Source organism: Pezoporus flaviventris, unplaced genomic scaffold (genome assembly GCF_033815535.1).
Source record: "Pezoporus flaviventris isolate CSIRO_AGI_PZ_B2104156 unplaced genomic scaffold, CSIRO_AGI_Pfla_v1 ptg000188l, whole genome shotgun sequence".
NCBI classification, from domain to species: domain Eukaryota; kingdom Metazoa; phylum Chordata; class Aves; order Psittaciformes; family Psittacidae; genus Pezoporus; species Pezoporus flaviventris.
This window is the reverse complement of record NW_026892736.1, coordinates 1-110,838: the sequence shown is the minus strand read 5'-3', so window position 1 is coordinate 110,838 and position 110,838 is coordinate 1. Positions and strand designations below refer to the sequence as shown.

At 48.5% G+C, this 110,838-nt stretch overlaps 1 protein-coding gene across 3 annotated transcripts; it reads left to right on the top strand.

Moving 5' to 3' along the window:
* The first annotated feature begins 24,252 nt into the window (after nt 1-24,252).
* Nucleotides 24,253-81,902, top strand: LOC133262089 (spermine oxidase-like). Of its 3 annotated transcripts, none has more exons than XM_061441009.1 (7): nt 24,253-24,359; nt 57,477-57,711; nt 62,670-62,896; nt 71,459-71,632; nt 74,839-75,562; nt 80,520-80,680; nt 81,409-81,902. In XM_061441009.1, the coding sequence occupies exons 2-7, from the start codon at nt 57,504-57,506 to the stop codon at nt 81,544-81,546; spliced, it is 1,632 nt and encodes a 543-aa protein (XP_061296993.1). In that variant the 5' UTR covers nt 24,253-24,359; nt 57,477-57,503; the 3' UTR covers nt 81,547-81,902. The 3 variants fall into 3 exon arrangements, with proteins under 3 accessions (XP_061296993.1, XP_061296994.1, XP_061296992.1); XM_061441010.1 differs by lacking the exon at nt 24,253-24,359 and adding an exon at nt 28,236-28,395 and having other exon boundaries at nt 74,839-75,538; XM_061441008.1 differs by lacking the exon at nt 24,253-24,359 and adding an exon at nt 28,236-28,395.
* The last annotated feature ends 28,936 nt before the right edge of the window (nt 81,903-110,838 follow it).

Sequence of the window (110,838 nt, the reverse complement as noted above, 5' to 3'; positions counted from 1 at the left end):
AAGTGAAGCTGGAAGGACAAACACTTTCAGTCTCAGGGAATCCAGGAGATGATCCCTTCACCTTCCTTGCTTTGGTTGTGTTTTGGTCACTTGTTAGCTATTAGAGTGAGATCAGAATGGTGACCACAGGGATGGTTGGGCTGCCCTGTGCAGTAACTCATGGCTGAGGAGACTGCTGGTGAAGGAGGGATCAAACCCCACAGCGTTCTGAACAGGACTGAATCCTGCATGATGCAAGAAATCTGGGTTCCTTGCCACCCATTGGGTCAATCACTTCCTTCCCACTTCCCATTTGGGTTCTGGTTCTCCTTTGCCTGCTCGCACAGGAGCAGCATGGGTTTGTTCTTTAGCATCGCTGCAGGTTATTGTGTTCAAACACATTGACACTTCTTTTCCTGGTTGATTGGCTTTAGATTATGGTCCCAACCCAGCAGTTCTCCACTTGCACCCCACCAGGCAACCGTCGTGGTACCCTGGAGGCCAGTGTGAATTATGATGTGAAGCCTTCAAGTACTCATGGCTATGGTTCCATGGGCTGCCCAAGATGCCCTCACAGACCCCAGAGGGAGAGATGTAATGTTTTATATGGCCATTATCCCGAGGAAGGGAAGGACAGGAGCTCTTGTTCCTGAGCAGCTTGTTCTGAGCCTTCTCTTCTCCAGGCTGACCCAGCCCAGCTCTCTCAGCCTGGCTCCAGAGCAGAGCTGCTCCAGCTCTGTGATATTCCATTGGACTGCAGTGATGTGATGTGATCGTTGTGGGCACCTTGATCTCTATGTTTTCTACTACATTCTAACACCCAGTTGGTGGACTCTTTGCAACGCAGCTGCAAATGGTTGGCAGTGGGGAGCAGGATGCTCCACAGTGGTTTCTTTGTGTGCCTGAGGTAATATCTTACCAAGGAGAAACACGCCATGGATGTTCATGTAGATGGGGAGTCCCTGTGAGAGGAGTGGTGGCCACTAGAGGGTGGCCATGTCATAGCTGGTGCTGGCCTTGGGGACAGTGTCTTTATGGGGCAGCTCTGTGCTGATGTTTGGCTTTGGGTATGCGACCTGCTCAGGTACAGCGTTTCTGGTCTCAACGAGGTTTTGTATGCTCTGGTGGCTGATGGATAGGCAGTAATGTCATGGCTACTTATTCATGGATAGCCATGGAGATCCATGGATAGATACCCAACCCATCCATGGCTGATGGATAGGCAGTAATGTCATGGCTACTTATCCACGGATAGCCATGGAGATCCATGGATAGATATCCAACCCATCCATGGCTGATGGATAGGCAGTAATGTCATGGCTACTTATCCACGGATAGCCATGGAGATCCATGGATAGATACCCAACCCATCCATGGCTGATGGATAGGCAGTAATGTCATGGCTACTTAGCCATGGATAGCCATGGATAGCCATGGATAGATACCCAACCCGTCCATGGTTGATGGATAGGCAGTAGCGTCATGGGGGTTGGAACTAGATGATCTAAAGGTCCTTTCCAACCCTAACCATTCTATGATTCTATGATTCTACTTATCCACAGATATCCACGGATATCCATAGATAGATACCCAACCTATCCATGGTTGATGGATAGCAGTAATGTCATGGCTACTTGCCATGACCCTCCTGATCGTATCAAGATAGGGGTACCAATGCAATATACAAGGGGTGATGGGCACAAGTTGCTCCTGGGGAAATTCCAACTGGACACAAGAGGAACATCTTCCCAAAGAGAACAATCAGCCATTGGAATAATCTCCCCAGGGTTGGACACTGCTAAGATTGGGCTGGGCCATCTAGTCAGGGTCATTCTGTGCCTGGAAAGGTTGGACCAGATGATCCTGAAGGTCTCATCCACGCTGGGATTCCATGATTCTATGACCCACAACTGCAATGCCAGTTTTTCAAGCCCCAGTGTTTACCTCCTTGCATCATGACCTGACTTCGCACCCAAGCCAATGCAAGCATTGGCTTTCTGGGTTATTGCTTGAAAGCCACAGTACTGTCACAGAACATAATGAGTCCTCCACCCCTCCTGTTATTGCAGGTTCTGGTGGCAGGACTCGTACTGCTACCTGGGAATACATTGCATAAGGAATTCCTTGGCTGGAAGTGGCCCTGGGTTGAGGCATGGTATGGACTATGGCTGAAAAAGGACACAGCACATGCTCTCCTCAGTGCCCTGCTCCCTGCAGCTCCCTTAGGACATCCCTTCCAGCCTCCACTTCCCCTCCTCTGCTCTCCTGCTGCGGGATACCTCGTGCTAAAGCTGATTTCCCCCTTCATCCTCCCCTCCTCCCTGCTTTGGCTCCGAACAGGAGCTCTCTGTTCTCTTCCAAGGAGGCTTTGGCAATGAACACGTTTGTTCCTTTCCCTTTAGCAGCCCCCTTCCTGCCTGGACTGTCCCCTCCATCCTCCTCGCTCCGTCACCTGATGCTCCCTTCTGCTTTGGCTCTCTTTTTTGCTTACCCTTCCACCGGCTTCTGTTTCCCCTCCTCGCAGCCCAAACACGTTTTAATCTCTCCCATCTGAAACAACTCTCCCTTGGCTCTGATTCCCCCTCCAGCTCCATGCGATCGCCACTTCTGTGCACGCTCTATGCCAAGGCCCAGCTCATGTCTTCACTAAAACCTTGGCTCGTGTCTGACAAGACCTCAAGGCTTTGGGGTTGTGCCCAGCATAGCTAATTCGTTCCTCCTGTGCTGACTTGATGTCTTTCCTTGAAGCCTGAGGACACCACTGCGTGTGCTGACACAGTGAATTTGTCCCCTCCTGCTCACATTCATCTTATCCCAGCCCCTGCAAACTGTGTTGTGTCAAAGTCCTGCTGATGCTTTGTGTGCTGTGTCCTTCCCACCCCTCTGCACAGCTTCGGGTCTCATCCACCTCCCTTGGCATCTGGTACCTTCATCGCTACATGGACATGCGGTTGATGGCTGCCTTTCTGTACTGAGTGGCTGGTCCCTGGTCCCTGCAGCCTTCTGCAGCCCTTGTTCTCCTTCAAGTATCTTAATACACCACAAGTTACTGCTGGGGAGATTCCAGGTGGATACAAGAGGAAAATATTTCCCAATGAGAACAACCATTGGAATAATCTCCCCAGGTGACTCCCCAGTGACTCCCCAGTATCGGGCACTGTTAAGACTGGGCTGGACAGGGTGCTGGGACATCCAGTCTAGGCCATGCTTTGCTTGGAAAGGTTGGACCAGATGATCCTTGAGGTCCCTTCCAGTCTGGGATTTGAGGGTTCTATGATTCACAGCGCTGTGATGGCTACAAAATTGAAGGTTTGGGAAGACCCAAACTTATCCTTTTTCTTCTTTATGCTCATTCCGTTCATGGTGGTGTCTACAGATGGTCTCTGACCATATATTCTTGAGTCCTGGCCTTAAGGGATTTGCATGAACATGAACGTGAATGAACCTGGACTTAGGAAGTGCCTCTAATTTACACATCTCTTTTGCTGGGGTCGTGCTATGAGCAGAACTGAGTCTGGCTCCAATGGGTATCCCAGACAGGCCTAGGGAGGACACGTAGGTGCTGGGGAGGCAGATGGCTGTTTGCATGGCAGGCAGGCTGCTATTGCCAGCCAGCACCAACTGCTCTCAAACAGGACCTGCTGGTGATGCTGCAGCTCAGTTTGAGCCTCCGAAGGGCTTAGCTGTGTTCATAGGAAGGGCTGCTGGTGTTGTACGGCCTTGAGCACACTGCAGCTCTGTGCTCTCATCATCTCTTTGGATGCTCTGATAACAAAGCAGCAGGGAGATGGGCTTTGCACGGGGCTTGGAGCAAGCTGCTCCAGTGGAAGGTGTCCCTGCTCATGGGAGGGGGTTAGAGCTGGATGAGCTTTAAGGTCCCTTCCAACCCAAACCAGGCTGGGGTTCTATGAGAGGGGTGGAACGGTCTCACACCGGCCCTGCAGGTTTGTCATTCCATTGCTCAGAGGCAGAAAACGCTCCACAAGTCCTCTTGCACTTCCCATTTCCCAGGCTTCCCAAGGATTTAGGCACTCAGCAGCACTTCCCAAGGCTCTCCTGCCTTGGCTGCGAGAGGTTCCTTGTGTGTCCCTGCCTCCAGAATGAGCCTGGCCCTCTGGGGCCGGGTCCCATCTCTGCTGACTTGGCAGGCATCAGGCAGACATGGATGTGTGCCCAGGGAGCACGTGTGAGATGAGCTGTGCCCTGCTCGGAGCAGGGCAGGCGTTGCATCCTCAGCAGTGTGGGAGCTGCAGCTCCACAGCTCCTGTGTAACACAGGTAGGAAGGGAGCAGGGAGAGGCTCATGGAGGGTACCAGCGCTCAGAGATCTCTGTTTGCCGCGTCAGCCATCCTCTGGCTTCCATTCACAGAAAGGTCCTGCACCGACAGTGGTGGGCACAGCTACAGCTTGGGTGGGGAATGGATTGAAAACAGCTCTGAGGAGAAGGACTTGGGGGTGCTGGGTGAAGAGAAGCTCCCCATGACCCGGCTTCAGTGAGCGCTTGAGCCCAGAACCCCTCCGTGTGCTGGGTGCACCCCCAGAGCGTGAGCAGCAGCTCAGGGAGGGGATCCTGCCCCTCTGCTGTGCTCTGGGGAGACCCCCCCTGCAGTCCTGATCCAGCTCTGGGGCAGCAGCACAAGAGGGACGTGGAGCTGTTGGAGCGAGGCCAGAGGAGGCCATGGAGATGCTGCGAGGGCTGGAGCAGCTCTGCTCTGGAGCCAGGCTGAGAGAGCTGGGCTGGGGCAGCCTGGACAAGAGAAGGCTCCTCAAGGGGAGACCTGAGAGCATCTCCAGTGCCTGAAGGGGCTGCAGGAAAGCTGGAGAGGGGCTTGGGACAAGGGATGTAGGGACAGGCCAAAGGGAATGGCTTTAACCTGCCCGAGGGGAGACTGAGATGAGCTCTTAGGCAGAAGCTCTTCCCTGGGAGGGTGCTGAGGCGCTGGCACAGGGTGCCCAGAGAAGCTGTGGCTGCCCCATCCCTGGCAGTGCTCAAGGCCAGGTTGGACACAGGGACTTGGAGCAACCGTACCCCATATGGGGTACACACCTCATGGGATGGGGCCTCAGCTGCCTGTGGTCTCTTAGGGAGTATCTGGAACATGGATCCCTGGCCTCTAAAGGCAAGTGAATGTAAAGCTGGAAAAGACTCAGGACACCAAGATGCTCCATAGTGGCTCCCATATCATTGGGTAGATGAGGAGTCATCAGGCTGGAAGGGAGACGTATGAAAAGGGTGATGACAGAGGGCTATAAATCACAGAGTGGTACGGGAAGGGTGGACAGAGAGAGTGTGTTTGCCATCCATATCTGTCCAAGGATTACAGGACATCAGGTGAAACCAGAAACTGCAAGTCCAAAGCAAACAAGAGGAGGTGTTTCTTCTCCCAGTGTATAATTAATCCGTGGAACTCCTCGCAACAGCATGTTGCAGATGGTGAAAACCGATGGGGGGGTCATAAAGCAACCAGATAAATTCAGGGCAGAAAAATTCCCTATGGGTAATTAAGTATGAAAACAGCCACTGTGGCACAGGAAGCCACGCGTTGCTGGAAGCTGACTGGATGTTTTGGGAAGGAACTCAAGGTGTTTGCTGCATTCTGACTCTCCCGTGTAGACATCTACCCTTGGCCATGGCCAAAGACAAGGCATTGGGATGAACAGACTTGGATGGCTGTTCTGAAGGCCCCATATTTTCTACCTGCATTCTTGATGGTAGATTAGGGCCCCCAGGACTTTTTAGGTCTCTTTCTCCTGTGAACATGATGCTGAGATCAGTTACTACAGAGGCTTTGTGCAGGTAGGGGGTAAGTCCCCTCCACAAAGACCATATAGAAAATGGCTTCTCCATCCCTGTGTGCTTCATATTCTATGCTCACCATGCTCTCCAAACCCTCTAATACCATGTCCAAGTGCTTGTTTAGCCTGACTATGCAGAGCAGCCATGGCTCCCTTACAGTGGGCTCAGAAGGAACAATCCCAGTATCCATAGGCTTCAGTGTGTCTATAGGAGTGTTTGCTCCCCTGCAGCAAGGCTGGCTATGAGGAACATTTCATTGCGTTCCTGATCCTCATCCACAACAGCGATCTCAGCAAGGCTGAGACCCAGCTTTGTTATCCCTGTTTGTAGTTCTGAGCATGTGCTTGTTTTATAGCTGAGGCCTGTAAGAGAAGATGTTGCCTTCCTCCTCAGCCCTGTGTGGACCAGCAGCATCAGGCAGATCAGACCCAAAGACCTTTGGGACCTGAAGGCACGTTCATGCCCTCTTGTTTGCTTAGCCTGAGTGCCTAAGCACTAGTGTGTCATAAATATGCACTCCCTTCCCATTGCCCACCTCCAGTTCTATCCATGCCATCTCCTTTCTGTCTTCTGCCTGTCCAGCCAGGCAGAGATGTGGTTATGGGTGCTGGTAAACACCAACGAAGCAGCCTCAAGCTGCCCCAGGGCAGGTTTAGATGGAGCTGAGGACCAATTCCTGCCCCAGAGGGTGCTCAGGCATTGGAACAGGCTGCCCAGGGCAGGGCTGCAGTCACCGTCCCTGCAAGTGTTCACACCCCGTGGAGACGAGGCCTCAGTGCCATGGGGCAGTGGTGGCCTTGGCAGGGCTGGGAATGGTTGGACTGGATGAGCTTAAAGGGCTTTTCCAACTTGCTTGATTCCGTGATCCTATGAAAGCAACAGCAAACGTGGGTGGTTTGGAAGCTGTGCTGGCTGCAATGAAGAGGTTGAGGCAGTTGCAGTGTGTGGTGATGGGTGGGGAAGGATGAAGCAGCAACCCCTTCAGCAGGTTTATCTGCAAGGACTTGGTGCTGTGAACCAGACACAAAGCACGTTGGTGTTTGCACAACGCCACGCGCAAGTGAGGTGGGTTTTAAGGCAGGTTGTGTTGATCTCTGGCTTCAAGTGTCTTCAAACAGGCCTCAGGCTTTGGTCAAGAAGGCCTTGAGGTAAGCTCTGGTCTCCTTGTAAAACTGGTTTCTCAGTGGGGAATATGGGGGAAAGAGCAGGGATAGAAACTGCCACCCTCATTTATGGATGTGACCAAAGCAAGCTGGTAGTGCCATGGCAGTGCTGGGGTTAAGGTTGGACTTGATGATCTTGAAGGTCTTTTCCAACCTGGTTGATTCTGTGAGTCTATGAACTATGCTGTGTGCTCTCTGTGGTCCATGCTAGCCCAGTTCAACTTGGTGACCTTTAAAGGCATAGCACATTCCCTTTGGCTACCAACCGAGGTATCTGACCTATCGAGGCAAAGAAAGACGCAGGGATGCTCCAGGCAGTTGAGTTTCCTCATGCAGAGCCTGGTTGTTGTGACAGTGCTTACACGTTCCCAGCTGAGGGTCTGAAGGCTTGAGATGAGGCTGGAATTTAGAAGGCAAGAAGTATTTTTCTCAGTCCTTGGTGTCCATATCATCAACATCATCCTATTGGGTGCTGCGAGTCTCTGTTCTGCCTCTGGCAACCATAGAATCAACTAGGTTGGAAAAGACCTTTAAGATGATCAAGGCCACCCATTAGAGCATCAACAGGGAAGCTGCAACTGAGCAACACTAAAGGTGTTTCTTCCATGTAGAGGCCAATCCCAAGCACTCCACTGGGACCCAGCAGCTCCAGATCAGTGGAGACCTCCTGTCTCATGGGCTGACAATGAAACACTTGGATTCAGCAGTTACCTTCACATTTACCCTCCCAAGAGCTAAAAGGCAGCATTTTTACCCCAAAGTCTTGAGCTGTCTCCTCTGCTGCTCAGATCTGAAACCCCTGCAAGTTCCCAACCCATTGACCTTTGAGGCAGGGCTCCTGTAGGAGCTGCTTGTGCACATGTGGTGTTCATTAGCCTGTCCTGAGCTAAAGGACATCATTGGGATTCAGAGGCATGAACTTCATGGGCTAATAACACACGGAGGTTTTGAACAGCTGCAGACTGCAACAAACAGTGCAGCACATAATGTGCTTTAATGTTGAGATCTCAGGAGCCTTTGTAGAAGGATGCCTGACCCTGGGAATCATGGAATGGTGTGGATTGGAAGGGAGCTTAAAGCTCATCCAGTTCCAACCCAATGCCACGGGCAGGAATGCCTTACAGTAGATGAGGTTGCTCCAAGCCCCTGTGTCCAACCTGGCCTTGAACACTGCCAGGGATGGGGCAACCACAGCTTCTCTGGGCACCCTGTGCCAGCGCCTCAGCACCCTCACAGGGAAGAGCTTCTGCCTAACATCTAATTCTCTTAGACTGGAGTTTGTTCTGCTTTACTGGGAGATGGGCACCAAGAACGGAAGATTTGGGAGTCCAGGATCCAGCCCTGCGATCGTAACTTGGCTTCTCTATAGCATCTATAATGCATCCTGTCAAACTGCACAAAGAAGGCACCTGAGGCTGGTTTAGTTCTCACATCAACAGTTAAACCACCCCTTGATTTTACTCTGGTTCAGTTGTGCTGCTTGGTCAATGCTCTGCAGGCTGAATGGTTGCAAAAGATACACTTCTTCTGATGGGGCCACATTTTCCTATTAGGTACCAAAACAAGAAGCCACATTGACAAGAGAGGTCTGTGGAGGGTGGGAAGGGCTCTGATTTGCTCTGAAATGTGGTCCAAAGGCTGTCATGGTTTGCAGTTCTCACCTTTGCTATGCACTGTGCTCTGCTTTGGTGCCAAAGTGAGATCTGAACACCACAGGCATCCACGTGTGACTGTGTGTGTATCTGTGTGCACGTGCACATCTATCCAGGGTTGCAAAAGAATTCGATATTGAGTCCTCACAGATCCAGCTGGACTGGGATGGAGCTGAAGGATGCTCATCCCCCCTTGTTTTCTGTCAAGAGACTAGAGAAGGGTTTGTTTTCACATCGTAGGAGAAGCCAGACTGCACCACCCCGAGTCCTGCCAGGCTCTGCCAAGGCAGATGGTACCATTTGGCCTTCTTCAGTCACTTCCATTTTCATCAGCTGCTTCATAAATGTCTTTGGGCAAAGAGACATACTCTTGCTCTTAACTATTCTGTGATTCTCTGATTCATTTGATGATACCTGCCAGGAAAAGCCTCCCCGAGGCAGCCCCACAATATGTGACTGCTCTCTCATCCATGGCACGAAGGGGATGAGTCTTGCTGGGCTGTGTATTCTGCTCCTTCTGTTCACCTAGAAGGTCTTTGGAACCATTCAGTACCCCCAGCTACTGGTCTAACAAACCAAAGCCAATCCAAATATGAGGGTTTCCCTCCTGACCCTTCCAAACCTTTACCTGAACCTCTGGGCTTATGCTGACATGATATAAAGCTTAACCGGTCCTATGTAGAAGGCAGCAGAAAGGCTTCAGCAAAGGGTGAATATGCATAAAGAAGTTGGTATAAATGGTATTTTGTGGTAGGTATTTCATACATGCATGCAAAGAGTTTCCATTGGGATTAATTTCCCTTACTTTTGACCATACCAAAGTCAGGTATGGAATCCAAATGCTGCCCAAGCTCAGAGGATAGGCTGAGGCTTTACCCCTGTGTGGGAGGGAATGGTTTGGCTTGCAGAAGAGGTGAGGAGCAGATGTCCAACTGTTTAGCAGACCAGGTATAGCTCCACTCCACGTGGTGACGGGACAAGTAATGGTGTGTAGAGCATGTATGTGCCCTATGTGTGTGCATTGCCAGGACCTCTGGGGCAGCCAGGCTGGGGGCTGATGTCCCAGCAGTAGATGTAGCTACTGAGGCTGCCCTAGGGGTTGGGAACTGGTCCCTGGAGTGACGCCAACACCACACTGAGATGGTGATGACTGTGAGCTGCAGGTTATAATGGGCACTGACAGAATGAGAAGATGAACATGAGCTGGCTTCAGTGTGTGCTCACAGCCCAGAAACCAACCGTATCCTGGGCTGCATCCAAAGGAGCGTGACCAGCAGGTCGAAGGAGGTGATCCTGCCCCTCTGCTCTGCTCTCGTGAGACCTCACCTGGAGCATTGTGTGCAGTCCTGGTGTCCTCAACATAAAAAGGACATGGAACTATTGGAACAAGTCCAGAGGAGGCCACGAGGATGATCAGGGGCTGGAGCACCTCCTGTATGAAGACAGGCTGAGGAAGTTGGGACTGTTCAGGCTGGAGAAGAGAAGGCTGCGTGGAGACCTCACAGCAGTCTTCCAGTATCTTAAAGGGGCCTATAGGGATGCTGGGGAGGGACTCTTCATTAGGGACTGTAGTGACAGGACAAGGGGTAATGGGTTAAAATTGAAACAGGGGAAGTTTAGATTGGATCTAAGGAGGAAATTCTTTCCTGTGAGGGTGGTGAGGCACTGGAATGGGTTGCCCAGGGAGGTTGTGAATGCTCCATCCCTGTCAGTGTTCAAGGCCAGGTTGGACAGAGCCTTGGGTGCCATGGTTTAGTGTGAGGTGTCCCTGCCCATGGCAGGGGGTTGGAATCAGATGATGTTAAGGTCCTTTCCAACCCAAACTATTCCATGATTCTATGATTCTATAATAACCTGATCATAGGGAATTGCTGTCCTGGCCCATATTTGTCAGCCTGCTGGGGATGAGGAACCTGTGGCTGGGGGTAGTGTGTGACTTCATTCCATATACTTTGCTGCCTTGCTTTAGGCCATCATGGCTTAAAGCATTCAAGTTGTAGACTGGCTCTGTCCAAGCTATACAGTCTCCTCTAGCACTATCCCAGCATGTCTTACGCCATCTGCCATGCCCATATGCCAACAGTTTTGTCTCAGGGCAGTCTACACACACCCCGGACATCACCCTGGTGGGTTATGATACAGCCCTTGCAAGGTCTTTGGACTGAAGATTAAGAAGATTCATTTCATTTTGTGCACAAAAGGACCAGGGGACCCAAAAGAGACTCGCAGCAAACACAGTTCAGGATGGATGCAGTCAATCTGTTCCAGGCAAACAGCGTAGACAAGAGCCCACAGCATTTAGCCTGGAGACCAGAAACTGTTTCCTGGAGAGGGTGGCTTTGGTCCTATGGAGGTGGTCCTAGTCAATTCGATCATGTTCCGCTTGTCCAAGTGGTGTGAAGGATCCCTTTGACCTTTTGTAATGAAAAAGCCTTGTTTTACAGAGTAAGACAGGAAGGTCGAAGCCCTTGAGAAAGTACTTACACTCAACAGATGTGGCTGGCCATATGGATAGATGACCTGTAAGGCCCTTGGTTGCAAAGAGGGGTGAAACAGAGTAATTGGCTTTGTTTGGGGGTTTCTGTGTGTTGGCTTGCAGTGGGAGCAGTGACTGTGAAGGGCATTTCCCAGGGGGAGAATGGGAAGGGTCCCTGACTCCCTCTCCAGGGAGTAGCCACAACCACCCTGGTTTTGGTTTAGAGATGGATATAGATATAACATAGCCATAATGGCATCACTGCTCAGTATTCCCTGATCCATTAGCAAAAGCAGAATATGTGGGAGTGAGTGACCCACAGGAGTCACAGCTTCCGGGATGGCATCCCCAAACAGCGGATTTCACCTCGCGTCCCATTGCTCCTTTAATGCTCCTTTACCAGTTTTGATTGTTCTCTTGTTCTGACTAACTTAAAATCTGAAACGTTGCTGTGTCCCTCCTGGGCCTCTTAAACTGGGTCACCAGCCTATTCAAGCATGAGCTCTTATCCGGCACAGCAACCAAGTGATTTGGAGGGGGAAAAAGAAGGGAAGTGACAGCCAGCTCTGTTGGCAATTCCTTCCCCTGCAGTAACAGCAGCAGGAGGAGCAGGCCTGGCTCTCCTGGACTCTGTTCCACTCCTTTGTCCCATCTCCATTCACTTCTACTCTTTTGAGGCACCAACCCTTCATCCTATGAGAGAAGCTCTGAGCATGCCCCAGCTGCAAGGCACCACCAATCCTCTGTGGTTCAATGTGCACATGCAAAACCCTTTACCCATTGGCACCAAATGCTCTTCCAAGCCTATGAAGATCCTTTGCCAGTCTCCACATCAGGATAAAGTCTGTTGTTTGTTTGGTGCAGGGAGCTGGGCTCCTTCCTCCCTTGGGAATCCCTGATTCCTGAAGAGTCAGCTCGGGATATCAGACATAACTGAGCTGTATGGCCATAACTGTTCTATAGGGGGGTTTGATATGCCTGGCTCAGCTTCCCTGTGGGGTTTGCAGTTAAAACTCTGCAGGATGATGTTATTGAACATGTTCTCCAATGCAAAGGAAACACCAACAAGAAACCTGGAGAGGGGCTTTGGACAAGAGCCTGGATGAGGACAGGACAAGGGGAATGGCTTTAACTTGCCAGAGGGGAGACTGAGATGGGATCTTGGGCTTCCCACAGCTCATGGTTGCAGGTCTCTGTCCCCTCACCTATGCTTCATATGCATGCATTAAATTGTGACCAGAATTGCTAATCCTTGGCCCTGAGATCAGGCAAACAATGGATTTACAGCATGTTAGAAACATAGCTTTGGTGGGATCATACGTCTCAACGGAAGAGACATGTGGAAGAAGACATGTCTCAAGGCACGGCTAGCAGATGCGATTGAAGGGTTCTGGGCTGTCAGAGCACAAGTGTAGCCAGCACCAGAAATTTCTTGGAAGGTTAAATTTCATTTATGTCCTCACTGGCTGCAGAAATACGGTTTTCCCCTTCCAAATGGAAATCTCATAAGAGTTTTGTCTGAAGCCGTGCCAAATCCGAGTGCTTCCAGACTCAAACGTGGGCCCCAGGGCGCAGCAACGAGGACTGGAGCTGCTGTGATTTGAGCCAGCTTTCAAGCTGCTGTTTCAAGCTGCTTTCTGTGCTGGTTCCAGATGGTGGCTGCAGGGATTTCTAGGGGTAAAAGGAACCTCAAGCAATCCAAACAGATTTAGGTCGATTGAGGTCATTCGGGTGGATGGCTCCTTGGGCTGCTGCGGAGCTCCACAAAGGACAGTCCAGCACTGATAACATGAGTAGGGACTGGACCTGCCCCAGGGCCACGAGCTGCTCAGCTTATCCCTGTATTTGACTAGGAGCTATAGGAGAGACTTTGTAGAAGCTTTAAGCTCATTGAATCATAGAATCATCAATGGTTTGTGTTGGAAAGGACCTTAAAGGATCCAGTTCCAACCCCCTGTCACGGGCAGGGACACCTCACATTAGCCCATGTCACCCAAGACAAATCATCAACCTGGGATCCTGATGGCAAATCCACAGACCTGGCTCCCTGGCAGTATGGACAAGTTGGTTTGTAAGGAGTTCCTCGCACCATCACATAGACTGGCAGTCAGGTTCCTGATGGAAACGTGTCTCGGAAACCTCTCCCTGCCTGTGCTCCACCAGAGGGTCACCAAATGCAATGTGCTCTGCGTGGAATGTTCCGTGTTCCACAAAGCTGCACGTTCTGATGGGAAAAACGCTTCCCTGGAAGATCCCCAAGCAGCCTGACTGGGTCTGCATGGTGTGAAGCAGGCCTGGGATGGGGTGGTGTTAAGAAACATGACTGTGTCATGCTGTCCATCCCATCTCTTGGGTGTAACCTCATCCCAGACCTGAATAACCTGTCACTCCTGGCTAAGGGTTCTGGCTTTCTACCCCTGCTTCTGCCTCCCCCTCTCTACTGAGCTTGTATCTGTGGATGGCTTCCATGGAGAGAGCTTCATCTTGCTCTCCTAAGGGGATACATACACTGCATGTGTATGGAATTATCTGTGACCTTCTCTGCTTCAACTCCTCAGAAGAGTCAACTTGTACCACAGTGGGATCACAAGGCACAAATCCATGCGGAATCATTGGGCATTATCCGCTCTGTTGTATATTGAACTGCTCATTCTTGCTGCCCTTCTTTTCCTGTCCCTGCAGGATGAGTCTGAAAGTGTTAGGAAAGGATGCACCTGTGGCTGGAGGAAGGAAGGTGCAGGGTTGTCTCCCTTTTGCCTCCTGTAGCTCTCCCCAACTGAGAGTCAGGCTGAGCCCTTCTTTCCTTTGGATATTGCTCTGCAGAGCAGAGACCTGGTGATAACTGCCCTCCAGATCCTCTGTTAGCCTCCAAACCCCTCTGGGATCCTACTGCTTTACAGAAGGAGAGGTTAATGTTCCCTGTTAATGAAGCACCCCCTTAGCTAGCCAGAAGCCTACCCTGTGGAAACAACAAAAGTTCCTGCTTGAAATTCATGTGTTCCTTGAGGAATTGCAGGGAAGCTCCAAGCGCAACCAGCTCACACATGTGTAAACCAGTCCTTCACACTCCACCAGGCTGGAGGCTGGCAAATTCAAGGGATTCTGGTGTGGAAGTGGCATCATAAAACCTGGGTTTTCCCTTTAGTTGAGCAACTGGAAGGATGGGGTTTAGGAGGGATACAAAGATCAGGACACTCCTGATGACAAGGTGTGAGCTGGCAATGGCCCTTGTCCTTGAACCACCTCAGGTGGCTGTAAGAGGCGTCAGCTCAGAAATGACATGTTTCCTGGCACCTTTGAATGCTGGCATCCAGACTCTGCCCTGCTTGTGACATGACCACAGTTACCACCAGAAGTAAGAGTCATGCGTTGTCCATAGCTGCAGAGCTCCAGGACTCACCTCCTGCAGGGATGCCAAAGTCATTTGAGGATGGAAGTCCATACGGAGCTTGGCTCTGCTGGCACTACGTGGGCTGAGGGGTGACTCTGCTCCCAGCTGCTTCCTGGAGTCCTGCAGGGAAGAGGGATTGTGTAATGGATAGCAATCCCCCGTGCAGAGAGCCAGGGATGTCTTTGGACCACGTCCTGGTGCTGCCAAGCCAGCTCTTCTCCTGATCCTTTGACTCCATCACTACGGGACTATGGCTTTCATTTCCTTGTTTGTTTTGCTTTGTGGCTCCACATTGGATGCTGTGCTAAGCAGACTGCCCTGTCCTCTGACCCTGCTCTTGTGGAGACATGACACATCTGCTCCCCACACGCCTGGGTTTGCAGAGCAGTCCCCTCCCCAGCCATTGAAACGTGCCAAAGAGGCTTTCACAACCTCTTGCGTGTCAGTGTGGACGTGGGGAAAGGTGATGTCAAGCGTGGCTGTGGCAGGATCCCAACGTCAGGGTGCGTGCTCCCTTTCCAAGAATGCAGTTGTGGTGTGGACCTGCCGTGGAGTCATAGATGGAGCCCTCAGACAGGCTGGGTGAGATCCAGATGATGCTGGGGCTTGTCTGGAGGCAGGCGGGAGTGTGCCTGGGGTACAGGGTGACTCCTTCCAGTGCACTGCTGGGGCCACGGGTGAGGGGATTTCCCTGAGTGTGATGGGCAGTGATTGGAGCTCTGCAAGGGTCCAGCCTTGTCCTGGAGAACCAGACGTGGGGATTAGGATGGTTTTAAATCAGACAAAGCAGGAGGAGGAGAAGTGTGGTGAAGAGCCTCAAAGGAATCTGAGGGGAACAATGGAATCCATGAAGGACAGTGTGATTAAAGGCCTGATCTTGCTGCTAAATGCCACCTCTGGGAGTGGCCAGCAACTAACCCAGGAATCAGTGGCATTTGACCATCAAGCGTTCAGTATCTTGATGAGTTGGTCTGACCGGATAGGGAGACCCAGTGGCAGAAGTTGCTGCTCCTGCATCCCTCAGTGATGGCTAAAGCAGAATGGAGGCCTATATCTCATTAGAAGAGCCTTAATTAAAATAAGGTGAAGGAGGGATGCCCAGCATGGTGGCACATGGCTGGATGTGCTGGGGTGCTTCTGATGTGTTCCAACATGTACCTCTCCATACCTTGTTGTGTGACCCAGCGTGTGGCTCTTAGATGCCCATGCTAGAAGCATGGCCATTGCTTGGGCTGCATTGACTTTACATAGAGAACACCTCAGCCTTGTTTCTCACCTTCACCCTTACCCATGGCCATACAGGTCTCCTCTTTCCACTGCGTCAGACCTTTCTGAGAGCAGATTTAACTCCCTAGTGTGGCACTGTCCCACAGTCCAGGGGCAAAGAGGATGGGGGGAAATAAAGACCCTACTCCTAATGCAGGGAGCTGTTAACTCACCACATCTGGTGGCCAGGTTGGACAGAGCCTTGGGTGCCATGGTTTAGTGTGAGGTGTCCCTGCCCATGGCAGGGGGGCTGGAACTGGATGATCTTAAGGTCCTTTCCAACCCAAACTGTTCTATGATTCTATGACTTGCCTCTTAATCTGAAAATGTACCAATATGTTCTTTTGCATAGAAGGAACAACCGGGCATAATTCAAATACATATCCAGGCTCCCCACTGGACAGCATCCCAGAGGTGCTTTGTCTTCAAGTAATGCTGTCAGATGTGAGGGATTTAGTAAAATACAAGCATATCTGTCAAATAGCCTGTGTACAACAAGGACAGGGTCCAGCCCTTTGTTGCTTCCTGAACTCAACAGCTGCATTCTGTGAAACAGGGGTGTAGATTGAACAAGAGACGTGTGCCAAGAGATGAGTCAAGAGCCTTGATTTCGAGTCCCCCATTCCACTGGGTTCCCAGAGGAAAACCTCCTAAGAATCATAGAATCCCACCCTGGTTTGGGTTGGAAGGGAGCTTAAAGCTCATTCCAGCTCCAACCCCTGCCATGGGCAGGGACCCCTTCCACTAGAGCAGCTTGCTCCAAGCCCCTGTGTCCAACCTGGCCTTGAACACTGCCAGGGATGGGGCAGCCACAGCTTCTCTGGGCACCCTGTGCCAGTGCCTCAGCACCCTCCCAGGGAAGAGCTTCTGCCTAAGAGCTCATCTCAGTCACCCCTCTGGCAGGTTAAAGCCATTCCCTGTTGTCCTATCACCATTCGATGAAGGCCTCTGCCTCCCAAACACACCACGGCAGCAGTCTGAAAGGGCTTCCTCCGAGCTCCTCCAGGCAGAAACTATTACCCAGATATTACTATTTTCTTTTAATGGAATAACCATATTATGCAGGCCATTGATGTGATGTTTCTTGGTGAGCAAGGACAATCAGATCCTTGTTACTATATGCTGCAAAATGCTCTTGCTACTATAAATAAAGGTCAAACACAAGACACTTCCTGCTACTTTTGCTGCCACGTGGCTGCCATTCAGTGATTCATCATCTCTACACATGGCTTGGCAAACAGAAAGGGTTTCTTTTCCTTCTTTTTTTTTTTCTTTTTTTTTTGTAGGAGCTGTTTTCCACTTGTGCAAGCACAGCAAAAGGATTTAAAGGGACCGGGTCTCATCCAGCTCCGTCACCAAGTAGAAGGTAACTGAGAACCATGGGCTGTAGGCTGAACTATGCGCAAGAGGGAGCTGATCTTCCACTAGCTTTAGGGGTCTTTGAGCTGAAAAGCAGTTTAATGCTACACCTATTTCTGCACTTACATAGCATCATTCTGCTGTATATCACAGTGCCTTTGCAAGTGTAAGAACACTGATAGGACTGAGTGGCAGAGGGGGAAAAAGGGATGTTGGGAGATAAGAAACCTGGCAGTGTTTGGATAGGATTGTAGTGGGCTTCTGGTCCGCAGGCTGGGCTTTAGCTGTGAGGTGGACTCTGATGGGATTAATTCCGTTATCTGGATGGGAATACGGAATAATTGTACATGAATTAAGCACCTTTCCACACTGGGTCTGTTCTGTGGCTTGTACAACGCTTCGGTAGCAGGAATATCACAGCAGTCTTGAAGTCCAGTGTCCATCACTAAACCCCTCGTTTTCAGGAAGACAAGTGGACATAATGTGCTTGTTTCATCCAAAAGAAGCTCTTATTTTTAAGGCTTTATGTTTAAGCTGTGTAAGATCACAATGGGCACAATTTTGTGTGGAAATGATCTGCAAGATTCCAACAAAGCTGAAACCTTAGGGCTTGGAGAGCTGTTGGGTATTTGGGTGTTTGAATAGTTGGGTATTTGGCTTGAATGCAGAGAAGAGCAATGACTTTTTGAATGGACTCTCAGCATTTCTCAGATCACATTAATCTGCCTCACCTCCTGTTTAGTCTTGGTTTAATGACCTGCTAAGAAGTTTCCACTTGGAGCTGGACTGGGATATATGACTCGGGATACGTAATGATCCAGGATGTGTGTCTGTGAGCAAGTAATTCCATGAAGAATCATCCTTTACCTTCAATGCTTGCCCATTTAATTTCCTTTTGGTAACCTTTTCATTAACGTGTATCCATAGAAGTTCAGGGACATGGTTTGAACTCTGAGTGAATCCAGGCACTTTGGTGGTTGAATTACAGCCCGACTTAGTGGTCCCACTGTGATGAGCACCATTCAGGTGTGCAGCAAGAGCCTGTCCTTGCATGGGGAGTTAACAGGGGAGAAAAACCTGGCTGGGGAATGGAAATTGGGAATAAGCATCCAAACGGGAGACTTGCGGCCCGTGGTCCAAAGGGCTGAATCACACTCCTGATGTCATTTGTTAAGGCTGAATGTGGATGAGGAAGAGACATAGCACCACACAGGTCACCAGCCACTGCTGGGACACTTGGGAGTGCTGAATCACTGATGCTGTTTGTTGAGCTGAGTCACTTGCACGGACAGAGCCCTTTTCATACAAAATGTTCCTTGGTGAACAAAAAACCCCATCAATTCAGTAAAGAACCCCAGGTCTGGTTTGGGTACCCTTTGTAGGATGGAAGGAGCGTTTTGCTCCTTGAATATCACCTCCTTGTGAGGCTCTGCTCCATGGTGGTGGTTGGGTGCAGAGTGACCTGTGGTTTCAGCTGGCAGAGCAAAGGCAGGGATGGTGTTTGCAGGCTGTTTGTTCAGTAACAGGACATTGGGCACCTGGAAGCTTTGGCACACAGAACTGCTAGAGCATTCCCTTTGTCTTTGCTTCTGAATCCTAAAGCAACTGAGGAAAATAGAAGTTTTACGTTTCTTTTCTATTTAACAAAAGAGCAAATTGTGTGAGGAGGGGTGGAAATTGTCCTGAGGCCAAATTATCACCTAAAACCCACTTGAATATTGGCTCAGATGAGATAGGTGGAAGCAGAATGTGGGCCTAGATATTGAAGGAGCACATAAAGGAGGTCTGGAAAACCAGGGATGGGCTGGCAAAGATGTCCAGTGTCTCGTCACTACAAGAACTAATGGCTAGCAAATGAAGTTAGGGGGATAGGGACACCAAGCAAACCCATGGAGGTGGGTCCTCATGCAATGGGTAGCTGAGCTATAAACTTCTTGCTGAAGGATATTGTGGATACAAGAAGGTTCCAAAGGTAAATGGGCAAATGGAAGAGAGATCTGCTGGGATTTACTAAGTAGACAAATCCCATCAGGCTCAAGACATCCCTTGAGCTGAATATAGAGGAGGCAGGGAGAGTTTTGGGGAGAAGCATGCTATGTGTTTGATCTGCTCATGGCCACTGGTGTTCTCTGTCATCTCCTTCATCTTATTCACTCAAAACTGCAGGAAAACAAATGAGTTTAGCCACCAAAGCCACCACAGCTCATGGCGCGTGATGGGAGTGGGGAATAGCATCCTTGGCCACATGCAGCAGGAGCACGTTCTCCACAGGTCTCTGTGTAGGTAACCTCAGGTTTTGAGGTGCCCTGAATGCTATCAGAGAGCACCTTATGGGGATTCTCAGCTTTGTCTTGCATTTCCTTCTCCAGGTCCCTTACCACCCTTATATGCACCCACCAAAGCTGCTTCCATGGGCTCGAGCAGTGTGGCTGCTTATATGCTCTTACTGTGTCCCAGCAACACCAAGCAGCCAACCCCCTCTTTGATTAATGTTTTGATGTCTTTCTATTCCCAATTCCCTCCTTCCATTTGTTTTGCTTTTTCTTTGGGAATTAGGACAAAGGATCTGCTTCCACAGGAGTGATTCGGGTGCTAGTGCCCATCACCAGGCATCGTGTGCTGCTGCCTTTCTCCATCCCCACCTCAGATCCAGGCATTCTGTCCTTTAGGGATTATATCCTAGAGATCTGAATGTCACAGTAGGCTGCAGGCTTTAGCACAGGAAACATTTGTGCCTGCTATTTAAGAGAAATAAGTTGCTCATGTTTCCCTGGGAACCAGCCCATCAGCCGAGCTCGCTCGACTCCCCTGTTATTAAAGTGAAATGTGAAAGATTAAATGGGTATGCTGCACATTGTGGAAGGGTAAAATGCTCTCTGGCTATGTTTTGTAGCCAAAATATGTAAAGAAAGGGCTGAATTTGAGTGCTTTTTCAGCATTATGGGATGGATCCTTATTCTTTTGGGTTACTTTTGCTAGCGGTGCTGGATCTTCATGCACAGAACTCGGAGGCTGCCTGTAAAAACCAAACCCTGTGGCTCAGCAGTTGTCACATTATGTCTGTGTGCAGGTTATACGTAATACTTGCTCCCTGGGCCCCTTGGCACTGGTTTCCTCTGCTGCTTGTGAGTGTACCGAGCCTGTATTCTTTATTATACTCTATTCCTTCAGTGCTTTTGCCTTCACCCACGGAGTGTTTGCTTCTCATTTTGTTTTACATAGGGGCTTATCTTCAAGACCTGTGACTTTTAGAGGCTGCAGGTTATCTGTGGGGTGAGCTATTTTTAGGAGACGCAGTACCAGGATGGCTCATAGCCTATGGCACTGTACACGTGCACAACACAAAGGCAGCCTCTGTACTGGATGGCTCATGAACTCAGCATCACTAGGAGCTAGAGACAGGCACGGACAGAGAACGGGGCACAGGAAACAATGGGGCTGTTTTGGTCAGTGAGAATGGCTGTAGACTGGGATCAGCCATCTGTGGGTATCAGTGACCAGAGCAAAGGCAGTCAGGGCTGCTGAGACTGGATGCTCTTGGAGCCATTCAGTGGCCTTTGCAGGTATCAGCCCTTGGCCTTTAATGGGGGAAATTCCAAATCAGCAAGATATTGGCTGGAAGAGAGATCTATCAGCTGGAGTTACTGCTGTCACCTGGCCAGTGCTAGGGATTGAAACAAGACTCGTAGGACTAGTTTGCATTTTGCCACTGTTCTCATTGTGGTCGCTGCTGCTTGCCCTTTCCTCTGCTACCTGCAGGGAGATAAGGCAGGAGCTGTGGCTCTGTCATCAGCAAAGCCTCCTCCCAGATTTCCACATTAAACCCTGGTCCTTTGCACCTGGCAATTTTTCATTTCCTGGAGCCTTTGTGTTCAGAATAGTTGAAGTGATTGTGGTTTCATGCAACCTATGCTGAAATGGTGGCAAAGTGGAGGAAAGGTCCACAACTGCTTTCATAAGAAGGTACATTCAGTGAGCTAGGTCTGTCTCGCCTGGGGATAACGTATCATAGAATCACAGAATGGTTTGGGTTGAAGGGAGCTTAAAGCTCATCCAGTCCCAACCCTCTGCCACGGGCAGGGACCCCTTCCACCGGAGCAGCTTGCTCCAAGCCCCTGTGTCCAACCTGGCCTTGAACACTGCCAGGGATGGGGCAGCCACAGCTTCTCTGGGCACCCTGTGCCAGCGCCTCAGCACCCTCACAGTAAAGAACTTCTCCCTTATCTCCAACCTGAACTTCCCCTGTTTCAGTTTGAACCCATCACCCCTTGTCCTGTCACTACAGCCCTTGATCAAGAGTCCCTCTCCAGCATCTTTGTAGCCCCCTTCAGATACTGGAAGGATGCTTGCAGACACATCAGCTCTCCTCTTCCAATATAAGAAGATGCAGGCATCAAATGAAGAAAACAAGCTCCAATTAAATCAAAGGATGTCACGGATACGGTTCCTTGGTGGAACTCCTTGCTGCAGGGTATTGGGGTCATCAGTATTTACACAGGTAGAGTGGACAAGCTCAGGAAAACAAGCCCCATAGAAGGTTACCAAATACAAAGGAACCATGTCTATCTCATGGAGTCCCTGAGCAGAAAATAACTGGGAGCTAAGAGAGGTGAGTCTTCTTCTTCCGCTTGTGGAGACAGCAGCCAAGACAGCAGACAGTTCTTACCCAGCACAGGTCTGCAGTTCTTTGCCAGCCCAATTTCTCTTCCTTTTTTCTTTTTTAACCCTTTTCCCAAGGCTTCTGCTCTGTGCTGTGGCCAGGTACTGCTGCCCCTCCTGCTGTCTCCTGAAGAGGACTTTCTCCAGGGTTTTTGAGAGACATAGCAAAGGAAAAGAGGGCAATAAAAGCACGACAAGCCAAAGCAGGCTCTATGCACTCATAGCCTTGCCCACCTGATGATGGCAGGGATGAAGGTCCAGGAAGCAATTACCTCCTGTGCACTTTCTGTCTTCCAGTACAGACAGACAACAGCTTTGGCTGTACCCGCTCACGTTGTTGCACCATACACCCCAGAGTCTTGCAGCATTCACATAGCCCATGTAAGGCACTGCAGTTATCCAAGCTCCTTCCCAAACCACCCAGATGCTGTGTACAAGGAGGCACTGGGAGATATCCCAGCTGCAGGACAGGACAATCCCTGCCAGCACACAGATGTGTGTCTGTGTATGAGACAGTGCTATCTTTGAACCTGCTCCCTGCCTGTCCTCCAGGGGATGTATCTCCAATATTCCCAATCCAAATGGAACCAAAGGGGTACTTTAGCTACGTGAACTTGCAGAAATGGAATCATGGATGTTTAAATTTAGCAGAGAGAAGGCAAGAACAAGGTAAAGAATAAGTATTCTTTAAGAAGGATAAGAAGGCAAGAACAAGTCTTTGGGACTCGAAGCTTGATGGATACAAGCTAGGAATAGCGACACATCTCAGGCATTCCGGGTGCGTGCTCCCCGGAGCAATTTATTGAAGAGTGCAATGGATCTTCCACAGGGAGCTTTAGTTTTTCCATTGCTGAGATTGGATACTTCTTGCAGCAGCTGCATCCTTCCAGGAATCCACATAGGGAAGTGTTAGAGCCTGTAGCTCTCAGGATATTAGAAGCTATTAAATACAAGCTATTAGAAGCTATTATCTCAGGATATTGAGCTGCATCATGCTGGAAATCACCTTCCTAGAAGGGAATAAGGAAGAAACAACCCGTGAGGGGGATTTCACCTGGGCTTGTTTCGTTTCTGACCAGAAAGGTGAGCTGGATGCTTGCGCTGTTTCTCCATTGGTTATTGTGACAGGGCAATATTTATGATAGATCTCCCTGTCAGGCAGCTTGTCAAATGATGACTGAATCGCAAACATCATTATTACCCATTCCTATGAGTTACTGCAGTGCCACTGGCATGAATGGGAGGTCACAAGGCCTTTTAGTTAAAGGGCAGACTCCTTGAAGTGCCCTTTGAAACCACCTGTAGCCTGAGTATACGTTCAAAGGGAGGCTGCTGGGCTTCCAGTTTCCCTTTGGTGAACCCTTTTATTGCCTTAGGGTCAGGGAGGAAAAGGGGGAAAACACTGACAAGAAGTGATCCTGTTTGATCTTTTCCTTTTCTTGCTGTGTTTATGATCAGTAGTTTTGCTTCAGATAGAACCTGCACTTCTATCTTTGCTCTAGGTTTATGTCAGGAGGTTTCTCCCTCCTGCACCGGTTGTGGTTTCGCTTTTCCTCCTGGGAACGTATGGTTTTGTTTGACTGTTGGAGGGCTTCTCAAGTGGGCGAGTAAATTGTGGAAATTCCGGATGACGTAGGGAGGGGATGGTGGCACAGCGTTATAGCTGAGCCCTTGTGGCACGTTTGCTTTTCTGCCTTGCAGGTAAAATGGATTAGTCACTCTCTAGCAAACAAACAGTGTGGAGGATGGAAAAGTCAGCTGGGCTGTCTGAAGCTGTTGGGATGGAATGACTTGACACTGGTATCCCCAAACTGTACTTAGTGTACTGCTTGGGGTAACATGAGTGGCTCTGGCATCGTGTGTCACCCAGCCCAGAGCAGGAGCCAAAATCAGCACGCGGGTGCCCTTATGGTAGTGATTCCTGGCTTAGAAAATCAGGGAAGACCTTAGAGCAGCTCCAGTGCCTAAAGGGGCTGCAGGAAAGCTGGAGAGGGGCTTGGGACAAGGGCCTGTAGGGACAGGCCAAGGGGAATGGCTTGAACCTGCCAGAGGGGAGACTGAGATGAGCTCTTAGGCAGAAGCTCTTCCCTGGGAGGGTGCTGAGGCGCTGGCACAGGGTGCCCAGAGAAGCTGTGGCTGCCCCATCCCTGGCAGTGTTCAAGGCCAGGTTGGAAACAGGGGCTTGGAGCAAGCTGCTCTAGTGGAAGGGGTCCCTGCCCGTGGCAGGGGTTGGAACTGGATGAGCTTTAAGGTCCCTTCCAACACAAACCAGGCTGGGATTCAGTGAAAACCCTTCTACTAAGCTTCATAGCTTGTGTTTGCTTCTGATTTCAATTTTACCTTGACACGGGTCCTGCTAGATACCATTGTGTGAGCAGATCCCCCAAAGCTCTGAGCGTGTGCCAGACTTCTGACATTCAAAGAGGCCTTTTGGCTGCAGACACACTGCTAACGCCAGCTCCGAACCTGAGCAGGAGCGGGCAGTCTGTAAAGCACAGCTCACCCTGCAGCTTGGATCAGATGGCTCTGCACTGAAGGAGTGCTGACTTCACGTGGATCACAGTGCTCTTTTACCAGGGTTTTTAACTCTGAGGATGAAAACCGCTGCATGAGAACGGTAAGAGGCAAAGCCTTTTGGTACTGGATGTCAGGAATGGGGTGTTTCGGAGCATGGAGGGGCACTGCACGCTGCCTGGTTTTCATTCCCATTCCTGCTCTCTTTTCCAGGCAGCTGGATCTTTATTTTCCTATAAAAACCCCTTCAAGCCAGGCTTGATCCTCATCTTGTCTGACACTCCTAGGAAGGGGGCATTATATTGGTCATTAGGAATCTAGAGGACAGTCGCTTAATGGCTTTAAATCATTATTTTGCTTGGCAGAAAGAAGGATCAATCCATCCAACAGATCCCCTTGGCAAGCCCCCCAAGCCATAAGTACAGCTTAATACAGTGTCACTGTACCCTTCTGCCCTCCTTGTGCCCACCATGAGCTCTCCTGACTTGTTTACTAGCCTCCCTTACCCACTTGAATGTGTGTGAGCTATTTCTGTCTGGCCCTGGGAGATCTTGCTGTAGTGCAATAAACACAGCAGCCCCTTCAGAAAGAGATGTTCCAGGCAATGATACCCTTTTTCTTCATGCTGGCTGCATCTCTGCCTTGCAGCTCATGGCAATCTTCTCAGGAGGGCTGCACAAGGACATCTTCCCCCCAGCTTTTACGTTATGCTCTCTGGACTTTTATCATTCACTTTATGTTTCATTCATAAACCTGTCATTCATGGATTCTTCCCAGGAAGATGCTCTATTCACCGTGAAGGCCAGCTCTTCACGGACCACGAGCCAACAAAACAAGCGTCAGAGGCACAAAAAGTGCTCATTTTAGGATTTAACTGCATTTCCTTGCAACCACTCTCCAAGTCTGGCACCCACATCAGCCTTACCTGTCATTTCCTCTTTCTTAATGCACTGAACACTGCATTAAACATGTGCTTGTGATACATTTCAGCTTTATTCTCCCACAGGTAATTGCATTTCTATGTAGCCTCCAAATGTCTTGCAAGGATGCCTTTGGGCTGGCTGGGCTCTGTTGCCAAATTTAAACTGCAGAAAGAGGGTAGAGCCCAGGGGACCCCAGTTACTCAGAGCTTTCTAGATTTAGTTCAAACCCTTCAAACTGCAGCCAAGCAAGCAAGGAGTTAGCGCAGTCCTGGAGCACGGTTGTTTATTTGCTACGGAGGAAATAGAAGTGCCATTCAGTAGGAATTGGCTCTCCAGCTTTCCCAGCTGCTGGATGACTAGCATCTCTCATGGGTCAGCTTCTCTGTGGGAACAGGGAGCACCAGTCTGTAATTCACCGTGGCTCCTCTTTGGCTAGGGACAGATATGGCCTCGATTAGAGGCAGCCCCGGGGGCAGGTATTGCTCTGTGAGATGCTGAGGAATACAGGCAGGAAATCACAGATTCCCGTCCATCCCCTCCAGATAGGTACTTTCAAGCTGCACCATCAAACTGAACCTATTTCCTCAGCATCTCAGACTCTGTCCGGTCCGGTGGGAATGGCTGCTCATCCCAGCCAACATAACCAACCTCAATGCCAATTCCTCTCTTTCCAGATATAGCTGGTTTACAAGGGATATGGCTCTTTTCCCTAAAGTCCTTTAGTTTGCAAAGCTCTGCTTCCATCTGTAGGCTTGGTGGAGACTGTGAGCTAAGACTGCGGGGTATGTGTGACAGGGCAGTGCTGCTGCTTCTTCCCTGTTGGCACCTCACCATGCCCAGTCTGGCCCAGCACTGCTGGCTGGATCCTGCAGCATGTTGGATGGGAAGAGCCATCCTTAGGGCGTGCAGGACTGGGAACCACGTTTCAAACACAGTGGTTTTGTTGGAAGGGAGCTTAAAGCTGATCCAATTCCAACCCCTGCCACGGGCAGGGACACCTTCCACTAGAGCAGCTTGCTCCAAGCCCCTGTGTCCAACCTGGCCTTGAACACTGCCAGGGATGGGGCAGCCACAGCTTCTCTGGGCACCCTGTGCCAGCGCCTCAGCACCCTCCCAGGGAAGAGCTTCTGCCTAAGAGCTCATCTCAGTCTCCCCTCGGGCAGGTTAAAGCCATTCCCCTTGGCCTGTCCCTACAGGCCCTTGTCCCAAGCCCCTCTCCAGCTTTCCTGCAGCCCCTTCAGGCACTGGAGCTGCTCTCAGGTCTCTCCTTCAGGAGCCTTCTCTTGTCCAGGCTGCCCCAGCCCAGCTCTCTCAGCCTGGCTCCAGAGCAGAGCTGCTCCAGCCCTCGCAGCATCTCCATGGCCTCCTCTGGCCTCGCTCCAACAGCTCCACGTCCCTCTTGTGCTGTTGCCCCCACAGCTGGACATAAACCCTACTATGGCTTCATCATCTGCATACTCTGAGGTGCTTTGCAGGTATTGAATCCAGCAGGAAAGGGCAGCCAGAAAGTCTGGAAGAAAGCAGCCTGCACACGGTATATCTGAAAAGTCTGCACAGTTATTATTTAGCACCTGCTTGACGTGGGGAAACCCAACCCCCCCCCCCCCCCCCCATGTTGTTCTCACTCTTGTCTCCAGATGTTTTGGCTGGCTCAGCAGCCTCACCCCAGCCGTGCAGGTGAGAACCTCAGGCATGCAGCTGAGCATGGGCTGTGTAACCTGAAAGCACCTGAAGGCAATGTACAGGCACCAGTTATTCCCATGAAAGGCTCAGTCTTTTCTCCAGACATGCAAAAGCAATTCCAGCCGGCGTTGAGTGGGAAGGCTGGGGGACACATCCCAGTGGTTTGGAGTGGATCCTCATCCTGTGTGGTTTACGTTGCTCCTTCCTTGTCGCAAACCTTGGTTTGGAAAGAGTATACAGTTAATAAAGCACACTGCTCATGGGGCTGCTGCTTGGACAAGACTTTTACCCTGCAGCTGGGGGAAAGGCATCAAATTGAGAAGCAGAACCTGTTCCCTCTGCTTTAGGGCTCTGAACACTGTCTAGCAGCTTGTAACGAGTTCTGGTTTTGCTTTTCCCTGCCTTTGGGAGAGGTCTTGATTGCCAAAGGCTCAGAACCCAGACGTATCTCATAGGAACACAGTGGTTTGTGTTGGAAGGGACATTGAAGCTCCTCAAGTCCCAACCACTGCCACGGGCAGGGACACCTTCCACTAGATCAACTTGCTCCAAGCCCCTGTGTCCAACCTGGCCTTGAACACTGCCAGGGATGGGGCAGCCACAGCTTCTCTGGGCACCCTGTGCCAGCGCCTCAGCGCCCTCACAGGGAAGAGCTTCTGCCTAAGAGCTCATCTCAGTCTCCCCTCTGGCAGGTTCAAGCCATTCCCCTTGGCCTGTCCCTACAGGCCCTTGGCCCAAGCCCCTCTCCAATTTGATTTCTTTCTTAGTATTTATTAGTATTTAATGTAATATATTAGTACTTACTTCTTAGTATCATCAGCCTTTATTAGCATTTAATATATTAGTATTTATTTGTGTTATCAGTATTTATTGGTGTTTAGTAGTACCATTTAGTACCATTGGTATTTGTTAGTATTATTATATTGGTAACTTATCAGTATTTAATCAATTTCTCAGCATTTAGTCAGTATTCATTTGTATTTAATCGAATTTATTACCATCTACTAGTATTGAATTTACTTATTAGCATTTGTTTATATTTATCAGTACTTGTTCATTAGTATTTAACTCATTTATCAGTATTTATTCCCCATCACCAGGTGTTACGTACGTCCGAGGGGCGCTGCGGGCTAACCCTGACATCCCCATTGCCTTCCCCTACCAGGCCTGGCCTAAAGGACCTGCCGAGGCTTCACCCCCCGCCCGGGGCCTCCGCCGCTTCGGGGCCCACCGTGGCCACTCCTTGCCCGGGCAGGCCCCGGCAGCTCCGGGGGCAGGCGCTCCGCCACCCCGCAGGCCCGAAGCGGCCGCAGGAGGAGGAGGAGGAGGAGGCGGGGGGATCCTTGAGGCGGAGCCGGGGCGGGCCGAAGGGGAGGCGGCTGGAAAACAGGCCGGCGCTGGTTCTGTCCCCGCAGTGCCAGCAGCCGCCGCAGCCGCGCCGGGAGCCGCTCAGGGAGGGAGGAGGGCAGCGAGGCGCTGAGGCGAGCCGGGCGGGCGGCCAGACCCCGTCCCCTCCGGCCACCGCAGAGAGAGGTACGGGGCGGGCGGGGGGGGGCGGACGGACGGACGGGACGCGGCGGCCCCGCTGCCGGGGCTCTCCCCTCCATGGGCGGGCACAGCGAGGGCTCCCCTCGGCTCCTCGCCGGCTCTCCTCGGCTCCTCGCCGGCTCTCCTCAGCGGCACCTGCCGCGCCCCGGCCCCCCGCCAGCATGGAGAGGCCGGCGGGCACCTCGGCTCCCGCTCAGGGCACGGCCGAGGAGGGCTCCTGCCCTGCGGGGAGGAGCGGGCGGGCGCCATGGGGGGTGTTTGTGCCCCATGCCGTGCCCTCGCTTTCATCAGTCACCTCAGATCCGCGCTAAACCTCCTTGCTCGGCTCCGACGAACCCATGGCGAGCTCAGGCGGACAGCGGGAGGATGGGGTTAGCCGTCCCTAAAGGTGGTTTTGGGGGGATAAGGACAGCACCTCGGTGCAGGGTGATGTGTGCGGCTGCTCTGGGTTGTGCTTTCCCGTCCTCCCAGGTGTTTCTGTCAGCGTACCGCCTCAGTGTTTGCAGGCGATGCCGTGAAGAAGGAAGGTTTAAGTAGGGAAAAGTCCCCCTAACCTGGTCCGGGAGGCAGGATGCCTCGCGGGTGGTTCGGGTGTTGGTGCTGCTTGTTTATATCAAGCTGTTACAGTCCCGGGGGCTTCGGCAGCTCAGCTCCATCCCGTGCTTCCATTGACTCCTCTAGAATTGCCTTTAAAACCCCTGCAGTGGGTGAGGGATTAGACCTGGGGTAGCCAAACGCACGAGAACCAATTGCCGGTTACCAAACCTGACCTCAAGATGAAGCTTTCCGGTATCCTGAGCCATAGGAATACAGCTGATCCACAGGTTCCTTACTCTCTGACCGCCCCTAAATATCCTTTGCGGGGTGTATAGGCGTGCTGTCTCCGATCCACGGCTGGGACCAGCTGTAATTGCCCTGTACATCAGATGTAAACACGAGCTTTGCATGAAAGTGAAACCGTATGTATAAGCTGTGCGCGTCCACGCTGCGATCCTGCACAATGGAGCCCGGAGCTCTGTCCTCAGCTCACCCTGTTGATCCACTTTTCCTTTAGCCTCTACAGCAGGGTCCTGTTCCCAGTTACCAGACAGGTTTAGCGGAGGATAAGGAATCAGCCTAGGAGTGTTTTCTGCATGTTGTGCAAGAATGCTGTGTGTTTTCAGCCTGTAACAACTGTTGTTTTATTGACTTAGTGATAACATTCTCTCCGAGCTCCTTTTCCCTTTCCAGGTTAGCCTAGCACTTACTAATCTTTTATGGCACTGCTGTGGAACAGATGTACAGTGCACTGCAGTGAGTAGCAGGGTCTGTAGTTTCAGCTGGCTTTGCCTCTAAACCACCCAGTTCTGCCTTTCCCTTGTACCCCGGTCATGGAGTGGGTAGCTGGACTGGGAAACTGATTTGGATGGCTACTGAGCTGGCAAAACACCAACACTCTTGGGTCTGACTCAGTTCCTGCATCCAAATCGTTGCACTGCTGCTCAGATGTTTAACTGGGTAACTTTAGGTTTAGAGGAACATCTAGCTGGTGTAGTGGCCAAGCTGTATGTGGAGTTAGGCAGAGAGGTCTGGGTGTTTGAGTCCTGAAAATGCTGGCTGATGGCCCTGTTGCTGCTTATCCTTCTCAGTCCTTTGGAGCAGCTGTACTGCTTTGTGCCACCCTTTCTTGAACCAGCAGAGTGGGTTGGAACACCACAAACACAGCGCTCGTGTCCTGGGATCCCCTCTCCTCATCTCTGCTGTTGCTGAAGGCACTCATGCGTTACCCTCTCAGGTTTTCCCTTGAAGGCTCTGTTGTGTCTCTCACACCAAAATGTGCTCAGTTGCTGTCACGACTGTGGTGTCTTTGAAACACAGCCTTTTCCTGGGGTGGGGGAATCGCAACTGAGTTCGTGGGGATGGAGGGGTTAAGGTGGAGTTGGGAAAGCTCTGTCAAATCACTAACATTCCTCACAAACAGGAGCTTAATGCTTTAGGGGCTCCCTATGGGACCCTTTGGTCTAAAAGGTGTGATGGTGCTCTTTTACAGGTCTCCACCTAGGCAAGCAGTATCAGTTGGGTCTTTCACAATCCTCCATCCTCAAAAGGTAGTGGTCTCCTGCTCGTCCTCAGAACCTTGGAGGGGTGTTCCTGCAGATAGTGTGTTCCTGCTACAGAAGGGGTTTCTACCCTGCCAGAGGGGAGACTGAGATGAGCTCTTAGGCAGAAGCTCTTCCCTGGGAGGGTGCTGAGGTGCTGGCACAGGGTGCCCAGAGAAGCTGTGGCTGCCCCATCCCTGGCAGTGTTCAAGGCCAGGTTGGACACAGAGGCTTGGAGCAAGCTGCTCTAGTGGAAGGTGTCCCTGCCCGTGGCAGGGGTTGGAACTGGATGAGCTTTAAGGTCCCTTCCAACCTCAACCAGTCTGTGACTCTCAAAGTGTAGCTGCCTCAGCCCTAGTTCCATTGCTTCGTGTTTTCTGTGACTGTCATCCCACAGAAAAATAAGCTGTTTTAATGAAATTTGAGATTCTCCAACTAATTTCCTGCTGGCCTAAATGAGGGTCTGAGGAGAATGGCCATGCTGGCTTCTGAAGTATGTGGATTTACTTACTTTGTATGACTGGGTTATGTAAAAAAGAAGCTATTTTCTCTGTGCCTTTGACAAACAGTAAAATACAGTTGTATTTCACAAAGCAAACTGCTGTCTCCTTCTCTCAGGAACCATAATTAAGAGACCAGAAAATGGAAAAATGTAGAAATACCCTTTCCCAGTGGCCACAAACATTAGTCCTCTCCAGAAGTTAATGAAGCCAAGTCTATGGAAACTAAATAACTGATTCTTTTTAGCTCTGTTGGTGAGCCAAAGCGTTGTGTTAGGTTGGTAAATGATAAAGAGGTATAAAGGTTACCCCTTGGAAGTGAAGTCGGTGAAGAGTGGGTTTGAACTCTTCTCAAGCCAGAGTCTAAACCCCTGGCTTAAGGATCTCTCCTGCTCTGCTTGGATGGAAAAATGAATCTATAGCACAGCAGTGATGTGGGAGAGGGGCAGTATCCCACCACAGTGGTGAACCAGGTGCTCTATCCTAGCTGGTAGAAGCTGGGGTTCAGATCCTCTTGCACACCAAGTATGCTACCAGGTCTGTGATGAGGGAATAGCAGCATAACCACATAAAATACTAATAAATGCAACTGATCCCTTGTGTTATGGACTCATAAGAAGCACATAGTTTAACAACTGCATGTTTAACGTGTTTCCAAACCATGTTATCATCCTCACAGTGTTCCTGTTGAAGGAACATGGAACACTTTCAGCTACCTTGATGATGTGTCCCATTCTCACCAGTTCTTGATGTGTTGTCTTTGATGTGTCCAAGTGTAGCCTGCTCTGTGTAGAGGGCACATGTATGCGTAGTAACACCGCTTGAGTTTAGAGTAGTCGCCATGGAAATTGGTTCCAAATCTTTGCTTGTTTTTTAAATCTGATATTTCCGTGGTTTCTTTTTATTGTAACAAAAGATTCCAGAAATAGTATGGGTGGGAATATGAACTACTTGGAAAATAAAATCATTGTGGTGATTCCAGTTAGAGTGCATTATGGCACTTGCATAGACCCCAGTTGAGGTGCATCGTGGCACCTGAAGAGCGTGTTGCTGTGGTGCGGTAGTTCCACGTGATGCTCTGGAGAGTGGCTTTGTAAGAACCCAAGTTTGAGGTCCTGTGTTGGTGTCCGTGTACAGCTCTGAACATGTTTTGGGGAGCTTGTGGGGTTCAGCTCCTCCCTGTACCTCTTAGAGTCTGTAATAAAGCCTCGTGAGGTTAAGCTTGACACGTACAACTAGGATCTCCTCCGTTGCTGTGGCAGTGGTTTCTTCAGGGCTTTTGTAACAACCTGTTCACAGGCTGAGCCTGACAGCAGCGTGACACAGGCTTTGCTTTGGGAGGTGCACTGTATATCCTGCAATCCCAGAGCGGGTTGGGTTGGAAGGGAGCTTAAAGCTCCTCCAGCTCCACCCCCTGCCACGGGCAGGGACCCCTTCCACTAGAGCAGCTTGCTCCAAGCCCCTGTGTCCAACCTGGCCTTGAACACTGCCAGGGATGGGGCAGCCACAGCTTCTCTGGGCACCCTGTGCCAGCGCCTCAGCACCCTCCCAGGGAAGAGCTTCTGCCTAAGAGCTCATCTCAGTCTCCCCTCTGGCAGGTTCAAGCCATTCCCCTTGGCCTGTCCCTATAGGCCCTTGTCCAAAGCCCCTCTCCAGGTTTCTTATAGTCCCTTTGGGCACTAGAATACGTTGCTGACCTTTCCCTCTGGAGATCTTCAAGTGCAATAGATTTCTAAAACATGGTGTTGCTTTGGTGAGTTTTAACCATGTCCTTGCTTTTAAGTGCAATTTATGTGTTTTGTCCTTGTGGCCACTGGAGTTTCTGTTCTGTGGCATCCTGGGCCCAGGAACAGGAGGCTGTCAGGATGGATTTGGCACTGAGGGAACTCTTGGGCTGCTCTCAAGGCGGTGAGTTAAGCTCCTCAGCAGAAATGTAGTGCAAGAGGGGTCAAAAAGCCCCTCCCTGCTGCTCACACTGGAGTTTGATCCCTGAGCTATTTCAGGGTAGTTCTCTGCTAAGAGGCCATGCTTTAAGTCTCAGTAAAACAAGACAGCTATTGTTAGTGCTCTCAAATAGCTCCAAACCTATTGGTGGTGGCTGGAGCTCGCAGGGCCTGAGGGAAACAGATTTGCAGCCCCGGAGTAGTGATTTACACAGGGCTTTGGGTGTGACATATTCCTCTTCAGAGCTCTTTTCCACATCGTCCTCTGAGCCCACATTTATGTCCTGATGCAAAGGGATGGAGGGGGAGAGAGCTGGAGGTCCCCGTAGCAGACCAGTGACAGCATAGAGGTTGCAGTAAGAGAGGCAGATTCTCAGCTATGAGAGACTTGAACTGACATAAAAAAAAGACAATAAAGCTTAGGGGGTAGGTCACTTGCATTTCTTTCTGTTTAAAGGGCTGTAAAGTCTTTATAATGGCTTAAAAATGTCATTAAAATCAGGGGTTGTACCTCCTGAGTTCAAAGGCAGGAACTACCTTTTAAAGCATTAAGACAGTATTTGTTTTCCTGGCAGAGAGCTAAATGGAGGTGGGTAACTTCTGAAGAATGGAGAGTTATTCATTTCTTCATCATTCATTACTCTGCATAATGCCAGCTTCTTCTGCAGTGCCTCCTCTAGGTTTAGCTGGGTGGCATTTCACAGTGTAGGTTGTGGCATGCTTGGAATGACTGAAGTATTGGACAGGATATGATGATCTTTGCACACTGAGGAGAGAGGGGAAGAAAACCACTTTAATTTGGATCATTTCTGCTCTGAAGTACCTACCTGAGCTACCTTGTAGTTAATGGATCCAGAAAATACCTTGCACTAAGCTAAGCAGGTAGTCCTGGCCCACCCCTAAACTGGGAATTGCATAAGAAGGGAGTTTCTTTGCCTTTATAAGACCGCTATTCAATTGATTGATTTTCAAGGGCAGATGGGGAATGTTTTTTTCTCCCAAAGAGATTGCGCAGAATTGGAGCACGTTAACCCAGAGTTTCTGTTGGACAGACATGCATTTAGTCTGAAGCTGAATTCAAAGTTCTTCTGTCCCATGGGCATGCGTGTTCCAGGATGTAGGTGTAACCTCCTGCTTTGATCTGCAGTCTTCTTCCGACAGGATTTTCTCTTTTGGAATCGGTCACAGTTGTGATCCCAGAGCACTGACAGGGAGAGAGCTGGGCTGGTTCAGCCTGGGGAAGGGAAAGCTCCTGAAGGGGAGACCTTAGAGCAGCTCCAGTGCCTAAAGGGGCTGCAGGAAAGCTGGAGAGGGGCTTGGGACAAGGGCCTGTAGGGACAGGCCAAGGGGAATGGCTTTAACCTGCCAGAGGGGAGACTGAGATGAGCTCTTAGGCAGAAGCTCTTCCCTGGGAGGGTGCTGAGGCGCTGGCACAGGATGCCCAGAGAAGCTGTGGCTGCCCCATCCCTGGCAGTGTTCAAGACCAGGTTGGACACAGGGGCTTGGAACAAGCTGCTCTAGTGGAAGGTGTCCCTGCCCGTGGCACGGGTTGGGACTGGGTGAGCTTTAAGCTCCCTTCCAACCCAGACCAGGCTGGGATTCTATGACTGCCAGGCAGATGTGCATCATTAGCCTGTCTGGTAAGCCTTTGGTTGAACTGAAAGTCCTAGATCCTTTTGGAAAGCCTGGGGATCTGGAAGGAGCATCTCTTTACAAGGCACTGGCTTCAGCAGTGAAACTGTGAGATATTTTCCCTGTTCCATCCTATCTCCGACTGCTGTTTCCTCTCTTGCATTAACTCCTCACCCGCATCGGGGCATAGCCTTACTGGTGACTTAGGCTCCTGGTGAGAGGGTTTGTCCTGTTCTCATGTATGCTGTGGTGTGAGTGCGGGTGAGCGATCTTGATCAGGCAGCCCACACTCCTGGCAGCACATTATTACTTGTTTTCCTAGGGTTATTTTTCAGTTGGATCCAAGCCCTGGCTGGTCCCGTGGCTGCTGCTGTCAGCACTCCCCACACAGCCGGGGCTGTCCTCCTTAAGGACAGTGTGATCTTGGATCTAAGTTTCCTGGGATTACAAAACTATGCCTCTAGATGTGTACTTAAAAAGCCACACAGACATACACACATGAGTGGGTGTTTCTGCCTTGGAGCACTTCTGTCACCTTGCTCACTGTGCTTCCATAGAATCAATGCATTCCATAGAATCAATGCATTCCATGGACAGATGTAACTGAGAGCAAGGAGATTTGCAAGGATGAGCCAGGAGGAACTGTGGGGGGGCACACAAGGAAGCAGAAGCTCCTAACACCCCTTTGCTGCTGAAGCTGATAGGTCAAGTGTTAACCCAGAGATAAAGGTTAGTATTTGAGGCTTGCAGTTTACGCTCTGCCACTTGGATGGTCTGAACTTGCAGAACGCTGTGTACCCTTAATGCTTATAGAAGCACAAAGCTTCCAATACTGTAGTAGACTAGATGTGTAGTAGCTAAATCAAATGTCCCCTTTATAGTCACACCATTGCTCCAGTTATACAATAGTATCTGGTGCCTCTGTTTGGACTTGAAAGAGAACTTGACAAAGGGCTGAATGTGACCCTGGCCTTCAGAGCTAAGCACTGGGTCATTACCCTTTTTATTCCCTGATCCCCTTGGTGTGGGATTTGGGAGTGTGGCGGGCTCCCTGGGGGATAGGGATTGTTAGGAAGGTGTCCCAAGTTTTGATGAAAGCACTGCATAAAGTCAGCTTTGCTCGCAGCAGCTGGGCAAGGTGGTAGGAAGCGCTTGGAGAGGCTGCAGGTCTTGGTCGATGCTAACTTGGCTTTTCTGCATGAAGGCTTTATGGAGGTGGGGTTTCCCACACCAGGCTCCTGGTGGAGCAGAGGGACAGGCAGTGCTGGAGGGGAGGTGGGAGTCTGGATTTGCCAGCTTTGTTGTTAGAGAAGCACAGACGTTTTGCTCAGGGCTTCCCCAAAACATGAAAGGGATCCACTTCTGAAGATCTTACACATGGAAATGTTCCAGGCAGGAGCAGAAGAAAGGCCTGAAGAGAAGAAAAGAGAGAGTGGCTGCAGGGTGAGATGTGAAGGAGGTAAAATGGGAGTAAAAGTGCAGGCGGGCTCCTGTTAACAACCATCCCTGTGCTGTGGGACGTGAGAGGGACTATCCCAGTGGGAAGCCGTGCTGGGGAGCTCCTGTTTTGCCAGGCTGGTTGGTTGTGTCATCTCTATGTGGATGGATCTTACAGCATTGCGCTGGCAGGTTACAGAAGTACTAGGGAAGCTTCTGTGCTCTGGGGCTGCTCCTGAGATGTTCTGTGTCACGTTCCTGCTACAAGTAAGGCCAGAAGGGTCCTTCGTAAATTGTCTAATCTGACCTCCTGCCCCAAGACTGGGTCAGCCCTATCTAACCTTTCCCAGCAGGTATTTGCCCAGCACGGTTGTTAAAAGCCTCCAGCGATGGACTTTCCCCATCCTCCGTGGATGATCCTGTAAAGTCCTTTATTGTTCTTAACCATTGCCAGGATTTTCCTAGTTTCTGACTTCCATTTTTGTGCTGCAGTTGAAAATTGCTGACCCCTTGTCCTTTTCTTACTGTACAGAGAGTGCGGTTCAGTGCTCTGCGGCAGACTTTGGGAATGCTTGGGCCCCGTCTTTGATAGAATCCCAGCCTGGGTTGTGTTGGAAGGGAGCTTAAAGCTCCTCCAGTTCCAACCCCTGCCATGGGCAGGGACCCCTTCCACTAGAGCAGCTTGCTCCAAGCCCCTGTGTCCAACCTGGCCTTGAACACTGCCAGGGATGGGGCAGCCACAGCTTCTCTGGGCACCCTGTGCCAGCGCCTCAGCACCCTCCCAGGGAAGAGCTTCTGCCTAAGAGCTCATCTCAGTCTCCCCTCGGGCAGGTTCAAGCCATTCCCCTTGGCCTGTCCCTACATCCCTTGTCCCAAGCCCCTCTCCAGCTTTCCTGCAGCCCCTTCAGGCACTGGAGCTGCTCTCAGGTCTCCCCTTGAGGAGCCTTCTCTTGTCCAGGCTGCCCCAGCCCAGCTCTCTCAGCCTGGCTCCAGAGCAGAGCTGCTCCAACCCTCGCAGCATCTCCATGGCCTCCTCTGGCCTCGCTCCAACAGCTCCACGTCCCTCTTGTGCTGCTGCCCCAGAGCTGGATCAGGACTGCAGGGGGGTCTCCCCAGAGCCCAGCAGAGGGGCAGGATCCCCTCCCTGAGCTGCTGCTCACGCTCTGGGGGTGCAGCCCAGCACACAGGGCGGTTCTGGGCTCAAGCGCTCACTGAAGCCGGGTCATGGGGAGCTTCTCTCCACCCAGCACCCCCAAGTCCTTCTCCTCAGGGCTCTCTTGAGCTGCAGAGCCCCAGACTTGCCTGCAGTGCTCCATCTAGTACCTTCCTCTCCTGAGCTCTCAGACACAATTGTATGACTGCCTTTGGGGTATGATGGATCCACTTCTTTTCTTCCTACAGCAGCACAGTGTGTTTGTCATGGCAGGTTTCATTAAGGCTTTGTCTCTTTACCCCCTAGAAAAACAAGGTATGAGCTCTTCAAGTGCCCTTTTCCACAGGGATGTGTTATGGATCTTCACAGGCTGTTCCAGAACAGAACAAGGTGAAGGTCTTTGCCAGCTGCTCTCACCAAGGCTTTCCCCAGGACCTGCTTGGGCAGTTACGCTTTCCTGAGCTGACCTTCCAGCTGTAGTTCACAAGTGACCTTCCACCTCCCTGCACTGGGTATGCTCTGTGCATCTGATTTGTACGTACTACTATTGGTTTTTGTGAAGGATACAGTTATTCCTGCATTTCTGAAGCTGGTGAAGCTGATTCTGAGAGGAGAGGTAGCGTTTAAACATAAAACAGGGTAGAAAATGCAGCAGATAAGCATTAGAAACATTATGCTGAAGCAAACTGGGTAAGAACCCAGCCAGCATTACAAGAGCATTTGACCGTTTGCTTGAAGGTGATTGTTGTAACTTCAGGAAGATTATCCCAAATGGCTGTGGAGTAATAGGGACAGGTCTGGGTGCTGCTGGTCTGTGGGGGCAGTGAATTTGGGTACTGCTGCTGCCAGGTGGATAGGTGTCCATGTTGCACAAAGCACCACAGTTTGCATTCACTGACCTTCTCATACCTTGTGTTCTGTGTTGGCAGTTTTTAGATGGGTCATTTTACAGTATGCTTGGGGAAAGTTTAATTTGAACTGTATTTAAGTACATCACTTTATCTTGGGGGGGGGACACGACACACGACCCACTTGTCTGTGTTGTTACAGGCATTTCCTGCAGATCTGTTAACACCTCTTACACTCTTTCAGTGGGAGAGAGTGGGAAGTGTGTGTGAAAGGCATGTCTGCATACAGAGAGCCTTTGTCCTGTGACAACTGGAGAAGCTAGCATCAAAATGAAGGCTGGCCTGGACAGGTTTGAAACACCTCTTGGCATCGACTCCTGTTTACTGTGGTGGGAGGAGCAGTCTGGATTGTGTTTGAACTATCAGCATGTATCTCCTTTGAATTCCTCACAGTTTCCTTGCAGAGCTTTTGTGTGATAACTTGTGTGATGTGAATCTCTAGTTTCTCTTGTTTCAAATGGCAGTGAAAGCTTTAGTGTTGCTTGCATTTTTTCTCCCTTAATTCCAGCTGCAGGGATCTCTAGTCATGTGGAAAGTATTCTGTTGGCAGCTTTTGAGTCTAAAGTTCTTGTTATCACTGAACAGGTATAGAGTGCTGGGCAAAATCCCTTCCTCAGTTTTTCTAGATAACAGTCTCTTAGAAGTGAGGGGTAATATGGTTTGCATAGGATATCTGGAGCTCTCGTTTGACCTCCTGCTCTAAGCAGGGCCAGAATCAAGGGTAGGTTTCTTATGAATGCTTCTGATCATGTTTCAGACCTTTTCCAGGCAGTGTGGCAGGTTTATGCCATGCTTAGTGCTCTCACCGTGAGGAATATTATCCTCTTGTGTGATTTTAAGCTGAAAGAGGGGAGATTGAGGTTAGATGTAAAGCAAGAAGCTCTTCCCTGTGAGGGTGCTGAGGTGCCCAGAGAAGCTGTGGCTGCCCCATCCCTGGCAGTGCTCAAGGCCAGGTTGGACACAGGGGCTTGGAGCAAGCTGCTCTAGTGAAAGGTGTCCCTGCCCGTGGCAGGGGTTGGGACTGGATGAGCTTTATGCTCCCTTCTCACACAAACCATTCTATGATAAGCGTTTCCCTTGCTGTCAATTAAGCCTAGTGCTTCTGTCCTTCTCTTCCTGTTCACTGAGAAGAGTCTGGCTCCATCTTCTCTGTAATGCTGCAGTTAGGTAGTTGAAAACAGGAATTAAATCCTCCACTAACCTCTACTTCTTCTCAAAGTTACAGAAACCCCATTCCCTCATTCTCTTCCATCATGTATTCCAGTGACCAGACCACCTTAGTAGTGCTCCACTGAACTCTGTCCAGTTGTCAGTGTGGTCTTGGGAGTGCAGCTAAACTGGATGGTGCTCTAGATATAACCTCCTTGGTGCTAAGAAGAGGAGCCACTTCCCTAAGCTCTTGGCTCTTGTCCTTCTCAGTATAGCCCAGTGTATTGATAAACCCATGGACTCTTGCTCTTTCCAGCCACACTGATGGCCATTAGCTTGTTTTTAAGCAATGCGTGCTTAAAACAGATGCTAAAGCCTCAGTGTTCAACTCAGAAGAGCTAAACTCCCCATGGATCATCCCTGCAGGCTGAGTTTGCCTTTATGCAGCTGTGGGATATTGAACCTCCAATTATACCTTGACCCTCTAAAATGTCAGAGCTTTTTCTGGAGTCCCTATAGGAAATTGCTCCCCATTTTTGCACTTGTACCTGTGACTTCTCTTTCTTAACTATTCCCTCATGTTGATGTTGGATCAGTGTATCAAAATCATTTGGAAATGTAAACCTGAATACCATAGCACTGCAGATCCTCCCAGCTGAATCATCTGATGGATTCCTGGCCATACATTCCAGTCTGTCATCCATACTGGTAATGGAAATATTGCACAGCTCTCCTGCCTGGCTGCACCCGCTTTCAGTGCTCTCCCAGTTAGATAAGAAACCCTTGATAATATGCTCCAGGAACTATGTTGTCAAGCAGCCACTTGATGCTGATTACATCTAGTTTGTTTTCATAGCTGGATCTTATAGGAATGTGATGTGGAACAGTGTCAGAGCTAATAAAGATTGCATTTCTGAATAGCCTTATCACTTCTGGGCAGGCATACGTTCCATTTCCTGCTGATACATGCATCCTTTATTATTCCATAGGATCTGGAAGCTAGAAGGGGTCTGAAAGGTGATGGGAGCTGCCCCTGTCCCCACTGAGGGTTTCAGTGCACACCAGGTCTATCAGGAGTTTCATAACGGGATGGTTGCGATAGGACAGCACCAGGAGATCAAGAGGAAACAAACGTGATGTGTTTGTGGGTCCCAAACAATATTAAACAATTACCTGGATCCAGCCTTCTAAGCAGCCTTTGAACGAATCCCAACCCCTTCTTCTGCAAGGGCTGGAAGATAAAGAACGTGTCTAATCTGTACCAGGTATCAGGCAGTGGTTATCGGTGCCTACGTGCTGTTACTCAGATCTTGTTAGCTGTCTAAGTGGATAATAGGCAGTACGCTTCACAACTACATAAGTAGATTAAGCTTAATCTGCTTTGGAGCAGGGAGGGGAAGATGTGCTTGGTGACAAATGGACACAGATGATGTGCAGTGGAGCAGTGGTGTAAATAGGGTGCTGTGTCCTCATCACTTCAGGAACTTTCTGAGGCTGAGGGTCTGTGTCTGCAGCATCTGAGTCCCAGAGCAGGGCGCTGCAGCACTTTCAGGCTTTGCCCGTGTTAGCCAGGCAATTCCACTTTTACAAGTAGTTTTTCTAGTGGTTAAATCTGTCAGAGGTGTCTTTTAATAGAACATGCAGGATAACTTTATCCCTGGTTTTAAATCTAGCATGGGACTATAGTGATAGGACAAGGGATGATGGGTTTAAACTTAAACAGGGGAAATTCAGGTTAGATATAAGGCAGAGGTTCTTCCCTGTGAGGGTGCTGAGGCACTGGAACAGGTTGCTCAGAGAAGTGGTGAATGCTCCATCCCTGGCAGTGTTCAAGGCCAGGCTGGACACAGGGGCTTGGATCAAGCTGCTCTAGTAGAAAGTGTCCCTGCCCATGGCAGGGGGTTGGAACTGGATGAGCTTTAAGCTCCCTTCCAACCCAAGCCATTCTACAATACAGCAGAGAGGGACATCCTGTGTGTGTTACACCTGGATTTTGCAGTAGGTTCCTAATCTTAAAGCTTGTTTCCAGTATAGTGAAGATGCCCAGTGGACAGGATCAGAAAGCTTGCACAGGGCTTCGTGTGACCAGTTCTGTACATGGAAGGAAGAAGCTGTTTGGAACTGGATGATCTTCAGGTCCTTTCCCACCCAAACCATTCTATGACTATTGAAACGTCCTCCCCTTTCTTTCCTGGGAAGATGCAGTTACTGCATTTACCCATCTTAAAACATTTGGAGGGGACTGACTCTTTCCAAAGACCTAATGAAAACCAAGTCAGACTCTTGCGGATGGGTGTTTATATTTTCCCATCAGCCAGCTTGTTATTGGCAGCCATGTGCTCAAATCCACAGTTTATGACTTGTCCCCACCCATTATATTCTCAGGAGAAGGTATCGGCAAGGGACATTGCTGGGTACAAAAGCTGCCTCTGCCAAGGGGATCTTTAGCTCAAGGTAATGGGTGTCTATGTGAAACATACCCTTTCCAAATGCTGTGTGGGGTCCCTTGGGATTGATGGAGGGGTTTGACAGAAGGCTCAAATTGAGCCCAACCTTTGGCTTCTTGGGTCTTTCACTTATAGCCTGCTTACCTCATCTAAAAAGCATCTTCAGCTTGTCATGCTATCTAACCTCTGGCTCTGGTAGTAAGCAAAGACGGTAGTAGACCTCTTAAAGTGTCTTAAGCAAATGTATACTCTATTAAGTGTGTTTGTCACTGAGCAGCTCATTTATATGGGAAGTTTAGAGGATTCTCTGATGCTTTCTGTCTTGACATCTGTGATTTTGAGGCCAGCAAGGGTTAAGAGTCCATGGGAGGAACTGATTCCACTGTGAAGTGGGGTGTGAATTTAAAGCATGCTGACTTTCCCATGGAAAATCTGATTGAATAACAAAACCCCTTAAATCACTTTTATATTGGATGACAAGAAAAGATTGCAGGGGAGCTGGTTTGGTCCGTTTCAGTGTAGACAAACTTCCAAACCACCAATTTATTTTAGATGAGCTAGAGAATAGCTGTTGAATGCAGAAGAGTTTTTATAGCTTATTACAAGGGCCTGTAGGGACAGGCCAAGGGGAATGGCTTTAACCTGCCAGAGGGGAGACTGAGATGAGCTCTTAGGCAGAAGCTCTTCCCTGGGAGGGTGCTGAGGTGCTGGCACAGGGTGCCCAGAGAAGCTATCAAACCAGTCTGATTCTATAGTTTACCCACACCTGATTTAGTACCTGAACTAAGAGCATGGCCAGCAGGGAAATTCCTGTTTTTTTTTCCAAAGGGTCTTTCACATTCAGTGTCTAAATTACTGGGACAGGCTCTGGAGAGGGTCTGTGTCCTTGGTTTCACTAAAAACAGAGCCTGTCCTCCTAGCTGAGGCGCTGGTGGTGGGTAGCTCCAGGTAAGTGTTCCCTTCTGTTGCTGTGTGTCTTGGTCACATTTCAGTTTGAGGCATGCAGAGAGTGCTCTGTTACAGATGGTCTCCCCAAGGTGTTAAATGAGGTGATGTTTGCATGCTTGCTGTAGCAAAATATATGTGTATATATATATATAATAGCAACTGATAATACTTCTATCTCCCATCTCAATCTGCTGTGTATTGAAGTAACCTCCCATAGTCAATCCATCATCAACTTTGAGTTGGGCTAGACATGAACTTGTATTAAAGGGTGAAGAATGCTCTGTCATATGCAGTTGATAAGGGAAGTCAGAAATAAAAGGACACATTAAATTGCCAGTGGCCTTTTTTTCCCTTTAGCTGGAAAGAGATAATGGTGGAGGTTGTTTCCCTCCTCCCATATGGGTGATAGCTAGACGTGCACTTGAGATTGCTTTTCAAAACCAAGACCACCCTTGTGGTGGTCTTGTCCCTGCCTGCTGCAGATCAAGCCCATGAGCACTGCTTGGTTGGGCATTAGTGTCTTTACAATGTGTTTTAAGCCCCAGACCAGATGGGGCTTAAGATAAAGTGGAGAGATCTGTGATGCTTCTTGGCTCTTGGGGAGGATTCATCTTGAGGTTGTGGCTGAGCATGGATCCACAGTGTTCACAGGATGAATGTGTCACCGCACGCCTCCATTAGGGTCTTTAAGCACTGTTTCAAGTTGCCTGAGCCTAAGTCCTAGGCCTTACACTTGACATCTTCTGTCTGGAGTCAAGGCATTGACTGTGGCAAGCAGCCCTTTGGAAAGCTGTGCAAAGACCCTCGTGTCTGTCAACACCCAGTGACCTGTGTTTCAGAAAGGGCCATTGTGAGGAGGAGAACAAGTTTCACATCACATGTCCCCCACCAAGTCCTGTCCTTTCGCTAGGAAGCCTGGTTGGAGAATGTTAATTGAGTCCCTTTTTCACCGGAGGAGGCTTTGCTTCCTTCCCAAGTTTTCACAACACGTTGTCCAAATACACAGCCTATGCTTCATTCAAGTGTAAATCTTTTCTCTTTAACCTGGAAGTTATCCCAGAAAAGGAAAAAGCCTTTCCATTCACTGCAGGACAGACCCTTGTGCTTGCAGGGGAAAAAAGAAGTGGATCAAACTGTCCAAACAGGAAGGGAATTCAGAAAAGACTTTGCTCAGTGAGTCTTTGCTCTCGTTTAAGTTTAAATGGTTGTCCTATAAACTCCACTTTATCTCTCTGTTGCTTTTGAAGCATCATACAATAACTGAGGTGTCTGCTATATTTAGAGGTGACATTTTTCTTGCTCTATGGATTTCAGCATGCATAGGATGAATGCAAGCAGTGAGTTCAGAGTTCCTTCCTTATCTCTTCTTTCTTCCCCAGAGCTCAGTCCTGGTGGGTATCTAATACTTCACACTGACTCCTTTTCAGCTGAGGGCATTAATCAATCTGCTTTTCTGGCACAGGTGGGTGCTAATGCTGCTCTACATATGGCAAAGCTGAAGTATTGAAAGGATAAAGAGTGATGTGTTTAGATGGGAGCTCATTTTGTGCAGCACATCACAATTGTGCTGTATTTTTAGCGAGTTATGGATAGAGTTGTCATTCTTTTACCCCCAGTCACATGGGAAGGCTGTGGAAGAGCAGATAAATCACCACTGTCACAGTTCCTCCTTTCTGCTGTTTACCACATGGCAGGTTTTCCTGCTTGTGAAAAATCTCTTAGATCTAAAATCTCTCTCTTTTTCCCCCTTTCAGCCTGTGCTATTTAATTTTTCTCTTTCCGAGCAGTGTTTTATCTCCATCCTGTGAAGCTGTTGGAGCCACAGTTTCCTGAAGAGGAGCAATGCAAAGTGAACATCCCTTTGTTTCAGTAAAATGGCTTGATTGTCACAGAGAAGAGATGGTTTTGCATTGAGGAGGAGTGAAAGGCACCTTGCAGAAGTGATAGTCCATCAGTAGTGTGCGTCCTGTGGCACTCCAGGCTGTTCTTAGCAACCTCAAAGCACAAGAAGTCAACTGGAGGAGGTTTTGTGCTGGAATCTCCAGACAAAAGCTCCTTGGGCTTGGTTTTGAAGGTTGCAACAAGGGAGAAACAAAGCTGAAGGTGTCACCATTGTGTTTTCATCTCCATCCTCTCCCACCCTTCTCTTTTTCATCTTTCCTGAGCTATTTCTATTCTCCTCTCTGCCTCTGTGTCCCTAGCACTGAGGAGGAGGAGTGTCACTCAGCAGAATGAATTGCTTCTGTTGCCTTACTGCAGGGGTATTGTATTTTTATACATATATAGATGGGTGTGTGTATATATTATATATATATATACATACACACACATATATGTAAGGGTATCCTATACAGGGTCTTCCTGTACAAGACATTGTTTGCTGATACCATCTGGGTATCTCTAGATGACCTGAATGCAGACAGTGATCAGTTAGGAGAATGTATATATAACACCATACCTTAAGCACCTTGGGGCAAACATCTGTCTCCTTCAAGAAGAGCTTCTGGTGGGTAAAAGGCTCAGAAAGCCAGTCTGCCAACCATGATCCAGACTCCATAGAGACCTAAAGACATGCTTCCCAAGCTGAATTCCCCTGCCTTGGGCTCTCATGTGAGGTGTAGTGGGGTGGAAAAAGGTGTGTGTATGGCAGCGTGTCCTGGTTATGGGTCTACTGCCTTAAGACTGGAACATGTGGTTTGTCTTTAATGCGGAAAGCACGAACCCAGGAGAAGTCCCCTCAACACAGCTCCTCCTGGAGAGACATAGAATGGATCATAGAGTCACAGAATGGTTGGATAGAACCTTGAAGCTCATCCAGCTCCAGCCCCGTGCCACAGGCAGGGACACCTTCCACTAGAGCAGCTTGCTCCAAGCCCCTGTGTCCAACCTGGCCTTGAACACTGCCAGGGATGGGGCAGCTTTTCTGGGCAACCTAATACTTTTCCTATATCCTTTTCCTGGAGTCCTGTCTAGTCTGTTCCAGGCTGAAGCCCAACCCAGTGACTGTCGGAGTAAATCCATGTGGTGTTCCTAATTCTGCTTCTCATCCCTTAATAATGTTTCTGTTGTCTTTAAGGATTTTCCCTGTGGCTTGAATGGTAAAGATGTGGTAAGTGCTCGGGCATGGCTTGAAATCAAAGATTCAGTATGGGTGTTGCTTTCAAAGAGAGAACTGATGCTATTTAGAGAGTGGTGCTGCTATTTCAGGGCAGTTTGTTAGGTCTGGCTTCTAAGAAGTGGTGAGGAAAAACTAATTGCTTTCGGGCTAGCGTGTCTCATATGGTGTGTCCTGAAATGCTCCTCATGTACACATTGCCTTGGAAGCAGTACTGAGCCTCTCTGCATGTGGATCCATTCCCTGTCTCACCCTCCTATTACAGAAGATGGGAGGAGAAGAAAAGATGCCTGTTGGAACTTTGCTCCCAAAGCTTGCTGCAGTGAATTTAAAACCCCAAACCACAGAGAATTCCCAAATGTAATATGGATCCCAGTGTTTATTTGACTGAGACCTGATTGTCTTCAGAGTTGTGCAAACATGGGCATGGATCCTATTTAATTCAGCTGCTTTTATCCATTAAGTTGCCCAAACAATTGGAGCAAGGAGGGTAGTGAAGATAAGATCACCCAGTTATGCAGATGGGACAGGATACAGCTCTTTTTGGCACTAAGAACACAAGTTCTTCAGGAAGCTTGTTTGCAGCATTGTTCTAGCCATTATGCTGGTGTTTTCAGTTTATAACCTTTTTTTTTTCCCCCCATAGTTTACTGTCTGTATCTCCTTCCTTTTACAGTCCTGAAAGCTTTGCTTTCATGAGAAACTTAGTAGGTATCTCTGAATACTGAATGTGAGGGAGGAGCTGGAAATAAGGGGAAGATTCCCACCCTGGGGGCAACCAGAGCTTGGAAAGCTTGCAAAGACATGGGACAGCAGGCCACCTTGGGTCTGCAACAGCTCTGTGCCTGAGCTATTGGAAGGAAGAGCTCCTGCCTAAGAGCTCATCTCAGCCTCCCCTCTGGCAGGTTAAAGCCATTCCCCTTGGCCTGTCCCTACATCCCTTGTCCCAAGCCCCTCTCCAGCTTTCCTGCACCCCCTTTAGGCACTGGAGCTGCTCTCAGGTCTCCCCTTCAGGAGCCTTCTCTTGTCCAGGCTGCCCCAGCCCAGCTCTCTCAGCCTGGCTCCAGAGCAGAGCTGCTCCAGCCCTCGCAGCACCTCCATGGCCTCCTCTGGATTCTCAAGTCTGTGATGGTCAACAGGATGTGGAAACCAAAGGTGTTAGCACTTTTGGCTGGATCACAATCTCTGTCACCAGGGTTAAGATATGAATATCCCATTCTCTGCAGCAGGGTGAATACCACCCTGGTGTCCCTGGTTCTCTCCAGCTTCTTCTGGTGCATTAGAGGAGTGTTCTGGCAGTGTAGAGGAGTGTTCTGGTGATGGAGTAGGTAGATGTTGTGGGTCTTGTAGCTAACCTTCCAAATCAAAGGGGATGCTGCAGCGTTTACTCATTCTATCTTCAGGGATGTGTAGAGCAGCAGATTTACTGGATTTGCTCCTCTGTTGTGCAAGGAACATGCCAAAGCTCTGCTCTTTGTCAGTACTCTGAAACTCCTTTTAACTGTGTCCTGTGTAATGCTGTAGCCTCTGGCACAATGAACCACAGCATGACAGTGGTCTGATCTCAACTAGCTGCGTGGGCAAGGAGAAGCTCCATAGCCCAGACTGCATGGCACAGGGAAGTCATTGTCTCAGCAGCAGAACTAACCAGCTTTGTGTGACCAGAAGAAAAAGGGCAAGGAAGAGACTTGGTGCCTCCAAGACCATCCCGAAAGCTCAGTCTGACCAAGATTTTATCAAGGGTGGCCTTGCTGCGTGTTTGTGAAAAGGCCTTTGACTTCATTCTCAGCCCATTCCTCTGGGAATCACATGGGGATGGTGGCTGCCTCCCAGCGCTTCCATGGGAGCTTCTGGAGGTGAAGGAAATCATCTTAGTCTGTAATTTTACACTGCAAATCAAGATGCTGACCCACTGGCCAAGGTGTATGCCAGCAGGATGACAAAGATGTTGCTTCAGTACAGGGAAGATACGGACCTGTTGAAGAGGGTCCAGAGGAGGGACGCAAAAATGATTTGGGGGATGAAGCACCTCTTCTATGGAGACAGCCTGGAGAAGCCTCCAATGAGACCTTATTGTGGCCTTTTAGTACTTCAGAGGGACCTATAGGAAAGATGGGGAGAGACTTTCCCAGCTCCTTGCAGGGAGCTTGGACTAGATGACCTTAGAAGGTCATTTCCACCCCAAACCATTCTATGACTGTATGATTGTCATGGTAGAGGAACACACTTGAGAATCAGCCAATTATTTTGATTCATTTTCGTTTCCTTCAGATGAGGACTTGAAAACCACATAATGGTGCATTCTATCAGTTTGAAATGGGGTGATTCATCCCCTGTGATCTTGGCAGGATGTTCTTTGCTTTCTTTTTTGGATATCCTTGCGTTCTGTTAGTGTCAAGCACTGTATGGATGTACCCCGTGGCAGACAACCTGCTCAACCCATATGTTAGCTTTTAAAAGACCCCACTCGGAATAGGAAGTCTTTGTACTCTGTGCCAAGATGCTTGGGGCTTGTTAAATATATTCTACTTGTCAACAACTACCCAGTTGAAAAAGTAGCCTTGGTGTGAATCAGCTTTGAACAAGTTCATTTGACTCAAGGGATGTTTGCAGGCATTAAACCAACTTGGATCGCTGCCGTAAATGTGCAGTGGTTTCCTCATCAAAAGCACCCCCCTTTTTTGTTATGTTTTTGTTTTAATCTCCTCTATAAACATCCAAAAGGACAGAATTTTTTCCCAGTTAGCATGTTTTTGGTGACTTGGGAATGTTGGTGTGTTAATGGATCACTTGCAAACTGAATGTTGGGGTGCAGGGGTGTGGGTGTAACAAGGCAAAACATCACAGGCCGGTTTGGGTAGGAAGGAACCTTAGAGCTCATCCAGTTCCAACCCCCTGCCACGGGTAGGGACACCTTCCACTAGAGCAGCTTGCTCCAAGCTCTGTTAACCTGGCCTTGAACACTGCCAGGGATGGGGCATGATGAGCAAGGTGAGCATGGTCATCTCTCTGTTGTCAGGGCTGGTGGGTAAAGGTGTGGCACAGGGGATAACTGGGTTGTACTGGTGGTGTGGGATGCAGTAGAGAGGGTGCTGCAGAGGTGATGGAGATGCTCCACTCAAAACATGTTGTGGTCCAGGGAGAATTGCTCACTTGGGCTCTCCTGTCCCCATGCGGTGTTGGCAAAGGTCCTGCCTCTGGTCAAGCATGAAGAGATGATGAGGAGCAAGGAAATGACATCACACTGATGGGAAAAGCAGGGATTTGGGATCTATCTTACTTATTTTAAGTACTATAAAACACTGGATTCATGGAGATCATGCTGGTGATGGTCCTCCTTGAACCAGGATGTGGTAGATAATTTCAGGGGCTGTCTGTGAGCTGTCAGAACAGGTCACCACCACCAAGACCTGCTGCCTGCCCATGCCTGCAAAAGAGGGCAGCAGAACTGGTGTGGGGCTCAGTGACATGTTCCAGTTGCCCACATCCAGCTGCCAAACCCATTTAGACTGAAACACTGAGCTGGATAAAGCCTAAACATGAGGATAAGGATGAAATGCCACTCTCCAGGTGGCATCCCAGCCACTGAAGGCGAGTTCCCACAAGGCATAGCACTGGTTAACCTTGATCTCAGTGCTGCATGTGCTGTCACTGACACATTTATGAGCTTGGGAAGGGCCCTGGTATGTAGTAGATGGCTGCAGACCATTATCCTGCTCCTGCAGCTTTCCATGTAGCTGGGTAAATGAGGTGTGTCTGCTTCTGATGCCATAAACCTCGCTGGTGTTTGCACAGCTACTGCACAAAGGCACTTTATAACAGCAGGTTTGGTTCACTCGCTGACTGATGTGGAGCACTTAGTTCCATTAGTAACACTCCTGCCTTCTGTGGAAAGGGCATCCATGCTTAACCCGTGCTGGTGGAAACGGGGATGCTGAAAAGGATTTTGGAGTGCAACCTGCTGGATTAAAAAGGAGGTAGACAAGGATAGGAAGAGACGTATCTTCCCCTTTGATGTGTTTACAGCCTGGAGAGCTTGGAAAGAGCATCTTGAAGTAACAACAGTAAGAATTAATGTGCTTGCTTCCGAGAAGGCTGATGAAAAGGGAAAAGAGGGAGAAGTTACAAAATGCTTGTTTGTTGTGCCAGGAGCTGGAGAGAAACACAGCAATGGGAGGCACTGGTGACAGACATCTCCTTCCTCTTCCCTTCTGTATCTACTCAGAGATAGGACCTGCTCTGTCCTGTGCTCAGTGGACAGCCTGAGTCTGAAGCCTGCAAAGGTGTTAAAGGAGATAAAATCGCTCCAGCGTAATTAATGCTCCCAGGCACTTCTCCCTCAGCTGAAGAAGAAGAGTGCATTAGAGATGATGATTGAAACTGTTGTTGCTGCAGTTGCTCAGCTAAAGGTTACTCATTACAGCCCTGCACTAGTACAAGTAGTGCCAGACTGAGTAATGAGGTAATGACCTGAGTACTGGAGTGTCTTCACATCTGCTAAGTAAATCTCCCTTCTGGTGTGGAGCTTTTGCATATGGGCTCGACTGACAGTGCTTTCATCTGTGTGCAGTGGATGAAATAAGAGAATCCCAGAATCCCAGCCTGGTTTGGGTTGGAAGGGACCTTAAGACTTCTCCAGCTCCAACCCCTGCCACGGGCAGGGACCCCTTCCACTAGAGAAGCTTGCTCCAAGCCCCGTGTCTAGCCTGGCCTTGAACACTGCCAGGGATGGGGCAGCCACAGCTTCTCTGGGTACCCTGTGCCAGCGCCTCAGCCCCCTCACAGGGAAGAGCTTCTGCCTAAGAGCTCATCTCAGTCTCCCCTCTGGCAGGTTCAAGCCATTCCCCTTGGCCTGTCCCTACATCCCTTGTCCCAAGCCCCTCTCCAGCTTTCCTGCAGCCCCTTCAGGCACTGGAGCTGCTCTCAGGTCTCCCTTTCAGGAGCCTTCTCTTGTCCAGGCTGCCCCAGCCCAGCTCTCTCAGCCTGGCTCCAGAGCAGAGCTGCTCCAGCCCTCGCAGCATCTCCATGGCCTCCTCTGGCCTCGCTCCAACAGTTCCACGTCCCTCTTGTGCTGCTGCCCCAGAGCTGGATCAGGGCTGCAGGGGGGATCTCCCCAGAGCACAGCAGAGGGGCAGGATCCCCTCCCTGAGCTGCTGCTCACGCTCTGGGGATGCAGCCCAGCACACGGGGGGGTTCTGGGCTCAAGCGCTCACTGAAGCTGGGTCATGGGGAGCTTCTCTCCACCCAACACCCCAAGTCCTTGTCCACTCAGCCTGTGTTTGTGCTTGGGCATTGCCATGACTTAGGTTCAGAGGTAATTACATCTATTGTGCTCCATCACTAGAACACTATGTAGAGACTTGAGACACTATAATACCACATGTGCTCACAGGCAGATCCGTATTGCGGGAGATCCCCGAGGTGCAAAGGCCACAAAGTTCCATTGTGACAATCTGCCCATGTCTATCGGACAGGCAGGAGCATTCCCACCACCACAGCCCTGTCTCCTGGGGACTCATAAATGTCCATGAGAGATTGGATCCTGATTTAAAGGCTTCAAGCAGCCTCCTCTCTGTGTGTAGTGAGAAGCATTTCAACAGCTGATTAGTGCCACTGTTAAAAATGGACATTTCTGCTCTGAATTCTTCCAGCTTCTGCCCTTGGTTGCTCAATCTCCCTTTGTCTCTGCTTAGACTGAATTAATCTTTGGTGTCAAGGACTCCCTGTTTGCAAACACTCGGAGGCTGTGATGCCAAACCTGCGTTATAAACACATGTGTGTGCAGTGCCTCTTCATGTGTTGATAGTAGCTTGAATAGCACTCTTAAAACAATAATAAGAAAGTAGTGTGTTTATTTCTTGTGCATCCATTTAGTCTTTCAGCTGAAATGAGGGCTTCTTTTTGCCCCAGTTCCTTTCAAGCACGCACAGTATTGTTTTGGTTTCTGGTTAAGGATGATGAGTAATCCCCATCAATTGAAAACCTAGAGGGAATAAAGTGATCCTGGTGACTTTTGGCTGGTTTGTGTTGGAGCTGCTTTGTCTGTGTGGTCAGCAGGGTGTTTGTGTTGATGCGTTTCTTACCCTCCAGGCTGGCTGTTGATGTGAAGACTGTCAACTCAGCACTCTGCACAAGGACTAAAGCATTCAGGCAAACAGTGTGGTTAGGAAAGAAAACTGGGATCTTGTACAGGAGTCTCAGAAGAGCATGTGGAAATACAGCCCCTTCTGGAGGTGCAGCTCATCTCAACCTCATTTTAGGTGTAAAAAGCCTTTTCTAGATCAGTATATCATGGTATTATGAGGTGATATGTCAAGTGAAAGAGTTCTGAGGTTCCCAGTCTGCAACTGTGAGTCCCTGGAGCCTCCAAGTTGGACTTGCTGTGCTCTGGTCCCATAATGAATACTCATTAGTGGACGGCACGCGTTTTGGTTCTCCTGGAGTGCATCCTCTAGTTTAGTTTCATCTGCAAGGAATGAATCTGGTTGCTTTGATACCACTGCCCAGCATGAATGAAGGCATGGGAATCGTAGAATGGGTTGGGTTGGAAGGGACCTTAAAGCTCCTCCAGCTCCAACCCCTGCCATGGCAGGGACCCCTTCCACTAGAGCAGCTTGCTCCAAGCCCCTGTGTCCAACCTGGCCTTGAACACTGCCAGGGATGGGGCAGCCACAGCTTCTCTGGGCACCCTGTGCCAGCGCCTCAGCACCCTCCCAGGGAAGAGCTTCTGCCTAAGAGCTCATCTCAGTCTCCCCTCTGGCAGGTTCAAGCCATTCCCCTTGGCCTGTCCCTACAGGCCCTTGTCCCAAGCCCCTCCCCAGGTTTCCTGCAGCCCCTTTGGGCACTGGAGCTGCTCTAAAGTCTCCCCTTCAGGAGCCTTCTCTTGTCCAGGTTGACCCAGCCCAGCTCTCTCAGCCTGTCTGAGAGATTACCCTGAAGGGATGACCATTGCCAGAGGGGTGCAACTGGATGATCTCTAAGGTCCCTTCCAATCCAAACCAGTCTGTGATTCTGTGATGAACTGGGGTGAAGGTGGGTCCCATCAGATATGACTATGTTTGTGGGCTGTTGAATAGTGGGAACTCACAGCCATGGCTCCTGGCTATAAGGTAATCCAGAGTGTGATAGGAAGCCCAAGGGGTGAGGAAGGATGCTTTTTTGTAAGACAAGCCAATCCTGATGGAAAATACTCCAGACAGACCCCAATCAAACTAGACAAGCCTTTACCCACGCAAGCATTGTTTTCAGTATGTTGCCTTCCCTGAGTCTTTGTGTCATCCCAAAGGATAGTACTGCAAGAGTGTTTGAGCTAAGAATAGCAGATTTCCTTGAGAAATGGTCTTGTTTATTTTGGTTTTGTATTTTTAAGTTGCTGGAGCCTTGGTGACCTTTTCCTGAAAGGTCCTCAAAGAATAGCCTGGTCTGAGAGTATTGTAATGCAGAGAAGAGCTGTGAACTGCCTAAATTCTCTGGCTTCTTCCTTGGGCCCTGCAAGGCTTTGTTGACAAGATGAGAGGAAAATACCATGAAGTGGACATTCCTCTGAGCTTTATTACTGTTTCTGCTGCTTTAAAGGTAGGGAAGGTAGGGTAGCATTTGCATTCATGCTGTTTCTGCGTTGCCATTGACATAAGTAAAGGCACTCTATGTAAAGGAATATATGCAGAATGTATCTTTAATAATAGGATGAAACACAAGAGTCTGTTCAACATTATCTCTCAGTTATTGCCAGGGTAGTGCTGGTGTTAAGTCCTGTTCACAGATGCTGAGGAAAAGAGCCATTTCCTTTGGAGGGTAACTAAGATCAGCAGAGAGGAAGGGATGGGGAGCTCATAGGATTGAAGCGTACAAATGCCAGGAATGGAAACCCATGATGCTGGGTTGGTAGAATGATGCCCACCATAGAAAATATATCTCTGCAAAGATTTGTCTGCTGGAAACCTGTTGTGCTCAAGGGCTTTTTTGGGCAAAGGTTGTTTTGAAGGACTTTTTAAAGGTATTTTTTGAATCAAGGGAACAGTAGTGAGAAGGGATGAATGAGGGGGAGGCAAGGGCAGGGTGGTGATAAAGACGGAGAAAAGGGAGCAGATCTGGAAGAAGTGATTAAAATATAATGAGTCACTGATGCACAAGAGGTAAGAGGCTCAAAGCTATATTTTTAAGACAGAAAGAATATGTGTATTTGGGTATTTCTTTCTTGTGGGTAACCATAGAATCATAGAATAGTCAGCGTTGGAAAGGACCTTAAGATCATCCAGTTCCAACCCCCCTGCCATGGGCAGGGACACCTCACACTAAACCATGGCACCCAAGGCTCTGTCCAGCCTGGCTTTGACCACCAGTGCCTGTTAGTTGTCTCACATGAAAGTTGTGAGCAAGACAAAGCGAGGGGGAGTTTTAGTGCAACTGTGACTTAGCTCTTGGACCCAAAGTCAAATCACAGCCTCAGGGAGATTCACTGTACAACAACTCACACACTCTTTCAGAAAGAGAAGAAGCAACCCCTTTTTGGCAATCAGAAAGTCAAAAGCCAAACTAGCTGTGTGTCAGAGGACCCAGTAATACTGGCTCAAGCCCTGGCTGGTGGCTTGGCAAGTATTGAGGGAGAGCATTGCATCTAATGTGTTTTATGTGCTTGTCTTATAAGCCTAACAGAGTGTATAATTGATACTGAAATCAAGTGTAGTGGGGATTCATATAATTATCTCATCTGTTCTTTCCACATGGAGCATGGATCCTGGTTGGAAAGCTCAAGGTTTTGATCAGTTTTAATTGCCTTCCCCTGCTGATTGTACAGTGCAGGTTGTTGGCTTATCAAGGGTGGGTTCTAAACAAGGACTCTGTACACACAGAATACCCTGGCATTGTCTCATCCATCTGGATGAGCCACCTAATCCACTATTAAAACACTGCAACAGGAGGGGAGGGCAAGAAATTGAAGCTTTCGTGTGACGAATTCACACAAGTTTGCTGAAGCCAGGATTAGGAAAGCTGTGCTTAAAGACCTGAGCTAAACCAATTCCGTTCTATAGGATATAGATGGCAGAAAAGATGTTTCTTTGCTTTGTCAATTAAAATACACGGATCAATGTGTTTCCTGGAGACTGGCTGAGAAGTGGAGAGTGTCGTAGAATGTCTATGGGTTGTAATAAGTCCTGAAGAGATGAACTAGATGATCTTAGGGTCCTTTCTAACCCTAACCATGCTGTGATTTTAGTAAGAGTCGTTTCAGCTGTGGGTTTGTAATGGCTCACAAAGGACTAGCCAGGTTAAGATTTATTTCTTCCTGAAATAGAGATGACTAGGATTATATATGAAAGTCCTTAGCACCACGGAGAATATGAACAGGGAATGAGTGTTCAGTGTTTCTTCCACTATAGTTTTGAGGGCTATCCTCAGTTTTCATCGCATAGCAGTGTTGAAACCACCAAAAGAACATGAATGTTTGCAGTAGGGTAACAGGCTGTGGAGCTTCTCACCAAAAATGGTTGTGAAGGCCAAAAGTACAGAGGGATTCAGAAGGGAGTCGGCAAATGCATGGGGGAGAAGTCCATGGGTTTCTCAGGCTCAGAGGTCCAGACATTAGTGCTATCTTACAGCATCCATATTGGATCCCTTACTGCTGGAAGCTGGTACTTGCAGAAGAGGGTCATTCCTCTTTGAACCAACCCCAGGCTCTTCAGTAGGACTTAATGTGGCATCTCCTAGGTACCAGTTAATAACTGTGCTGCTTTACCCTTCATATCCTGGAGGCAGACTTCCCTGAAGCTCTGAATAGCAAGACCCCAATATTTGTGGCCCATATTAAAGATCTGAACCCAGAGAAACATCACTTCCTAACTTGTTAGATTAAAAGTCAATAAATGGACATGCTTGGAAAGGGAGGTAAAGGACCAGTGATGGACAGGGCTCAAGCAAAGTCCTCAAGAGGAATGAATCGGCATCAAAGCCAAGTAGAGGCAAGTCTTGAGGTGTCTCCAGCTGGAAACTTGACCAGCTTGCTATAGGGAGGAAGCTTTGCATCCTCCACCTCTCTGCCTGCTCCAGATTGTCACTATTTCTTGTGGAACAGGGAGGAAATCATTCACTCCTGCCTCTTGTTGTATTGCTTTCAAATCCAGCTTGCTCAGAAGACCAGTGCCTGGGTTTGGCTGCTCACAGCTTTTCTGCTTGTCAAGCTGACAAGAGTTGTGACTCTTTCCCCATGGACTAGAAAGCATCAGATGCTTGATGTGTTTGACTTGAGCTTGGAAATAACTCTCCAAACGCTAATGTCTGGTTCCCTATGGCAAGGATCTGCTAGCTGGGATGTGTTGGTCAGGAGAAGAAAACAGGGAGATGATTGATGCAATCGCAGGTAGAAGTTTATATCTCAACTGCAGCCAGAGCTGGCTCGGTGTCACTTGTTGTGTTGTTCAGTGGCTGTTGGAACTGTGTTGGCAGGGGCAGAGTTAGTTACAGGGCCCTGCACTGCAAGAGAGACATTGAGGAGCTGGAGCAGGGCCAGAGAAGGGCAGTGGAGCTGGTGCAGGGCCTGGAGCACAAGTGTGATGGGGAATGGCTGAGGGACCTGGGGGGTTCAGTCTGGAGAAGAGAAGGCTCAGGGGGGACCTGATGGCTCCCTACAAGTGCCTGACAGGAGGATGGAGCCAGGAGGGGCTGGGCTCTGCTCCCAAGGAACAAGGGATGGGACAAGAGGAACCGGCCTCAAGCTGCCCCAGGGCAGGTTTAGATGGAGCTGAGGACCAATTCCTGCCCCAGAGGGTGCTCAGGCATTGGAACAGGCTGCCCAGGGCAGGGCTGCAGGCACCGTCCCTGCAAGTGTTCACACAGCGTGGAGACGAGGCCTCAGTGCCATGGGGCAGTGGTGGCCTTGGCAGTGCTGGGAATGGTTGGACTGGGTGAGCTGAAAGGGCTTTCCCAACCTGGTTGATTCTATGCTTCTCTATATAAAGACATCCTATACTGCTGGTCCCTGATTAAGGTTTAACCTTAACCATGGGCTCAGGCCATGAGCTTAAATAATGTGATGGGACCTGAGAGCTAAGGATGTACATGAACAATAGGATACTGCTTGGAATAGCAGTCAGACACATTGGGTAGGTGGACATAGAATTGGAATAGTGAGGGCTGGTATGGGTTTGAACCACTCTTCATCAAAGCCTGAGGCTGATCCTGATGTGGCAGGACAGGGGTTACCTCCCGTGGCTGAGTTTTTGAGCTGGCCCTTGTTGGCTTTCATCAGTTGAAACATTTCTATCTGTACCATTTCTATAATGGCTGGTTTGATCTCTGATCTCCGTGCTTTGAGCTAAATCCTCTTTACCTAGTCCCCTAGTTATCTGATCTGCAGCTTATGCTTTGTGGTTGCCACAGAGGCAAAGTGAAGCTTCATCTCTGTGTTGTGGGACTTGTCAGCACTGGGCATGAGGTTTGCTTTGTCTTTGTCTTTACCACAAAATTGCCACTTTTGGAGGTTATATAAAGAGATGGGAGGTAGAAAATCCTTTGACTTCTCCTCAAATAGTCTACATGGTACAAGAGGGTGGGGATGTCTGGAGCCTCCAGCGCTGTTGCTCCAGTCTAAAATGTTGGTGCATCCCTATTTGACCTCAGTTATCCTTACACATCCCACTTTGACGGCTGGGTTTAATTCACACGTTCCCTTTCTTTTCTGCTCCTCTTCTTTGATTTTGAACTGCAGAGGAGAAGTTTTTTGCCCTGATCAAAGCCCTCGTGTGCTTCTTCCCCTTCAGGTTCCTTAGAAAGAGAGCTTGGACGGCATGCAAAGTTGTGACATATCTGCAGACAGCACGGATGATCCTCTCAGTAGTGGCCTACGGAGAAAGCGACAGCCTCGAATAGTGATCATTGGTGCTGGGCTTGCAGGCCTCTCAGCAGCCAAAGCGCTCCTGGAAAGCGGCTTCACGGATGTAACTGTCCTTGAGGCGACTGACCGCATCGGAGGCCGCGTGCAGAGTGTGAAACTTGGTAAGAGCAGCCTTCGGGGAGCCCTTGGGGGGGGTTTGCTTTGCTCTGCTCACAGGGTTTAGTGCTGTCATGAGGTTAAACTCACTTTAGCAGTGTGCTTTTCCAGCCAGAAGAAGGTTGGTTGAGGTGGGATGTTGGTGCTTTTGGAGGTGGGTGGTGAATCTGAGCCATGCATCTCTTTGGAGGTTTGTGCATCCCTTCAGTGTGTGCATCTCTTCGGAGGGAGGGCTGCTCCAGACCCTGTGAAATAAAGCTGTCAGTGACTTATCACTGGTACAGGGAGTGCTCTGTTTAACAGGGCTGTGATTAGCTGTATTGAGAGAGTTTTCACCAGTGGTTTTGAGCTTGACTTGATGAAGAGCCATCAGTGAATCTGGCTGGGGAAGGGCTGGTTCTCTGTGACTTCTGTCACTTCCACAGGAGCAAGCTCCAGCCTATTCTGTTTCACAAATAGCCCCATTCATTTCCCTAGGACTAATTTAGTGTGTAGGGCACCACCCACTGTGAATCAGGCTGCTGGAAAAACCTCTTCAATGTACCCTTTCATCCTGATTTGCAGCTTTCCTACTTCTGGAGCTTCCTTTCTCGGCATGTAATAAAGGTGCAGACACTGGATGTTTTAATCCAGCATCAGTTGGGTTTGTCAAATCTCTAAATGCAAAACTACTGGGACAAAAGTTGTACTCAGGGAGACTTTCCGTGCTATCTAGAAGGGTCTTGCCTGTCTCTTCTCTGCAGGAGGCAAAAAGCTCTTCACTTCTACTGAGTTGCCTTCCTGATTTCAATTACCTAGTTCTGTTTCTGATCCCACTCTCTGTGTTGTTAACTCTGGCCTCTTGCTGCCCTTCTTTCTATTTATGTGTAGGTGCTTGCATCACTGACCCTGTTTTACTCGGTAATAAACAGCTGTGTCCTATGAACTTGCAGAAGGGAAATGAATGTGAAGGCAGTCGGACAAATCTAACCTCCAGGGTTGGAATAGGGCACTCTCCATGCTGCCGAGACTTGGCATAGAGGTTGGAATGGGAAGTGTGTCCTTTACTCACAATACTCTGGATTAAAAATATCCTGGATCGTGTCTGCAGGAGGAGGGAAGTGTTGAAGACTGGGAATCTTGAGGGAGAAATAAATCGTGTTGTCAGTGCACTTGTGGAAATAGTGGTGTTGTAGTGGTATTGAGACCAATTCTCTCACCTTTGCACACCCTCACGTGTAACTCATGTCTTTGCTGGGAGCATACCTCCTGTTTGTTAACTAATACGAGGCAAGAGCAGCCTGGTGGAGATCTGGCAGTTTGTAGATGCGATTTGCAGAGCAAAGGACTGGAATCCAAAGTCTTGATCTTTTAATGTCTTTCCCATCTGTCTTATCCCCTACAAACTGTCAGTGACACTGTGGGTATGGACTGCAGTTCTCTCCCGAGGTGGGTCTGTGTTATGGCCCCTTGAGTGCTTCGCAGCTTCATGTGTCCTTCAGTTAAACAGTCTTGAAGCTGTGGTGGGTGGTGATCTACACAAGCAGCATAGACTCAGAACTTCCTTGTTCCCTGGTGCAAGGGCAAAAAGGGCAGCATGGTCCTGTGCTGTGTTCTCTTCTGTGCTACCTGCTCATTTCTCACAACTGGCTCAAGCTTACAAAATCCTTTTATAGAAGTGGTTCTTCCAGGTCTTCAGCATAGGACCATTTGGATCTGTTTGTCTGGGGTACTAGAATCCCAGGTTGGAAAAAACCTCAAGGATCATCTGGTCCAACCTTTTTAGGCAAAGCATGACCTAGACCAGATGTCCCAGCACCCTGTCCAGCCCAGTCTTAACAGTGTCCAATGCTGGGGAGTCACCACTTCCCTGGGGAGATGATTCCAATGACTGATTGTTCTCATTGGGAAAAAATATTCCTCTTGGTTCCAGTTGCAGTCTCCCCAGCAGTAATTTGTGCCCATCACCCCTTGTCCTTTCCATGGGACTCCGTGTAGAAAGGGATTCTCCATCTTTGTAGCCACCCTTTAAGTACTGGAGCATGATGACAAGGTCTCCATGAGCCTTCTCTTCTCCAGGCTGAACAAACCCAGCCTCTGTAAATGTCATTTGGAATCATAGAACAGTTAGGGTTGGAAAGGACTTCAAGATCATCCAGTTCCAACCCCCAAACGTTAAACTTAAATGTTAAACATTTAAACGTTAAACTTTTCTGGCCATTCCCCCGTTTGCACACTTGACTAAAGAACTGATTTAAATCTTCAACAGAGCTATGGTAGCACCTTCTCGGGGTTGTATCTTGACATTTCCGCTCTCACTGAGCCATGCTATGTCTTGCAAGGAACAGGAGTTCACCTCAGCTGCACAGAGCATCTATCTCCTTGTGCTGCCAGCCCAGTCGTGGCAGCATTGGTTTAGGGGAGGCAGAGCCCTGGTGCAAACCCCATTAGTTATGAGACTCATAGAATCACAGGATGGTTCAGGTTGGAAAGGACCTTAAAGCTCCTCCAGTTCCAACTGGATCCATTCAGCACAGGGGAATTTTCGAGTTTTGCTTCATCATTTCTAGCTCAGGTGAGGCAGAGGGTTCGTGTGTTTGTGGGTTCTAAGTGTATTTCTTGTACATGAGATAGAACACCTGTATCCATGATATTTCATGACAGGATGCTCAAGGATTAGTCAGGGCTGCAAAGTGAAATGGGAAAATTCCCAAGTCCTGATACGCAATCTCTGTGTTCCTTTGGAAAACTGCTGGCATGGTATATTGTTGTGTGAGGATTAATAGGAAAACTGCCTGTTTTGTGTGAGGATTAATAGGAAGCAGGGTTTTTTCCTTTCCTTGTGGTATTGAAAGATTCATTGGAAGTAGATTTGCATTGAGACCAAAGCCTTTTAAGGCCCTGAAAGTAAATTAGTTATCTCTATTTTAAAAGATGTTATTTAGTTTTACACTTCAATAATTCAGTGTGTAACTTACACCGGGTCCAAGTGGCTTATCTGCTTGCTAGCAACGATAGTGAGCTTCTAAGTCTCGCAGCTAAGAATGACTATTCCTAATTTATTGCTATTTGCTTGTATTCCTCACTGAAAACAGGAGAACTCTGAACGCAGCATGGTTGTTACCAAGCACCAAGACAGTGAGAGGAAGATTTCTTACTTCCAAAGCTCAGGTGCCCCATAGATAAAGAGAAGGAGAGCAAGCTGACATAAAGCAGCATTGCTGCTGCTGATCTGGCATGTGAGGACTCGCAGGAGGATTGCATTAACAAGTGGCTGCCAAATGCAGTATTTATGAGCTCTCTACCTTTGGCTGCCAGGGCACAGCAGTTGTTTCCACTGGGCTGGGTGCTGTGGGAGTGTAGTGGAGTTTGTGGTACCTTAAATGCTCACACTCGATGCTGTTTGCTCTGAAGCACATGCTTTGTTTTAGGGACACGTAGAAATCTTGTGCTCCCCTGACCTATGATGCATATTTTGAAGGGAGATCAGTGTGTTCCTTAATGGGGAGGTGGTTGCGTGCTTGAAAAACAAGACACATGGAGCTTCCCTTGGAGGCAATATCTTAGAGCAGCATTTCCTGGAGCTCTCACCCATTACTTAACTGCATTACAGCAGAGTGCTGCAGTGTCATTCTGCCTGAGCATGTATTTACATGTTAAGCAGTATGTGATGACTGATAACTGCATGATCCTTTCTTCATCGAGCAGGATCCTATTAACTATAATCAGGCATTCACACACATGGGCAGTGAGCGGCACAGCGTGGTGCTGGCTGGGATGCTGGGAGAGCTCAGCTTCAGTAGACTTGAAATCAGCTTTGGAGTTCTGAGAACCTGTAAAACTGTGGGTGGAGGACATGACCCAGGCTTAGTTTTAGCACCTCCTTTGTGCTCCTGAACATGTCCCTGTACAGCCTGGCCTTGGACACTGCCACGGATGGGGCAGCCACAGCTTCTCTGGGCACCCTGTGCCAGTGCCTCAGCAGCTTCACAGGGAGGAGCTTCTGCCTAAGAGCTCAGCTCAGTCTTCCCTCTGGCAAGATAAAGCCATGCCCCTTGTCCTATTCTTACATGCCCAAAGGGAGAGAGTGGGGCTGACCAAACTCCCTGTGTTTTGCAGGCAGAGAGTGTAGGTGATGAAGGCTAAATGCCTTTGGTGTTCATCCTGACAGTGCATCTTTCTAAAGAACCTGATTTAAGTTTTCGAAGGCATAAATAATAAAACAGAACCCATTTACTTATGTGGGGAATGGAAATGCATTTTTGTATTGCCGTTGATCTGAGGTATGCTTGTAAATAACATCCATTTTTAATCACAGGACAAGTTTCAGTGTGCAGGCCAATGATGGGCAACCCAAATTTTCCTACATCTCCCTGCTATAGATGCTTTTCTTCCTGTGTCCTGATATCCATCCCCTCCTCTTGAATACAGTGTGTGGAGTCTTTAGGTACTCTGTTCTTTCCCTACAGCTATAGTATTTATGTAAATATTCTTGTATGTCCTTTTTGCAGCAGTGCAGTGAGGTTTCTTTTCCTTCCCACTACTACAGGGCTCGTGCTGCAACATGATCAGTTCATCCTCTGCTGTTTGATCATGTTCTAAAGTGCAGGTTTGGAGACGATGACTTAGAAAGGCCAAGTAGCAAGGATAAAGCAGTTAGCAACGTCCATGCTAAGCACTGGCAAGTAGGAGATTCTGGATTCTGCCTTAAGTATCAGAGATGTGTCACTGTGATCTATCTTTATTGAAAACATCCCATCCTTCTAGCACCTTCTAGTATCCTGAAGGAAAGGTGTGAAGAACACTTCATGTTTTAGATATGTCTAGCACGTCTAACAGAGGAAGCTCACTCAAATGATGTTCAAACTTGTGTTGTCCTTGAGCAATCAGTCTGCTGTTGCGCAGGGACATCCAGGGTTGAGTGTGACCAGCTTTCAGGCAGCTGGGCTTCACTAACTGCTTTGCTTGCTTTACTCTCCTGCAGGGCACGCCACTTTTGAACTGGGAGCTACGTGGATTCATGGTTCACATGGAAACCCAGTCTATCATCTAGCAGAAGACAATGGTTTACTTGAAGAGACCACTGATGGCGAGAGGAGTGTTGGCCGGATCAGTCTTTACTCCAAGAATGGGGTGGCTTATCACCTTACCAACAACGGGCAAAGGATCCCGAAAGATGTGGTTGAAGAATTCAGTGATTTATACAACGAGGTTGGTGTTCACCTGCTTTGTCAGGTTGTAGATTTGCCTGAAACAGTAGGAATCCTTGAGAGTTACAACATTCCAGGTACTAGCCAAAGGTAGAAAACCAGCAATGCCTTCAATTCACACTTAGTTTGCTCTCATCTGCTTAACTGTACCCCATTTGGTTGTGATATGGGATTAACTGTTGTTGGGAAGAGCAGTCTTTCCACATTTGTCATCAGTTTAATCACTTCCAACAACTATTGCTGGGGAGATCCAGTCATTTACTCTAGAAAGTTGCTACCCAATTAGAAGAGCAGAGGAGGGATCAACTTACTAAACAAAGTAGAACGCAAAACCTTAGCAACAGCCAGCTAAATATTGTAGCCCTCTGACATGTTATTGATGTTATAAATACCATAGTGTGCTGTGAAGTGTGCCAAAGGCAGTGCTGTGTCAGAGGAATTGCAAGTTTAGTTGCATCAGAAGGAAAGGAACATGTTTTCTGGTAGATTCAGGCCAGTGTGGGCTTCAGTTTAAGGTTATTTTAACATCTTCTGATCAACATTCAGTGACGTCCTCTTCAGTTCAGTGTAGATAAGGGCTTCAGAATGTGACAGAAGAGCCAAATGGAAAAGGAAAACCAAACAAGTACAAGTACAGAGCCTAAAAATACTAAATAGAAGCTGACAATATGGAAATTAAAATGCATGGGGAGTGGAAAGATTAACCTCTGCTCAATATTAGGCAAAAAAGGCCAAATTTACTTTCATGTAGCTTGGCCCTGCTGCTGTCATCCTGGTAGTTCTTTCCGAGGAAACATGGGGTTTCTTACTGATTTAAGTGTTAAACACATATGAAAGGCTGGTATTAGTTCTGTCTGCTTTCACTAGGAAGATCTGGCGTTAGGTAGAGTGGTGGAGAGAGGCTTGCCAAAGTTAATTACAATTAACCTTAGAGCAGCTCCCAGTGCCTAAAGGGGCTACAGGAAAGCTGGAGAGGGGCTCTGGACAAGGGCCTGTAGGGACAGGCCAAGGGGAATGGCTTGAACCTGCCAGGGGAGACTGAGATGAGCTCTTAGGCAGAAGCTCTTCCCTGGGAGGGTGCTGAGGTGCTGGCACAGGGTGCCCAGAGAAGCTGTGGCTGCCCCATCCCTGGCAGTGTTCAAGGCCAGGTTGGACACAGGGGCTTGGAGCAAGCTGCTCTAGTGGAAGGGGTCCCTGCCTGTGGCAGGGGGTGGAACTGGATGAGCTTGAAGGTCCCTTCCAACACAAACAATGCCATGATTCCATGATAACTGTTTCCTACCTTTTATTCATGTCACTTATGAAATACCTGTAGGGGTTCAATGCAGAATGTTTAGTCCTCCAGGTAATGGGATCTGTCAGCTGATTATAATGTTGGTTGGTTATAAAGCAGGTATAAAATAGAACAAAACTCTGTGATTCTCATCATGCTGTAGCCGTGCCTAAAACCTTCAGATTTTCATCTGAGAGTGAACTTGAAATCATAGAATCGTAGAATAGTTAGGGTTGGAACTTCACCAATATCTAATGCTTGGCTAAGCACGCCCTAGATTCAGGTTACTCTTGCATACTTTATGTTTAAAAATATGCCTATGAGCATTTGGAAAGCCACCAAAAAGTCACTGTAGCCTGTGAGGGATTACCAAGAATTGAATAGGGAGCAGAAATGGCTTTTTTGTTTGTTTGAAAAGACTTTTGATGCTGTCCGGGGTCTCTGAACTGGAATCTGTGATGGGATGGCACAAAATTATTCCAGTTTGAGAGAAGGCTTATAGGAATTTCAAAGAAACCTCATTATGGAAGGAATTTAGCAACCCATGGCAGGGAGGGAATTCTTCTTGGACAAAGGTGGAGAGAATTCATCTGAACATCTGACTGAAGACAGAACCAGATAAAGCCAGGGGAGATACAGAATCATAGACACATAGAATAGTTAGGGCTGGAACAGACCTTAAGATCATCCAGTTCCAACCCCCCTGCCATGGGCAGGGACACCTCACACTAAACCATGGCACTCAAGGCTCTGTCCAACCTGGCCTTGAACACCAGCAGGGATGGAGCATTCACAGCCTCCCTGGGCAACCCATTCCAGTGCCTCACCACCCTAACAGGAAAGAACTTCTTCCTTATATCCAATCTAAACTTCCCCTGTTTCAGTTTTAACCCGTTACCCCTTGTCCTGTCACTCCAGTCCCTAATGAAGAGTCCCTCCCCAGCATCCCTATAGCCCCCCTTCAGGTACTGGAAGGCTGCTCTGAGGTCTCCATGCAGCCTTCTCTTCTCCAGGCTACAGGGAGCAAGATGAACAGCAACTGAGAGTAAAGAGGAGAGAAGGAGTAAGGAAAATACTGCAGTGGGCAGCATTATTTATGTAAGTGGAACACCACCAAGCCGCATGTGCTGCTTGGTGAGCATCCTGCCTCAAAGAGGGTAGGAAAATCTCCAGCAAAGGGAAGGTGTAGAGGCAAGTAGCCTGAAACGGGGACACAAAGATGAGCGCTAAGTAGCTTTGAGATGCAACTGATGTGATAAAGGCTATAACAAGGTGCCCAGTTTTTGAGAAATTATGAATTTGGTAAATCTGCCCTTTCTTTTAAAGCAAGAGAAAAGGGGGGCAGCCAGCGACAAGAGAGAACACCACATTGAAAGTTAATCTTCTTTACGCAGCACACTGTTAGCTTATCATTGGGTGTCTCTATCACTAGGAGATAGAAAAGGCTTTCACATTTGTGGGTTGTAAAGATGTCTGCAGCTACTGTCTGTCATAAAAAATATGTAAGGGACAGCTTAAGCCAAGAAGAGGACATCAGCCAGTTCCTAACTGTAGTTGTTAGGAGGTGCATTCACTGTCTTCCTTCCAAGTGTGCTGGTTGCAAGAGCAGTTGAGCTGCTTGTCCCAGCCTCTTTGGGGTGTCAGATTGGACTGTCTTTATTGATTGAAACAGATGGTGGTAGTTTCTTCCCTGTGCTGCATAAGAAAAGTGGGGATTAAGGTGAGCTACATGATCTCCTGAACATCTCCAGTTCACAAGTACCCATGGGTACTAGTCAGGAGCATGTGCTGCAGGCACATGTGGCTTTGGGGCCATTTTCCTCTGGCATAAAGTGCAGGGAATGTTTCTTTTGACACAGGCTGAGTCTGCCTGGTGCATTTTTGGTTTGTGTTTTGTTGTCTCCCACTTCCCCAGCATTTCTTCTTGCATTTTCATTTGAGTCTATTCCATCATTTCATGTTTCACCCTAGCTGGCAAATGCTCTTTAACTGGTGATGAAATGGGTGCTGGGCAGTAACAGTAGGAGTTTAGTCTTCAGTCTGTTTCTAGCCCCAGTTATTTTGTCACCTGGACACCACCTTCAGTAAGTGCCAAGTGCAGAGGGTCTCCCTTGAGTGTTTCACTTGGGTATGTGAAGTTGCTGATGCGGGAGCCAGGAGAGGTCTCGATGTGTGCTGAGTTTTCCTGGTGTGAAGGGCAGAGCTCCCCGGTACCTCCATCTCTTTGCCTCACTAGTTCATTTGGAGTCCTTGTGCTTTTTCCAGGCACGTGTCCAATCTTTTTTGGCTGCTTCTTCTACTTCAAGTTTGGCTTCTCTTTGTTTGCCGTAGCCTGAATGTTAATAGCTGTAGGGATGCCTCACAGGAGCCTTTATTTGGTTACATGGAAGCTGAGCAGTGTAAGTGTTCAGCTCTGCTTTTCTGTAGCGGGAAGTGCTCTACAAGAGGCTGTTGCACGGCACTGAAGTCAGTCAAGATCTATCAAGAGCTTGTGTATGAGGTGACTATTCCTCCTCCATATGAGAGCACCAGCAAAGTGAGCAGTGCCTGTAAAGAAGGTCTCCAGTCCTGCAGAACTGCTACCTGGGTTTCCAACCACACATTGGCAAGTGATGCAGTATGAGAAACAGCATCGAGCCTTCTGTTGGCAGGACAGCTCTCCATCCACTGCTGTTTTAAGATGATCCTTAGGCTGTGTGCTGTGTGGGGCTGGCACTGATCAGGGTCCCCATCGGTTCATTTAGTTAGTCTCTCAAAGGAAGGGGGCACCACCACTGGAAGGTTCTACAGTGATGTCCATGCCATGTATTCATAATATTCCCATGCTCCTCATCACTCCTGCTCAGATAACTGGGGGAGTGCCCAGAGAAGCTGTGGCTGCCCCATCCCTGGCAGTGTTCAAAGCCAGGTTGGATGGGGCTTGGAGCAACCTGCTCTAGTGGAACTGGATGAGCCTGCTTACGCCACATCTGCACAACCCCTCAAAGTGATGGAAATGTTATCTTTGAGGGTAGCATCTGCACAGACATCAGTGTCTGTGTGCAGATAACTACTGGGAAAATGTGAATAGGGATGATCCATCTCAGGGTTGCTCTTCTGTCCCTGCTAAGTCCTCATGTCTCCCCCCAAAGAGGTATTTAAAGCCCAGGTATTAGTGAAGTGTGGGAGGGAAGTGGTGAGCTGGATAAGTTAAATGCAGTGAAAAATCCTCCTTCTTTGCCTACCCAGGAATGTCACAGTCCATCAGCCAGCCTGATAACCAAAACCTGCCTATTTTTACTTGGGCTTTCCAGTAAGGATCTGGTCCCTAAAGACCTGCTTCACAGGAACCCTCCCTTGAACAATCAGCTTACTCCTGTGTACTTGCACAGCTTCTGGGGGCAGGGATGCAGCCAAAGCATGACAAAGTTTTCCACCCTTCTCACCCCCACCCTGTGCTGGGCTTTGTGCCATCCCCAATTAAGCTCCAGCGCCTTGTGTTATCATCGAAAGCAGGACCAAAGGGCCACCGAGTGTCACTGTTCCTTCCCTGTCCCTCTATTGCACTGACAGATGTCTGGCCTGGTAACAGCACGGACCTATCTCCAACAGGGCTTTTGTACTGACCAGGGATTAAGTCACTGCAGTTTTTAAGCCAAGTGTGAAAAAGACAATGCTGTGGCTCGTCAGCGGCGCTGACAGGAAGGAGTGTGGATTGGGATGTGCTTTCCTGACCTGCTTCGGTGCTGAGAAACTGCTTTATTTAGATTTGCTCTTCCTAAGAGCCTGCCTCGTCCCATGGTGGAGGAGCACGTATGTAGTAAAGACGTTGTAGGTGAAAGCCTGTAGGTAGCAGAGAGGATAATGCGGGTGGAACCTATGTTCTCTGCAGACAGCCTGGTTGTGGGATGCCCCAGAGTTGGTCAGAAAGAAGATGAAGGATGGGATTAACTCCTTTGAATTCCTGACCTTCAGTCCTATTTCCCAAAAGGACTGTATGTGAACCCTCAGAATTAGGGAAGGAAGTCTGCTTGGAATGAATAGTCATTTGAGATGTTCTGTGTCTTTTGCTTCTGCGGGTAGTTCTTTCAGAGAGGCTTCTAAGGGCAGTTGTTTTGCCCAAACCCAGAGGAGCTTTAGGGTGAGAAGCAGTCAGATCATTGTGCTTGGATGTGTTTGCCAGTGGTGGCAGTTGGGAGGTGATGGAGTCTGTCCTTTTTTTCCTTCCTTCCTTCTTGTGTCAGGTCTGTGATACTAGGAAAGGGAGATGAGTCAGGGCTGTACATGGCACTGGAATGGGTTGCCCAGGGAAGTTGTGAATGCTCCATCCCTGGCAGTGTTGAAGACCAGGTTGGATGAGGCCTTGGGTGCCATGGTTTAGTGTGAGGTGTCCCTGTCCATGGCAGGGGGTTGGAACTGGATGATGTTCAGGTCCTTTCCAACCCTAACTGTTCTATGATTTTGTGATTCTGTGGTGTAGGTCTCCTTGCTGACGGGCACAGCACTCTCAGTTTGGATGCATGGGTATTTGCAGGGTTAACTGGAAGATCAGCGCCATCTTTCAGGTCATTCTCAATGCTACTTTCAGCAGGATCGTTGAGATAAAGCCCACTTGAACACTCTTGGGATCCCTTCTGTCATCACATCATGATGAGATGATGGAAGGAGAAGGTGTTTTCAGACCTCACAAATGCTGTTTCCAATGACTTCAGAGATGGTCCATAGGCGTGATGAAGGCTTCTGTTATGTGAGCAGTTTCCCACCTAGGGAAGGAAAGTCTAGGTAACCCCAGCTCCAGACAGTGCAATTCTGCTCCTGCTTCATTGGAAACCTACCTTAAATCAAGGCTTCCAGTGAACCTTTCCCACAGTTTCTTACATAGGATGTGTTTGCTCCATATGCATATTAATACATATGGAGTGTCTTTTTGATTCTTTCAGTATGCCAATGTATCTCTTAATGTAGGACTTGCTGTTGTTTCTCCTTCTGCTTCTTGCCTACAACAGCTTTGCCTTCTGTTCCTCATCAGATGGTTCAGCACCCCCAAGAAGAGAAAAAGTAATGAAGTGATAGGGATTCCGAGAGAAAATACTAAATCCTAATGGTGATTATACTTACCTGCTGGCTGATCAATGGGATGACATACAGAGGAAAGGCTTTACCTGATGTTTACAGCATGGATAACTCTGCATTTCTGCTCTTTTCTCTGTTGGGCAATGAGGAATACAGTGGTTAATAAAACCAAAAGGCTCACTCAACCTTTTGCCAAATGGGAGCTGGATTTTAACACAGCTTTGCTTGTCTTGTGAATTTGTTATCTGCTTATAGCATGCAATCAGCTTATGGAAGCTGAACTGCATTGTGCTGACGCAAGGGTCTGTGCGCCTTGTGCCTGCAGCAAGTGGTTTGAGCCTCATAAATTGGTGGGCCTGAGAACTGTGAGATATTAAAATTGCCAAAGAGCCCTTGGCACTGGGGAACAGAGAAGGTTCTATATCCTTTCCTTCCTTTCATGTAGGGCATTGGTCTCCACCTTTCTTGTCTGGAAATCTCCTTGGAAAGGCTGTGTCTCAGTCAGTGTGTGCAATTCTGTTCACCACTTCTGTTCATTTTCCTTGTGATTATTTACTTGGTTTTGTAGTTTTCCCCTTTTATTTTCATTGTTTCACTTATTTTCTTCTTCAGTTTCCTCTTCATGCCTTACTTGTCCCTTTCTACTCACCTCCCTCCTTCCCTTACAGACCTGTTTCCTCTTACTCCTACCACTGCCATGCATTTTTCCTCAGCACCTCCTTTCCTCATCATCCCTCTCTTTTGCCTCCTCAAATTCACGTTATTGCTAAAACTCAAGAGAAAATCAAGCTTCTGGGGAGCATCAGAACAGGAAGAAACTAACCCATGGTGGATTATCTGTATCAGCAGAGAATGGGAAGCCCTGGGAGCATTTGTAGGAGAGGCTCCCACAGCTTCCTACCAGGCATTTACTTTTGAGTTGAACTCAGTATGCCCAACTAATCTGTCTCCACAAAAAGGATCATAAGCTGTAATCAAACCATCTTTGATAGGAAAAACTCACCAAGCAGGGATATTGCCTCTCTCTTTGTACAGAGTACTGTGCACCCAAGTGCCATGATATAAATGGGAAGTTGACTCATTCTGGTCACTAATGGCATGAGTTGTACTTCTGAGAGGCATCTTTTAAGAGCTTTCCTGTGTTAAAAGATTCCTCAGAGTTTTTCCATGGAAATGAAAGGCCGTGGTTCCATCTCGGGCTCTTCTGGTGATATCACAGGCAGAAACAGTGATTGCTTCAGACAGCCACAAGCAGATGGTCAAGGTGGATGGTGGTTTTCTTGCTTTTGAGTAGCTTTTAGGGTGGAAAACTGGGGTTAAAAATACGTCAGGAAGATCTCCAAAGAGCATTGATTTCTTAGAAGGGGATTTTCCTTGTGGGCCCTTCTCAGAGTGGTGGGATACGTCATGGTTTTCCATGAATGTATGCCTGTCCCTGTCTTTTACTCAACAAGTAAAACCTGTGTGCATACATCATTCCTTTGCTAAGCCTGTGTGGGTTGCTTCCTAATTTTCAGTGGACAAGAGAAAAGCAGCTATAAAACTGAATTCCTGGTGGGTTCCTGGGCATTATTCCTAAATAATGGAGAGGGTGGAAGGGCTGGTTCCAGGTTAGAGCAGTCAAATGTATGGGCTGGGATTGCATCTGAGACTTTGAGCTGTGAGAAGAGCTGGTGCTGGTTGCCAGATGCGAGGAAGCACATGGCTCCTACTGCTTGAGTTCAACTCCCAGTAGGCTTTGGATGGAGACTGGTGGCTGTGATACTGTTCAGCAGAGCCCAGAATCACGCAGAGCAAACCCAAAGCTGTTCTGCAGAGGTGCTCTGCAGTCTGAACTTAACTTGCCTTGCAAATGCAGCTGCAGCATCTAAACATTTGGTTGAACAACATGGTTTAGCTACTGGGAATGGAATGAAGGTCTTGGTGTTCTGCAAGTGATAGGATGGACATGCTTGAGTTAAAAAATAACTCATAGTAAGTTAATAGCAACTTAACAATAGTAACTGGGCTATTGCAGGTAAGTAAGGGTGGTTATCTTTGCCTGCAGGGAAATGTTGCTTCCTGCCTTCTTATCACCATAGCTGTGGGTGCAACTTGACATGGTGTTGGGGCAAGAGTGCGCTATTAGAGTTGGCAAGAGGAGGTGACGAATGTGCTGGGTTTGGATGGAGGAAAAAGCATCCTGCTTGGGTTCTGCTGTGAATCACGTTGTCCATTTCTCTGCCCTGTCTCTGGCAGGTCTATAACCTGACTCAGGAGTTCTTCCAACGAGGTAAACCAGTCAACGCTGAGAGCCAGAACAGTGTGGGTGTCTTCACACGGGATGTAGTGCGCAAGCGCGTCAAGGCCGACCCGGATGACACAGAGGCCATCAAGAGGCTGAAACTAGCCATGATCCAGCAGTACCTTAAGGTATGTGTGAGTGCACATTTTGTTTTAACTAAGAACAGACAGTTCTAGAACCTCAGACACCTTGCTAAGCCTTGCCCATCACTGGGGAATCACTTTCGTCTCTTGCAGCTGGGGCAGGTTGTGTTTAGATGGGACAGCTTTTCCTCATGAGGCATATGCAGAGTGTCCTGCAAGAAATAATACCTTTATTCTTTTATCTTCTTACCTTAAACTTCCAGCTTTCTACCTAGAAGGGGCTTTCCTAGGCCCTGTTAAATTTTCTAGTGTGATTTAATGTTTTCTTACTACCTGAAGCTAACTTGACTGTCAGGTTCTTTTAGTAATGTCTTGTGCCTTACACCAGGGACACCGTAATCCTTCCTGAGTGTTTTTCATTCCCTTCCACATCTGTCCATATCTCAGAGGCCAGAAGAAATATAACTTTGATACTGGTAATTTGCTGAAGGAATCCCTAGAAAGCAGTTTGAAGGTAAAGCAATAAAATCAAAGGTTGATTGTATCAACCCATGTCGTAATCATTTTTCCTCACAGCTTCCCTAGTTCTTTTTATCTCCTTGATGCTTTGGCCTAAATAAGATCTCTGTGGGATGAGGACTTAATGCTCCATCAAGCACTCCACAAGTAAAGTGTAACAGTCATTCCTATTTCAATTATAATGACTTAAAGGTTTATGAAATGAGGCAGGGGAGGGAAGGAGCATGCTGTGATGTGAGGAAGTGTATGATATTCACTACATACAGGTAGGAAGCTGAAATAAAGAGAAAGATCTAAAGATCCTCACAGGGGGTTGTGATAAAGCTGAGATACGAACTCAGGCATCCTGAGTGCTGTTCTGGTATCTCAGTGTCTAACCCAAGAGCTTGGGAGTCTCCACAGCTGCCACATAGACTAGCGATAGTGTTATCCACACCATCAGCATCACCTATGCAGATGATGTTAGTCTGGTATAGCTCTGGTTTTCCTGGTGGTTTCTTCTGTGGTTGCTACAGGTTGCCACAGCCAGAGACTTTTCTGCAGGCCTGGTAAATCCCTTCTCATGTGTAAATACCTGAGAACAACAAAGCTTCTGGTGCTTAAGACTATCAGATTGGAGCTGCTGAGAGCATGAGGATTAACTGGTGTCTCAGGCAAAGTATGGTCTTGGTAGTTCCCTGATTTTCTTCCTGGCTTTTGTCCTTTGTGGTTGAATCAAATAGCGACCACTGTTTGTTGTGTTCAGCATGTGGAGTGTCCTGTTGGAGCATCCAGGCGGGATGAATGGCCTGTTGCAAGACCCAAGGTGCAGGGTTTGTGCTGTGGACCAGCCAAAATGATCTTGGGCGAGTGCTGTGAGTGCTTGCTCAGCCATCAGATGGGGTGCAACCACAGCAGATTCAGAGAATAGGTCTTCAAGAAGGGATGTGGCCCAAGAGCTGTGCCTGGAGTCAGGGGGCAACAACCAGGAAGGGGCAGCCCCTGTTTGTCAGTACAGTCACAGCCTGTGAACTCCTAGAACAGCTCTGACTTGTTTGCTTAGCCCAGCACAGAGATTCCTGCCCTGCACCAAGACGCCCCACAGGGAGAGGGGTCTAAGCTTGCCAGGCTTCCAAAATGGGGTCATTAAAGTGTGGAAAGGCCTGGAAAACTGGCCAAAGGGGAAGGCAAGGAATTGTAATGTAATGTAATTTAAGCCTAAAATGCTTAAAGAATTGGAGCGTGCAAATCATCGTGACTCCGGTGATTTGAAGATTTTAAGATCACTGTGTCCCATGCATCAGTATTATCATTAGAAACTTATCACAGGACAGGCCAAACATCCTGCCTTTGTTCCAGTGATTGTTGGAAGCTGCAGCTATGCCTGATACTCCTACAAACATTGACCAACAAGTCCTGAATCTAAAGCTTTGGTAATCGCATCAAGTGAATCAAACACAGGTCTCTCGTATCTTGGCATTTCCCTTTTCTGTCTCCTTCAGTTCCTTCTCTGTTGAGTCCTCTCGCCTCTGGCAGATTGTTTGCTTGCTGATTGCTGTATGACAGCTTGCTGAAAGCTGCAGACAGCAGGAATAGCTGCCAAAAGTTTTCCATGGCTCCTCATGGGAACATTTATTAACATTGGAAAAAGCATCCGATTAACACAGCTCCAGCCTGTGTTGTAGGAGCACCAAGAGGCCAGTCTCCAGCCAGTGAAGGGGGGTTTAGATGATAGAAACCAGTCAGAGCTTTAACCACAAATCATGCAGAAGCAAAGATGTCATCTCTGAACTCTGGATGATGCAACCTTGGCCAGTGCAACTGAAGCTGATGCAGCTTCTTACCATGACAAAATGCTTTCTCTGGTTGGAAAGAAGGCTGAGGATTGATTGTGTAAGGTCCTATGGCCAAACACTCCTTTAGTAGCAAAAATAATCATAGAATCATAGAATAGTTAGGGTTAGAAAGGACCTTAAGATCATCCAGTTCCAACCCCCTGCTATGGGGAGGGACACCTCACACTAAACCATATCACCCAAGACTCCATCCAACCTGGCCTTGAACACTGCCAGGGATGGAGCATTCACAGCTTCCCTGGGCAACCCATTCCAGTGCCTCACCACCCTAACAGGAAAGAATTTCTTCCTTATATCCAATCTAAACTTCCCCCGTTTAAGTTTTAACCCGTTCCCCCTTGTCCTATCACTACAGTCCCTCCCCAGCATCCCTATGGCCCCCCTTCAGGTACTGGGAGGCTGCTCTGAGGTCTCCATGCAGCCTTCTCTTCTCCAGGCTGAACAGTCCCAACTTTCTCAGCCTGTCTTCATACAGGAGGTGCTCCAGCCCCTGATCATCCTCGTGGCCTCCTCTGGACTTGTTCCAACAGTTCCATGTCCTTTTTATGTTGAGGACCCCAGAACTGCACACAATGCTCCAAGTGAGGTCTCATGAGAGCTGAGTAGAGGGGGAGGATCACCTCCTTCAACCTGCTGGTCACGCTCCTTTTGATGCAGCCCAGGATACAGTTGCTTTCTGGGCTGAAAGCTCACACTGCTGGCTCCTTTTCATTTTCTCATCAACCAGCACCCCCAAGTCCTTCTCCGCAGGGCTGCTCTGAATCTCTTCTCTGCATAATGTGGAGTAAGAGTGGGATTCAGGACTCCCAGCAGCAGCTCTGTGTTCCTTGTGATGCTGTGCTGAGGCAAAATGAGTTGCTCTGTGGCAACGTTGCTTTTGTGTTGCTTTTCCCTCAGGTAGAGAGTTGCGAGAGCAGCTCCCACAGCATGGATGAAGTGTCACTCAGTGAATTTGGGGAATGGACCGAAATCCCTGGAGCTCATCACATCATTCCTTGTGGTTTCATTAAAATCGTGGAGCTCCTGGCCCGCTCCATCCCCGAGTCTGTCATTCAGCTCCGCAAGCCGGTCAAGTGCATCCACTGGAACCAGTCGGTCAGCAAGGAGATCGAGAGGGTGGCTGACCACAACAGTGACCTCCCCGAGGAGGACAAGGGCTCCAATGTCTTCGTAGAGTGCGAGGACTGTGAGTTCATCCCAGCTGACCACGTCATTGTGACCGTGTCCCTGGGAGTCTTGAAGAAGCGCCATGAAAGCCTGTTCCATCCCCGCTTGCCAGAGGAGAAGGTGATGGCCATTGAGAAACTGGGAATCAATACGACTGACAAGATATTCCTGGAGTTTGAAGAGCCTTTCTGGAGCTCTGAATGCAACAGCATCCAGTTTGTCTGGGAAGATGAGGCAGAGAGTGAGAGCTTGACTTACCCTGAGGAGCTGTGGTACAAGAAGATCTGCAGCTTCGATGTACTCTACCCACCGGAGAGGTATGGCCATGTCCTGAGTGGCTGGATCTGTGGAGAGGAGGCACTCATCATGGAGAAATGTGATGATGAAACTGTGGCAGAAACCTGCACCGAAATGCTACGTAAATTCACAGGTCAGCCATGCTCTGGTTCCTGTGGTGAGTGGAGAGGGGAGGGAGATGGGGCCGGGGTGTTGAATAGCCGCTAGGAAGGAAATGCATGCAAGTCATTTTTAGTTCTTTGGCATTCTGTATCCCTTTGAATGGGCTGTGTTTGTTGCTTCCAGCATCCCTCCTGCTTGGGTGTGCCTGAAAGCTATTTATAGAGGGGCTGATAACCAGCTCAGGAAGTGGGGGGCAGAAGTGCTTGAGGATTCCACATCCTCTGCTCTATTTAATCACAAGTAACTCTTCAGCAGCTGGAGCTGTCAGGCTCAGTACTCCTGAGGGCTGATCTCAGGGGTGGAAAGCAGCACTTTCAGAGCCAGTGGAGTTGAACTAACTTAGATCAGCTGAGATGTGGTGGTTAAATCACATCCCCGACTTCCGTTGAACCCGAGGCTATATGGAAATCTCTCTGGCCTGATTCTCAAAGAATCCATTGATCTTAAGAGTTCCCACATTCTGGTTACCTCATTTAAACCTTCTGGACTTTACAGGTTTCACATTCACTGGGCATGCATCACATTAAGGGCAGCAGTTGGAGCAAGGCAGATCTTAGGTGTCTTGCACTGAGAAAATCTAAGATGAAATCACTAAAAGTTGTAATGCTGGGCCTTAGTTTGCCTCCAGTCACTGCCCTAGAGTTGCACATCTTCCCATGGAAAGGGGTTTTTGTATCTATGGAGTCTTTGAGATCCCCTTATGGAAGGCACTGTACAAGCACAACTGTCAGGTAGCAATGCTGAAAGAAACAGTGGTTGACTCAGCCTGGAAATAAGGACTTTGAACTTGCACATAGTTATAAGCAATTATAAGAGCAGCATCATCCTAGACTAGATGTATTTGAAGCTATTCTAGAGACGAGTCCTGTGATTGAGCTATTTATATCTGCCTGCTGCCTCGTGCTAAACAAATCTCGACACTCAGTGGGTTTCCAGCCTTACTTCTTGTCCACTGAGGAAGTTTGCCTTCACAAGTGTATCTTTCCCCTGTCCTTACAGACCATTTGCTGAATGCAACGTGAAGATCTAGAGAAGGGGCTTTGGAAGCTAAGGACCACCTACGTGGTTGGCTACTGCCAACAAAGGTTTTATTACTCCCTTCAAAATCCATAGGATAGGCACTAGGTTCAGAAGCCTCAGTGCAGTGACCAAAACTGAATCGTGTTTCCGCTTATTCAGTGTTGGATGATGAACCTGTGGCTGTCCTGCAGCTCACAGACAAGTAGAATGAAACAGTGAATACTGGATTGGGGCAGCTTGTTTGTTTTCAGTGGTGTTTGGTGTCCCTACGTCACGTTGCACTGTCCGTACATAGCTCTTTCCTCCTGACCTCAGCAGCCCAGCTGCTTCACACAAGCAGAACAGGAGGCTCCTCTCTTCAAGGCCAAGTTGTTCCAGTGCTGACGTCTCTCAGAACGTATAAACAACTTGGTTTGTGCAGCTCTTCTTGCTCAAGACCTTTGTTTTTTTAAGCCATCTTGATTCATTAGTGGGAATTTGGCTCTTTGGGTCTTTCTGTGGCAGATGGAACATAATCTCCTTCTTCCTTTTTGGGCTCCTTCATTATTGTTATTGTTTGCATGTGTTGGATGTTCCTCTCTTCCTCCGAGGATGGAAATCTGTTGGCACTGGGTCATGGGTATGTGCTGCAGTTGCTGTTCCAGCTGATGCTGCACCTGATCACTGTCCATCAGACTCAGCAACACTATGGGCTCTGCCTCAGCCCTCTGCTAATCCTGGTTATCTAACCCCAGGGAATTCTACGCTGAACTTCCCAAGGCCTTGCCCTGCAGAAATCATTTTGTACATAAGCGGAGACGTGGCCCCGAAACTGCGAGAAAAAAACCTGTTCTTGGAGCAGCCATTACACAACACGTTCCACTTTCTGCCCCCCAAACTTGCTAGTTTATAGAAAACCTTTCCATAGATCTTCCAGGATGGTCTTGCTAAAGTGCTTGGGTTTATCCTGTTGCCCTTGCTCCTGTTTTCCCTAGCAGGCTCACAGAAGAAGCAATACGTGGCTAACCTGGGCCAAGTGCCAGGCAGGCTGAAAGAACAGAAGCTTTCCATGCACCTAATGTCTTCTCCACTCATCTGTTTCATTGGGAGTGGGAGAGTGGGTTAATCCAGCCAGGGGATGGCTGGGGGGGGACACAAAGCAATCTTCTGTCTTCAAACCCAGCTTTTGAAGCATTTCCCAGGACCCAACTTCATGTAGGTTCTGTTGGGAAACCAGTCCTTAGAACCTAGGGTTCTAAGCTGACTGGAAAGACTCTTCCATAAGGCAGTTTGGATCTTCCACACCTCGCTTGGTGCTCTGTGACATCTTCTGAAGCAGCTTTTTCTATGAAGTCTAAAGAGAGCCTCATATTCAGTAATGAAAGCAGGTAGTATGAACCTTTTAGTGTTCACTTTGCCTTTTGTAGCTTCAGTGTTCTGCATCTAAAGTCCCCCAGGTTCTTATTTCTTCTTCTTCTATTAAAGAATTAATTCATTACCAGGTGGGTTCCCATCTGCAGCTCTGTTCTTCTAGTCCATTGCTCATGGAGGCCTTTGCTCTGGCCTCAGAAGATGTTAAATCCTATGTGAAATCCATTCTTTAGACTCCCGCTGAGAGGTGACTTACATTTCACTCACAGGTCAGTGCTGTGGATCTGGCTTTGCTGTGGAAAGCTCTGAGGATTGTTCTAACCTAAGGACCATTGACAACAGCTGCTTTTCACAACTGAAAAGTGGTGTCTTCTAAATCTGATCAAATGGGCTGGCTGTGCACAATTACAAGCCTTGCTCTGCTCTCTTTGTTGGCTGAGCTCAAGTGTTAGGAGGCAGTAGTTGTCCTCCCCATACCCCAGCTATTTCTCTGGAGGGGAATGGCTCTCTATTAGGTCCTGCATCACATCTACCAGCCCCATGGGATGCCTGGGGTACCCTAATGTCTCTAGTGGCTGGAGACTCTAATGTGTGTGTAGTACCACAGATCTCTCTTTGCCTGGATGGGATCTTAGATACCCTGCTCTCAGGTAGGCAGCTGGATTCGGGTGTCTAATTTAGATCTGTGAGCTGATTTTATTGTAGATAGATATGAAGGATAGCTGGATTTATACAACTGTTGATTGGGTAATGACTCCACAAACCCCTTTTGTTAACAAATACCAGTCTTTTAGCAGATCTGTGGCCTTACAGGCTGACAAGCCCTCATCTCATTGCTTGTAACACCGTGAGTTCCTAATGTTAATCCCCTTTTTATCAACATCTTGTTGTCTCCTGTATTGAAAATCTTCAGGGTTCCTTGACACAGGAACATGAGAACAGGCACCAGCCACGGAAGAGGCCCCACCAGCCCACTGCAGAGACTTCTTTTATGTGCAAAGACATCATTGTGCGGTTGGTTTTGTGTCATGCCATGCGATGTGATGGATGACTGCTCCATCCCTGGTTGGTGCTGTGTTATCTGACAGCTTTCATGGTGTGTTCTCCTGGGCTTTCCCACAGCTCTTCAAACTAAAACGTGATAACTTACTTCCTTGCCATATCTGAGAGCTCCTTGTTCTCACACTCCCTTGGGCTTTTCACTTCCACCCTAGGCTTTGAAGATCCTTGCAGGAGCGTATTTAGAGCCTTTGTTATGCTAAGTTGTTATTCCTGAAACAGCATTCAGTTGTAGGATGTGTTTTGTTTGCAGGGTGTATTTATTTGCTGCTCTGTGCCACTGCTGTTTTGAGCTGGGGTTAGTGGTTACACAGTGTTCACAGTGTTGTTTGAGTCATCCAGGTGCCTTTGCTCTGCTTCAGCCTTGGACTTCATAGTTGTGGTTGAGACAGGATGTTCCTGAAAGCAATAGCTGACCCAGAGGAGTAACCTGCTCCTGGTTTGAAGGAATTGAAGGCATGACTAAATAATTGTGGAGTAGAAGTAAGTGATGTAGTGCCTGACGAGTCTTTACAGTTGGGTGTCTCCCTCTCCAAGCTGTGAGGGAATTTGGATCATCTTCATAGAGTGCTGAAGGGTTACAGTCAGGCCCTGAAGCTGGCACATGGGCTGTGCAAGATGCAGACACTTCTCAGTACTCTTGTTTCTTGTGCTGACAGTCTCTTACAGACTTAGAATCACAGTCATTTAGGTTGGAAAAGGCCTTGAAGATCGTCGAGTCCAACCATTACCCCAACACTGCCAAGGCCACCACTAAACCATGTCCCAGAGCACCACATCTTCACGTCTCCTAAGTACCTCATCTTCATGTCTTCTAAGGAGCTCCAGGGATGGTGACTCCACCACTGCCCTGCGCAGCCTGTTCCAATGCTTGACAACCCTGTCAGTGAAGAAGACTTAGGCTCGACCCAAGTAGCTGAACCTTGCCTGGATATGTGAGGTTGCCCCTGTACTCTTTAGGATGGGGACAGCAGCCCTACCACTGGTGCACTCCAGTGCTGCTCACCTCTAGGTCCTCCACCCTCTTAGCAGTGGAAATCCTACAGCAATCTTGAAATCCCCCTTCTAGGCTCAAAAGCCTTATTTCTGTGCCATGGGCATTGCACAGAATGGGTTTGTTGGATTTTAGGTTTGTTTGGGGGGCTAGTGGATAGCAATTGGAGTGAATAATACAGGTTCTGAGAACTTCCTGACACGTTTTCCTGTCCCCCTGCATAATGAGGATTTGCCTTCTAACACCCCTTATCTCTGTTCCTCTTTGGAGGCACACTTCACACCAGGCTAATGATCTTCCCCACAGTGGAAGACAGCAGCTAAGGTTAAAGGGATGCTGTTTCTGTTGTATAGATCCTCAGTAATAGGAAAGAGTTGTGGTTTAGAGCCTTTTCCCTGTAGCCTGCGGGCTCTGCTAGGTTGTATTCTCAATAAACCAGGCTGAAATCATGCCACCCCCACCTTGCAGAGGCATTGCTGTGTTTTCTGCTGGACATGGTCTTATTTCTTGTCTTCTGCTTTCCACCCAGGAAATCCAAACATTCCGAAACCTCGCCGGATCCTGCGGTCCTCCTGGGGCAGCAATCCCTACTTCCGGGGATCCTACTCTTACACCCAAGTTGGGTCTAGTGGGGCTGATGTAGAGAAACTTGCTAAACCACTGCCTTACGCTGAAAGCTCCAAAACTACTGTAAGTATGGCCCAAATCAGTTCTGTGGCAATAAGGGTAACACAGTGTTGGGTGGTGGGTTCTCAGGGAGGGAGGGCAAAAGAGACAATCTGTGGTTAGGCCTCCAATAATGTGTTTTCCAGGTTTTGTAATATCTGGACAAATGATGTGTGTAGGATTTTACCTCTTCAATTGTTTGGAATGCCAACATCTCAGGGATCCCTGTATCTCTGAAGTTATCAAGAGCTGCTCATCCATGTGGCTTTGGAATCTTTGTGATCTCTGCATTTAATAACCATTAGCCTGTAGGGCCAGGCCAAGGGGAATGGCTTTAACCTGCCAGAAGGGAGACTGAGATGAGCTCTTAGGCAGAAGCTCTTCCCTGGGAGGGTGCTGAGGCGCTGGCACAGGGTGCCCAGAGAAGCTGTGGCTGCCCCATCCCTGGCAGTGTTCAAGGCCAGGTTGGACACAGGGGCTTGGAGCAAGCTGCTCTAGTGGAAGGTGTCCCTGCCCGTGGCAGGGGTTGGAGCTGGAGGAGCTTTAAGCTCTCTTCCAACCCAAAGTGTTCTGTGTTCTATGACACAGGTAGAGGTGCGCTGTGCTCTTAGTGCACCACGTTGAGATGTCAGGAGCCAGCGCTCTAAAACACCGCTGTCAGCTCATGGGGATGTGGGAGGAGACAAAGTTTTGTCTCCTTTTAGCTTTCCCATGGGCACTGCTGAGCTTTCTGCTTCTCTTCCCCTCTGCAGCCAATGCAGGTGATGTTTTCAGGGGAGGCCACTCACAGGAAGTACTATTCCACTACCCACGGTGCTGTGCTTTCTGGGCAGAGAGAGGCCGCTCACCTCATCGAGATGTACCAGGACCTCCTGCAGTGCCAGAGCTGAAAAGCCCCATGTTTGTGACCACTGCCACCACCACCACCTCCCAGTCCCTTGTGCAGGTGTGGAGGGATTCCTTTTTAATTTCAGTAGAACAGTCTTTATCTTTTTCTATTAAAGTCCTATCTGTTTAAAGAGTTAGTCATCAATAGCTTCATTTCTGTGTGCTCTGTTGTTAACAGGGAAGGGTGCTCCTTTTGTCTGGTAAACTGTTTCTTTGTCATTTGAATTCTAACTTCACTTTTGGTGCCTATCCTAGTTTATGTTTTGTTTTCTTTCTGTATTGTAAGTGCCTTCTATACTAAAATAAATGTTGTCATAAAAACACTGGGTGCTTTGGTACTTCCTGGACCCTTCACTCAGTGACTTGCAACTCTTTCACCCATTATAACAACAGGGATTTTCTCCCTTCCTAGAACATTTGGAATAGGAGAATCTTAAGGTAAATGTGGGTACTCAATGTTCTGCTTGATCTTGGTTCACACCAAGAATTCTGCCTTAAAGCCACAGTCATTTCCCTTGTCCAGATCCTCCCAGAAACGTGTCTCACGCTATCTTTAACTCTGTGTGTCACCTGCCTGTCAGCTCCTGTGGGCCTTAGCGCTTCAGGAAGTCTGCTTATGATTTCATGGAGGAATTTATCTTCCCTCTGGGCTCTCTCAATCCATGGGAAGTTGTCAAAGGAATCACAGTGCTGCAAAGCAGAGAGATAAAACAGCCTTGATGAAAGCAGCACTGGAAACTGTCCCTGTCTGGTCTGGGATAGTATCTTGGATTTGAAGGGAGTGCCCCAGTCACTCCTGCTTTTTAAAGCTTGGTTTGGGTCACAGCATGGTTTGGATGTGTGGGAATTAAGCTTCTTTAAGGAAGCTAAGCCAGGAGAGCTTCTCTGGGAGCTGGTGCGGTCTCTGAAGGGAACATCAAATTCCAACCATCCTTCAGCCACAGCCACATTGTGGAAGGAGTGTTCATGTCTATGCACAAGATCGAAGTGCAAAATAAAGCCCCAAACTGCCTTGGTAATGCAGGTAGAGCTGTAGTGGACTCTACACTGGAATTGGGGCAGCTAATCCACGTGGAGAAAGCATGCAGAGTGATGTGGGAGTGTGGGCAAGAAGGAGAATCATGAAGCAGCCTTCTTGAACTGCCTCTGTGATGAAACTCCATCTTTTGGACATCAGGACCCAAAACAGGTGAGGTTTTCACCCCCTGCTTCCAGAAAAGAAGGTCCAACATCACCACTGATATTGAAGAGTTTCCACAGGGAGATCAAAACCATTCCCATTAATAAGGAATTCTGAAGGAATGTGAAAGCTGGACTCAGTCATACTACCTGTGAGTAAAAAGTACGTTTCCATGGAGCCTACCTGTAGTACCTGACATGGCCTTCAGTTGAAACTGCCTAAATGCAGGTATCCCTCTTTTATTCTTAGTCCAGATAGAAACCGTGTTGTCCCTGAAGAGTTGAGAGCTTAGGATACAGCTTGGAAAGCTCAGTTTCCCTGTGGGATGCTGCATCTCACACTAAAAGGATTTCTACTTTGTCTGGGGGGAGGTAACACCCCAGAACCTCTCATACACGCTGTGTATCCCAGTGTCCCTTCCTTTATGTCCAAATTGGGCCTAGATATGTATAAATGTGCTTGGTTTATCAGCAAGGTTTGTTCTTACGTTAAACTATTTCTGCAGTAAAGGGAAAGGCTGGGGGACACTGAAGGCTCATTGAGTTGGTGTCCTTGCTTCCTTTGCTTGGGTGGAAGCAGCTTCTCATCCATGTTTTGGGCGTATTCAGTGCTGACGAACCACAAGAGGACTAAACACCAGTGCCAAGGGTAAGGAATACTTGTCAAGGTCTGTTCATGAGCCTTCCAGCTTCTCCTTGTGTGAACTGGAGAGCACATCTTCATCTGAAGAGCATCTCTGGCAGTGACACCACTTGCAATGGCTGAGAACTGCTTGAAAATGCCTTCGGAGTTGCTTGAAGAAGTGGCTAGGAATAAAATGGATGAAAAAGGGGAAATTAACAGGAAAAATCATTGAGAATTATCTTGGGGTGAATGAATTGAGGTCATAGAATCATAGAATGGTTTGGGTTGGAAAGGACCTTAAAGCTCATCCAGTTCCAACCCCTGCCACAGGCAGGGACACCTTCCACTAGAGCAAGTTGCTTCAAGCCCCATCCAACCCGGCCTTGAACTCCATCACATAAATGGTGTTTGTATGGCAGAATCTCAGAGCTGGAGCTCTCCTGTTCCAGCAGGATGCTCTGGACCACAGAGCACTGCTTAATGCAGGGCTGAATGGGAAACCACCGTGTGCTGTGTTCACGCCTCACCTCGGTTTAGTGGCAGAATTCCCCATTGACCCAAATAGGCTTCCTGAAGCTAACTTGCTCTAGTTGTTAGTCACTGAAGCACATATGTGTGTGTGTGTGTAGGGTTTGCCTCCTTCAAAGAGTTCCCCAGTTGTGTAGGCACGTATTTCCTAAGACATATGTTCCTTTGATAAACCGTAAGCCCAATGGCAGCCGATTCCCAACGTGTCCTGAGGAGGAGGAGCTGGGAAACTCACAGACTTCCCACATCATCAGGGGTGGGAGCCCCTGAGCTGTGTGGGATGAGAGAGAAAGCTTTGGATAACTCCTTCTGCCTCTGAGGCACTGCCCTGTTTAGCAGCCGCAGCAAACGCAGAGCGTGCTTCTCCGGGTGATGGGATCATGGAACGGTTGGGGTTGGAAGGGACCACCACCAACAAGCTCTTGGCCTTGTGCACTGCCATATGTGCCAGGTTGGATGAGGCTTGGAGCAACCTGGTCTAGTGGAGGGTGTCCCTGCCTGTGGCCAGAGTTGGTGTCCCAGCAGCCAGATCTATTGCAGAGTGGAAGCACAGGAGGAAACCAAACCTTCTGGGCCTGTAAGGACAAGCCAAAGGGTTGCCTTCTCCTATGGTTTCTTTGGATATATCCCAGACAAGCTGCTGTGCTGGTAAGGGTTTCAAAGCTCCTATTTCCACTCTGTGCCCACAATATGATGATGGTGGTGCCTGGGTTCTCTAAGGAGGGATCTATGTCAGTGCTCACTCAATTGATGCACCTCAAACACCCAGAGTCAAATGTCCTTGGGCCATGGCTTTTCATACAGGGTTTTCCCTCCGTGGCTTGTTTCCCTCTGTGCCCTTGAGCTCTGGGTCCTGGTGTACACCCCGTGAGCAACACTCACCCCATGGGTGTTGTGCTGCTCTTAGCACCCGGTTCTATGGACCCACCTTTGCCTGGTGTCTCAGGATCAACCTTGCAGGACAATTCCACCTCTGCCTCCATCACCACCACCACCCCAGCCTTTACATGAGGCTCCTGTTTCTCACAGATGCTCTAAATTCAGCAGCTGTTTGCTAAGGGATGCCTAAAATCAGCAGCAGAGGCCACTGGAGCATGTGATGAGGGGAGCTGGCATCACCACAGGGCTCTGTGACACCCCCTGTGGCTGGTCCCTTCTCTCCCTTCTCCAAAGCCTGCATCATGTCTCCAGAGCATCCACTGGGAACACCATCAGGATGCAGGCTGGTACAAAAGAGACGTGGTGCTGCGATGGTAAGAGACCTAATAAATGCTGTTCTGTATCTAAAGGGTGGCTACAAAGAAGATGGAGACTCCCTTTGGAGTCCCATGGAAAAGATGGGGGGTGATGGGCACAAGTTCCTCCTGGGGAGATTCCAACTGGACACAAGAGGAAAATGCTTCCCAGTGAGGACAACCGTTGGAATCATCTCCCCAGGGAAGTGGTGGCTCCCCAACATTGGACACTGTTAGGACTGGGCTGCACAGGGTGCTGGGCCGTCTAGTGTAGGCGATGCTTTGCCTGGAAAGGTTGGATGAGATGATCCTTGAGGTCCTTTCCGCTGGGATTCATGGGTTCTACTTTCCCAGCAGTAATTAGAAGTCGGGAATGCAGTGGTGGGAAGGGCAGGGTGCTGGTGGAGATGTCTCCATAGCCCCACAAGTGATGATGCCATGGAGGGATGTGCACATCTACCCCAGGCTGCCCATTCCCCGCTGATCCTTGAACTCGGTGGCAAGCAACACTTCAGAAGGGGTTGTTTGAGCAGTTGGAGTGCTCAAAGCTTCCGTTGCAGTGGGAGGGGGTGGTGTGATCCCCTGTGTGTGACCTTGCCTCATGTATGTGTGGCTGCTCAGGGCTCGCTGCAGCCTTCACCTCCTCTTTCTGAGCCCCCAAATCCCCTTTTGGAGGCTTTTTTTCCTGCATGAAGATGGAAAACTGGGAAAAAAAAGAAGGACAAACCCAGCATGGTGGAAGCTGCAGCTTTCCTGGGGTGTCCTCAGGGCTGATCTGCAATGGCTTAGCAGTGGACTTAGCACTGGGGTAATGGTTGGACTCGATGATGTTAAAGGTCTTTTCCAAGCCGGTTGATTCTGTGATGCTATGAAGTCCTGCACAGTAATGCCCATGCACAGTAATGCCCTTGGCCTTTGGTTGCCTCACCTGCAGTGACTCACACCCCTCAACACATCAAACTGGCTCCTCCAGCACCTGTGCTGTGGGGTGGAATGAGGGGTCTCTGGGTGTCCAAACCAGGCTTAGAGTCACTTAGGAGGTATTAGATGAGTGCTTGAACGCGTGATGGACATACAGCAAAAGGACTTGCGATGAGCGGACGCTGTCATTGCAGATGGTGAAGTGATGAAAAGAGTGGGTCCTGGCCCTGGTGGGGTTGGGTGTTTGCGAGCAGAACACAAAGCAGGGAAAGGTGATTTTTTGCTGCCATCTTGTGGCATTCAAATGTTAACTTAAAACACCCATAGAACCCTAGAACGATTTGTGCTGGAAGTGAGCTTAAAGCTCACCCAGCTCCAACCCCTGCCACGGGCAGGGACCCCTTCCACTGGAGCAGCTTGCTCCAAGCCCCTGTGTCCAACCTGGCCTTGAACACTGCCAGGGATGGGGCAGCCACAGCTTCTCTGGGCACCCTGTGCCAGTGCCTCAGCACCCTCACAGGGAAGAGCTTCTGCCTAAGAGCTCATCTCAGTCTCCCCTCTTTGGGCAGCTGGAGGGGCACCAGGAACGCGGGAGGAGCTGGTGGATGCTGAGGGGAGGATGCAGGAGGTGGGAGCTGAGCACGCAGCGGACCCACAGCCTGCGTTGGGAACGTGGATGCCCGCAGCAGCGCTGTGCTGAGGCTCACCAGCTGAGGGCCTTCAGGCTCCAGGAGTTCAGTGCAAAGCCTCTTCCCTGCCCGGGCTCCCTGCGTTTACAGCACGGCTGGAAACCCTCAATTCACTGCTCACGCTTAAGCAGGCTCCAAAGCCCAAACTGATGCTTTCTCCCTGAGCTGGGGATGTTCAGACCACCTTGGTAACAGCCGGACTTGCTATTGCTCATAGTATGTGCAGCAGCCTGCTTATTCCTGGTTATGCTGCTGTATCCCAGGTGAATGGGTGGAAATTTTACCTCCTTTTGTGATGACGACCATTGTGTTTTCTGTGGTAGGAAGGGAGGAGCAGAAGCTGTGCTCCTGTTCAGTCCCATATCGCTGCCTGCTCTGATCTGGACCATACCTGCCTGCTCCTTCCTAACCTGAGCATATCCATAGGGACAGGCCAAGGGGAATGGCTTGAACCTGCCAGAGAGGAGACTGAGATGAGCTCTTAGGCAGAAGCTGTTCCCTGTGAGGGTGCTGAGGCGCTGGCACAGGGTGCCCAGGGAACCTGTGGCTGCCCCATCCAGCATGGAGAAGGAAGGAGCTGTATCCTACAGGAGCTGCACTCAGATCCTGCCTTTTACGAATGTCCCATCACATATCTGAGCATGATACATGGCTGCCATTGTCATGAGTTGGGCACACAGAATGATGTGTGTTGGTCCCAGTGCATGGGGCTGCACCCATCCTGCTCATTCATCACCTGCTCATCACGGCTCTGTCAGATCCTGATACCTTCCTTCTATGCCCAGGCCCATCACCTTCATTACAGGGCCAGGACTCATGTATGCACCAACAGGAACATTCGTGCATCATCTCCCCCCTCCCAAGCAGAGCATCCTTTTTACAGCTTAAAAACAAAGAAACGAAGGTTTGTTCCTCCAATTCCTCGTGTCCTGTAGATTCAAACACTGATTTAATCCCCATATAACTGCCTTCAATGGGGCTCCTGCGAAGGGCTGGGTCATCCGATGCTGAGCCCAAGGAAACCCTTCTCCTATAACAGTTAAACAGCAGAAAACTTTCCCATCCCCAACAATAGGACCATCAAGCTGCCTATTGCCACAGCTGGCTCTAAATGGGCCAGGCTTTCAGCACAATCAGGACAGAGGAATGACAGCTTTTACCTGTAACACCTTTTCAGGCAAGGATTCATTTTAGGCCTGAGTCACTTCTGGAGGCAATGCGGTTGCTGTATTGTGTGTGGCAAGGAACAGCTCCTTTGGGCAGACCCATTTCTGGCCTGCACCTCACAGAGCCACATTTTTAGGTGGAAAAGCTGCATTTAGAACACTGCACAAAGCCTCACTCCATGAGAGAGTTGCTATGGGATGCTTGCCTTCAGCTGAATTGTCCTCTCTGATGATCTGTGCATGAACAAGAAGCAGCAGGGTAGGAAGAGGGATGGAATAGATAAAGACAGGTCAGAGGTGGGTGGAAAGGGTGGATGTGGGTAAAATGCCCTTAAAGTTATCTGGGCCTGCACACAGTTATCACTGCAGCTGAGTCACAGTTGGATTTCCTTGAACTAAATCATCTTGATGAATATATATATATTAAATATGTATTATGTATATATATGCACATATAAAGACCGAATATATTCATATAGAATCACAGACTCATAAAACAGTTAGGGTTGGAAAGGACCTTAAGATCATCCAGTTCCAAACCCCTGCCATGGGCAGGGACACCTCACACTAAACCATGGCACCCAAGGCTCTGTCCAGCCTGGTCTTGAATACTGCCAGGGATGGAGCATTCACAACCTCCCTGGGCAACCCATTCCAGTGCCTCACCACCCTACCAGGAAAGAATTTCCTCCTTATATCCAATCTAAACTTCCCCTGTTTCAGTTTTAACCCATTACCCCTTGTCCTGTCCCTATAGTCCCTAATGAAGAGTCCCTCCCCAGCATCCCTATAGCCCCCCTTCAGATACTGGAAGGCTGCTATGAGGTCTCCATGCAGCCTTCTCTTCTCCAGCCTGAACAGCCCCAACTTTCTCAGCCTGTCTTCATATAAACTTATGTATTTTATATGTATCTTTACATTTTAATATATATTTCTTTATATTTTCATCAATATTTGTTTTATTTCATATATATTTATGTAATTATGTATTTGGATAATGTGTATATATATATATACACATATGTGTGTATATATATGTGTAATATGTATATATATAATTGCCATGATCCTCACTCCCAGGCCTCTCCTAAGCAGAGTCTATCCCACACAACGGACTTTAAAGTGTCTGCCTGACCTTGAACCCATCAGAACTCCCTGAACTCATTGTCCATGAGGATCCCTCCCCACGCCAGCTCCAGCCCTGCACTCCCCACACTGCACTGTGCAGTGCGGCAGCATCACTGCAGCTGTGCCTGCTCCAGGACAAACACTTCCATTGGGAAAGGCAGCAGTGGGAGAGAAGGAGCTTTGTTGAGCCAAGTGAGGCTCATTGCCCATCGCTGCTGCTCTGAGGGTAACTGAGATGTGCTCTTCTCATCCTAAAGCAACCCACCTCAATTCATCCTGGGTTGCGGTAGGTTCCCTTGTGCTAACGGATATGGGTTGGGATGGATGTGGCCAGTCATTCCAGGGGACACCAATGGTGTTTCTCCGTGGGTAAGGGGAAAACAGACCAAACAGTAAGATAATATAGGAACGTTGCTCTATACTAATATTCCAGCATGGTTTCTGGGATGAGCTGGCTCACTCTTGGCTCTCTGACAGTCTTATTTTGGGGTTAAATGTCGATGAAGTGGGTATGTTACACATCTGCCCTGTAGACCTGCCTTTAGACCACCAGGGAGGAACCCAGCCATGAGCTTCAAACATGCCCAGATTATCCCAGGAGGCCTTTCCTAAGGTCAGCATTGCCTGGGCAGGCATTTTAAAGCAATTTAAATAGGATTTGATTGAATTTTAAGGAAAAGAAGCAAGGACGGGATATAGGGAAGGTTACATTTATATTCAATGAGCCTTAAGGTGAGACTGGGAGAATTAGAGGTCATCCCTCCCTACATGTCCTGGGGAAATCAGTTGGAAATCACATTTAAAAGCAGGATAATGACGTTTCAGGGAGATGGCTCTTGACAGAGCATCGGTCCAGCGGCTCAGGGGTCATGGGATGAGAGGGAAACTGTTGCCATGGGTCTACAGCTATCTGAGGAGAAGCAAAGAGGGTTAAATGGTCAATTATGGCACAAGGTCACAGTTCAGTGCTTAGTCCCATGCGTGCTGTGCTGGTTAATGTGCTGATACGTGGCTTGGAGATAGAGGCAGGTGAATCCATTGATGACAGAGCACTAATGTAGGTAGTCAAAGGCAAGGATGAGCTTCAGAGACACCTAAGCAAGCCATGGGAGTTAGCATCACCATAGCAGAGGAAATCAAGCACCACTGAAAGCAAACCAGCACAGAAGAGAGGAGAGATAAAGCAAAGCCTGAGCTGGATGGGGTTCTGGGATAAAGACAACCTGTGCCTGGCTGTTGTGGTTTAACCCCAGCTTGGAGCTGAGCCCAATGTAGCCGCTCACTTACTCTGCCCCAATGGGATGGGGAAGAGGATGGGAAGGGTAAAAGAGAGAGAACTCATGGGTTGGGATGAAGCCAGTTGAACCAGTAAAGGCTGTGCACAAAGAGAGCAAACCAAGGAGTTCATTCAGCACTTCCCATTGCAGGCGGGTGGTCAGCCGTACCCAGCACAGCAGGGATCCATCACGAGTAATGGTGACTTGGGAAGACAAACACCGTCACTCCCAATGTACCCCCTTCCTCCTTCCTCCCCAGCTTTGTATGCTGAGCATGACGTTGTATGCTATGGAGCATCCCTTGGAAATCCAAACAGAGCCCCATACCAGCTACAGTGAAGGAAATTAACTCTATCTTAGATTGGATATAAGGAGGAAGTTCTTTCCTGTTAGGGTGGTGAGGCACTGGAATGGGTTGCCCAGGGAGGTTGTGAATGCTCCATCCCTGGCAGTGTTCAAGGCCAGGTTGGACAGAGCCTTGGGTGCCATGGTTTAGTGTGAGGTGTCCCTGCCCATGGCAGGGGTTGGAACTGGGTGATCTTAAGGTCCTTTCCATCCCTAGCTATTCTGTGATTCTATGATTCCATCCCAACCAAACTCAGCACATTGGTCAAGAGTGACATCTGTGTCAGGACAGACAGTTCAATCCAAACCCCTTTCCACTCTATAGCTGCAGTCAAGAAAGCCAACAGAAGAGTATGTTTCATAAATGCTGAGATGCTGACTCATACCGATGGTGCCTTCACATGAGGACCACGGCGTGGTCCTCAAACAAGTAATGGCAAAGTCACCCAGATTTGGTAACTGGAATCCAGGGCTTAGGTACAACTCACGGGGAGAGACTAAAAGCATTTGTGTTTTTTACAGCACAAATAAGGGGGTATTTTGTGAACACAGATGAAATAATGCAGACTGCTTGGGGTCACAGGATGCTGAAGATCGCAGGAGTGCTGGGACTTGGTGTCTCAGAGCTTCCAAATGCTGATGGTGACAACCCCTGTGGATCCCTATGTCTCCTTGGTCCAGCCTGTTTGCTTCTGGCAGCTGCAAAGCCATAGACGAGCCATAGAAGTTCCATTTTGAAATGCTTGGCCGTAAGCCATGTCCCTCTTCCAGAAAATCGGAACCTCTGGTAGGAACCACCATATGAAACAGCTTCTCTGCATGTTTAAAGTCATACCAGAGGGATAAAAATGCACTTTGCTGGCTCTTTCTCTCTGATGTAGGCGCTTAGTGGTGGATCTGCTCTTGATTTTGTCCCTTCATGTGTGATTATTTAGCTTCCTTCACTGATGGATTTGGGCAGGGCTCGATGATCCTGATGGGTCCTTTCCAACATGAATATTCCATGATTCTATGTGGGTGCAATCAGAATGTTGAAATCCCTCCCACGTGCTTGGCAGGGAACGCAGCAGTTCCGGCTTAATCTGGTGCCTTTTTGTGATGTCCATGTCACATTAGGTCTTCAGCAGGTCCTTGAGAGACATTTGTGTCCAACAGAGACACAAGACAGCTTTCCAGGTCCTGGCACTGCTGTATCCTCTGGTTTCATCCCACCTCTGTGCCAGGGCAAGAGCAGAGATGCTCGGACATCTTTGCTCTTGAGCTGGGAACATACCCAATGTGCATGATGATGGGGAGTGCATCACCAAGGGTGATGCCCATGGTAGGAAGGATCCCAGAAGGGCTCATTGGACCTACTAATCCCAGTAGGATTACACACACCATTGGGACTTGGAAGGGCGGTTGTCTCCATGCTCATCCAAGTTGCCCATGGGTTGCTTGGTCTGTGGTGCAAGGAGACTATAAATCTGTCAAGGTTAAATGAATTCCAGGTCATTAATGTGGTCCTTAGGCAGAGATGGTGGCCTGGAGCAGATGTCTTTGCTATAGTGGAGGGGACGGTTAAATGACATGGTGGGGAAGGGGGTTTGGGAGTGGGGAGGTTGTCCCAATCCCCACATGACCCAAGGGTACTCTGACCACAATCAAGATTGTTGAAAGGAGGTAGAGAGGGGAGGATTGATGCTGATGGGGTTCATAACACTCCTGGTGAGAAGGGGATCTGAGCCAGCCACAACTAAGAGATGTAAAGCATTAGGAGAGATCAGCTGCAGGATCAGTGGACTTCAACACGGGAATGCGCAAGGCAACCCTCCAGGCAGGTCAGAACACCTGTAGGATTTATATCTATTTCCTTTGGAGCTGATTTTGCCACTGTAGAACACAGAGTTTTGAAGTTGGGTGCATTTTGCCCTCAACCTTATTAAACCAGAATTGGTTTTATGTGAGAGTAACAGCTTTGCAGTAATTGCAACTTTCTTCTTCTCTGCTCAGAGTCATTAAGAGGAGGATGAAGAGAAGAAAGCCATGGAAGATGGAGTTGTGCATTTCAGCAGTGAGGCACAATCAGCGTCACCCAGATGACCAGGGACAAGGCAGATGGAGGTGTGGTACCCACCTGGGCCAACCTCTGCCTTTCTACAGCCGAGCAGATATCTCTTCTTTGCTTGAGAGCAACGCTTTCCAAAGGGAAAAGAATGAGGAGAGGTCACAGAGAACAAAAAGGGGGAGAAAACAAGTTTTTTTTCCTCTGAATTGCTATGTACACAAAGAAAATGAAAGCTCTTTTATCATAAACTTCAGCGACAAGGAGTAAGACCCTTGCGCATATTCCCTGGGGAGGGCTGATGAAGGTGTATCAGCATAAAAGTGACTCTTGTGAGTACAGCCCATTTATTTTCCCCTTTTAATGGCAAATTTCACTTCCAGTCATCAGCAATTTTTGCCTAACTGCTGATAGTTACACAACTTTTGGGGTGACTTCAGCAAAAACTGGCTTTTTTGGTTAACTTTGTTATCTGGGTAAATGCTATTTATGCCACCAAATGACTCCCAGGCTCTGATGAGCTTAAAAGCATGAGCTATGGGAGACGTTGGCTGTCACCCATGTGGGGTGTCCTGGAGATATGGGTCACAACCAGCTTGTGCTGTGCATCACTGCCTCCTCTCCTCTCTCCCGGTACCCCCCTTGGTGAGACTTAACCGGTAAAACCTGGGGTGTCAGGATGGGAAAAGGATTTCCCTTGGAAGTACATGGCTTGAACTCAGTGTCCCTTTTGTTGCTGGCCCTTCTGATGACAGGACAGATGGAATGAAGAGCTGTAATCAGCCAGAACAAAGGCGGGGTGATGAAAACTTAGGTCATTAAAGATGCTGAGCAACATGGGAGCGCAGGGTGTGCCGATGTTCAGAGCACATCTGAAATGAAACAACAGGGACTGTGTTTTCCCCTTGGTACAAACCAACCTGAACCAGCATTTTTAGGTTTTATTATGTTTTCAATGTCCTGGATATTCAATGTTTCCCAATGAATGTCTTTAAAAACTGTGCCCAGCCAACTCGGAGGCTGTTTGAGGGGTGTCCCTGTGGTTACTCTGGAGCTTTCTTCTAAGGCTGTTCAGAGCCTCTAATCACATCCTCCTGTTGCTCCTCTCCTGAGCAAAACGACAGCTATAAAGCTCTGTGTTCTGCATGCCATGGAAAACAGGATGACATTCCTCAGTGGAATTTAACCCAGCACAAATGGGAGCCTACCAAAAAAGCATCTCCTGAAGGGGACAGCTGGAAACCTTACACATATAGGATCTGTTTTCTGCAGAAACCTGAGGAATAACCAAGGTTGGAAGTTTCTGTTTCAGCCCCTTGGTCAACATCAGGTTAACCTCAAGGTTGCTCAGGGTCTCCTTCAGTCTAGTTTCGAGTCTCTCCAAGGATGGAGGCTGCACAGCCTTCCTGGATCATGGTCCAGGGATGCACTGTGCTTAGAGGAAATCTTTCTTACTTGGTATCTAATGGGATATTGACACTATGGAAAAGGGAAGAGGAATGGATGCTATCACTGTAGAGGAATTTGCATCCTCCAAGGAGAACCTGGCTCTGTCTTCTCTGCAACCCCATTAGAGCAGAGCAACCAGATACCCACCTAAACCCTTCTTTGCTCTAGGCCGAATGAACCCAGGTCCCTCAGCATCTCCTTGTGTGCTTGCTCCAGACCCCAGACCACTACTGTGGCCTCCCCTGGTCTCTGTTGCCCAGGTCCCCTTGCAGGGCAGTGAATTGACAGCCCTCCCCTAACTGATGGATCCCAGGGACATCCAGACATCTGCTGATGCATCGGGATCAATCTCTGCCCTGGATGAGGAACCGCAATACTCGTTTAACTGTTCTTTTCCTTGATTATTTATGGCCTGTGCAAAGGTCACTTTTTGTCCTCTCTTTTTACTTTTTTCCCCTTTTCTTTTCAACTACTGGTGACATTCTGACTGCTCTGCTTGATCCAAGACTTTCAAAGCAAGAGGTTCATCCAAGTCCTCTTTCAGCCTCTCTCATAGTAAGCTATAGAGCAGGAAAGCTTTGTCTCTGTTCTGCACTCAACTGAGAGATTCCAGTTGCATTTGGAGATACTTCCAAGTACTGTTTCAGTTGTTTTGGTACCTGATCTCCCCATTAGATATTACCTCCTAAAGAGTCCTAAGGATTGGAATTATTTTAAGCTACATTAGGCATTTCTAACCTATTGCTGTTATGGATTTTGTTAACTCATATTTACCTGAATTATTAATAGGAATAAACTAATTCATGCAAAGCCTGACTTGCATCTCTTCAATGCTCAGGACTTATTTATGTCTCTGCTGCTAACAGTATTTTTGGGACTACAATGGCACAAGCACCATTTTCTTGCTTAAAACCAATGCATGACCCTTTTCCTTTGCAGTTCCCTGTCACATTGACTTTTGCTGTTAGGCTGTCCATCGCTCCCATGGAAAAACGTGTTTGCTCTGGTGACATTGGCATGTGGCACGTACTGTGCACAGCATCCACACACTAGTGGCTTTTGCACATTCCCCTCCAGTGATCTCATCCATTCCTCTTCCTCTTCTCTTTCCCATGCAGTCAATATTGCCTTCTTTTATGAAGGTTTCATAGTGTTTAGTCTTGTGTCTGTTATTAGCAGTCTATTCTGATAAACTTCCTATCTCTCTAAGCTTTTATGGGCTAAGGTAAAAATTCCTGTGGTTTAATAATGGGTGGAACAGAATCATGGAATCCCAGCCTGGTTTGGGTTGGAAGGGACCTTAAAGCTCCTCCAGCTCCAACCCCTGCCACGGGCAGGGACACCTTCCCCTAGAGCAGCTTGCTCCAAGCCCCTGTGTCCAACCTGGCCTTCAACACTGCCAGGGATGGGGCAGCCACAGCTTCTCTGGGCACCCTGTGCCACCACCTCAGCATCCTAATAGAATAAACAGGGAAAAAGCCAAAGAAGTGTGATTAAACAGCTGTTTCTCATAGTGAAGGCAGTTTATTGTGAAGTTCCTTAATGCAATGCTGGTGCTGGGTCACTGTATTCCAAAAAGGATCTGGGGAAAGGTGTAAATAGGCTGGTGACACTTTGCTGTCAAACCTTCATTATCCAGAGCAGTCAGTGCTAATGCTCAATGTGAGTATTTGTGGATGAGACGTCATGATATTGGATGAGCAGGTGGTGAATTTAATACTGATGAATGCAAAATCATGTAGATGAGGGAAAAAATATGCATAGGGGGTCATGCACTCAAAAAAGAAGCCATCAGGATTCAGGAAAGAGATGCTGAATCTTTGTGAATAGCAGAAATGTGCACAGCGGTGGTCCAAAAGGCCAATAAAATGTTAGGAATTACTAGGAAAAGAATTGAGAATAAAGGAAAATATCAGCATGCTCTATGTGTGATGATGGTATGCACCTAATGGTATCCATGGTGGAACTACAAGAGGAATAGTCAGGTTAACTTTGGCCACACACTCTCAAAAAGGATGTGATAGACCTAGGAAAGGAAGGAAAGCATCAAGAGATCTGGATCATTTTCTGATAGACTGAAGAGGGTAGCAGTCCTTCATCAGAAAAGAGATGGTGAGGAAGCACATGATGGTATAAACAGTGAAATTACACCCATCTATAGCCATCAGGCAGCAACAGTGATTCATCTCATGTCAGAGGTCACGAGTGGAGAAGCACTGAGCAACCCATCTATGACTGGCAGAAGTTAATGCCAGAGGGTGTCTTGGAAGCTGAAAATAGACATGGGATAAAAAGGGAATTAGAAGAATCCAGCAATCTGATGCCCATTGGTGACCACGTCTTTACATGCCCTGAGTGTCACAATCCAATTCCTTGGCTTAAAGAGAGGACAAAGAGAGACCTCTCATGCTGTCAGTCAGGTAAAATATCCCTCCAAAACAAATAGCTGAATGTGAAAAGAGTGAAAAAACAACTTGTCTGGCCAATCTCCACCAGCTAAAAATGACTGCAGGGCCCTTGATAGAAACACATAGTGCAAGCAAAAGGGATGCTAAAAATGAAGTAAGGAATAAAAGATTACTGAGAGGAGAGGAGAGGAGAGGGAGAGGAGAGGAGAGGAGAAGAGAAGAGAAGAGAAGAGAAGAGAAGAGAAGAGAAGAGAAGAGAAGAGAAGAGAAGAGAAGAGAAGAGAAGAGAAGAGAAGGAGAAGAGAAGAGGAGAAGAGAAAAGAGAAGAGAAGAGAAGAGAGGAGAAGAGAGAAGAGAAGAGAAGAAGAGGAGAGGAGAGGAGAGGAGGGGAGAGGAAGAGAAGAGAAGAAGAGAAGGGGAGAGGAGAGAAGAGAGAAGAGAAGAGAAGAGAAAAGAGAAGAGAAGAGAAGAGAAGAGAGAAGAGAAAAGAGAAGAGAAGAGAAGAGAAGAGAAGAGAAGAGAAGAGAAGAGAAGAGAAGAGAAGAGAAGGAGAAGAGAAGAGGAGAAGAGAAAAGAGAAGAGAAGAGAGGAGAAGAGAGAAGAGAAGAGAAGAAGAGGAGAGGAGAGGAGAGGAGAGGAGAAGAGAAGAGAAGAGAAGAGAAGAGAAGAGAAGAGAAGAGAAGAAGAAGAGAAGAGGAGAAGAGAAAAGAGAAGAGAAGAGAGGAGAAGAGAAGAAGAGGAGAGGAGAGGAGAGGAGAGGAGGGGAGAGGAAGAGAAGAGAAGAAGAGAAGGGGAGAGGAGAGAATAGAGAAGAGAAGAGAAGAGAAAAGAGAAGAGAAGAGAAGAGAAGAGAAGAGAAGAGAAGAGAAGAGAAGAGAGAAGAGAGGAGAAGAGAGAAGAGAAGAGAGGAGAAGAGAAGGGAAGGGAAGGGAAGGGAAGGGAAGAGAAAAGAGAAGAGAAGAGAAGAGAAGAGAAGAGAAGAGAAGAGAAGAGAAGAGAAGAGAAGAGAAGAGAAGAGAGGATAAGAGAAGAGGAGATGGTTTCCCATTCATATTCCTTCAACCCAGCACGCTGTGTTTTCTCCTTTCAGCAAACCAGGTACACTCTTTGGGCAGTATTTTAAGCTCATCAGGACTTGCCAAGTCAGGCAGAAAGAAACCACTTATTTTCAAGGGCAGACAGCATATTTTGATAATTTGGGCTGACCTCCTGTCTAGGCAGGGCACGAGGGCAAACTTTTACATTGATCCCATTACTTCTCTCTGAGCCAGATCATGCATTATAAAGCAATTCTCTCTTTTCATTTCTCCCAAGTTCTGCACTTCAGGAACCTCTCACATCTTGGAGAACACTTGCTCCATGTGTTAAATGCTCCCTGTGCTCACTCTGCTTTTAATGTCAATTTGCCCAATCTCACCTTCCTGCCGGTGGATTTCCCAGTCCTTTGCCTGTGTATTTCCTTGTCCTTGAATGACAGACCTGCTGAGCCAGATCCCAAGAGGTCACTGCTGTAGGTGTGCTCTGCAAGAGTGAGGGGCTCAACTGAAGCATGTGAGGCTGTCACGAATAGCACTGTGCCAGAGGAAAGAACATAGAATCCCAGACTGGTTTGGATTGGAAGGGACCTTAAAGCCCATCCTGTCCCAGCCCTGTGCCATGGGCAGGGACCCCTTCCACTAGAGCAGCTTGCTCCAAGCCCCTGTGTCCAACCTGGCCTTGAACACTGCCAGGGATGGGGCAGCCACAGCTTCTCTGGGCACCCTGTGCCAGCGCCTCAGCACCCTCACAGGGAAGAATTCCTTCCTTATATCTAACCTGAACTTCCCCTGTTTCAGTTTGAACCCATCACCCCTTGTCCTATCACTACAGTCCCTAATGAAGAGTCCCTCCCCAGCATCCTTGTAGGCCCCCTTCAGATATTGAAAGGCTGCTATGGTGATCATTTTCAGGCTAATAGGAGAAATTGGAGACTGGAAAGAAAAGCTAAACCATGTCTACTAGCAAATGAATCAGCAGGGGAAAATTTGTTCCTTTTTACAGGCAGTTTGTTAGTGCAATTATTCATCTTTGCCTGGTTTGAAAAGCTGGAGGTGGCGGGGGTTGGAACTGGATGATCTTGAGGTCCGTTCCAACTGAAACTATTCTATGGAACCTCAGAAGGATGAAATCGCCCCACCACCTGCAGCAGGACACATTCTGCTTAGGTACCATATCTAAAATGGTGCCTAAGATAAATATTTGCCTGAACACCAGTGATGGGAACGCCACATCCATTCTGGGTAACTGATTTCAGTAATGGAATGTTAGACAGCTAGTTATTGATTTCTGCATCACCATAAAGTCATTCAGCACCTGCACTCCACATGTGAGCTTTGGTGTAGTAGCTTCTGGCTCTGGAGGAGATGGGACACAGCCTGGGTATGAAGTTAGCCACAGACAACAGGAGAGAGCACAAAAAAGTATTTGAAGGATAAAATTTATGCATATTTGTATGTGTGTCTGTATAGATCTACGTAGCCATATCTATTAATGCATATAGATGAATATTCACTTGCATAAACCCGTATTTATACCCTGCCAAACCCCCCATAGCATAAAGCTTTGAGAAGTCATTTAAACTTGCAAGTCTAAAACAGGCTAGAAATGAAAGCACTGCAGCAATCACAGTTAAATTGGATTTCTGCTGTGAATCATCTCTTGCAGGCTGTAGTAATAACCATGCATAAACTAGTGGCAATTTACTCGCGGATTAATATTAGTGCTGTCAAAGTAGCAAACCTTTTAAATCCATAAAACTACCTTGTGTGATAAAAACAAAGGTTACCCAAGGGCATTCCCATGATTTCAAGGATTTGTGGAGAAGTTCCAATCTGTCAAGGCAACTCGGAAATGGCAAAGAGCTTTTGGGGATAACTCGATGTAAGTGGAGTTTTGCTTTGCGTGTTCTAATCGGTGTATGCTTGGTTTTGGGGCTTTGGGGGTCTTTTCTTAGAATCACAGAATGGTTTGGGTTGGAAAGGACCTTAAGATCATCCAGTTCCAACCCCTTGCCATGGACAGGGATGCCTCATTCTAGACCATGTCACCCAAGGCTCTGTCCAACCTGGCCTTGAACACTGCCAGGGATGCGGCATTTATCACTTCCATGGGCAGCCTCTGCCAGTGCCTCACCACCCTCACAGTAAAGAGCTTCTTCCTTATTGCTAACCTAAACTTCCCCTATTTCAGTTTGAACCCATCATCCCTTGTTCTGTCTTGGGTTCCTATCAGGTTTCTGTATTTCAAACACCTTTTGGGAAACTCTGGAACTGGAAAGTCTCTATTGACAAGGAGAAAGGCTCTTGCAGTGGTGTTCCACTTCTAACCATGCCATCTGAAGCCTCTTGGCTGTGGATGAGGCTTTGGGAAGCTTCACTTTCCAAAAACACCCTCCTGCTGCAGCAGAACTCAGATTTCTGATCCATGTGCTATTCTATCAGGCTTTAAAACAACCACAGCTCTGCTAGGAAAGAGCAGAAGGGTTTGAACAGGCAATACTGGCTCTCTGAGCAGTGATGCTGCTACTTTGTTATGGTCAGGTTTCAGTGATATTTCTGAAGATATATATTCATAGAATCATAGAATCACAGAATGGTTTGGGTTGGAAAGGACCTTAAGATCATTCAATTCCACCCCCCCTGCCATGGGCTGGGACACCTCACACTAGACCGTGTCACCCAAGGCTCTGTCCAACCTGGCCTTGAACACTGCCAGGGATGGAGCATTCACAACCTCCCCAGGCAACCCATTCCAATGCTTCACCACCCTAACAGGGGACAACTTCTGCCTTATCTCGAACTTGAACTTCCCCTGTTTCAGTTTGAACCCATGTCGTGGTTTAAACCCAGTCAGGTAACTTGTTCACTCACTCCCAGTGAGTGGTGCCAAGCTGACAACAATCAAGGTCCGTGTTCGTCTCCCCCCCCCCTCCCTGCACCGGGGCTCTCCCCTTCCCCGCTCCCGGAGGAACGGGGAGGAGGATCGAGAGAGTGCAACTCCTACGGGTTGAGACAAGAACAGTCCAGCAACAAATCACCACCGCTACTATCAGCTAAAACAATGATAAGGGAAAATAACAAGGGAAGAGAATACGATACCACCGGCCAAGAAAACGAGTTCCACCCGGAAGCTCCTGTCCTTCCGGGTAACTCCCAGTTACCCCCCACCCCGGGCATGACGTGCTGTGGTATGGAATACCTCCCCGGCTAGCCCGGGTCAGGCGCCCCGTCTCTGCTTCCTCACAGCTTCCCCTCCTCCCTGGCAGAGCATGAGCCTCACAGAGTCCTTGGTCAGGGTAAACATCACTTAGCAACAACCGAAAACATCGGCTTCACCAACGCTGTTCTCAAAACTAGAAGTCAAAACACAGCACTGCACCAGCTAACACAAAGGAAAAAACATGACTGCTACTGCTGAACCCAGGACATTATCCACCCCTTATTCCATACCATTCACGTCGTGCTCAGATCCCACATTTTCAATACACCATCGCTCTCCCACATATATACATCCATATACATACAGACCAAGAGGAAAAAAAAATCATTTTCTTAGTGCATGGACCAATCCCTATAATGCTGCCGAGTCCATTCGGTCCATGATGTTCCAAGTTCATTCTCTGTTGGGATGATGGCTGGAGGGAAGTCAGGGCCAGTCGCTGGTGACCTGGAGACATCTAGTTGATGGGCTATAAAAGCATTACACAGCAGGCAACAGCATACAATTGAGTTCACTGGCTGTTTTCCCCTAAAATCAAATCCCCTTGAGGTATACATCGGACTTCCCCATCTTCCCGCATTACCCACCAAGTATATCCAGGTCCCTGAGCAAAAGCAATCCCACGAGTGGGTTTGCCTTTACCTGAAGCAGGAATAACCCAGACTGTCTTCCCCAGCAAATTCTTCATATGCACCACGGGAACTTTGTCCCCCTCTACAATATGTAAAAGTTCTGACTGGGCTGGGCCGGCCCTATTGGCAGATCCTCTGGTGTTGACCAACCAGGTGGCCTTTGGTAAATGTGTATCCCAATGCTTGAAAGTTCCCCCACCCATCGCTCTCAGTGTAGTTTTTAACAGCCCATTGTACCGTTCGATTTTCCCAGAGGCTGGTGCATGGTAGGGGATGTGATATACCCACTCAATGCCATGCTCTTTGGCCCAAATATCTATAAGGTTATTCCGGAAATGAGTCCCATTGTCTGACTCAATTCTCTCTGGGGTGCCGTGTCGCCACAAAATCTGTTTCTCAAGGCCCAGGATGGTGTTCCGGGCAGTGGCATGGGGCACAGCGTATGTTTCCAGCCACCCGGTGGTTGCTTCCACCAGGTAAAAGCTGGCACCAAGCCCCCTTTACTCCCACCGCTCACCAGAAACTGAAGCCGTAGCTCTCATGGGACGATCAGTCTTGGCCCTTGCTCCCCTCTTCAGTTCACTCACCCGTTCCTCCAAAGCTGAAGTAGGTTTTCCATCCCACTTTGTCATGTCTTCTCCGTGATCCAGCAGGTAAAACCATAGGGTACCCCGTGGCGTATACCTTCTGTATCTCCTCTCTTGAACAATAGGACGTCTTTTGTTAATAGCTGAGACGCGTGTTGGTACACGTGAGGAGCTGGATAAATCAGATACATCGTCCCTCAATTTGTCGAGGTCCTGGGACAGTTTTTTCACAGCTGAGATGATGGAAGGAGTGAGATTGTCTTCGAACTCTCGGAGTTTATGAACCATTTCATCCACTGTTAGTGGTACTATGTCATTCCAGGTCACTGTTGCCAATGAATGGGCATATGATGACGGTGCATTCCGTGTAAGTTTTCGCCACATGGGTCGTGTACATTCAACTTCATCTGGATCTATAGGTGTATCCCCGTTATTCGGCTTGATGTGATAGATCATCTCTACGATGGCCGATTCCCTCAGAGACTGGATGCCTTTGTCTATAGTAGTCACTTGGCCGAACGACTCGTAACATCGTCCTTGTACGGAAACCTTTCTTTCACAGCTGCCAAGAGCCTCCTCCAAAGGCTGAGGGACTTTTTCTCTCTTGCAATTGCTTTGTCAATTCCCCCTTCTCTAGCAAGTGATCCCAGCTGCTTGGCTTCTGTACCTTCTAGTTCGTGACCATCGGCCCCATTGTCCCAGCATCGGAGTAACCAGGTGATGATGTGCTCCCCTGGTTGACGGGTAAAATCTTTTCGCATATTCCGCAGCTCGGTTGAGGTCCGAGGTCGAGAAGTTACCTCTTCTTCTTCTTCTTCTTCATGTGAGGATGACTCCTGATCAGATTCTGGACCGGGTGGTGAATCATTGGTTCTTCATCTCGCTTCACCCTTTTTGCCTCCTTTTTGCTTGTTCTCTTGCGTACAGGGGCAACCGATATTGGTACGAATTGGTCCTCTGGTTTGGCTGCAGTGATTATCACTGTGGTTTGAGTAGCGACTGTACTTGTTGCTGGGGGTGGTGTAGCTACCGTGCTTGGAGCTGGGGTAACCGCGCTGTCTGTTGCAGTTGAAGTTTGAGCAGCTGCTGTACTTGCCACTGGGGTAGCTGCGCAGTTCATTGCAGCCAAAGTTTGAGTAGCGACTGTCGCTTTGCCCTCAAATCCGCCGACATTCTTTTCCTTTTGAAGGTGCTGGATAGTGTTGAACAAGGCCCTGTAAGCATAGGCCAAGCCCCAGCACGTTGCCGTGATTTGTCCATCTCTGGTATGGCCAGAATGACCACACACCTCATTTAAGTGTTTTACTAATTCTTCTGGATTTTGCAGTTGTTCGGTAGTGAAATTCCAAAGTACTGGAGGGGCCCACTGACCTAGATACTTGCCCATACTATCCCACACACCCTGCCACTCATGGCTGTCCAGCCTCTGGGAAAATCTCTCGGTCCTCCTACATCGTCGTTTGACCCCAGACAAGACCCAAACCTGAATCTGCTTAACTCTTGAAATCAGTAGTGGGCAAAACACACTCTGTATGCGTGTTAGCATGGTGATTCCCATCACCATCAGCAAACAAGTCTCAAGAGCATTAAAAGGCCATTTAAAAAAATTCGAAACTCTCAAATGTAAATGGTCTGGGGGGACGACTAGGAGGGTAAAAGGATGTCTCCTTCACAGGTTGAGCACCTGAGAAGGAGAAAAAAGATGTGTAATTGCTAAGCACCTCCATCATATACCTCCCAAAGTATAAAGGTGGTGACCACACTGGGAACATAAGCCAGATCAGTTTCATGATCAATGATTCTATTGTATTACAAGTCATTACCATAAAGTACAATGGGATAAAAACCTTAGCCCAAGCCCCACACTTGAAAAACACTAATACAGCCAATACCGGATGGACGTAAGATATGGTATACTGAAACTGTGAGATCAAGAGGAAAAACCTTGAGAGCCAATAAATCAGCATTGTGACGAGTGACTATCAATCCAATCAGATCTGTTCTTATCTCAACCCCTCGTGCCCCACGTTGGGCGCCAAAAAGAACTGTCGTGGTTTAAACCCAGTCAGGTAACTTGTTCACTCACTCCCAGTGAGTGGTGCCAAGCTGACAACAATCAAGGTCCGTGTTCGTCTCCCCCCTCCCCCCCCCCTCCCTGCACCGGGGCTCTCCCCTTCCCCGCTCCCGGAGGAACGGGGAGGAGGATCGAGAGAGTGCAACTCCTACGGGTTGAGACAAGAACAGTCCAGCAACAAATCACCACCGCTACTATCAGCTAAAACAATGATAAGGGAAAATAACAAGGGAAGAGAATACGATACCACCGGCCAAGAAAACGAGTTCCACCCGGAAGCTCCTGTCCTTCCGGGTAACTCCCAGTTACCCCCCACCCCGGGCATGACGTGCTGTGGTATGGAATACCTCCCCGGCTAGCCCGGGTCAGGCGCCCCGTCTCTGCTTCCTCACAGCTTCCCCTCCTCCCTGGCAGAGCATGAGCCTCACAGAGTCCTTGGTCAGGGTAAACATCACTTAGCAACAACGAAAACATCGGCTTCACCAACGCTGTTCTCAAAAACTAGAAGTCAAAACACAGCACTGCACCAGCTAACACAAAGGAAAAAACATGACTGCTACTGCTGAACCCAGGACATTATCCACCCCTTATTCCATACCATTCACGTCGTGCTCAGATCCCACATTTTCAATACACCATCGCTCTCCCACATATATACATCCATATACATACAGACCAAGAGGAAAAAAAAATCATTTTCTTAGTGCATGGACAATCCCTATAATGCTGCCGAGTCCATTCGGTCCATGATGTTCCAAGTTCATTCTCTGTTGGGATGATGGCTGGAGGGAAGTCAGGGCCAGTCGCTGGTGACCTGGAGACATCTAGTTGATGGGCTAAAAAGCATTACACAGCAGGCAACAGCATACAATTGAGTTCACTGGCTGTTTTCCCCTAAAATCAAATCCCCTTGAGGTATACATCGGACTTCCCCATCTTCCCGCATTACCCACCAAGTATATCCAGGTCCCTGAGCAAAAGCAATCCCACGAGTGGGTTTGCCTTTACCTGAAGCAGGAATAACCCAGACTGTCTTCCCCAGCAAATTCTTCATATGCACCACGGGAACTTTGTCCCCCTCTACAATATGTAAAAGTTCTGACTGGGCTGGGCCGGCCCCTATTGGCAGATCCTCTGGTGTTGACCAACCAGGTGGCCTTTGGTAAATGTGTATCCCAATGCTTGAAAGTTCCCCCACCCATCGCTCTCAGTGTAGTTTTTAACAGCCCATTGTACCGTTCGATTTTCCCAGAGGCTGGTGCATGGTAGGGGATGTGATATACCCACTCAATGCCATGCTCTTTGGCCCAAATATCTATAAGGTTATTCCGGAAATGAGTCCCATTGTCTGACTCAATTCTCTCTGGGTGCCGTGTCGCCACAAAATCTGTTTCTCAAGGCCCAGGATGGTGTTCCGGGCAGTGGCATGGGGCACAGCGTATGTTTCCAGCCACCCGGTGGTTGCTTCCACCAGGTAAAAGCTGGCACCAAGCCCCCTTTACTCCCACCGCTCACCAGAAACTGAAGCCGTAGCTCTCATGGGACGATCAGTCTTGGCCCTTGCTCCCCTCTTCAGTTCACTCACCCGTTCCTCCAAAGCTGAAGTAGGTTTTCCATCCCACTTTGTCATGTCTTCTCCGTGATCCAGCAGGTAAACCATAGGGTACCCCGTGGCGTATACCTTCTGTATCTCCCTCTTGAACAATAGGACGTCTTTTGTTAATAGCTGAGACGCGTGTTGGTACACGTGAGGAGCTGGATAAATCAGATACATCGTCCCTCAATTTGTCGAGGTCCTGGGACAGTTTTTTCACAGCTGAGATGATGGAAGGAGTGAGATTGTCTTCGAACTCTCGGAGTTTATGAACCATTTCATCCACTGTTAGTGTACTATGTCATTCCAGGTCACTGTTGCCAATGAATGGGCATATGATGACGGTGCATTCCGTGTAAGTTTTCGCCACATGGGTCGTGTACATTCAACTTCATCTGGATCTATAGGTGTATCCCCGTTATTCGGCTTGATGTGATAGATCATCTCTACGATGGCCGATTCCCTCAGAGACTGGATGCCTTTGTCTATAGTAGTCCACTTGGCCGAACGACTCGTAACATCGTCCTTGTACGGAAACCTTTCTTTCACAGCTGCCAAGAGCCTCCTCCAAAGGCTGAGGGACTTTTTCTCTCTTGCAATTGCTTTGTCAATTCCCCCTTCTCTAGCAAGTGATCCCAGCTGCTTGGCTTCTGTACCTTCTAGTTCGTGACCATCGGCCCCATTGTCCCAGCCATCGGAGTAACCAGGTGATGATGTGCTCCCTGGTTGACGGGTAAAATCTTTTCGCATATTCCGCAGCTCGGTTGAGGTCCGAGGTCGAGAAGTTACCTCTTCTTCTTCTTCTTCTTCATGTGAGGATGACTCCTGATCAGATTCTGACCGGGTGGTGAATTCATTGGTTCTTCATCTCGCTTCACCCTTTTTGCCTCCTTTTTGCTTGTTCTCTTGCGTACAGGGGCAACCGATATTGGTACGAATTGGTCCTCTGGTTTGGCTGCAGTGATTATCACTGTGGTTTGAGTAGCGACTGTACTTGTTGCTGGGGGTGGTGTAGCTACCGTGCTTGGAGCTGGGGTAACCGCGCTGTCTGTTGCAGTTGAAGTTTGAGCAGCTGCTGTACTTGCCACTGGGGTAGCTGCGCAGTTCATTGCAGCCAAAGTTTGAGTAGCGACTGTCGCTTTGCCCTCAAATCCGCCGACATTCTTTTCCTTTTTGAAGGTGCTGGATAGTGTTGAACAAGGCCCTGTAAGCATAGGCCAAGCCCCAGCACGTTGCCGTGATTTGTCCATCTCTGGTATGGCCAGAATGACCACACACCTCATTTAAGTGTTTTACTAATTCTTCTGGATTTTGCAGTTGTTCGGTAGTGAAATTCCAAAGTACTGGAGGGGCCCACTGACCTAGATACTTGCCCATACTATCCCACACACCCTGCCACTCATGGCTGTCCAGCCTCTGGGAAAATCTCTCGGTCCTCCTACATCGTCGTTTGACCCCAGACAAGACCCAAACCTGAATCTGCTTAACTCTTGAAATCAGTAGTGGGCAAAACACACTCTGTATGCGTGTTAGCATGGTGATTCCCATCACCATCAGCAAACAAGTCTCAAGAGCATTAAAAGGGCCATTTAAAAAAATTCGAAACTCTCAAATGTAAATGGTCTGGGGGGACGACTAGGAGGGTAAAAGGATGTCTCCTTCACAGGTTGAGCACCTGAGAAGGAGAAAAAAGATGTGTAATTGCTAAGCACCTCCATCATATACCTCCCAAAGTATAAAGGTGGTGACCACACTGGGAACATAAGCCAGATCAGTTTCATGATCAATGATTCTATTGTATTACAAGTCATTACCATAAAGTACAATGGGATAAAAACCTTAGCCCAAGCCCCACACTTGAAAAACACTAATACAGCCAATACCGGATGGACGTAAGATATGGTATACTGAAACTGTGAGATCAAGAGGAAAAACCTTGAGAGCCAATAAATCAGCATTGTGACGAGTGACTATCAATCCAATCAGATCTGTTCTTATCTCAACCCCTCGTGCCCCACGTTGGGCGCCAAAAAGAACTGTCGTGGTTTAAACCCAGTCAGGTAACTTGTTCACTCACTCCCAGTGAGTGGTGCCAAGCTGACAACAATCAAGGTCCGTGTTCGTCTCCCCCCCCCCTCCCTGCACCGGGGCTCTCCCCTTCCCGCTCCCGGAGGAACGGGGAGGAGGATCGAGAGAGTGCAACTCCTACGGGTTGAGACAAGAACAGTCCAGCAACAAATCACCACCGCTACTATCAGCTAAAACAATGATAAGGGAAAATAACAAGGGAAGAGAATACGATACCACCGGCCAAGAAAACGAGTTCCACCCGGAAGCTCCTGTCCTTCCCGGGTAACTCCCAGTTACCCCCCACCCCGGGCATGACGTGCTGTGGTATGGAATACCTCCCGGCTAGCCCGGGTCAGGGCGCCCCGTCTCTGCTTCCTCACAGCTTCCCTCCTCCCTGGCAGAGCATGAGCCTCACAGAGTCCTTGGTCAGGGTAAACATCACTTAGCAACAACCGAAAACATCGGCTTCACCAACGCTGTTCTCAAAACTAGAAGTCAAAACACAGCACTGCACCAGCTAACACAAAGGAAAAAACATGACTGCTACTGCTGAACCCAGGACATTATCCACCATTCCATACCATTCACGTCGTGCTCAGATCCCACATTTTCAATACACCATCGCTCTCCCACATATATACATCCATATACATACAGACCAAGAGGAAAAAAAAATCATTTTCTTAGTGCATGGACCAATCCCTATAATGCTGCCGAGTCCATTCGGTCCATGATGTTCCAAGTTCATTCTCTGTTGGGATGATGGCTGGAGGGAAGTCAGGGCCAGTCGCTGGTGACCTGGAGACATCTAGTTGATGGGCTATAAAAGCATTACACAGCAGGCAACAGCATACAATTGAGTTCACTGGCTGTTTTCCCCTAAAATCAAATCCCCTTGAGGTATACATCGGACTTCCCCATCTTCCCGCATTACCCACCAAGTATATCCAGGTCCCTGAGCAAAAGCAATCCCACGAGTGGGTTTGCCTTTACCTGAAGCAGGAATAACCCAGACTGTCTTCCCCAGCAAATTCTTCATATGCACCACGGGAACTTTGTCCCCCTCTACAATATGTAAAAGTTCTGACTGGGCTGGGCCGGCCCTATTGGCAGATCCTCTGGTGTTGACCAACCAGGTGGCCTTTGGTAAATGTGTATCCCAATGCTTGAAAGTTCCCCCACCCATCGCTCTCAGTGTAGTTTTTAACAGCCCATTGTACCGTTCGATTTTCCCAGAGGCTGGTGCATGGTAGGGGATGTGATATACCCACTCAATGCCATGCTCTTTGGCCAAATATCTATAAGGTTATTCCGGAAATGAGTCCCATTGTCTGACTCAATTCTCTCTGGGGTGCCGTGTTCGCCACAAAATCTGTTTCTCAAAGGCCCAGGGATGGTGTTCCGGGCAGTGGCATGGGGCACAGCGTATGTTTCCAGCCACCCGGTGGTTGCTTCCACCAGGTAAAAGCTGGCACCAAGCCCCCTTTACTCCCACCGCTCACCAGAAACTGAAGCCGTAGCTCTCATGGGACGATCAGTCTTGGCCCTTGCTCCCCTCTTCAGTTCACTCACCCGTTCCTCCAAAGCTGAAGTAGGTTTTCCATCCCACTTTGTCATGTCTTCTCCGTGATCCAGCAGGTAAAACCATAGGGTACCCCGTGGCGTATACCTTCTGTATCTCCTCTCTTGAACAATAGGACGTCTTTTGTTAATAGCTGAGACGCGTGTTGGTACACGTGAGGAGCTGGATAAATCAGATACATCGTCCCTCAATTTGTCGAGGTCCTGGGACAGTTTTTTCACAGCTGAGATGATGGAAGGAGTGAGATTGTCTTCGAACTCTCGGAGTTTATGAACCATTTCATCCACTGTTAGTGGTACTATGTCATTCCAGGTCACTGTTGCCAATGAATGGGCATATGATGACGGTGCATTCCGTGTAAGTTTTCGCCACATGGGTCGTGTACATTCAACTTCATCTGGATCTATAGGTGTATCCCCGTTATTCGGCTTGATGTGATAGATCATCTCTACGATGGCCGATTCCCTCAGAGACTGGATGCCTTTGTCTATAGTAGTCCACTTGGCCGAACGACTCGTAACATCGTCCTTGTACGGAAAACCTTTCTTTCACAGCTGCCAAGAGCCTCCTCCAAAGGCTGAGGGACTTTTTCTCTCTTGCAATTGCTTTGTCAATTCCCCCTTCTCTAGCAAGTGATCCCAGCTGCTTGGCTTCTGTACCTTCTAGTTCGTGACCATCGGCCCCATTGTCCAGCATCGGAGTAACCAGGTGATGATGTGCTCCCCTGGTTGACGGGTAAAATCTTTTCGCATATTCCGCAGCTCGGTTGAGGTCCGAGGTCGAGAAGTTACCTCTTCTTCTTCTTCTTCTTCATGTGAGGATGACTCCTGATCAGATTCTGGACCGGGTGGTGAATTCATTGGTTCTTCATCTCGCTTCACCCTTTTTGCCTCCTTTTTGCTTGTTCTCTTGCGTACAGGGGCAACCGATATTGGTACGAATTGGTCTCTGGTTTGGCTGCAGTGATTATCACTGTGGTTTGAGTAGCGACTGTACTTGTTGCTGGGGGTGGTGTAGCTACCGTGCTTGGAGCTGGGGTAACCGCGCTGTCTGTTGCAGTTGAAGTTTGAGCAGCTGCTGTACTTGCCACTGGGGTAGCTGCGCAGTTCATTGCAGCCAAAGTTTGAGTAGCGACTGTCGCTTTGCCCTCAAATCCGCCGACATTCTTTTCCTTTTGAAGGTGCTGGATAGTGTTGAACAAGGCCCTGTAAGCATAGGCCAAGCCCCAGCACGTTGCCGTGATTTGTCCATCTCTGGTATGGCCAGAATGACCACACAACCTCATTTAAGTGTTTTACTAATTCTTCTGGATTTTGCAGTTGTTCGGTAGTGAAATTCCAAAGTACTGGAGGGGCCCACTGACCTAGATACTTGCCCATACTATCCCACACACCCTGCCACTCATGGCTGTCCAGCCTCTGGGAAAATCTCTCGGTCCTCCTACATCGTCGTTTGACCCAGACCAAGACCCAAACCTGAATCTGCTTAACTCTTGAAATCAGTA

What these genes read in the sequence shown, in the direction of transcription:
- LOC133262089 (XM_061441009.1), top strand. Translation starts at nt 57,504, where the DNA reads ATGCAAAGTTGTGACATATCTGCAGACAGCACGGATGATCCTCTCAGT. An exon ending in TCAGTGATTTATACAACGAG is followed by an intron (nt 62,897 to 71,458) that starts GTTGGTGTTCAC and finishes TGTCTCTGGCAG; the next exon opens with GTCTATAACCTGACTCAGGA. An exon ending in CTGAAAGCTCCAAAACTACT is followed by an intron (nt 80,681 to 81,408) that starts GTAAGTATGGCC and finishes TCCCCTCTGCAG; the next exon opens with CCAATGCAGGTGATGTTTTC.